Source organism: Notamacropus eugenii, chromosome 6 (genome assembly GCF_028372415.1).
Source record: "Notamacropus eugenii isolate mMacEug1 chromosome 6, mMacEug1.pri_v2, whole genome shotgun sequence".
Lineage (NCBI taxonomy): Eukaryota > Metazoa > Chordata > Mammalia > Diprotodontia > Macropodidae > Notamacropus > Notamacropus eugenii.
In genome coordinates, this window is record NC_092877.1 from 358,959,181 (window position 1) to 359,103,359 (window position 144,179).

The following is a 144,179-nucleotide window of genomic DNA, read 5'->3' on the forward strand; positions in this document are numbered from 1 at the left end:
AAGACATCATGATCTATGAGCAAGGCAGAATTGTAGCAACTCCAAAGAAATGTGAGATGCACAAACTTAGAGATATCTCCTCTCCAAATGTTCATACGAATTATTTGTCCCCAATCTGTGATAGAGTCTTCTGAGCTCATATTGGTCTGACCAGCCACAGTCAGACACACTATACCCTAAATTCCAACTTACTGATGTCATTTTGGTCCTCTTCAAGAACAAAGGACAACAACCAACCAATAGGAAAGGAAAGAAAAAAAGGAAAAAGGAAGGGTTACATGGAAAATGTTGACTTTATGAGGTCTATGGGATATCCACTTTCCATTTAATAGATAAAGTTTTCTATTTTATAGATAAGAAAAATGAGACTTAGAAAAATTGCCTCAACCTAAAATAAAATTTGAACCCAAGTCTAGCAGTTTTCTATTTAACCAGAAATGACTCTGCTTCATTACCCTTTGATTCAACCACTTTGAACCTCTCCCCAACTGCTCTGAAGCCATGGACATGTGTATTCCTCCACATCTGGCTTCCACTCCTTGCTCTGAACTCAGTAGTCAAAGTAACACCCCAGTTCTTAGGAAAATATCTGGCACTTAGTAAACATATAGCAAATTGTCATTGCTAGTGAAAATTATGTTGATGGTGATGGTGATAAATATGACATCATTGTTCCTGGAAAGGGTGTGACCTATGGATCAAATCTCTATTCCTGAGACTCCCCAGACACTCATTTCCATGGCTACCATTATCAATAAGGTTTCATGTGCCCTAATGCTTGAATGTAAGCTCCTTGAGGACAAGAATAGGCACATTTTAAAATGAGCATCTCTTGGACTTAGAAAATTCCTGGTACATGTTTAATTGGTGAATAAGTGATTCCTTCCTTTCTCCCCCCTCCATTTGCTCACTACTACTTTGAAATCATAGTACTGAAGTGGTGCAGTCAATAGAGTGCAGGCCCTGGGGTCAAGAGGACCTGAGTTCCAATGTGACCTTTGATATTTACTTAATATTTTGCCAAGAGAACCCCAAACGAGTTCATGAAGAGTTGTACATGACTAATAGAATAAACAATAAATTTGAAATCACTATAGTTATTAAACCGACTGGTAGATCACATGTAATCTCTGTATTCCCATCCATGGACACTACTATTGGCAGATAACAAGGCCCATAGGTTTGATTAGAAGGCCAAAGGGCTTCATGAAACAATCAAGAATCAAATCTTAATATACCTATATAGAAATCTAACTCACTTTTCTCTTCAAGTGCTGAGTGGCTCACATGCACAGGAATGGCAATCACAAAAACTAATGCAAATATCATTATTTCTAAAGAATCCCTCTGACTCAGATCAGCCTTCATATTTTGTTGTTTCTTTCATTTCCCATGATTTGACAATGTATTCCCTTTTGCTTGGCTCACCTGGTGATCAACTCCCACTTACCTTCTGTTACTAATGCTTCCCAATCCCTTCTTTTGGTAAATTCACGCTTCGCTCACCCCCTACTGACACGTAGCTTCCACCTCCATTATTTTATCCCCAAAATAACAATCATGAGCTAGAAATCAGCCTGAGATTGTATTATTATATTTTTTGGCGTTGCATCATACTGATGACTCAAAACATTAAAAAAGCCAAAACCATTTACATATTAACAAATGTCTAGGTAAACCTTTTGCATACACGTGTGCAGTTGATTTTTTGAGCCTGTGTACAAGACTTTATATTATTCAGTCTCCCATTTCTTTTTTTTTTTACTTTAATATTTGCATTTTCCCAATTGATTCATCTGCCCTTTTCTGCACCACAGTGGTATTTTCAAACATTTTCATGCTTCTTCAAGACTCCAAAAGCACCTCCTACTCCATCCTCTCAACTGAGAACTTTGTGTCCCATTACATGGCCCAAAAGGGAGTAGGTCTCTTAGAGGTCCCTCTTGTTCCGTTCTCCTCATCTCCCACCACTCAGGCATTTCCTCATCCTTCATCCCCATCATACAGAGATGACTGTTCCCTGCCAAGGCAAAAATTCCCAAATGTGCCATTAATACCATCTATTTCTGTCTTCTCTAGTAGATTAACTCTTCTATCAATGCTAATATTTCATAATCTTCAATCCCAATATCAATATTTGTATTTTTTTCCTTTGCTGCTCACAAACTTATTCATGTCTCCCCATTCTCTAAAACAAATAAACAAAACTCCCTTTGCCATATAATTCCTGCTAGAAATTTATTGCTTAATCAGCTCACCTCATTGGGAAAGCTGTCTCCACTCACTGAGGCCATTCCCTCATTTGTCAAACTCTTCTAAGCCTTTGTTAACCTCAATGGCTTGATTTCCAACTAAGCAACAATTTTTTTTTTCTGGATAAGTATTTATGAAAAACATTTTATCAGAAACAAAGTGAGATCTCACACAACTCCATAAAAAGCAAACTGTTAGTGTAAAAACTGTATAGTTAAAGTGTATCTACAGTCAGAAAATGAAACGTTAAAAAACCTTCAGTCTGGTCTTCACTTTTGAGTTAAATGTGATGTTTCTATTTATTTGGACTCTTATGAGCTGCACTAATTTAAGGAACAGGACATTGAAATTGCATGAAAGTAAAGAGTTTTACAGCTATTTTATTCTAACCCCCCCAACAAAATCAAGCATTTAAGTACTCAAATAAGAAATAAAAGGTAATTATATAAGGAGTTCAATTTTATTAAAATATATAATAGATAATATATTTTAAAAGCTAGTACCAAAATATCTGGTTTATTTCTCTCTATTATTTTCCTCTCCTGTGTTCTTGTCATAGATGTGGTTGATATCCTCCTCCTCCTCCTTCTCCTCCTCCTCCTCATCATCTTCCATCAGCTGATATGCTTGGCTTCCACTCCAAGGAACCACATGTCCCCATTTCTGTTACTCCTTGGTTTTCCTCACCAAAAGTGAGGTTACCCTCACTTCTCAACTTCTTTTTTTATTCGTCCTCCTTATTAGATGGCAAACTTTTGAGGTCAAGTACTGTCTCCTTTTATTATTTTTATCCCTAGCACTTAGCACAGTGTTTGGCATAGAGTAGGTACTTAATAAATCTTTATCTGATTAAATTACTATGGTCATTTTGAAAATTAAGGAAAAGAATAAGTATTTGTTGCCTACCCTGCTCCAGACACTTGAAAAGTCATTTTACAAGTAACACTTCATTTGATCCAGAAAACAACCCTGAGAAGTAGAACCCTGCTATTTTTATCCCCATTTTACATTTTTCTCCATAATACTGAAGCAGACAACAGTTAAATGCCTTGCCCACAGTAACAGACCTAGGAAGTATCTGATGCTGAAAATGAATTTCAATTTTGACTCCAGACCCAATGTTCTATTCACTGTATCACTTGAATTAGCCATGCATTGCAGCCACAAGGAAAGATCCTGACATGAGGGTTGGATTCCCTGTGACATCCTTATGAGAAACCATGAATAACCCTCATATAGACCTAATAGGTATGAATAGGTGGGAGAACTTCAATCAAAAAGAATAGAAATATTTTGTTCACTTATTTTAGATTACATATATGTTTGTTCTGTTTCTATTTTCTTTGCACTGTAACAGAGAATTATGAATGTATGTGTGTATACAAACAGGGGCACTAGGAAATTTATAACCCACCAGAGATCAGTGACTATGATATTTTGTAAAGACAATGTGATCTTTGACAAATAGAACCCCCCCTCCTCATATATGTCAACATGTATATACAACACACACAGACTAGTACGGAGCTCAATGTAAGGATCGTCCTTCCAATTGTTGTTGTTGAACTGTTTCACTCACGCTAACATTCCGTGACCTCAAATAGGGTTTCCTTGGCAATAATACAGGAGTGGTTTGCCATTTCCTTCTCTAGCTCATTTTACACATGAGGAAACAAAGCTAAACTGGATTAAGTGACTTGCCCAGGTTCATACAGTTAGTCTGAGGATGGTTTTCCACTCTGGTCCTCCTGACTCCTGGGCCAGCACTCTATCTACTGCACCACTTAGCTTCGTACTCCTGCCAGTGCAGATCTCAAATTATTCTGTCTGGCATACTCTGGGGCAGAAGGAGGTTGTGTGACTTGCCCAGAGTTCCATAATCAATACCTGTCAGAGGAGAGATTTGAACCCAAATTCCTGATGACATGTTCTCTACTCGACTACACAATATTTTTCTACTTTTCTTACACCATATTATTATTCCTTTATGTTCAAATGCTACATAAATGTTTACACATTCTTCAAGCCTATAGTGTGGCCTGGCAGGGACATACAAAATTCTTTAATGAACAATGAGTTTGCTCAAATTATAACTCACTAAGGATATTTTTGTATGGTTGTTACTTTTTGGTTCAATATCATTCTTAAGATATACACATAGTAATAATTTGGTTGAGTTGTTCAACAGGTTAGAATATTCTTAGCTTTACTGCATACGACCACATTGTGTTTCTCCAAGACTGTACAAACTGATCATTGACCCTCTGGAGGAGACCTTGTTCTCCTCATTCCTTCTGGACCACCCAGTATTGGATGATGCTGTTCTGGAAACGCTGAATGAGATGGGATAGCTTATGTCATTTAAATCACTTACAGATAAGAAAAGACAAATTGAACATGGGTTGTGAACTTTCCCTTTCTTAGGACAAGAAGGTGGCACAGTAGATAGAAGGCTAACTTTGAGACAAGAAGACCTAAACTCAAATCTGGCTTCAGATATTTACTAGATTTATGACACTGGGTAAAACGTTTAACTTCTCTTTGCCTCAGTTTCCCCAACTAAAAATAGGGATACTAATAGCACTTACTGGACAGGGTTGTTGTCAGAAACAACTGAGATAATATTTTTAATTAAATAATTTTATTTGTTTTCACTGTCATATAATCACTTCTATATACCTTAGATGTTTTCCCCTCACTGTCCCTCCTTTTCCCCTCCCTCCCCACACTCTCCCTGAGATGGCATACAATTTTATATAGGTTCTACATATACATTCCTATTAAATACATTTTCACCTTAGTCATGTTGTATAGAAGAATTAAAATGAATGGGAGAAATCATAAAACAAAACAAAACATAATACAAAAGAAAATGGTCTGCGTTCTGCAATCAAATTCCATAGTTATTTCTCTGGATGTGGAAGGCATTTTACCTCAAGAGTCCATTGGGAATGTTTTAAATCCTTGAATTGCAATGAAGTACCAAGTCTACCAGAAAAATTCCTCACACACTGTGGCTGTTGCTGTGTACAGCATTCTCCTCGTTCTGCTCCTTTCACTTAGCATCAATTCATAGAAGTCTTTCCATGCCTCTCTGAAGTCTTCTTGTTCATCTTTTCTTATAGAAAAATAGTATTCCATTATATTCATAGACCACAATTTATTCAGCCTTTCCCCAATTGAGGGACATCCCCTTGATTTCCAGATTTGGCCACCAGAAAGAGAGTTGCTATAAATGTTTTTGAACATGTGGGACCATTTCCCATTTTTATGATCTCTTGGGGATACAGTCCTAGAACTGGTATTGCTCGGTGTATGGGTATGTACATTTTTGTAGGCCTTCGGGTATAGTTCCAAATTGCTCTCTAGAATGGTTAGATCAGCTCACAGCTCCACAAACAAAGAATTAGTGTTCCAACTCTCCCACATCTTCTGTCATGTTTATCATTTTCCTGTTTTGTCATGTTAGCCAATCTGATAGTTATGATGTGGTACCTCAGAGCTGTTTTGATTTGCATCTCTCTAATCAATAGTGATTTAGAGCATTTTTTTCTTATGATTATAGATAGCTTTAATTTCTTCCTCTATAAACTGCCTGTTCATACCCTTTGACCATTTATCAATTAGGGGATGGCTTGTATTCTTTTAAATTTCACTCAGTTCTCTACATATTTTAGGAACGAGGCCTTTATCACAGGCACTAGCTGTAAAAAATACTTTCCCAGTTTTCTGTTTCCCTCCTAATTTTGGTTGCATTGGGTTTGTTTGTGCAAAAACTTTTCAATTTAATGTAATCAAAGTTGTCTATTTTGCATTTCATAACGTTCTGTACCTCTTGTTTGGTCGTAAATTCCACCATTGCCCATAAATCAGACAAAGTATCCCTTTCTCCCCTCATCTCTTTATAATATCAGTTCTGTGATTTATTAAGTGCCTACTCTGTGCCAGATCTGTACTAGTCTCTGGATCAAACTGAGGCATAATCTTTTTAATAATTATATATTTGATTATTCTATTTAACACAGATAAAATGAATGCTTAGCTAAATTTCAGTCTATGATGGATTAAATTTTCAAACATTTCAAAATTTATAGAGGATTCACCCTGGTCTATAATTTCCAAAGGCTTAGCATTGTTCCTTTAGTCATGCAATTAAAAAAGATTACATTGTATCTCAGTTATCTGATGCATTTTTTAATAAAATTCCTTTGTCTTCTTTAAATCATCAACTGCAAACCAAAGATACACAGAAGGTATCAGATTCTTAATGTAGGGGTCAACTGATATTAATCCTAAATGGTTTGTTAGAAAATTCAGATGGAAATCAGATTCCTTGAGGAGCAATATTAGGCTACTATTAGACCAGAGAAAGAGTGCCTGATAGAAACAAAGGCCATAGAATTGTTAACTAGTCACTTGAATGATCAAATGCCAATTGGGATTGGATAAGCAGAATGGAGGAAGAAACTACAAATTATCATATTTAGCCATCATCAATGCCCACTATCTTTGTAACCACATATTGAAGTTAATCATATATGCATGTATATATGTATATATACTTACACACATGGATATATGTAAATATACACGTACATATATATGTATATATCTATATATCTATATATATATACATACATATCTATATCTATATGCATATACATATCTATATCTATTCTAAATTTGCATGGACAGAGGATGCCCAGTGAACTTGGAGTTTAATGACTAGATTTTTTGCCCTGCCCTGCCCTACCCTGCCTTGCCCTGCCCTGCCCTGCCTTGCCTTGCCTTCCCTTGCCTTGCCTTGCCTTCCCTTGCCTTCCCTTGCCTTGCCCTTGCCTTGCCTTGCCCTTGCCTTGCCTTGCCCTTGCCTTTTCCCTTTTCTTTTCCTTTTCCAAAACCTTCAACCTACTGCACTCTGAAGCCCATAGTGTTGGACAACACTAGGCCCTTGCCCAAGCTCCACTTAAGGGTTGTTTTCTGGACCCTCCTGGTTTAAGAGTGATTTTCAGTAGTAACTGTTACAGTTCCCCTCCAACCCTGATGAAATTGTTTTTCTTTGCCTCACTAAAGAGGCCATTCCCTGACCCCTTCTTAAACAGGCCTATTCACTGAATGGGAATTACCTCACCCTAAGTGAGTACTTGGATAGACCTTGGCCTAAAGGTGTCCCATTGCACCCTGGGCAACCTGTAGTCATCCTGATGAATATCTGGTCACTGGACTCAGATGACTCTGGAGAAGAAGTGAGACTAGTGACTCACACAGCCCTCCTTCACTCAAAACAAAGTTAAGTGAAAGTCATGGCATCATTTTTCTGATGTCACAGTCTTCTGAAATGAAAGATGAACACAAGCATATATTTGCATGTGCATATGTATATATGCATACACATATAGATAGATACATGCATGTATACATACACATTTATATATAGTTGCTGTTGTCCTTCCTATTTGAAGAGGACTGAAATGACATTACTATGGTGCTATAAAAGTACAGTGTGTCTTATTGTGGCTAATATGACCAATATGAGCTCTGAAGCCTCTAACACAGGTCAGTCATAAATTGTCTATATGAACATTTGGAGTGGAGAATTTTCTTAATTTGCATATCTAACATTTCTTTTGAGCTCCTATAATTCCACTTTGCTCACAAAGCACAGAACCTTCTTTGATGCAGATATGCCATGCTATATAGTCCTATGTCAGTGTCTCCCACATCCCACAATTAATTCTAATTCTAATTCAGAGAGATCTTGAGAGCATCCTTTCCTCACTTCTTCTGTGACCGCCATGTGAACATTTGATTTGTGTAAGTTCTCCATAAAATAGTCATTTAGGCAAACATATTTTTGGCATACTTTGAACAACAAGATGAGTCAATCTGAGATGCCCTCTCTGTAGTAGAGTTTGAATTCTTGGCACTTTGGCTTGAGTAATTACTTCAGCATCCAGTTCCTTATTTTGTCAGTCGATCTTTAGATTCTTCCTAACACAATTCAAATGGAAGGGATTCAGTTTTCTGAAATGTAGCTGTTATATTGTTCAGGTTTCAAAGACATATAATGATGAAATCAGTACAATGGCTCTGTAGACCTTAAATTTGGAAGGCAGCCTTTTCTCTCTTACACCTTCCTTTGGAGCCTCCCAAACGGTGAACTAGCTCTGGCAATGTGAACGTCAACTTCATAATCTATGTGCAAATCCCAGGAAAGCATAATAGCAAGATAAGTGAACTTATCCACAGTATTCAAAATTTCCCCATTTGCTATAATTAATGGTTCCACGTATGGATGGTGTTTTGACTGGTGAAGAACTTGTGTTTTCTTAGTGTTCATTGTTAAGCCAAAATTAGCACAAGCTGCAATCAATCAATCCATACTGTGTTGCTTCTCAGTCTCAGAGGCTGCACTGAGTGCATAATCATCTGCAAAGAAAAAGATGTGCACCAATTCTCCCTCCATTTTCACCATGATCTTGAAGACTTTTCAAGATAAATAGTTTGCCATTAGTGTTGTAGCTGACTGTGATGCCATTATTGGCCTTGCTGAAGGCATCTGACATCACTGAAAGCATCATGCTAAAAATAGTATGAGTAAGCACATGGATTTGTGTCACTGCCTTGCTGACTATAAAAGCATGAAAACAGTGTCCATTATCCAGAACCCATGTGAGCATACCGTCATGAAACTGATGGACAACACGGATGAGCTTCAGATAACCAAATTTTGACCTTATCTTTCGCAAGCTTTCTCTATTAAGAGTATCAAAGTTCTTGGTCAGATCAATGAGCATTGTGTACACATATCCATTCTGTTCTCCTGGCATTTGTCCTGAAGTTGTTGGCAACAAACACTACACTGTCTCTCCCTTGGCTCTTTCTAAAGCCACACTGGCTCACAGGTAGATGATCATCTTCCAGGCAAAGGAAGATCCTATTCAGTAAGACTCTGGCAAAAATCTTACCAGCAATGACTGACAGGCAACGCCCCCCCACCTCCCCCACCTAGTGATTGGCACAGGACAACTCATTTTCTTTCCCTTTTGTAATCAAAAGGGATCATAGACTGCACTTCTACTTTAGGTTCAAGGTTGGATCTTAAGATAAAATGACACACCCTAAAACAGGTTTAATAGGCAATTAAGTTTTATTACTACAAATAATTCAAGTTAGTAAGTGTACACACGATATGTATACATTATAAACAGTAGATAATAGTTAAAACAGAATAGAAAAAGCAAAAGTATACTGCACTAGCCCAGTCTGAGCTCCAATACTTTGGCAACTGGGGAGGCTGAAAGGGGGAAGCAGTTGGCAAAGTTCCTGGCTGGGAGAGCAAAGTGGTCATCCCCACTTTTGCAGCAAAAGACTTGCAAAGATCTATCTCTCACTCAGTTCCTTTATACATGCAGCTTCAAGGAAAAGATGACCATTAGAACAAAGAAGGAACACTGGACAAAAGTTCCATCTGCTGACTTTGATGTATGTGCCCAAGGACTGGCTGGGTCCTTAAACACAGACACCTCCTCCTTTAAGGAGTTTTATGTCTCTTAAGATAAGGGTCTCTTCACCCTGGCTACATGATTCATTAATTCTGCTGCTTCCCCTGGCACTCCCAGTTAAGCATATCAGTTTTAAGTTACATTCCTTATGTTAGGTCATGTGGTAGGCATGAAAGGGGCTGGAGAGGATCTTCCTCAGTTTAACCACACCTTTATAGAGATGGAAAATGGAGGCATCCTTAAACTTCTGAGGGATAAATGCCTCTTGATGTATAATCTAGAAGATTTCAGTTAGCTTTTGTATGAGCAACTAACCCCTTGCCTTGTAATCTCAGCTGGAATAGAATCAGCACCATTTACTTTTCCACATAGGAGGAGCCAAAAGGCATTTGAAACGTCTCCTTCACAGTTTGGCTAGAGAGGGATTGACTTCAACCTTAGGTATGCAGTCAATGGCTTGAGCAATGGTTGATGACAGTTGGTTGAGAAAAACATGGACATGTTCAGCCAATCTCTTCATGATTGTGTCCTTATCACTGATCAGTGTGGCTCTGGTCCCCTTTACAACTGAATGGTTGGAATGTACTGTAGGTCTTTGGCTCAAACATAGTTTTCAGGGAATCATAGAAGTGCTTTACATTGTTACTGTCAGTGTAAGACTTTCTTATAATTCTGCATTTCTCCAAGTTTCTCTTGCATTTTACTTTTGATAGAGTTAAATGCTTTCTTCTTAGAGATAGACAAAGTATTCTGCTGGTAAACCTTGTGGAGTTCTCATTTTTTGTTTCATAACATCTGAATTTCCCCATCATTTTTGTCAAAGCAATCTTGATGTTTGCAAATATTCTGGATCAGATGAGTAAATGTGGTGCTGTATACCAAATCTCTCAAAGCTGTCCACTTCTTTTCTGCTCCACTGTTGCCAACCATGTGTTGACTTAGCTTTCTCTCCAAGTTAGCAACAGACTCCACACATAGAGAAGCACCCTTAAGTCTTCTAATAGTGGTCCTGTGTTGGGGCTGCAGCTTTTGTTGAATGCAAATGTTCAGTTTGGAAAGGATGAGTCTATGATTGGTCCAACACTCTGTGCCACATGTCACCTTTATCATTCTCTGTCTGTTCTCATTACAATCATATAGTCTATGAAGTGTCAGTGTTTGCCAAGAAGGTACATCCATGAAATTTTATTATGTTTAAGTAAACAGAAGGAAAGGTCATGAGATGCACAAGAATTCAATAGTAAGTGATCATTGCTGTTGCTGTTTCTGATTCCTTAAGGCCCAAGGACCCCTTGACATGTTTGAGTTTGTGCCTACTCTGGCATTAAAGTTACCCAGGATTACAAACTTGTCCTCATTCAGTACATTGATGATGAGGATTTCCAGCTCTTCATATTTTTTTTTCCTTGACCTAATCAGGGTTCAAAATGATGAAATCATTTATCCTGATGATGATGGCATGGCACTCTCCTGCAAGTTGCAATCACATTGTCAAAAACCTGTCATTCACTCCTTTTGGGTGAAATACTAAGGCCACTCCAGAAAATGTGTAACCTTCTCCAGCTTTGGCAAACTGGCCTTTCTTTGCCAGTCTTTCTTCATTCAGGGTTGCTATTTGGCTGTGACACCTGTTAAGTTCTCTTGTAACAAAATGTGTTTGTCTTCCAAGTCAATTAGGTTCTGTGTTGTCCATAAGCATATACTCATTCACTCAATGGTGAGTGGAATCATCTTCAAAAAAGTTCTTGTACAACTTTTGCTTTTCAGCTGCCGGGTAGGATCTCTGACTACCACAGTAAGCTTAGGTGGAGGAGACAGATTTTAGGGCAACTTTGCTAGCCTTTCCTCATGCCGGGAGGTGAGAGTGTGGACCTTAATAAAAGACCTTAAAAAAGCTTCTCAGATACCTGCTGGAGCTGCTGAATCCCCCTGGTGCTTTAATCCTTTGAAAAGATGATCCTATGGCCTGTGTCAATGTATTCATATTTAATTGTAGCCTTCTCTAGGGGAGAGAGGAAGAAAACAAAGTACAGCAGAAAACAAAAGAAAACTTAGAGGGAAGCACAGAAATCCTGTAGCTTTGAAAAGAGTGTGTAGTATTTATTGTAAAGTTGTTCTTTTTTTTTATAAAGTAAATAGCCAAAGTGGAAATTTATATCTCTGACCCTTGAATTTGGAGGAGAAAATTCTCATTACTGAAATTCATATTCTGAACTGTATTTCTTGTTCACAAGAACTGGTCTTCCATTATTTGCTTGAAATATTTTCTTTTAGGACTTCTAAGGCATCCCATTCCACTGTTTAATAGCTGTAATCATTAGGAGCTGTGTGGTGTGTATGTGTGTGTGTGTGTTTTCCCTCTTATATAAATCCTAGAGGTATCTATTCACAAATAAAATTATTTTGTGCTTCTCATTCTGTCCTCCAGGGCCAAGAACTAGTTTCTTCCTTCCATCATATGTCAGCACTTCATATACAGGTATTTTAAATATTTTGTCCATTTACTTAAATACTAAACAAGAAAAAATCTCCATCTAGGGTATACCATAGATTCAGTGTAAAGCCATAAGCTTTCATTTTTGACTACTTATTTTATTAAAACAAATCTTCATGGTAAATATTGCACATTGCTTTGTAAAGCTACCTAGGTTTTCTGTGCTTCCTTCCAAGTTTTCTTTTGTTACTTTACTTTCACATATTTGTGAATTTGGGTACGTATGTATATATGTATGTATATGTATATATGTCTCTCTCTCTCCACATATGTATATATATATATATATAATGTATACATACAAACTCTCATATATATATATATGTATATATATATGTATGTATGTATGTATGTATGTAAAACCATAGTATATATACTGCTAATTATGAGTTCTTTCTCTGGAGGTGGATAGCATCTTCTTTCATGTCTTTTTTTCCTAAAATCAGTCAGTTCATCATTTTTATAGTCCTTTGTATTTTTAGAAAATCTCTCTTTATTCTTCCCTGCTGACATGCACAGACATTGTCACTGATATTTATATATGATGATCCTGAGATCCTTTCCACAATTTTCTTCCTCATCTGCAAACCCTTCAATTTATCAATATCCTTCCTAAAAAGTGACATCCAAAATTGCCCATAGCACTCCAGATGATGTCTTACCAGAGCCCAGCGTGAAGACCTTTTGGGCAATCTCCCTCACATGTCCTCAGTCATGTGCTTTGCTCAGGGTGGCCAAATATTCCTTCAAGTTTGGGGCTCTTCAGTTTGGTTCTGTGTCTTCAACACATTTTCAAGGTATCTCCTCATCCATTGTTTCCTCTTGAAAGGATTAGATGCAGCCTAGAAGAGCAAGCTTGTACTCCATTTTGCTGGTTTTACTTTTCCAATTTGCATTATCGTACTTGTCAGTCTTAATTGCCTTAGAGACAGCTACGGCATTGATGTATCATGATTTCTTTAATCATTCTCCAATTGTTAAAATTGTAGGGCACCTCTAGGGTGTTTTGTGTATGTTTGTGTGTGTGTCTGTTTGTGTGTGCATTTTAAAATATTCTACTATAACTATAAATGGCTAATTCTTTTTGTAGTTATTTTCATTTTGCCCTTTTCTGATGACTCTGTCTGGGTAAAATCCCCAAAGTAAAATTATTGGGTGCTATTGGGTTCACCACCCACTACAAACACACACACACGCACACACACACACACACACATATACAATTTATCTACCTATATATCTCCATATATTCACTTCTCTCTCTCTCTCTCTCTCTCTCTCTCTCTCTCTCTCTCTCTCTCTCTCTCTCTCTCTCTCTCTCTCTCTCTCTCCATATTGTATAACATTGAAAGCAAAAGTTCTAAACTTGCTTTTGACAGATGCTTTCTGCAAAACATTTAACCTTTCATTGCCCAAAGACAATACTCTGTACATACAATCACAGAGGAGTCTCTGTACTCTCTCTGTGAAGGTAGTTTTCACAACTGAATTCTTTACACTTAGAAACCAAAAAGTTTTAAGTATAGAGATAGACACAGAGATGGAGATCTAGGGTAGGGATTGTTTAATCAATCAGTCAGTTGAGGGAATACATCCAGCTTGACTGTCTACACAGTTCAGATGTCCTTGGTAGTTGTGAATACCCTACGTTTGTTTAGTAGAAGTGACAAATTACAACAATGACAAAATATTTTTTTATTATCAAAAGACCATTAATCACCATGTGGCTAATGCGGACACATTTACATTTAGTGGGGATGGGAGCTGCCTGGCAGTGCCTACTGAGGGCATCTGGGCCACACTGATTTCATTTTCATCACCCTGTGTTTCATGCACTATACCCCAAAAAGGGGCAAGGGGGGATTAAAACTTCCCAGGAGTGAAATACCTGTTTGCTGTTCAAACACCCTGCAATGTTGTAAACCTAGGGCAAAAATAGTGAAACAGCTTTATCTCAGATATTAAGGGGTTAAAATGATATAGTTTCTTAGCTCCATGAAAGAGTTCCATTGTTGCCAAAGTGTAGCTTTTTTCTAAGAAGTCTTTGTATTTTCCCTTTCAGACAGGCCCACAGGAACCCTGTAAGGATCTTGCTCATTGCTCCCACCCTACCATTAGCCTTGGAACAGATGTCAGAATCTAAGAACGGGCTGCCTCCAGATCAGGTTGCTGCTGCCAAGTCTCGCGAGTTTTGTGTCAGTAACAGTTGATTAGGGGTTGTCCAATTCCCAAGCTAGGAGCAGCAGCTGCAGGCTGCATTTCACTGAAATAGTAAGTGATCCGGAGTCCTTAGAAACTTTATCATCTCTGTGACTGGGGAACAGGGTAAGTCATTTTGCATGTAGGGAGCAGGACTCCAGGGAAGTGACAAAGAATCTGTTTGGGGATTATGATCTACGTCTACATTTTATCATGTGTTTGTGATGCTGGAGGGGGACAGATGAAGCTAGAAGGAGTGTGGATGAAGCCTTGCTAGCATTCAGGAATTTCAATCTACATGAGTTTGTCTGCACTGGGAGGCAGGGGAAGTGTTTGGGCAAACTTTGTTTTTGTTTTTTGTTTTTTTTGCTTTTTTTTTTATTTAAAAAGGGATTTTTTTTTGCTTTTGTATACTTTTCATCCCTTTTGATATTGCACTTTCAGTGTGATAGATTTATGTTCTAAATTCTTTGGACACCTATTTTCCACTTTCTAAACTTTAACAGTGGTGATCATTGACTTTTCTGATGTGTATATTTACCTTTTTTATTAGTTAGATAATTACCTATTGGCTTAGTTTTAGTATTTTGAAATTAATCTATATTTGGCCACTACCAAATTTAGTGAAACCTAAGGATTTATGAATCTTCTGGCTTTTCTTCTTTAAAAAGAACTAACCTGGAGTTTAAATGACAGGGGAGAATTGTTTGAAGTTATACTTAACAGATGATTGTTTCTAAGGTTTTATTGACTCCCTTCCTTGAACGGAAATCAATAATGTTCATTTTGACAGTGCTTACTATTACGTTGACAAGTTCATTTGGTTTAAATTTGAACTATACTTGACATATGTACTAATGATTATTAAATTCAGGGATAAGTACGAAACTGTCAAAGAGATTTTAGGAAACAGAATAGATGTTTCTGAATGACCAATGAGGAAAGACTCTGATGCATTTCCTAACTGGAGTCACAAAGTTCTCTGTCCTGTCGTCATTGTTTTACGTCCTATAGTAGTGAGGATTTCTACATAGGTAGCCATCTATTACTATTATCAAACAAGAATTAAGCAAATTAAGTATCATTAGCTTTTCTTTTTAAATCCGTCACTTCTTACTCTGAAATATTCTTGAAAACTCTTGATTATCTTTAGTTAGATGGTTAACCAGCAAAAAAAAAAAAAAAAAAAAAAAAAGCAAATACCACAAAAATCTTTTACCCTAAAGATTTTCTTTGTTTTAAACATTTCAAACCCAAACCCCCTTTAAGAAGTGAACATTTATTCATATCACCTGTGAACTGCTCCTGAAGTTGAATCAGCATTTTATTTACATATAGGACAGCTGAGGACCAAGTCCTGATTTCAAAGATCAATACAACCCTTCCCACTGACCCCACATAAGATCTGTCCCATTTTGTCCAATTTCTCAGGCTCTAAAATGTTACAAAAATTTGCCTTCAGGCTAAATGCCATTTCCAATCCATTTGAGGATTTATTCAATGACTACTGTATACCAGGGACTTAGCTAATAATAATAGTCGTTTGTATTTATGTGATGTTTTTAGGTTTTCAAAGCTCTTTACAAATACAATCTCATTTGATCCTCACAAAAAAAATCTTTAGTGTAGGTAAAATTATTATCCCCATTTTACAAGAGAAAATGGGGTGGGGATTAGAGGGTTCAAGAGTCAGAGCCACACTCTTGTACTTGAAGGTTCAAGAAATCATGTCCTAATGTATGTTATGCTATTCAATGATATGTTGAGATAGCTCAGTGGGATCTGAATCAGAATTTGAACTCAGGAACTCCTGATTGCAAGAAAAGTGAAATATACACTGCACTACTTAGCTACCCTTAGGGTTAAGAATTTTGAGACCCAGAAAGGATGCATAACATCCAGGGTCACTGATGTAGTGTCAGAGATTTTGTAAATTTTCCATTTCAGGGACAACCATACAGGTAGTTAGAGAGAGAGAGAAGAAAGAGAACTGATTTACAGTGTGAAATTTTGGAGAGAGTAGGTCTGGATTATAATCCTGTCTCTTGTGACCTCTAAGTCACCTAAGGGGGTGACCTCTTAAAGTAAGGTACCTAACCTCACCAAGCCTGTTTCCTCATCTGCCAAATGACATGGTAGGACTTGAAGACTTCTAATATCCCTCCTTGTTCTATTATTTTGAAGGTTGTATGGTCCTGGTTGCCTTGAGTTATGTTGATGTCACTTCAACCAGGGTTATAAATAGCTTCTTCTCTATGTCTATGGCAGTCTATGGCTAAAAGTAATAGGGAAGAGGAAAGTGAGGGATGGCAGTCTTTCCAACAGATTGACTGGGTTGTTGAACAATCTCCCCTCTTTTGTTTCTTTGTTATAAGGAAAAGCTATCTGAATAGGTGAAGGAGGAAGGTGAACACCCATATATTTTCTCTGGATACATAGATATACATATGTTTATATGTTAAATGACACTGTCCTAACTTCATTTGTTAAGCATATCTTTATTTGTTAATTTTATTGTTTATTATTATTTATTATATAAAACATAAATATATTATTAATTACATAATGTACATCATTATATTATATAATTAATATGATTGTTAATAGTAGCATTATTAATTTTATTTCCCCAAATATAGGCTAGACAATTTGATACTTGTTGCCAGATTTGATCCTGAAAAAAACTTAAAGGAAAAATCTCCATTACCAGTTTCCGTTTTTATAAGTTAGATTACATTTTAATATTTCCAGGCTTCACAATTTAATTATTATTTTATATTTTTTTATCTCCCCAAGCTTTTCCTAAAAAGATGATGTTATACATTTCCTCCATCTCTTCCTTTCCTTTTTTCTGCTCTTCTTTCAATTTTGCCAGGCCTTTTACTTCCCTCATTTTCTTCCTTTTTTCTCATATCAGTGACAAAGATATAAACAAGTTGAATTGCCTGAGTTTATATTTGCAACTGTACTTGCCAAGAGTATTAGCCTCTCTCCTTCTTAGGACAGAAGTGCTTCTCTTTTGCAAAGAATAGTTTACTTAAAGTGGGCATACACTGTCCGAACTCAAATGTCAATGGGGTAAATGGAGCTAGCTTGATCAGATGAGTATTTTCACATCATTCAAATTCCTGATTGGTCATTTATTAATCATTTTAATCAGTTAGAATAATTGTTATCTCTTTATTTTTTGAATTTTTTCTAGATTAATTAAATGTGTCAACAATTTTTCTTCCCTTTTACTCAAAACAATCATCAAAATTGTCCTGAATAGCAACACTACCAAGAAAATAGTCAGAATATGGAATCCAAAATAAGGTCAAATTATTGTGTCTTTATGTTCTTCAAATAAATTCATAGGTTAAATTTTATAATGATGATGGCAATACAGATATTTTTGTAATTAAACTCAAAGTCTGAAACCTGTAGTTTATTTGTATATTTGTGTATTTATATTTGCTATGTGATCATAGCTACAGCTAACAAAATCTGTACGAGGGGCAAGTGTGGTGTGCATTTGTGTGTATTTAGGAGGTGGAGACATCAAAGCTCACCTATAGCATTGCAGCAGTAGGTGGAAGTCAAACATGTGGAAACCAAGGAATTTGAAGGGACTTCAAGAGTAGCCCAGAGAAACATGGGGACAGTATCTCAAGGTATTTCCACTTGTCCCTAGGATGGGATGGGGATGTTGGAGGGGAGGAGTTGGACAAGGCAGGAATCACTTCTCATCTGATATGGGATATATTCTTTACATTTCCCTGTTTTGGAATGAAGCACCAATCATTCGGCTCATATTATGGTTCTTTATATAGACTTGTTATATAAACAATATCTTCTCTGTGGGTAGGATGACAGGGAAGTAAAACTATTTGCTGAACTGGTAATTAGCAAATATATTATCAGTAATTTGAATATAGACTAACAGAAATAATAGTTATGAGGCTAAAGGTCACAGATATGTTATAGTCTAAAAAGGCAAAGGCTTAGGGCATGTGTATAGAAATGATTCTGGAATATGATTCTGAATAATGTAGAAATTAAAAACTGATAATAATGAGACCAAAATTTTTTAGTTTGCATGAAGGTATTTTATCAGATAAGAAATGTGAAATACAGGCAGAAATGAAGACAGCATTGAGTTTATAAGCTAGGCAAAAGAAGCATATAAAATAAGATTGCCTTCCTAATTTAGAAATAATTTGATGCTTGAGAAAGGGGTTTTCAAAGACAAGGTCCTTAAAATATTCATGCATATAATGCAACATATGAAGCAACTATCTTTGCAACATTGGGTAAGTCATTTGATTTCTGCAGTCTTATTTTTTTTTCCATCTACAAAATAAAGAAATTAGACTCTATGCCTTCTACAATCCTTTGTAATATTAATTATAAGTTTCTATGATAAATACAATTTAATGCCCCTCCAAAAAAGATTAGTCAAATTTACGTTAGTCGGTGTAAGTGACTGTCTCGGAGCTATGACTTCCGTTATTCATTCCCTTCCCAAGCCCTCCCCCCCAACAGCCCTTGGCTTAGAGAGTGGAAGAGAATCGCACTATTGAATTAAACAGGCTTTATTTCATGAAATCACTGCAGTGAAGACATTGTAGGAGGCTTTACTCTCTAATAGCTCACTGACTAAATCAGACACAATATAAGCAAAGGAATGCCTGTGGGGGTGTGGTGCTAGGAACCCCGGTAATATCAAATGTCACCATTTGCCATAATGATCACATATAGTTTTATCAGTTAAATTATTAAATGCCCATTTTATTAGAGGCATGATTATCTGAATAGGAGGATGGGAAGGGAATGCATATGTGTGATGTAAAAAGAAAAACAAGTTAGTCCAAAATAAAAATTTTAAGTATATCCATATATACATACATATACATCTCTCTCTCTCTCTCTCTCTCTCTCTCTCTCTCTCTCTCTATATATATATATATATATATATATATATATATATATATATATATATATATATACATATACATATACATATACATATACATATATATTTAAATAAAGTAGCTTAGTTTATCACATGCAAACACATCTTTTTAATTTGGGAGAGGGGAGGGAGTATAGTATGCTATTTACTTTCTAAATCTTGGCCAGATCTCTTGATATATATGTTTCTAGAGTTCAATTTAGACATTTTAAATCAAGGAAAGTTTTGATCAGTCTAATTTATAGTAAAATAGATGATTTTCATGTTACTGAATGTTCTGAAAAATTGTTACTATTGAAATCTTTTTTTTTTAACTTTCCTTAAGCATTTGCTAGAAATATATGGTTATGTTTGTTTGTTTGTTTTTTTCCCCATACTTCAGGCCTGATCCATCTTGGGGTGATGATTTTGATTTGTTCTATTGGCCCCCTTTAGTTTAGCTGCTAGAATATTGTCTAGGTCATGAGGAATTTAAGTAAATTGATTTTGGCCACACAGTTAGTATGTGGTAGAGTTGTACTTGAACTCAGGGCTTCCTGAGTGAAAATCTAGAACTTTATCTACTATGTCGTATTGGCTCTCTTTGAGATTTATAGAATTTATACATTGCTTTTTTTTTTTTCTACTCACCTTGAAAATTTGGGGGAGTGTGGTTTAAAGTATGTGTCTTAGAGGTACATAGTGTTTGCCTCTTTCTTATTCACAACTTTTATAGTTGAGTTTTGCACCTGCATTTATTTTTTTTTCTTTTTTCTTTCTTTTTTTTGGACCAAATACTCAAAACTTTTCTGAACAGTTTTTAGTAAAGACTTTTCCTGCATTTATAAATTCTGTTCTGATCTTTGTTTGTTGTTGTCTGACTCTTTGTGACCTCTTTTGGGATTTTCTTGGCAAGGATACTAGAGTGCTTTGCGTTTCTTTCTCCAGCCCATTTGACAGATTAAGAACTGAGGCAAACAGGGTTAAGTGACTTGCCCAGAGTCACACAGCTAGGAAGTGTTTGAGGCCAGATTTGACCTCAGAAAGATGAATCTTCATGATTCTAAGGCCAATCTTCTATCCACTAAACCACCGAGCTGCCCCTTTGATATTAATACAAAATACCAATTCACCAGGACATTCTGCCTCTCTAATCATCTTTGAGAATAACTCCTGACTGAAGTGGATTTCTAGTTCTCATGTGTTGATATGAAAGCTGGAGGCAAGCTCACCCCGGGAAAATGTATCTTTGTGCCTCCATGGTGAACTTTCAAGAATACCTTGGGTTCAGCTAGCCACTCCAAAACTCTTTGTGCCCTTCTAATGGGAAAATTCACAGACATATTCCTTTGGTTTAAGGTTATTGTCTTCCATGAAAATTCCAGTGCCCTTTAGAGTAATAATCTATCTCGATTGCTTATTCCTTGACAGATAAACCAATAACATGAGTTAATTTAGCACCTAGTATAATGATTTAAGCTTTGAGGAAGCATAGTAGTTACAAGGGTAGCCCTAAAGTGATTTAGTCCATTCAATCCTTTCTTAGTAGCATTTTGTAGAAGTGAGATGAGACACTGAGTGCTTAGAGTAGAAAGAAACAGATACAAAAAAAGGAAGATTGTTGGCACTTCAAGGGTATATTTCCTAGCTCAGGGACTATGTTTATAAGCTTGTCACTTAACTTCTCTGTGTTTTAGTTTCCACTTCTATAAATGGGGGTAAGAACACCTACAATAACTATTCTACTTCTTTGTTGTGAGGTTCCAGTGAAATCTGGAAGGTAAAAATTTTGTAAACCTGAAGGTACCACTTGAGTGAAAGTTTTCATCCTTCCTCTCCTTGTCCCCCTCATTCTAGTCTTCCTTTCCTTCCTCTGCCTTTTCATCATTTCACAACTTTACCTTTTGCTGATCCTACACAATTACCAATAGCACAGTCCAAGTTTCAGAAAGCATATTGGGAAAGGCAGCTTCTTACTTTGGTTTATTCCATTAAGTTCCCAGAAACTCTTTCCCTAATCTCTCATCCCACTTCTCACAGGATTTAGAAATTAATTCTGTGTATAGATATTTTCAGAAAAGGGTAGTGCCATAAAAGAAACGAAAAGGCTCTTCCCCTCCTCCCCAACACCTTCTTTATTTAACATACACACACATGCACAATGTATATGTGTGTGTAAATGTATATGTGTATATGTGGGTGGGTGTGTATATATATATATATATATATATATATATACATACACATACACACACATATATATGGGGGTATGGGTGTGTATGTGTGTATGTATAAATATATATATACATATATATGTATACATAGGTATCAGTATATATAAAATCTACTGCATTTAGGGCACAAAAGATTGAGTTGGAATTCTAAATTTGAAATAGATTATAAATACCATGTAATCTTCCCCTTTCCTACAGTGTAATTCCCTCTGTAAAAAGTGAACATTAAACTTCTAATTACAGATATCCAGTTCAAAATCTATAATACTGTATAGTTTTCTTTTCAACTCAATTCTTAACTCATTCCACCTTTGGTCTCCTGTAGTCAGTCATTCAGAACTTTCATGCAGTATGGAGGAAAATCTCTCTTGCTGCCCAACTAATTTAATGAGTAGTTCATATCATGTTCTGAATAAAAAACAAACAGCAATATGTTGCTCTCTTTAATTTAAATAAATATACACCCTGGATAAATGTTTTATTTATTGCATTTCAGACATCAGGATGAACTGCAATGGACCTAGTGTACCGATCCTATTTCTTCTTTGTGTTCTTCTTCTCTGCACACTTATCAAGAAGTCTGAGACTGAAGAAGACGTCATTATTACAACCAAGAAAGGTAAAATCAGAGGACTGCAACTCCAGGTTCTTGGGGGCACAGTGATGGCATTTCTTGGCATTCCTTATGGAGAGCCTCCCATTGGTCAACTTCGATTCCAAAAGCCACGTCCCCGGAGCAAGTGGGCTGACATTTGGGAGGCCACCAAATATCCCAACTCTTGTTATCAAAACATTGATGACAGCTTTCCTGGGTTTCCAGGATCTGAGATGTGGAATCCAAACACTGAACTTAGTGAAGACTGTTTGTATCTTAATGTTTGGGTTCCAGTTCCCAAACCCAAAAATGCTACAGTAATGGTCTGGATCTATGGGGGCAGTTTTCAGTCTGGGACATCATCTTTACACGTTTATGATGGAAAGTTTCTGGCTCGTGTCGAAAGAGTAATTGTGGTTTCAATGAACTATAGGGTGGGTGCTCTCGGATTTTTGGCTTTGCCAGGAAATTCAGAGGCCCCAGGAAACATGGGATTATTTGATCAACAGTTGGCTCTTCAGTGGGTCCAGGAAAATATAGCAGCTTTTGGTGGGAATTCTAAAAGTGTAACTCTATTTGGAGAGAGTGCAGGGGCTGCTTCAGTCAGTTTTCATCTTCTCTCTCCTAAAAGTCACTCATTATTTACAAGAGCTATTCTCCAAAGTGGGTCTGCTAATGCCCCATGGGCAGTAATGTCTCCTTCAGAGGCCAGAAACCGAACACTGGATTTGGCAAAATCTCTTAGTTGTTCTAGAGAAAATGAGACTGAGCTAATTAAATGTCTTCAAAATAAAAACCCTCAGGAAATATTGGGTCATGTAAATCCCATTCTCTCCTCTGGTTCTCTCTTAAAAATCAACTTTTGTCCAACTGTGGATGGTGACTTTCTCACAGATATGCCAGACAACCTCATACAGCAGGGGCATTTTAAACAAACACAGATATTAATGGGAGTTAACAAAGATGAAGGGACATACTTTTTGGTCTATGGGGCTCCAGGTTTCAGCAAAGATAACAGCAGTATGATAAGTCAAAAGGAATTTCGAGAAGGGATAAAAGAGTTTTTTCCAGGAGTGAGTGAACTGGGAGTGGAATCTATAGAGTTTCACTACACTGGCTGGTCAGATAACCAGATTCCTGAAACTTTTCGTGATGCAATGGATGATGTCATTGGAGATTATAATTTTATATGCCCTGCTTTGGAGTTTACCAAAAGAATCTCTGAACTAGGAAATAATGCATTTTTCTACTACTTTGAGCATCGGTCATCCAAAACTGCTTGGGCTGAATGGATGGGAGTCATGCATGGTTATGAAATTGAATTTGTCTTTGGCTTACCCCTGGAAAGAAGAGTTAATTACACCAAAGCAGAGGAAATTCTGAGCCGTTCCATTATGAAGAACTGGGCTAGTTTTGCAAAATATGGGTAAGTCAGTCTTTCTCTTCTTCTTCTTCTTCTTCTTCTTCTTCTTCTTCTTCTTCTTCTTCCCTCTTTCTCTTCTTCTCCTTCTCCATCTCCTCCTCCTCCTCCTCCTCCTCCTCCTCCTCCTCCTCCTCCTCCTCCTCCTCCTCCTCCTCCTCTTCTTCCTCCAGAGTTTCCAAAGATCTGTTTGGGGTCATGTCAAATAGTGGATTGGATAACAGTGGGTTTTTTTTTACTTATTTTTCAGGCCACATGGATTCTGCCATTGCCAATGCATACTCACAACTTGAAACAGAATCTTTGTGGCATTTGGAAACTTTCATTAGCCAATAGTTATGAATCTGATTATCTTATGACCTCTTCAGTTATGATCTGAAATAAATGTGATTTTCATCTTGACACAGACATATGAAAGAACTAAGTAGAGAAACTGGAAATATTTAGAAAGATGAAAGCTCAAGATTAATTGGCCAAGTAACATAGAAGTCAAAAAAGCTGAAGATATCTAGGCTTCATTAAAAGAGAAAAATGACATAGATAATGAAGAGGAAACAATCCTTACCTGTATAAGTTGAAAAAACTAGAGAATGTTTAACTTAGAAAAGAAAATGGAATAGATTGAGGAGACAGAGAGTGATATTTGTTTTATATATTTTAAAGATTGTGTTGGAGAAGAAGGGTCAGACTTGTTCTACTTGGCCGCAGATGACGGAATAAGGAGTATGGTTAGAAGGTAAAAATTTAGACTTCATATCACAAAACACTTCTTACCAATAAAAGTTTCATCAAAGCTCTTCAAACACAGATTAAACTTGTTGAGGGTGTACTTCACAGGATCATGGATTAAGACCAGGAAGGACTTTGGATATTAAATGGAAATTTGCTTGTTTATGCTTTGGACTAGCATACTAAGATTCCAAGACTGTCATTTGATCTAATTGTTTTCCTTTCAAGACTTTGTAAGGCATAAGCAAAGCTTTAGCCATTGCCCAGAACCTAAAGGTTATGCCACAAATTCTATAGCCTGGCATCCAAGGCCATCCACAAACTATCCCCAGTTTATCAATCTCTTCAAACCCTGAAGTTTTTTCACTATCTTCTAAGGATATTCCTACTTATACTCTTTGTCTTGTGCTCTTATCCTGCAAAGAGAGGTTTTATTATGTGTTAAAGGGGTTGTATGATCTGGAAGCAGAGGAACCAGGCAAGAGGTATCATTCCAGGTCTCAGTTATAGCACCTAACAGGGTACTTGAATAAATATTTGACCTTTATATTATGTATGACATTGTGGCACCACACACCAAAGTTCCAGGCATCATGAAAATAAGAGGAATGTCAGAGAGCAACAGTACCTAAGAGTTGGAAGGGACCTGAATGCAGTGTGGAAGAGTAAATAGAAGAGGGAGGAAAGGGAGGGGAGTGTGTTCGAACACAGCATTGTTTGTCTACACTGACACTTCCTATCTTTTAATTGGATAGGCCTTATTATGGGAAATAGTCATTTTGGTTCAACAAATACTGTCAGTATTTCTTTTTTTTTTCTTTTGTCATGTGCACAGTCTTAAATTTATCATCTATTCATGTGTCTATCTGCCTGTCTCTCTCTGTCTCTGTCTCTGTCTCTGTCTCCATATATATGTGTGTGTATGTGTGTGTGTGTGTGTGTGTGTGTGTACATAAGCTAGTCAGTAGCAAATTATTATAGTCAGTATTTATCTCATTTTTCTCATATTTTTATTGTATTTTGATAGAAACAGTCATAGGAAAAATCACTATCCTACTGTTGTATTATTTTTATGCCATGTTCTTCTGACTTGACTATTGCACAGGTGGATACAATAACCACATTATGTAGTTGAATAAAATGTTGGGATATAAACTTATTTTCATTGGGCTCACTGACAGTATCTTTAATAAAACTCCAGTATTAGTTTGGACAATGGAGAGAGTATATCTATCTAAACACTCTCACTCTGTCTCTCTGCCTCTTTCTTTGTCTCTCTCTCTCCATCTATCTTATCCATCCATTCATCCATCCATCTATTCTATTTCTTTCAAAATATATAGTCATAAATATTGATAGATGTAATGCATCAACCTATTGTTATCTGATTTTATGTCTTCCTCTTCAACCCTAAATTCTGAAAGCCCTTCATTATATTTCATATTTTCCTTGAAATAATGATGACTCTAGGACAATTTACTTATGGATTTCTAAAAGATATTTTGCATTCTTTAGATATAGAGATTAGTGTTCTGTCCTCTTATAAAGCTTAGTTTCATGCTACATTTGTGGTAAATGCTAAATATTTGCAGCCCTCGGTGATATGTTGTACAATTCCAACCTTTTCCTTGAAGAATTTATATAGGTCACTAAATCTGGACTACTTCAACAAAACCCTTTCTAAGATTTCTGGTAGCATTGACCTGATGCTGAATAACTGTTGCACAGTGCTCTGGTTCTAGAAATACATTTTTATGACCTAGCTTACTGTTTCATCTATTTTTGTCCAAAAATTGTTGGTTGAATTCATATGATTTTAACCATGTGCGATCTTATGATCTTTTGATTAAACAGTACTCAGGATCATTGAATAAATCCAGGGCTATGTACCTGTTGATAACTTTTCCCATTGTTCTTTGGAATGCAGTATGGACCTACATGAGTGTTTGTTTCTGATTGGCAGCATTGGAATTTTTTAGACTGTGCCCTCATTTTATTTTATTTTTTTCATTCTGCTATAGCATTCCTTTGTTACGTTTTTTTTTTTTTCTCTGCCATGAGCAGGAGTGGTAGTCTTTATCCTCATTATTGGTGTTTTTCTAGTCCCAAATTAGATGGAAAGAATGTGTAGCCATTTGGGCACTAGACTACACAAGATTATAGACTATCTCAAAAATATCATATGAGAGTGATGAGCAACAACAGCATACATGGCTCAGTTTTTGTTGCCCCCAAAGTTGGGAGGAGAACTGGGAGACATTGTCAAGAAGCCAAGGTAGTTCACAAAATTAAAGTGGAAATCAGGGCTTTGGACTAAATCTCCAGGCTTACAGAACCTTACCTGTGCTTCTTTTCCTAACAACAAATTCTGATTATTCCTCTAAAACACCTGAGGGAACTCTCAAAAGCCTTATCTCTAACCTCCCAACCCCTCCCTACCCCTATCATCACACACACACACACACACACACACACACACACACACACACACCAACACTTGCAGGTTGTTAAACTGGCATCTCAAGGCATCTTTTGTTATCTTCTGATTGGCTTCCTTTTTCTGATTGATGCTTTTAACCAAAACAAGATTACTCATAGGTATGCATTTCCTCTCATGTATTTTATTGTAGGTCTGAGGGTAGAACCAGTGGGACTAGTTTGGTTTATTTAGTTCTTTGAAGGAATCTGGCTAAGAAAATTTATTCAAGTTTGAGTTAGAGATCCCAGACCTCTTTCCAATGGGAAGAGGAGAGAAATTTCTGACCTAATCATGTGAGTTATGTTAATTTACCTAGTGTGTTATTGAAAGTCCTATCACTTCCTCTAAAGAACATGGGAAGGAGTCTTGGCTCACCTTTTCTTTTTGCCACTCTGAATAAATAAACCCATGTTCTTTTACTGTTATACTTTTGACTGTGTCTCACGGGACCCAAAGGTTTGAGGGACAGATCTTTGTACTCGGGTGTGGCTGATAATACCTTCAACCTCTTATTGCCATGGAGAAAAGTTGAAGGGAAACCAAGAGATGAGCTCAAAGTACTACCCAGAGTCAACAAGTCTTGGCCCTTAGCCCAAAGCGGGGGTGGTATTCAGAAGAGAGTCCTGTGACCAGAAGGGATGATTTGGCCTAGGAGGCTTTGATTCCCCACCTTTTTTCGTTGAAATGAAAAAAAATATATTGCCACACAACTATTTTGTTTCTCTAACATGCTTGCTGTTTGTACTAGATTGTTGTGTGCCGTGGTTTTCTTTTACAGTCATTTATTCATTCCTTATTGTGTGAAGTTATACTTTGATGCTTTCTAATCAGGTGGGAAAATATGATTGATATTTTAGGCACTAAGTATAATGTGATAAATTCAATCAATTAAAAATAATTATTTGTATTCCCCCTGAGTAAGGACCAGTACTTACTCGATTCCTGTCATTAATCTGTCCATGCTCTTGATCTGTCTTTTTGTTGTTTACAAAGGAATTAAGTAGAAAAATCATGATAATAATAATTTAAATTTATTTAGTGCTTTGCATGTTATTTTCCTTATATTATCCCAGCAGAGAATGAAATATTATCTTTATTTTACAAATGAGGAACCTGAAACCTGGGCCCTGTGATTTGAAGTCCTAAGTTTTTTCATCTCTCCCAGTTTCCTGGTATCTTGTCTTGACTCATTTTCACTTGTATTTTCATTTGATGATCATAACAAACCCTAGGGATAGAGTGGGGATATTCGCCCCATTCTACATATTCAGAAACTGAGAGTCATGGAGGTTGCATGACACTGAATGGCAGAATCCAAGCTGGACCCTTATTGTGATTCCTAATCGACCATACTTTCCATTGAAATAAGTCTTCCGAGTTTGAGAAGGAAAAACTATTAGTATTGTCATGATAGTTATTTCACCAAAATGTTTAATATACAAGAAGTAGTTTCAATAAATTCTATATTAATAACAATCAGGTTGCTGTAAATCCCTTAAGGAGATATGGATATACGCTTGAACTTTACCTTTCTTCATTTTTTATTTTGGCAATTTATGGTCTTGTAGGATTGGGGAAACTGTAATAAAAATGATTTGTTCTGTAAAATTTGGATGCAGTCAAAAGGCTGCACCCAAGGACCCACATGTGACCACAAGTCCTCAGGTTCCCCATCCCTGTTTAGAAGTTAGCTAGAATTAGAGAACTGAGAGTTTAAACAATTTTCCCAGAGTTAAATGTGTCCCAAAGAGAGATCTGAACTAGGTCCTCTTGATTTTCAGGCCTCCTCTCAATTCATTGTGGCCCTCAGCCTCTTGTGACATGACAAAGGTCTTTAAGCCATGACACAATAATGAAGTTTTCCTAGATAAGTGAGATTTATAGCATTAATCACCTCTGAAAATTTGAAATGGCCTCATAGTCGGCACATAGTAATAGTAAAAAAAAAAAAAACAACAACAACAACAACAACAACTTTTTTTAGGAAAAAATCCAGAATTTTCAAACACACTGCTGAGAGCAACATTTTTTACTTGGGTTTTTGTTCTCTTTAAGCTTCAAATTCATGTATTTTTAGAGGAATCTTAATCCTTGTGTTTCTCATTCATTTATACTGACTGTTACTTTTGTAAGAACTGGTCCATGTCCAAGAAACCTTCTAAGCTTTTTAAGATGCTTTCTCTTAGCAGAGAAGTCATTTTTGGAAAAATGTGAAATGGAATATAAACTTGGAAATTTCTGTGCAGAACTCCCAAGGTTCAATGCAAAATCTATGTTTGAACCAGACTTATTACCCAATAAAGAGAATGAGAATCTCAAGATTTTGAAATTCCTGTTCCTCTTGCTCTAGTACATAGATACATAGATTCATTCTCTCTCTCTCTCTCTCTCTCTCTCTCTCTCTCTCTCTCTCTCTCTCTCTCTCTCTCTCTCTCTCTCCCTCCCTCCCTCCCTCCCTCCCCCTCTCTCCCCCTCTCCCCCTCTCCTTCTTCCCCTCTCTACCCCTCTCTCTTTTTCTCTCTCTCTCTTCCTTCATGATCCCCTTCCTCCCTCTCTTCCTTCCTCCTTCCCTCTTCTATTCTCTCCCTCTTCTACTCTCTCCCTCCTTTCTTTTTCCACTAAATCCACGTAGGAGCCAATGTGATCTTAGCTATGTCTGAAGTAGTTATGCCACCTTTAAAATCAGTATAGTTTTAAAACTGGAAACAACCTTTCCTATCAATCCCATCTATTCAGTCAAATTGACATTTAATTAAATAAAAAAGCCACTTTTATTATGTGTATATTATATGCCAAGCATTGTCACAGAGTCAGTTTTTGAGATTCACCAGGGACTTTAGCTGCCATCTAGTTCAACAGTATACAAAAGGAATCCTTACTCTAGCATATGTACCAAAAGTGGTCATCTAACCTCTGCTTGAAGTCAACCAAGGGAGGAGCCTACCACTTCTGAAAAAGCTATTCCACTTTTGGAGAGCTCTGATTGGTAGAGCACTTTTTTTTTTTTTTTGGCATCAAGACTAAGTTAAGTAGCCACTTTATGGCATTCACCCATTTCTCCTGGTTCTATTCTCTGCCGACAAAGAGAGGACTTCAAAAACTTGGAGACAGTACACATTTCCTCCTCTGAGTCTTCTCTTCACTAAATCTTTAAATCAATCTTCATGTAAAATGACTTAAGACACTTAACCAGACTGGTTCCCTTCTTCTAGATACTCTCCAGTTTATCAAGAATTTTAAGCTGTGGTAAACAGAAGATGAGCCCTGACAAAGGCAGGACATCAGTACTGTAAAATGCCTCTTTCTTAGACCTCTCAAGCCTCATTTTATTCATCTGCAAAATGTGAATAATGATATTAGTCTTACAGGGTTGCTGTCTGCATGAAATGGGATAATGGTTGTATTTTAGTAACCTTAAAATGTTGTATAAAATAGCTATTATTATGTACAAGGCAGTGGATACACACATATATAGACGTAAGTGTGTGTGTGTGTTTGTACATATGTCTCATTCACATTAAAGCATTTTTGCATTAAAGATGATGAAACTGAAGGCAACAGGAATCAAATCTTCTGACGCTGGTCACACAGTGTCCTGTAGAATTGCAGTTCAAACCATATGCCCAGCACCGGATCTAGCCTTCTTTCCACTGCACCATACTCCCTCTTGAATGGTAGTATGTAATTGAATTAATGATGTAGCATGATGCATAGCTCTCTTTGGTGCGTCTGTAGGCAGGCCTATCTAGAGGGATTAGGGTTGCCTTAGACTTTATGGAGAATGTGGTATTTCATTGATTATTAAATGATGGGAAAAAACTTATCTGCAAAGTAGGAGATAGAAGGGAAGAAAATGAACATATGTGTAGTGCCTATATTTTCCAATTTTATTCTCATAACAACCCTATAAGGTAGGTGCTGTTTTTATTCTTATTGTAGAGTTGAATAAATTGAAGCAACCTCAGGTTTGCACAAAGTCAAACAGCTAGTAAGTGTATGAAGTCAAATAAGAATGCAGATCTTTCGGATTCCTGGTCCAGGCCCCTCTTCAAAATTCCAGATTCAGGTTATGAGCCAAGGATTGTAGGTAGGAATGTAAAAGACCCAACTGTAACCTAAGGCATGATAATATTATTGAAGTCTGTGAAATGGAGTGTCACAATATGGTAGCAGAATAATCCATTTGGCAACTATGATGGGTCAAACTTTGTTCAGGGGACTTTTTTCTTTCTCTGAATATTACAACATGGTTACACGATAGGGAACAAATTAACCAATCAGAAGATCATGAGTTCAGAGTTGGAAGACACGTTACAGATCATCAGTCTTAGGCCCTCATTTTCCACATAAGAAAATCAATGTCCAGAAATATATGAAGAAATTTTTAGTCAGGATTCTAGTGTAGGCCCTCTTCCTCCAAATTCAATATTCCACTGTATTATGTTAGGTCTCATAAGAATTTTTTTTTTTTTAACTAACAAGCTTTTATTATCTTTCTCTTTTCCCCTTCTTCAATTCCCACCCTGGCGAAGGGACCAAGGAACAAGGAAAACCAAACTTTTTAACAATAAAGATTGTTAGGCAAAATATATTTCCACCTTAACCATGTTAAAAAATTTTGGTCTCTTTCTACATATTGTCTATTCCCTATCTGTTAGGGAGTGGAAATTATTCTTCATCATCAGGATTTTGGAATCTCTTTAACAGGTTTTGAACAAACTCTTTAGATGTTTTTGTCATAGGAAGCAATCTATTGTCGTCATACACACAAGTACACACATGTATATGTACATATACGTGCATATACACATATTCATATGTACATATATACTTGTGTGCTTATATGTATATAGACACATGTGTGTATACACGCAAATACATATATATGCATACTGTTTCCTTTGTATTTCTTTAATTTACCAAAGGATTTTGTCAGGATGGATAAAACCTGTTAAGTGGAAAAAGCATAAATCTTATTAACCCTCATCTATATCATAAAATAAAGACAGGTATCCTTTACTTAGCTGCTGAGGATCATGTGACAACTCGATTCTATCAGAACTACTAAGCTATTACTTAACATGCATAGCTAAATATTGGAAAAAACAAAGTTAGGATTCCACATTTTCTTGATAGGTGATAACTTTAGGCTAAATTGAGTATGATAAAATGATAGTGGGACAGATATAGAGTTTATATTTTGGTGCACAGCATCAGCTTCTCTGGTATAGGACTTGAGAGGCTTGGCTAGACAGCAGTTTATCTGAAACAATCTCGGAATTTTACGGAGAGCAAACTCAATATGAGTCATCAGTGCCATATCTCTTCCATAAAAGAACATAGGAACTTTAGCTGTGTAAAACAACAAAAATAACACACCAGCCTGGAATAAGAAAGTGGAGATTGCGTGGTATTCTATCCTACTCAGACCAGATTTTGAGCATCGTTTTCTATTTTGGCTGCCATATCGTGGAACAGACATTGATGAGTGGGAGAATGCCTGGAGGACAACCAGGTATCATAGGAAAGAGGGATTCGATTATTTGTGCTTGCCTGCAGGAGAGGGCTCTAGGAGGAAGCAACAGAGGTTGCAAACAGGCACATTTCAGGTTGATGTAACCCACAGATTCCTAACAATTTTATCACAAAGTAGAATGTACTACCTTGGGGAAAAGTGAATTTGTCCTCCTTGAGGAGCATCAGACAAAGGCTAGATGACCATTTACTAGGGCTGTTGTAAAGGATTTTTGTTCAGATTTGATTAGGCTAGACCAGGGGTGGGAACCTCGGGCCAAAGGGACACATATAGCCCTCTAGGTCCTCAACTGTGGCTCTTTGACCGAATATAAACTTCACAGAACAAATTCCATTAATAAAAGGGATTTTTTTTTTCCTGTAAAAATTGGATTTATTCACAAGGCACACCTGAGGTCCTAGAAGGCCACCTGTGGCCCTTGAGGCCACAATTTCCCCACCCCTGGGCTAGACAGCCTCCTTTGCCATGATTTCCCTTTCCAAATATCTCTGAGGCAGTGTCAGATGGGAACTTCAAAAACCTATGCCATCTATAAAGTGATCATACTCATTCACTATATTATTTCCAGGGGCCAGAAATACAGAATATTAATTTCTAAAGGTCTGACCTTCTTTTCAGATAATAGTTTATAACCTTGAAAAATCTCGATATATAAAGTCCCTAGAACTTTTCCAAAAAGGTAGCAATGCCTTGAATTTCTATGACAACTAAAATAAGTCATATTTCTATTTTCCATAATGTTGCAATGGAAATAATAGATTTGGTATTTATAAATGTATAAATAAACATATTAAAATATTGATAAATATGTTGACATTTACAAATGGAAACAAGATATGGTATTTAAGCAGCCAGGCTTAGTTTCCATCCCCTGCAAATTCATCACCTGATTTTATGTACATGATGAAGCTGCTGAAATTAGAAAGCCTTCTTTCACCATCTTTTCTTTTTTCAGTAGATCTCTCCTAAGTAATCTAATGTTAGATAGGTTTTTAAGTTGCAGAAAAGAGAGAAAATGTCAATGGAATTCTGGTCTTAGCATTGAGATGATTTCCTAATAATTGCAATTTCTTGAAAAGTTTGAAGTGAAGCTTTTAGACTAGAAGGCCTTCTTTCTTCTCTCAATTACAACAATATTCAAAATGTTGTTGCTCAAGTTATAAATGAATTTAGGAATAGAGCTTGGACCTTGGATTTCATAGGGATAGAAAATTTTTAATTGAAAAAACTTCTTATACTAATTCAGGTCTTTGAGAGTAATTAGAACCCTGAGGTGATAAGGGACTTGCCCAGGGTCAAACAATCAGTATGTATCATACATGAGTTTTAAACCCAAGTCTTCCCCTACTTGCAGGTCATTCTTCTCATTATGGTAGGCTGACATACACACACACACACATACACACACACAGACATATAATAACATTAAAAATATTTTTTCTTTCAAAGGGTGGCCATTTAGAGCAGAGAATAACCTCAAAACTCTCATAATCCAAATGTTCAATGTAATGAATTAGAAATCTGAGACTCAGGGACATGATGAACTGTCCCACTGTGACATAGTTTGTCTTTTGATTCCTATTCCCATGCTATTTATACCATACCCCGTTCTGCTCAAACTGCACTAAAAGGGATGCTTCTAATTTCTCCTCATCTATTCTCCTATTAAGAAATGAAAACCATTAGGAAAATTAATAGGTGACAAGTGATCTTAGAGGCAGTATGAAATAGTAGCTAGAGATCACACCACAGACCTGAATTCCTCTTGTCTCTTACACAGATTTTGTTGTCTTTGGCAAGTACCTGAAATTCTCAGGATTATGCCACTCTCTAATACAGTAAGTAACAGGAAGGGCAGCAACATATATTGGTTAAAGGAGCTTTTGGTTTTCTCCTTCTCTATGATATCCCTTTATTTCAGTCAGGTCCCAGGCCCAATTTCCAACCTTCTCTTTGATCTTGGGCTCATGACAGCATAAGCGGATGGAATGTTAGAAATCATAGAATCCTGCCTCTCCCTCTACTAAGACTGTTCACTTGAGCTTTACTAGTGACTTGCTAATTGCCAAATGTACAGATCTTTTCTTCAAATCACTAAATTTCTGAGGAGGAGGGAACTTCAGTTGCTCTATGTCTAACTTATAACACAGAAAGGAATCCCAAGTCAATCATCCAGCCTTTGTTCAAATAACTCTAGTGAGGATGAAACCACTGCTTCAGTTTTTAAAAATCAAAATATATTTTATTTTTCTATCATGCATTTATTTTGTCTTCTTCTTACTAGCCCTCAGCCACTTCCAGGGGGAGAAATCAAAACCAAACAAATAAAACTCTTGTAACCAATGTGCATGTTTATGAAAACAAATTCTCACTTGTCCAAAAAATGTGTTTGTCCTGTACATTTAGTTCAACCTCTCTCTGTAAGAAGGTCCGTAGACTTCTTATTGCTCTTCTCCTTTTTTGTTACCTTTAATCTGTTGAAAGTGAGTATTGTTCTTGGACTGTATGTGTGTGTGTGTGTGTGTGTGTGTGTGTGTGTGTGTGTTTCCTTCCCTAGACATCAAGGTTAAATTCACTTCTCTGTACTAAATGCCTTTTCCTCTGAGGACAAGAACAATTTGATTTTTGTCTCTATATTCCATGCCTGGGACATAATTGCTACTGAATTAAATAATTGTTGATGTATAGAAGCATCACACCTGCACCATTTGACACTGGAATAGCCCCTTCATCTTTCTACCTTCTTCTCCAGTGATTTCCACTGGCTCTGCTTCCATGTCGTCTCTCTCAGACTCTTTATCAAATGCCTCTTCTTTCCATTTTTTTTCCTTACAATGGAGATTCTCCACACTCTGGCCTTCATTGCTCTGTATACTCACTTTTCGCTACAAAACTCTTTCAATCCATAGTTTCAAACAATATCTTTCCATTGATCTATGCCAAGCCTTCTTTACTTGGAGGGTGAAAACTTTCAGTTTTTAATATTTTAATAATACTTAATCATATCAAATATGATAAGTATATTTGTATGTAATTATTTTCCCTTATAATTTTATATATTTTGTGCATTTAAAAATCTTATCCTGATCCCCTGTAAAAAAAAATCATCAACTCATATTCCAAGGGCTAGATCTTGGGTTTTGAACTCTCTTCTCATCTGAACAATAATATCCCCAAAGACCTCCAGGTCTTCTTTACCTCTAAGGTCCACTAATTATAGTAACCTCAATATATTTAAAAGATTACTTGACATCTTTCTATCAAAACCCACCCTTCCTATTTATTTCTCTCATTGGTAGCATGATTCATAGAATCTCCTTCCTTTCTCTCCTTTTGTTAATGCTGAGTTCACAGTCAGAGAACCAAAATTTCTAATCTTGACTCTTGAATTTCACTTCTGTTAGTCATAATTGCTCTTAATTTTACATATGTAAAATGAAGAATTTGGTGTAGATAACCTCAGAGTTTCATTTTAGCTCTAAAACTGGGATTCTTTGAAATCTTAATGTTGCCTTTTTACTATTAACTCATCCTTACATCTCATTTACTGACTAATTTATGCTTCTGCCTCTGAAACTTTCTTGTATATATGGTCTCCACTCTATCAGCATCACCACTACTTTGGTTCAAACCTTCATGACTACATTCTTGTGTTATGAAAAAGTCTACTTAGCTCACCATACCATCACCACTTTCTTCAACATTTTCCTCTATGAAGTAAAGAATGGGTTTTGCATATTCTTTTTGGAAGATTATTCACAAAGCAACTCAGCTTCTGGGGCTGATTGGTAGATGAGTGTAAAATTCACCTCACCCTTTACGTCTTGCCAATACCTGCACTCATGGAATATCTTACCATCTACCCAGAAACTATGCTCTACTTCAGCATATTATCACTTTCTCTTTACTACATGCATAATTACCTCTCCCCTCTTGATTACTTGCTCTTACAGCATGCAAACTGAATGGTTTATGGCTTCACTCACCATCTTAATTACTCCATATGTCACAACTAAATGCCCTAACCACTGTTTCCTTGTATACATTGTATCCTCCCTTAGAATGTAAGCTTCAAACTTCCAGCCCAATATTTCTAACACATACCTGTTGGAGATTTTTTCACTTTTGAATTTGTAGACTTAGTGTCTAGCACATTTAATGAATGTTGAATCATTGATTCATTCCACTGAATCAGACCTTTCTGTAAGAAGGCTTCAGCTACAATGAGGTACCACCCCAATGATAGCTCCAGTTCATAAGGACATGGTATTTTTATGTACTGTTAACACAGCAATATTTAAACATGACACTTAGAAAATAGATTGACTTCCATGTTGGTAATTTTAGAATACTTGAAATCATATGTGCAGAAGCTACAAAGAGCAAAGTACAGTCAGGCTAAAATTAGAAAATGATAGGTCTATGGGCAAGTTAGAGTTTGTGAAAGATTGTCATCTGGCCATTGAGTCTAATTATTATCATTACTATAATTAGATTATGTCAGGTAATATTTCAAGCAGTTTCCATAGTGAAGGGGAAAAAAATCTCTTAGTCCTATGCATCATGGTTATTAAAGTAACAGGAAAATCTGAATCTTTTTGATGAGGGTCAAGCATGGAAAAATACCTTTTGGAATTCATTGGGTGCCCATAATGAAATCAGTATCCTTGTTTTCCTAATTTAACACGAGCAAAGACAAAAAGAGAAGGAATACAATGGGTATCTATTAGAAATATTGGGCTGAAAGTTAGAATACCATCAGAGGATAATTTAGGACCAACACAAAGTAGCTAGCATAGTTCTTTTAGGGGAGTAGACATTGAAAACGTATTTCTTTGTATATAAAGACATTTAATGCTATAGAACAGTGCTGATTTTTTTACCCAAATGACTACAGCAAGAGATGGGGAAACCAGAGCCACCAAAGATGAAAACAATGAAGAATGTGAAAAATTGTTATTTTGTCTTATGATGATAAAATCACAGATTCAGAGTCAGATAAGTCCTTGGCGGGTATGAGATTCAGACCCCTCACTTTACACATGAAGAATGTGAAACTTGAAACAGTTCAATGAACTTGGCTAAGGTTGCAGAATTACATACAGAGCTATTAGTACTAATGGTTTACAAAGTGATTTTATACACATACATATATATATATATATACATGCATACATACATACAGCTAAAGATTAGATATAGATATATATTATCTACCTTTCTATTTATATACCTACTTACTTATCTCTCTGTCATCTCATTTGAGCATCAAAATAGTTTTTTTTTTAAGTAGTTATGAAATGTGTTACCTCCATTTTATAAACAAGCAAATGAGACTGGAGGTAAAGTGATCTACCCATGGTGATTCTTATATGAAGAGTTAGATCTTAGTGATGCCAAATATATGCTACACTCTCTCTACTAAGCAGTACTCTCTTAAGGAAGATAAAATTTCCCATTATGTATTTGAACTTCAATTCTAATGTCCATTATCATAAAACAGGAAGAAATAAAATTAGGCTTACCAGATGAGGACCACACTAGGGCAGCACAAAGGAAGTGTATTCATATGATTTAGTATTTACTTCAAAATAATTTGGAGATTTTCCTGCCCAGCTCTTTCACAAGGGTCTAGGGTCTGGACTGATATTATGTATGTCTATATTGTTTCTTTATGCTTACCCCACAAACTGTCGTAGTTCATCCACTGCATTAAAAATTAATTGTAAAGCTGAAAGCAGAAACTATTCACATTGGAATCAATACTGCAAAAGCCGTAGTAAGTGCTGAGCCAGGGAATAAAATATGACATCATAACATACAGTCCCTTAGCCTCCTACCTGAGTGACCTTAGAGCAGTCTCTTCCCTTTTCAGAATTTCCATTTCATCATTTCATTGAAAACAGAGTTTGGTTAGATCATTTTTAAGGATTCATCAAGTTCTGAGTCTATGGTCCGCATACAGCAACAAAACCTTCTGTTATCAAATGTCAAATTGCTTCCATGATGGATTTGAGACTCAAAATATGCTTAGTCAAATTATATGAATTATTACATTATCAAGGTTGAAATAAATATTTATTTTTTCAAATTTATCAATTAAGTCATATGCATTCAAGTACCTACTATAAAAGTCCACTACAACAACAGAAAATACAGAAAGTGTTTTTCCTCTCCTTCTGAATACCAACATCTTTGACCAATCCTTCTGCTGTATCATGATAGAAGCAATAAATCTGTCACAATGTCTTTGCAAATTTATTGTAAAGGGACTAATATTATAAATTTACAAGCAGATGCATACATACACTAAGTAAAGGATAGTAGATTCCCTATTGTGGGTAATTCATTTATTTTTGTAGTTTGAACTTTTTTTAGATAACTGTTTAGTAAAGATTTAAATCTATAATGATTTTTTCTCCAAGAATAGAGGTAAATATGTGATGGGCAAAAATAATGAATGAGCAAGCTATAGACAGCCTCAAAGTCTAATGTGTGTACATGTGACTCTTATACACAATGTCATTTAGAAAAGAGAAAGAATCAAATAAGTCTGATTTTATAGAAACATTATGCAGTACAAGATAAAATTAGGAAAAGATAAGAGAGTTGGATTATGAAAGTTTCAGTTAAATGGGATATATATATATATATACACATACATGTGTATATGTAACTATCATATACATACATATTTATAGATGTAGATATAGCCATATAATATCTAAACCATCTATGTCTATCTTCATCTGTAATCTCTGTCTCTTTTTCCCTCCCTGTCTCTCTTCTCTCTTTTCCTATTTCTTTTTCCCTCTGTCTCTGCATATTTTTTCTATCCTATTTCTCTGTTCCTCCCCATCCCTTCCTTCTTTGTTTCCTCTCTCTCACTTCTCTTTGCCTCTTTTTCTCTCTTTCCCTCTCTTCTTTGTTTCCTCTCTACTCTCTCTTTCCATTTTTCTTCCCGTCTCTCCTCTCCCTCTCTTTTTCTCCTCCTCCCTCTCTATCTCTGTCTGTCTCTTGGTTCTATGTACATTGTCTCCCCTGAGAGAATATAAATGCCTAGCAATGAGGCAGTTTTTCACTTTTGATTTTATATCCCAAATGCACAATCACACAGAGCCTGGCACATAGTAGGTTTTAAATAAATGCATGTTGATTGATTGGTTTTGATAGAGTGGTTGCTTGTCATCCTTTTTTCTTAAAGAAGACCAAAATAACATCACTAGGCTAGAGTCAAGTTTCAGTGTGTCTCACTGTGACTGATCTGACCATACAAGCTCGGAACACTCCACCACAGTCTGGGCACAAATAATTTTTGTTAAGATTTAGGGTGGGTTCTCCAAATGTGCACATCCTGTCTTTCCATTGAGCTATTTCAATGCTGCTTTGCTCATATAGCACAGCACCTTCTCTGGTGTGGGCATACCCTGCTGAGTGATCCTGTGCCAGTATCTTTCATGTCAAATAATTAATTCCTAAGTTCTTAAAAGAGACCTTGAGAGTATTCATATATTGTTTCTTCTGACCACCATGTAAATTTTTGCCCTGTGTTAATTCCCCATAATAGTATTTTTAACGAGTTTATAATTTGCATTCAAATAATGTGGCTAGCCCATCAGAGTCATGCTCTCTGAAGCAAAGTTTGAATGTTTGGCATTTCAGTTCGAGAAAGGAACTCAGTATCTGGTATGTTGTCCTGCCAGGTGATCTTCGGAATCTTCCTAACAAAATTCAAAGAGAAGTAATTCAGTTTCCTGGCAGGGCACTGTTATACTGTCCAGGTTTCACAGACATGCACCAGTGAAGTCAATATAACAACTCTGTAGACCTTCAGGTTGGTACTAAGGTGAATGAGCTTATCCATAGCATTCAAAACTTCTGCACTTACTGTAATCAATGATTCCATGCATGGATGGTGTGGCTGTGGCTTATGGAACACCTGTGTTTTCTTGGTGTTAATTGTAAGGTCAAAATTAATACAAGCAGCAGCTGAGATACAACAAAGTATGGCAGATTTATCAGGAAGACAGTAAAATATAGTAGAGCAAGATCATGACTTTGGATCAGGATATATAGTTTCTATCCCCAAGAAGTCACTTAAAAACGTTCTGGCACATTCTCTTGTGAGTTTTAGGCTTTATTTTTCAATTTTGTTGTTGCTGTTCAGTTGCTTCAGTCACATTTGATTTTTTGTAAGCCTATTTTGGGGTTTCATAGAAAATATAAAAGTGGCCATTTTTTTTCTTCAATTCATTTAACTGATGAGGCAGTTGTGGCAAATAGGGTTGTTACTTTTCCTGAGTTATTTAGCTATTAAGTGTCTGAAGCCAGTCTGGAACTCAGGACAATGAGTCTTCTGAATTCCAGGCCCAGAACCCTATCCACTGCACCGCTTAGTAGGCCCTGGACATTATTTTACCAATATGCAAAGTGAAGGAGTTTGATTAAAAACCATGCTATTTCTCCCTTCCTAGCTGTCTATGAATCTACAAAAATGAACATATAAGTAGAAAATATCTCCGAATAGAAGAAATACAGTTCCGTTTGGGAGTGATAAGAAGATATACCTTGCTTTATAATATGAATCTATTGATAATTAATTTATATACATTTCTAATATCCTTACTTTTCTGATTTCCCAGATTACATATGATTAGGATCACTCATTGACCTAGTGTTGGAAAGGTCTTTAATGATTATTTACTCCAACGCAGTTGTTTTAAAGATGAAGAAACTAAAACATAGGCAGATCCAGTGACTTGGTTGAGGACAAAAAGTAATTTAAAGCAGAGGTAAAATTTGAATCCAGTTCCTCTGAATGCAGAGTCAATGTCCTTACATCATATCATGAAGATAGATAGACAGTGGAAGAGCCGAATGACAGAAAGGGAGAGACCATCCTTCTTTGTTCACTCTCATCTCTGATTTCTTTACCTCTTAACCCTATTTTGGAAAGTTTTGAATTGATGCTGAATTTATCTTTTTGTCTTATCCCTTGATTCTCAATATTGAAATGACTTTTGCTTTAAATTTCTTATTAAAGTCATCTAGAATTTGTTGTATACTTTCATTGTCAAGGTATCTTTCTCTAGAGGGGGGCGGAGTCAAGATGGTGGAGTAGAAAAGCATGCCTACTCTAGCTCTCCCTCCAAAGTCCAAAATTTACCTGTAAAATGATGTTAAACAAATTCTAGAGCAGCAGAAGTCACAAAACAAGAAAATGAAAAGATTTCCAGCCCATGACTGTCTAGAAGGCAGGTAGGAATCTCACCAGGATCAGAGGGGAGGACAGCCCTCAGAGAGCATCCCAGTCTTGGCTGCACAGCACGAGGAAGCCTCAGGGGCAAAATTCCTGGTAGCTGCTGTGGTTCTCAAATTGCTCAACCCACAAATGCCAAAGGTAGCTTCAAAGATCCTGAGCAGAAAAGATTGAGGAAGCTGACAGACCAGAGTACAGGCAAGGAAAGGAGTAAAATCCTCTCCCTTGATTGTGCCACTTTGGAGGAACTGAGAACTTACAGAGTATGCCCTCCTCTTGACAAAGGATTCAAAAATCAAGTAACTTGCTGAGAAAATGCCCCCAAAAGGGGAAAAAAGATAGAAGATTGCTTTCTTGGCAAATTGGTATTTTTTTTCTATTCTTTCTGATGAGGAAGGATAATGCTTATCATCAGAGGAAGACATAAAAGTCAAGGCTTCTGTATCCAAAACCTTCAAAATAAATATGCAATGGTCTCAGGCCATGAAAAAGCTCAAAATGGATATTGAAAATTAAGTAAGAGAGGTGGAGGAATAATTGGGAAAATAAATGAGAGTGACACAAGAAAATCATGAAAAGCAAGTCAACAGCTTGCTAACGGAGACCGCTACCCCAAATGCTGAAACAAATAACACCTTTAAAAATAGGCTAACTCAATTGGCAAAAGAGGTCCAAAAAGCCAATGAAGAGAAGAATGCTTTAAAGACAAATGGAAAAGGACATTCAAAAGCTCAGTGAAGAAAATAGTTATTTAAAAATTAGAAAGGAACAAATGGAAGGTAATGGCTTTATGAGAAAAGAAGAAATTGCAAAATTAAATGAAAAGAATGAAAAAATGTAAGATAATGTGATATACCTCATTGGAAAAATAACTGACCTGGAAAATACATCAAGGAGAGACCATTTAGAAATTATGAAACAACCTCAAAGCCATGATCAACAAAAGAGCCTAGATATCATTTTTCATGAAATTATCAAGGAAAACTACCCTGATGTTCTAGAACCAGAGGGTAAAATACGTTTTGAACAAATCCACCAATTACGTTCTGAAAAAGATTCAAAAAGAACTCCTAGAAATATTGAAGCCAAATTCCTGAATTCTTGGGTAAAAGAGAAAATATTGCAAGCAGCTAGAAAGAAACAACATGAGTATTGTGGAAATACAATCAGGCTAACAGAAGATCTAGCAGTTTCTGCATTAAGGGATTGAAGGCTTTGGAACAAAATATCCCAGAAGTCAAAGGATTAAAACCAAGAATCACCTACCCAGCAAAATTGAGTATAATACTTCATGGGGAAAAATGGTCATTTGATGAAATAGAGGACTTTCAAGCATTTTTGATGAAAAGCCAAGAACTGAATAGAAAATTTGACTTTCAAAAACAAGAATCACGAGAAGTATGAAAAGATAAACATGAAAGAGAAATCGTAAAGGGCTTTCCAAAGTTGAACTGTTTACATTCCTACATTCAAAGATGATATTTGTAATTCTTAAAACTTTTTCTCAGGTTTTGGGTAGTTGGAGGGATTACACACACACACACACACACACACACACACAGACACACACAAAGACAGAGACAGAGACAAAGACAGAGACAGAGACAGAGAGCACAGGGTGAGTTGAATAGAAAGGTATGATATCTAAAAAAATGAAATTAAGGGGTTAGAGAAGAATATGTTGGGAGGGGAAAGGGAGAAACAGAATGAGGCAAATTATTTCTTATGAAACAGGCCAGAAAAAGCTTTCTCAATGGAGGGGATAAGGGGGGAGGTGAAAAGGGAAAAAGTGAAGCTTACTCTCATCACATTTGGCATGAGGAGGGAATAACATGCACACTTAATTTGGTATGAAAATCTGTCTTACACTACAGGAAAGTAGGGGAGAAGGGGATTGGTGGAGTGAGGGATGATAGAAAAGAGGGCAAATGGGAAGAAGGAGTAATTAGAAGTAAACACTTTTGGGCAAGGACAAGGTCAAAAGAGAGCATAGAATAAAAAGGGGGGGCAGGATACCATGGGAAGAAATATAGTTAGTCTTATACAACATGATTATCATCGAAGTCTTTTGCAAAACTATACATAGATAGCCTATATTGAATTACTTGCCTTTTCAGTGGACATGGGTGGGGAGAGAAGAAGTGAAAAAAGTTGGAACTTAAATTTTAGGAAAGAATGTTTAAAGTTGTTTCTTCATGCTACTGGGAAATAAAAAATACAGGTAATGAGATATAGAAATCTATCTTGCCCTACAAGAAAAGAGAGAAGATGGGGATAAGGGAAGGGAGGGGTGTGATAGAAGGGAGGGCAGATTGGGAGAAGGGGTAATCAGAATTCTCAGCATTTGGGGGTGGGGGAGGGGAGAGATAGGAAGAAAATTTGGAACTCAAAATTTTGTGGAAATGAATGTTGAAAACTAAAAATTAATAAATAAACATTAAAAATAAAGATTAAAAATATCTTTATATGCATGTACGTATATCTGTATTTACACATATGCACAGATATGTATATATATATATATATGCATGTGTTATTTTTGACTGGTCAATTTATCATTTATAATTTTCCATTGCAAAAGGGTATGCTATATTTACAAACACACATATTTGTCTGTGTGTAGCACAGGTATGTGATTTTTTATAATATTTTGGCACACATCTTTGATAGCTATCTTTACTTGTTTCTGGCATAGTGGAGTTTGCTACCTGTGCTCAGAGATATTTCTCAATAGCTCTGTCTTTCTTCTTGTGATATTTAACCATGACAAAAACTTCTATGTATCCACTTTTAGAGAGATCCTGAAAACTTTCTCTTAGATACTGTGGGAGAATACACTTGCTCAAGGTGGTCATAATAAATGACATTTAAAATATCTTCCTCTTGGATTCATCTTTTTGGAAACAAAATCCTGTCTGAGAATGCCCATCTCCTTTTCGTAATCTTTGGAATTCTCAATGTTTGTCATCACTTTCTTACTAGAAATAAACCGATAGAATTTATATAAAGTGAAATTATTCAGTGACCTAAGTTTCTTCAATTTTTCTACAGCTTTTTGTAGTTCCTTGGTTCATCCTTATATCTAATAAAGATTATGGTCATCCCCTCCCCATTATCCTCCTATTTTTCTCTGTTAGATCATATGATCCTTCATTCCTTAGATAATATTTTCTACTTCATCATATGACTCAAGGCTCCTAGCTATCATTGTTCCTTGTAGTCAATCAGTCAACTAGAATTTATTAAATTCTTCCATTAGCTAAGCATGGCCCTCTCGGAACTCACAATTTAACAGTTGAGGTTCAAATCTATGAGAAGAAGATTGTCCTGCAAATATGGTAGGTAGTGGATGTTGAAAAACTCTTTTTAAAAGTAGAAAGCACAGTGTCATTTCCCTGAGGTATTCAAAGGGACTTTCGAGACTCCAATACTGGCAACTTCAATACTGTTTTTATGTGTCAGAGGCTTCCTCTTTCTTTGGCAAGCTGTCTTTGTTTATGAATTGAGAGTTTAGTTTCCTTTTAAAGGAAACCTCTGAGAGTTGAATACTTTAGAAAAATTTAAGCTCTGAAATCTGGACTTGTGTATGTGATTAAGGACAATTCTGCAGGAGAAAGGTGGAGGAACTTTATTTATTTTAAAGCAGTAATACCTAGAAAAAAAGTTTTATTTACACAAATCTTCACATGAATATTATATTTCCATTTTGTTCTTTTCCATCACAAATTTCATTCCAAGATACTTATAATTGAAAATGAAGATTTACAATTTTGCTGTCTCTACCCATTCACATCAGAACTCCAATCCTGGATCTGGAGTCAGAGAAATAGAGGCCAAATGCTGTTTCAATCTCAGTTGTAAATATTTGACAAGTTACAACCTTTCTGGTCTACAGTTTACTGAATTGGGAAAATGAAGGTTGAATCCTATGACATTTATGGTCCCTTCTGTGTCTGACTCTATTACATTAGGATTTTGTGATTCCATCATCCCTTCTGATAGGGGTTACTCAAAAATAAAGAATCTCAGTTCCTAGAATCACATCAGAGGTGTCAGATACATTTAGTTCAGAGACATCATTCACTAATCAGCAGAGCAAGACAAGGATTATGAAAATGTCAATAGCTTCAAGGACATGAAATGCCCTAGTAGTTAAGCTGTTACTTTGACTTTGGATGTTGTTAATCACACTGGAAATGTACAAAGCATAAATTTATAAGTTGAGATCTTGGTATTTTCAGAAGACTGATATATATTGTCATTAGCATCACTTTATTTATTTCTTTAGAGCAGTGTCTTACCTATAATGGGGACATGATGGAAGTTTCATAGAAAGTAGTGTTTGTTTCATTCTTTTCTTTTATATGACCACAAGCTAGACCAGTGTATGGAGTGTATTAGGTACTCAATCACATCTGATTTTATTTTACTTATTGTTTTTGTTTGAGAAACTGAAGTGCAAATCTTACCTCTGATACTTACTAGCTATGTGATAAAAAGCGAATCATACAATTTCTCTGAACCTTAGTTTCTCCATCTGTAATTATTCTTACATAGTAAGAAGTGGGGGAGTATCTTTATAGAAAGTATAACCTGAATTCATGGTCTTTGTCTGATATACACTGACTGAGGGACACTGGGCAAGTAACTTTGTCCTCTAAAGTTTCTAAGGTAGAGAGAAAGTGCCACCCAGAATTGGAAAATGGACTTTCCTCATCAGCATGCACCATATATTAATGAAATCTCAGGTCCCTTCATTACACCCATTTAAATCACAAGCTTGGTATTAGGAAAGTGTTTTGTAAATTCAAAAATGATATAGAAATGTGAAGTAAGTATAATGCATTAAATATAGGAATTTACATGAATGGATGAATTACCCTCTTAAGAACATAAACTAAAAATTGGAAAACAATTTTGAGATCTAATCCAATCTAACTTAATTACACTTTTTTTTTCAAATGTAGAGAAAGAATAAAATAATAGAATAAAATAAATCCCAGTGCATATGTATACTCTGATCCATTTAGTAGACAGTTCCCATGATTATCTAGAGCAAATGCAAAGCAGAAAAGGAAACTTAACGTTCTTGCAAAATTTGTGGTATATGTATTACCATTATTATTTTGAAGACTAAGAATTTAAGAAGAAATTTAAAAAAAAAAATGGCATCCAGATCTAGGTATCTATCCTTATTCCAACACTTTACTACACCATTGTGCTCCCCAAATGAATACATTATTCTCTCTCTCTCTCTCTCTCTCTCTCTCTCTCTCTCTCTCTCTCTCTCTCTCTCTCTCTCTCTCTCTCTCTCTGTGTGTGTGTGTGTGTGTGTGTGTGTGTGTGTCTCTGTCTCTCTCTCCCCTTCTCTCTCTCTCATCTGTGTCTTTTATTTCATACATTTATGGAATAATTGATGATGAACTTCCTTTACTAAGGCAGGTAAAAATTATACCTTTAGTTTCTTGGGGTACTAACAGGTTATTAGACTTGTTCAGGATCATATTGCCGGTGTGTGTCAGAGGGTGGACTTAAATCTAGTTCTTCTTTGTTACTCCTTATGACACAATGCTATCTAATATAACAAATTAGGAAACTGACATCCAGGAAGTTTATAAGTTTTTTCCCAAAGGTTACAAAAATTTGCAATTCCAGAGGAAATATTTGAACTCATGTCTTCTTATTACAAAATCAGTTCTTTCTTCACCACACCCTTGTACAGAGATAACAAATGCACACACACACACACACACGAATGTGAGTTAGTAGCCACTAGTGTCTTCATGATCACCTTGGGATAATACTGTTCATGATATTATTCCTTTTGTTTTCAAATATTCCTTTTGAGATATTGCCATGTCTTGAAATTAGATTTTCAGAAGACTCTGGAAATCACACTGCCTAGAACATGAATTGTCTGTGTTTGGTCTTACCCAGGCACCCTCTATACATTCATCGGGCTGAGTGCCAGTTCCATTTACTCACAATAACGTCTGTGTGTGATAATTCCATTGCCATAAATAATAAAAGTAGTTTATTTAAAATAAAGTGGCAATATCTATCTTGTTGCACAGTTTTTGACATCACAGAATTTTAGAACGAAAGAGACTTCAGTAGGCATTTAGTCAAAATATGGCACAAAAGTAATTTTATACCACGAGCTAAAAATCGCTATCCAGTAATAGATTGAAGAGCTCCAATTAAGAGAGAAAGCTAACTCCAAAGGAATAGCTTTGCAGTTTTGGATAACTCTAGCTTAGGAAGCCCCACTTCTCTTCCGTTATGATTAGATGTGTCTCTTTTCCACTCTTATTATATGATCTTAGCTATATTGTCTTCGGCTGAGTTCCATTATTTTGGACCACTGACCGTCAAATATTTAAAAATAGTTATTATGATTCACTACATTTATTATTCTAAAATTTATTTAAAAAAGTAAAGATCCCCAATTCCAAATCTTCCTTCTACATTTAGCCACAAATATTCTCAACATTATCTGATTTAGATGGATCCCAGGTAAAATTTCTGAAAGCTTATTTTCTCTTTTGAAGCTTTCCATGGTTATGTGAATCTGTTATTTGTTGCTTTGCACATACGTGTATATATGTATATACATGTATATACACATATATACATATATATGCTTCTCTATAACATTTTGCCAATGAGATTTTATTCTGATGTTGTGTTACTCTTGGCTGCTTGCTTTGATTTTTATGTAGTCAAGCTTTACATAATTTAAATAGTCTTTGGCTGCTTTTGGTTTCCTTCTAGCTGTAATTGTTTTACATCTATTAAGACTTTCTTAGAAATGCAATAAATATCTGTCTTAATTTTTTTTTTTTTTACAAATTTCACATTTTTAACAGTTTTTAAATTGTTCAAACCATTCAGGTCAAAATCCTTGTAATTAAATGATGCATCTTAAAGACTCTCCTCTAAAATATATTAAGTTTGCAGTAGATTCTTTGATAGATACAACCAATTCATATTTTATATTAGCTTTGTACATATGGCTCCTTTTCCTTTTATTTCTTTGATGTATAGAGCAAATGGTTTGTTGTTGTTGTTGTTGTTGTTGTTTGTTGTTGTTGTTGTTGGGTCGAAGCCCTTTATACACATCCAGACATAGTTGTTTAGAATTGTTCTTCAGAATGTTTGGGGTATTGATGACTCTAGACCCTTCCACACTCTGGTCAATCTACCAAAATGAGACAGTTTCCTAGACATTCCTAATGACTTTATCTATGTCTATCATTCAAGTTTTATCCAAACTTTAAAGAGACCCTTTACTTGTTTGTTGTTGAAGATGTAGGGGTGGGTTATTTTTCTGACATAGTAATTCTGAAGGAATTTCTTCATCATTAGTGAGAATATACATATCTTTGAAATGAGCAATCCTAGGCATATTGAAATTTGTTCTAGCCAAGCTAGAATAGTATTTTCAAGCTGTTAAAAGAACAAAACCAAACAAAACCAAAACAAACAAAAGGGAAGGTTCACTTGTGCCATGTGTTTCAATCAGAGTTATACCACTATAAAACTGGGCCAAATGTTCTATTCTGCTCTAGCCCTGACATTATCCTACCTAATTTCCTCCTGTTATTGTTCAGGACATTGAAATGCATTGGGCATATCAAGTCCTACCATTAAAGAATATACTAATATGTCTAATCTTGGCTTATCTATAATAATAGAGCTAACAGAAAGAGGACAGGACCAAGAATTCAGCCAGTATGTCCTAGTCTCTGGAATTCGAACCTATTCTCCTGGACAGTTTGATAAGGATTATTTTCTAGTCCTGTTTTCATTATGTCCTGTAGGGCATAGTTTGAAGATTTCTGTTTTCTTTTGATGGACTGATTAGTATACTTGAGACATTCAGAGAAGTCAAGGAAAAAAATCTATCATGTTAAGTAGTAACTACTCCACGTATTAAATAGTTAAAATTTCCTGTGGTATTTAACATAAGCTATTAACATTTAGTATTCTGGAGGCTTCACTGATTTGCTTTGTCCTCAAACAGGACAGGAGTGTATTGAAGGGTTAATATCTGCTTCCACATCACTAAAGGAGATGCCCATATCACTGTCATCACAGATTGCAGCTGAATCATTCATTTATGATTTCAACTAGAATGTAGGTGTATCTATCTATAAAAACAAGATACATTGATGCATCAAGGGACTTTTGACCTCACCAATGAGGTCATTCCTTCCAGATTGCAACTTGTGTACATCTTCTCATCCAATGTCATTCATATCCATATCCTCCTATGATACCTCCACTCAGAATCCAACATTCTAGGACCTACTTCAAGATCCTGCCTTAGTCATTAACTAGTTGTGAAACCTTGAGAAAATTACTTGAAATGAGACAGAATCTTTATTTGTAAAAAAAAAAATAAAGGAATAAATGGGATTGGGCTTAATGAGTTTGGAGGTACTTTCCAGATTCACATCTAAAATTCTGTCATCTCTGGATATTGTATGGGTGCCTATGAATCATGCAGGATGTCCTCATTATCTGGCTGGCCTGCTTCCTTGTGTGTCTATTGGCATCTTTGAACAATATTTTTCATGATTTTCCTGAGTACTTATTTTGCTAGTAATATGCTACTTGCACCTATTCTACATCCTTCCACTAACCTATGGATGGTTTGCAAACTTATTTCATGATTCATGCATTTTTCCTCATTGTTTTGCAACCCATGTGACTAGACCAAGTAAAAAACAGAACAAAACAAAGATATAAAAACTGTGATTTACAAACAGTGCATTCTTTCCTGAAAGAATATTAATACTTTGGATTCAGACTCCATAAGCCTTGATAAGCTAGACTTTTTTCCCCTTATAGAGATAATGAGGAAAGTTCAAGGGATCTCAGAGGCATGATGTTCTCTCTGAGCAATCAACTCTATCGTTAGATCAAATGTAGACTCCGCTCTAATTATTTTACCATAGTTTGTTTGGAGGCCAACTAGGAAGCAGAGACAGTGAAATGAATTATTACAACAAATAGTTGAAAGAAAGATATATTCAAAATTAAATATATATATCAAAAAATAAACCAGAATCATCTCTCTTCAGAATGTGGGAAACATGTCTTGCAACTGCTAAGTGTGTGTGTCCATATGTGTGTGTGTGAAATAGATGGATTTTTCATCAAATTTTGAATGCAAAAGAACAGTTGATATCCATTCAATAATATTACTTCCTCCATAGATGATAGGTCAGATGGGGGAAGGTGAGCAGACATGAAGCATACCTTATTATAAGAGAAGAGTTTTAGGCGGTGGCCACACATCATTAATGACTAACTGTGGGCAGATCTCTTATGGATGTTTGTCTTCTTTTCAATCAGTGAATAAAACTCAACATTCTTTTATATGTTATTTTATCTTACATGATAAACAATACCTGGACTCTCATCCCTATCAACTGGCAACCACCTCCTTTTATGCAAGTAAGCCATTCCGACCAATATAGCAAGGCATTCTAAGGATGGCAGAAAAAGGTAGCATGTCCTAGGAAAACAATACCATTGTCATCCTGTTGACTAATGCTTCCCAGCTCACACAAATGATGATCAGTCCCTGGAATCAGACTGTTCATCTGGTGCATGTTACCATTATGAGAGCTCCTATGCCTTTTGATGGCAGATGGTGAACAGTTGCAGTGATGACAGGGATGGTGTTCTTCACCAAAATTATTTCTCCCTTGTGCAATGACTGGAGTATCTGGAATGGAAGCTAATCTGGTGGTTTAGGGGGTACCACTATGCCTAAACCTCTTGGATTTAAGATTCTGAATTTGTGATCTGAAATGGAAATATCTTCTTTGTGTTGCCACCCGTACTAGAAGGTGAGCTCTTTGAGAAGATAGATTGGCTTACTTTTCAGTTAGTGTCATCAATGCTTAATAAAGTGTTTTGCATATATATAATAACTCTTATAATTGATTTATATATAACTATATATGCATATATGTGTGTATATCTATGTATATGTGTATGTTTATTAGCTCATTTGTTTTTATGTCAGTTATTGTTAGTTATTTCAGCTCTATTCAATTCTTTGTGACCCCATTGGGTGTTTTCTTGGCAAAAACTACTGGGTTTTGTTTTGCCCTTTCCTTCTCCAGCTCATTGTACAAATGAGGAAACTGAGGCAAATAGGATTAAGTGACTTGCCCAGGGTCACACAGCTAGTAAGTGTCTGATGTCACATTTGAACACAGGAAGATGAGTCTTTCTGATTCCAGGCCCAGCCCTATATCTCTTGCACCACCCAATGTGTCACTTAGCTGCCCTACATGTTGGTATATAATGACATTTAGTCATTTTAGTGATTATTGCAAAGACAAATATGAGCTATCACTCATTGTTATATTATCAAATAATGCTCGTTACCTAGCAGATATTTTAAACTTAGAATTATATAAGAGGCTGGTATCTCGATGCACACACTTGGCACATGTTTGAGGTCCTGGCTCACAAAATGATATGCTGTCAGAGAATGAAAATGGAATGTGCAGAGATTTGGTTCAGCTGCATTTCTTGTACTGGCATCCAGTGCATGATTGTTTATATTGGTTTAATGTCATAGGGTGGGAAAACTGACAGTGATATTTTCATTATAGAAAAAAACAGATGACCACAGAAGTTTTGTCTTCCTTGGAGACATGGATTGAATTGTTTAAACACATATAAATTGATTATAGAAGGGCCCCTTCTCTTGTCAACTCTCAGATTGCTGTATACTTATAATTTGTTAAATATAATTTTCTATGTTGAAAGATACTTACTGCATCGAGAAATAACTTTGAAGACATGTCAGTTCACATTCTGCCTCTGAAACTCAGGGGCTCTGAAATCCTGATCTAGTAACTCAAACTTGAAATACCCTAAGTCACTCATTGAAGATTCCAAATTATTGAACACTGGCATTTGAAGGAGTTTTTTCACTGGAATTGCCCAGTGCCAATGAAATTACAAGTCTAATGGACAAAGGAAAGCATTTTGAATTTCTCCTTTTTATTCATCTATTTTCTTCTTTCTATATAGAAAATTTCATGTTTGCTGAACCTAGAGAATAAATCATTAGAACTGTTGAGTTTAATCATCGTACCTAAAGCTACAAAAGGACTAATCAGTACAAGTATGAAACAAAGGAAGTGTGTTGAGCACGAGCCCTCCAAGGTTGTTTAATACCTTTTTGAGGTTTAACAAAATGTCATTCTAGTTTTGATATGGACCTTATGCTAGAGATGTGCATGATGGGAGTAGTATAATTTTGTGTCCTTGCATTAAGCTGCCACCAATGTCATGGGAATTCTGAGGAACTCATGTCAACTCCCATCTTCCTTGGCAGGTAGCACTGACACCATGCAAAATACCTCAGAGATTCAGTAAGCCTCAATGAGGCAATTAACAACACTGGAGGGATAAAGTTAGAATTGGCAGCATTTATCCTTCATTCTTGAACTAAACCCAGTTACCTGTCTCCCTTATACAGTCAATTAATTCAGGAAGATTTTATTTAGAATGAACATGCTTCTTTTTACTTCTTTATCAGCATAAAAAATAATATTTTGTTTCCCTTATTAATCTTTGATCTATTTCTAAACTGTCTTTTAAGATGGCACTGGTTACCCTTCTACAATCTATGTTTGATGTGTTTGATATGTTTGATAGCACATGTTAATGGTATTTGGAAATATGCTCAGTAACTCCCTAGGGGTGGCTCATTATCAATTTTCTTTTATACTAGAAAAATACAGTAAGAAAAGATATGGTGATATCTCTCTCAATCCTGAAAAATCTTAATTGAATATTTTAAAATATATATCCAGATTGAAGTCAAAGCTATAGATCATTTTAAAAAGAGGCAGATCATCACAATAAAGGGATTAAAAAAAAACTCCACAGAATTTTCCAAAGGTAACCCAGTTCTTATAGCAGAATGTATATTTTATATTTATTGGGCAACAATCTGTGTTGTTTCAATTTTGATAGTCAAATAAAACATTAAGGAATTCACCTGCTAATTCAGGAAAGTAGAAAAATCAGTTTTGTCATGAGAATTTGTTATATCTTCAACTTCTAAGTCTACATCTAGCAATCCATGTCATAGTGTACAGTGATACTGCTTGGTTGTGGGTGATATCAATTAACCCCAGGTGCAGGGGAACTATAAAAGCTCAAAGATGATGAAAACATTGTTCCACTTCGGACAAAAGTTCGTTAAGCAAAATTTCTCCATTTCAAGCCCAACTAACATCCACAACATAATGGAACTCTCTCAAACTTCAATGCACCTGATGTTTTCTGTGTGTGAATTAGAAGTCATCTTCTAAATGTATCCAAACACTACTGTATCCAAATGTATCCAAACCCCACTTTTGCTGAAATTGGGCCCAGTTTCCTATATAAAAATGCATTTATCTTAGTATAAAACTAAGAATCAATGCAAGTTGGCAGAGAATGATAGTTGCAGATGCAGGAAAAACAAACAAACAAAAAAACAAACAAAAACCTTTGCTTAGTCTTAGGTAAGAGACATCTGAGTACCTTACAAAATTTACTAGATTATTTTTAATATAGTATTGCAGTATTTATTCATTCAGTCAACAGAAATTTATTAAATATTCCTATATTTCATACATTGCACTGGGCATAGGGACACACACATGAATGATTTCTACTTTCAAGGATCTTAGAGTCTATAGAAGGAAAAGAGTACATATAAAAATAAGTAAGCAAAATTTAAAAAAAGTTAATTTTGGTCAAGAGTGTAAAACGTGAGCATCTGAATGTCAGAAGAGATAATATTATCATATAATTATGTCTAGAAGAGCTCAACTCAACTCATTCATTTTCCAATGTAGGAAAATAAGACTCTAAGAGATTCACAGAGCAAGTGGTAGAGGCATGATTTGAATGCAGATCCTTTGGCGCCAAATCCTGAATTCTTTGTACTGTGTCTTCAGTAATTTGGATAGGGTAGATTATTGTTCAGTCAATTTCTAGTCATGTCTGATTCTTCATGACGTCATTTAGTGTTTTCTTGGCAAAGAAAATGAAGTGGTTTTCCATTTCCTTCTTCAGCTCAATTTATGGATGAGGAACCTGAAGGATTAAGTGACTTACCCAGGATCACACAACTAATACGTGTGTGAGGGCAGATTTGAACTCAGGTCTTCATGACTCCAAGTCTGGTGCTCTATTCACTCCATCACCTAGCTGTCCATAAGATAGATAGTGAATACTATTTGCCTTAATGCATATTGAGTATTCTAAGACAAAGTGTTGGAATAGAGAAGTTGAGACATGGCAGATAGTCCAGGACAAAAACAGGAAAAAGGAAATGCTACGCCATATAAGATGAAATTGTATAGAAATTTAGCAGGAATGATTGAACCAGGAGGAACAAAGTAATTTGGAAAGAGTAACTGCATATATATTGTGAAGGAATTTAAATGTTAGATAATTGAGTTTATATGTAGGAGGGAAAACATATATACATACATACTTATACACATAAATACATGCATATTTACGTACACACATAACATATCCAGTTAATCTAATTAACTATCGACTTTCCAACCTAATACTTTTATAAGATGAGAATAGACCTTCAATTGAATTACATGCTCAACCAGTCAAAGGTTTTTGCTTGCTTTCTCTATTGACTCAATAAAAAGCATAACCTCCATGTGGTGTCATGAAGGGGTCTCAAATGCAAAATGTCTTGAGAAGCCCTCAACTAGAAGACAATAAGCTTGTCAATCATTCAGGGAAGGATTGAAATTGGATGATTACATAATTTAAAGTATTAGGATTTATTAAAAGAAGTGTGTGTGTGTGTGTGTGTATGTATGTGTGTGTGTGTACGTGTGGTGCAATAGATAAAATGCTAGATGTGGAATAAAGAAGATACCTCTATGCCTCTTCCTGAGTTCATATCTAGCTTCAAGCATTTATTAGCTGTGTGACACTAGGAAAGTCACTTAGCCCTATTTGGGTTAGTTTCCACATCTGAAAAATGAGCAGAAGGAAATGACAAAGCACTCCATTAATTTTTTTTCCCAAAGAAAAGTTTAAATGGGGACACGACATGTGTGTGTGTGTGTGTGTGTGTGTATGTGTGTATGAATGAATGTGTGACTTGGACTTTGAAAGTAATCCTGGCTGGGGCCTTCCCATAAATATTTTATCATAAAACACCCACTAGAGCTTTTTGAGCAATGGAGTAACACAGACCTATTATTTAGGGATTTATATTTGGAAATTATGCATAATTTATAGCTTTGTAATCATTTCACTCAAAAGAAAACAGACTTAAATAATGTACTCTAAGCTTGCTAATTCCTCTCATTCTAAGTAAAAAAAAAAAAAAAAGGTAGATGTGTGTAATCTGTGGTATAGAGTCTCCCTAAATTTGGGCTCAATGATATTGATATTGTCAAAAATTGGGATGACTCCAAGAGGGTAATTTTTCTCTCTGGTTCATTGTATCTACTGAGATCTGCTCCAGAAATATTTTCTATTGCATTCTTTTGCTATCTCACATGTAGATAGCTCCAGATGTTAAATGTGTCCCATGACTCAATAAAGCACTCATTTTGCCCACCAGCTACCTTCAAGAGGGAACTGAATTTGTGCTTCTGAGCCAAGTTATCCTTTGAGGTGCTAGTCTGACTTTCTTCCTTGTGAGTCCTATGCAATGTTCTTAACACTATCTGTAGCATCCTGTGGCATAATGAGGAGGAAGATGAGGAGGAAGGTAACATTTATATAATTCTTTATGTTTTGGAAAGCACTATACATATGTAATTCCATTTGATCCTCACAACAACCTCATGAGAAAATGGTAATTATTTCCCCTATTTTACATATGAGAAAACTAAGGCTGAGAGGTGTTATATAACTTACCTAGAATCCCTCAAAAATATACATTTGAGACTGGATTTGAACTCAGATTCTGCTAGCTTGAAGTAAAACATTCTATCTACTGTAACACCTAGATGGCTTAGATTTGTTACAAAAAGTAAATATACTTTGGGAGCTGCTGAACAACCAAAGCCTTTCTGATTTATGGTCTAGTCTCCAATTAACTTTTAAAGCTGGCTGTATTTCCACGTAAGAAAATGTTAAAGAATTATCTGCTTTTTTTTTTTCTGTAAGAGAACACTGTAGCAGAATTCTTCTCTCTCTCTTTGAGAGAGAAGTCCCCAAACTTTCAAACGTGGAAACTCTTAAACTTGGAGTAACTTTGCAAAACAAAAGCAGCATAGGAAGTCACTCTTTTCTTACTAGAGACTGAGCATCAGGAATTTGTGCTTCATAAACATTGTACATGTATTGATCTTTTGTCAAGAACTTCTAAGTCTGCCACGTCTTTACCCTAAGCATAAGGAACATCATCTGCAGGAGAAGAAATTGTTGATGGGTCTAAATTTACTTTCCCTTCCCACTTCTACATGCAATTCTATTCACTGAACACTGCTCTGACCTCTGAACAAGGAGAAAGCAAAAGATAAACTGGACTAATAGTACAATTTTAGGGACCATTTAGAGGGCTGTCCCAAGCAATTAATGCCTTTCAAGAAATTTCCACTTATCAAAGTTTTCTATAGCCTCTAAGCATGGTGCCAGAGGGTATACACTCTTCCATAGGAATTGGCACTCAGTAGTTCTCCAGATTCCAGATCCCTTATTCTCAGCCTTTTTTATGTGAGGCTCAAATGGGACTTCATCAGATTAATTGAGACACTCATCCAATTAAGTTCAGACACTTCCCTCATCAATTCCCCATGTTTTATGATGAAAATACATTAGAGGTGGTATTTATAAAGGAATAAATGTTTTCTTTTCTAATTCTTTTTATCTGTAGCATTTTGTTTCATATTCTATAGCTGATTCTATATTAATTGACACTATTTCAGTCAAATTGTTTTGAGCTTTTTGTTTTATTGACCATCTTAATGACTATGTGTTTTGGTAATCAGTCAAGATGGGCATAAGAGGGTACAAATTATTCATTGAAACAGATGAAAATTATGAATTGTCCATTCTTTTAACTTGTCCTCAAACATAAATGAGAATAAACTGCAATTATCATGAGACAAACACAATCAATTACCTCATTATTTGAATTTCTGAATCAATGATCATGTTGATCTCTCCAACACAATGATACGAATGCTTTTCGAAAGTACTCTCTACTTTGTGTCTTCTAAAGAAGATGACATTTTAAAATGGCAAATACAAATACATTATTTAATGGAGTTGGAAACGGTTTTCGAAAAAGTAATGATATTATTTCTGATTGGTCTGCTTCACCATGGCAATGAGGGGACAAAGGCTGTGTTGACACCCCACAGATTTCTATCATTATATTCCATTTCAAGCAATTCACCAGCTGTTTGTCTTTCTCTGCCTACTAATGACCAAGCACTCTACTAGGTGCTAAAGATATGAAGACACAAACAAGATAGACCCTTTCCTTGAGGAGCACATATAGTGCTAGATGGAATGAACATGTTCAAAGAGAAGTAAAACCTCAGTGTATAAAAAGTAAATATATAGTCATTTCAGCATCATCAGAAGCCCAATAACTGAGGCAGATCATACGAAGGGACTCAATGTCATTCCATAAAAGGGTCATTACATTAAAAGGAACTAGGAAATGTTAAGTTTAGAAATGAAAATGATTAGACAGAATATTATAGCTATTAATATTTGTAGGTTTGTCATGTAGAAAGTGACATGATGAGATAAGGCATAGATTGCTTCCCTCTTTTCCAGGAAGAATTGGGTTCACTCTTACCTCAGACACATAATGATTGTCTGATGGTGGAAAGTTACTTACACTCTCAGTGGTCCTTACAATTCTATAAGATAATGAGTGGCAGAGAAAGTGACAATCTGCATTCATTGAAGTATTTTCCTCATCCAAGAGTTCTTTATACCAATTAATTTGCACATCTAATCCCTATTCCAGGTAGAAGAGGATGTAGACTGCTACTGAAAATTCAAAGACTTAATTCCTTTCATCAAAGACTTTATAATTTTGTTGGAACAATTATAATATAATGGAAATCAACAATATAAAAAAACATTAAATAAATTTTCTTTCTTATAAGCAGCCAAGATACTAAATAGCGCAAGATTTCTAAAGACAGAAAAATCATCAATATTGGTATGGATAAGGAAGGCCTCATGTGGATCATGTACCAGTAGAATGTCAGAATTTGAGTCAAGAATAAATTGGTTCAAATCCTCTCTCTGATATTTTCAGATTGTCATAATGAGACAGTCACTTTGTGACTTTGAGACTTTTTTTTATTTGAAAAAATAAAGATTATTTCAGTTGGTTATGTGAAGCTCAAATGAGACTTCATGTTACAGATTTAGATTTGGCAGGAACATTCAAGGTAATCAGTCTGCTTATTTATATAATATATGTAAAATGCTACACAAATGGCATGTGTTCTTGTTTAAGGAGGGGTGGATATGAATGACCCCTGAATCCTTTTCAGACCTGAAGTACAATAACTAGAGTAAATGGAACTTGAGAAATGTTTTTTAAGACAGTCAGTCAATAAGCATTTTTAAGGTTCTCATTGTGTGTCAGGAAGGATTTAGGTTAAGCAGATCCCACTTCAATACCTAGGAGACGCCCCTTAGTAAAATATATTGACACTTCTTTTAAACATATATAAATGTATTGAGTATTAACTTATGGGAGAGATTTCTCAATAGGAATCATACATTTTGAGACACTGTATGCCCATCTACAGTTGGTTTAGATAGCCACGAATCTCTTGTCAAACATAACATCCAAGGGGGACAGGGGCAGAGTCAAGATGGCAGAGTAAAAGCAGGGACTTCCATGAGCTCTCCCACAAAGCCCTCCAAGTATCTGTTAAAAATGACTCTAAACAAATTCTAGAGCTATAGAACCAACAAAATAACATATTGAAACAAATCTTCAACCCAACCCAACCTGGAAAGTTGACGGAAAGGGCCTTTTTTCGCTGGGCAGGGAACAGAGCATGGACTAGCATGGGCTGCACAAGCACAGACAGTCCAGAGCAGGCCTTGGGGGACTGGATCATTGGTAGCTATGGAGGTATCCAGACTTCTCAACCCACAAACACCAAAAATGTCAGTAGGAAAACTTTGACCTGAGTGAAATAGGAAAACGTGCTGGCCAGGTGTGACCCCAGCCCAAGGGTGGTGGTGGTGGTGGTGGTGGTGGTAGTGGGAGTGACAGTTTGCAGCAGCAGCAGCAGCAGCAGCAGCAGCAGCAGCGGCGGCGGCAGCAGTGGCAGAGGTTAATTCCAGAGCTCTGAGCCCACAAACAGTGTGGGATCAAGTGGCTGATACAAAATCCCTCAAGCCTGGAACCATGCATACCCCCAAACTCCAACCCCCACTAGAAGCAGAGTCCTACCTTGACAAAGAGTTATCAAGCCAAATATTTGACTGGGAAGATGAGTAAATATCATAAAATAACTCAGACTATAAAATATTACTTTGGTGACCAGGAAGATCAAGACATGGAACCAGAAGAGAATAGGAGAATCAAAGCTCCTGCCTCAAAAGCCTCCAATAGGAACATGAATTAGTCAAAGTCCATGGAGGAGCTCAACAAGGATTTTGAAAATCACATAAGAGAAGTAGAGGAAAAATGGGACAATAAATGAGATTGATGCAAGAAAATAAAGAAAATTGACACAACAGCTTGCTAAAGGAGACCCCAAAAGTACTGAAGAAAATAACACCTTAAAAATAAACTAACCCAAATGGCAAAAGAAATCCAAAAAGACAATGAGGAGAAAAATGTCTTATAAAGCACAATTGTCCAAATGGAAAAGGAGATCCAAAAGCTCACAGAAGAAAATAATTTCCTCAAAATTAGAATGGGACAAAAGGAAGCTGATGACATTATGAGAAATAAAAACAAAATATAAAACAGAACCAAAATAATGAAAAAAGAAGACTTTCTTAAATATCTCATTGGAAAAAAAAAAAAAAACAATAACTTAGAAAACAGATCCACGAGAGAATTTAAAAAGGATTGCCCTATCTGAAAGCCATGATAAAAAAAACAAACAAACAAACAAAAACAAAAAACAGAGCCTAGACATTATATTTCAAGACATCATCAAGGAGAAGTGCCCTGATATTGTAGAAGCAGAGGGTAAAATAGAAATGGAAAGAATCCACTGATGACCTCAGGAAAAAGATCCTAAAAGGAATACTTCTAGGAGTATTGTAACCAAATTCCAGAGTTCCCAAGTCAAGGAGAAAATACTACAAGCAACCAGAAAGAAACAATTTGAGTATTGTGTTAATACAATCAGAATAACATCAGATCTAGCATCTTCTACACAAAGAGATCGAAGGGCTTGCGATATGATTTTCTGTAGGTCAGAGGAGCTAGGATTAAAACCAAGAATGACCTACCCAGCAAAACGGAGTATAATCTTTGAGGGGAAAAATTGGATATTCAATGAAGTAGAGGACTTTCAAACTTTCTTGATGAAAAGACAAGAGTTAAATAGAAAATTTGACTTTCAAATATAAGAACCAAGAGACTCATGAAAAGGTAAGCAGGAAAGATATATCATAAGAAATTTATTAAAGTTTGACTTTATACATTCCTACATGGAAAGATGATATTTGTAACTTGTTGGGGGTGTAAGCTCAGTTCCATGTGGACAGTCTCGGGCGGATAAAGGTGAGAACTTCTAAACCTTAGAGTTCTCATGAGGCCCCCCAGGGAACAGCAGGGAATTGAGGTATGAGACCGAGCTATCTCATGAATTTCCGCCTCTTCCCGTGAGAAAAGTTCTGGGAGAGAGCATCCCCGCCCTCGAGATTGGCCCAGATCTGACCACACCTATTGTTATCTAACAGGCACGGTATTCAGGTGCAAACTATGTGGCAGGAGAGCTTAAGTAGGGTCAGGAAAGCCTGAAGGCGCTCTTAGCGCTGAGGGACCCTTACAGGACAGAAGGCCCCTCTCCCCTCTCTCCCCACTTCCACTTCTGCTTTCATTCTCTTACTGTAAGATCTTTGCCTCCTTGGGAGATTTCTCTTTCTCTTAAGGAAGAGTTCCCCCTAAACATGTAACCAAGACCCTGAATAAAGCCTAACCCTTGTTCGACTCCGGAAAGTCTCTTCTCTCATACGTTTATCCGGTTTGGCCAGCCGAAGACCTGCGATAGGTAAGGTAAGACTCGGGTAGCCCTCAGGCCTCTAGGCCTGGCAGTAACTCATGAGAGTTTCTAAATATTAGGGTAATTGGAGGAGATAGATAGATAGATAGATAGATAGATAGATAGATAGATAGATAGATAGATAGATAGATAGATAGATAGATATCACAGGGTGAGTTGACTATGAAGGGATGATACAAAAAATGAAAGTAAGGGGTGAGAGAGGAATATATTGAGAGAAGGAGAAAGAGAGAGGGAGAGATAGAATGGGAGAAATTATTTCACATAGAAGAGGCAAGAACAAGGTTTTACAATGGAGGGGAAGTGGGTGAGGTGAGAAGGAAGGATTGAACCTTACTCGCATCTGACTTGGTGTAAGGATGGAATAATATACACATTCAATTAGTTATCTTACCCTACAGGAAAGCAGGGGAGATGGGGAAAAGAAGAAGGGATGATGGAAGAGTAGGGCAGATTGGTGGAGGGGATAATCAGAAGCAAAATCTTTCTTTAAAAATTAATTGATTTATTTGTTTTTAGTTTTCTACAATCACTTCCACAAATCTTAGATTTTCTCCCTCTCTCTCACCCTTCCTTCCCCCTCCTCCCCTGTCCCTCCATGAGCCAGGAGGCAATCTTATATGGGTTCCACATGTACATCCTTACTAAATATATTTTCAACTTAGTAATGTAGCCTGGAAGAATTAAAATGCATGGGAGAAACCATAAGAAAAACCAAAACAAAACAAAACACAAGAGAAAATATTCTGTTTCATTCTGCAATCAACTTCCATAGTTCTTTCACTGGATGTGGGTGGCATTTTGCCTCAAAATGTTTTGCAAATCAGAAAAATTCCTCACACACTGTGATTGTTGCTGTGTTCAAAGTTCTCCTGTTCCTGTTCCTGTCACTCAGCATCAGTTAATATAAGTCTTTCCAGACCTCTCTGAAGCCTTCCTATTCATCATTTCTTATAGTACAATGATATTCAATGATATTCATAAAACACAACGTGTTTAGCCATTCCTCAACTGATGGGGATCCACTTGATTTTCAGTTCTTGGTCACCAGAGAGGGCTGATATAAATATGTTTATACAGTGGAACCATTTCAAATTTTTATGATCTCTTTGGGATACAGTTCTAGAAGTGATATTGCTGGATCAGAGTATGCACATTTTTGTAACCTTTGAGCATAGTTCCAAATTGTTCTCCAGAATGGTTGGATCAGCTCACAGTTCCACCAGCAATGAATTAGTGTTCCAAATCTCCCCCATCTTCCCCAACATTTATCATCTTCCTTTATGTCATGTTAACCAATAAGATAGGTGTGATGTGGTACCACAGATGTGCTTATTTGCATCCCTCTAATCAATAGTGATTTAAAGCATTTTTTCATATGACTATAGATAGCTTTAATTTCTTCCTCTGAAAACTCTCTGACCATTTATCAATTGGGGAATGACTTGTATTTTTGTAAATTTGACTCAGTTCTCTATATATTTTAGAAATGAAGCCTTTAGCACAGACGCTAGCTACAAAAGTTCTTTCCCAGTTTTCTGCTTCTCTTCTAATTTTGGTTGCATTGGATTTGTTTGTGCAAAAACTTTTCAGTTTAATGTAATCAAAATTATCCACTTTGTAACTCATAATGTTTCCTATCTTGTTTGGTCAAAAATTTCTCCATTCTCAATGCATCTTACAAATACACTATTCCTTGCTCCCCTAATTTGTTTATAGTATCAATCTTTATGTCTAGCTCATATGTCTATTTGGACTTTATTCTTGTGTATGGTGTCAGACATTGGTCTATGCCCAGTTTCCACCACACTGTTATCCAGTTTTCCCAGCAGGTTTTGTCAAACAGTGAGTTCCTATATCAGAAGCTGGGGTCTTTCGGTTTATCAAACAGCAGATGACTATAGTCACTGACTACTGTGTCTTGAATTTCTAACCTATTCAACTGATCTACCCCTCTGTTTTTTAGCCAGTACCAAGTGATTTTGATTATTGCTGGTTCATAATACAATCTGAGATCTCGTAGGGCTAGACCACCTTTCCTAGTATTTCTATTCATTATTGCCCTTGATATTCTGGACCTTTGGTTTTGCCAAATGAAATTTGATTTTATTTTCTCTAACTCTAGAAAATAATTATCCGGTAGTTTGATTGGTATGGCACTGAATACATAAATTAAGTAGAATTGTCATTTCATCGCATTAGTTTGGCTTATTCATGAGCAACTGATGATTTTCCACTTACTTAGATCTGATTTTATTTGTGCGAAAAGTGCTTTGTAATTGTGTTCATGTAACCCTGTGTTTGTTTTGGCAGGTAGACTCCCAGACATTTTACAGTGTCTACTTCAGCTTTAAATGGGATACTGTTTCTATCTCTTGCTTTTGGGAATTGTTACTAAAATATAGAAAGGCAGATGATTTATGTGGGTTTATTTCATAACTTGCAACTTTGCTAAAGTTATTTATTATTTTTTAGTATGTTTTTACTTGATTCTCTAGAATTCTCTAAGTATATCATCACATCGTTGGCAAGAAGTGATAACTTAGTGTCTTCTTCGTTCATTCTAATTCCTTCAATTCCTTTTTCTTCTCATTGCTGAAGCTCACATTTCTAGGACCATTTTGAATAATATTAGTGATAATGGATATCCTTGTTTCACCCCTTATGTTATTGGAAATGCATCTAGCTTATCCCCATTACTTATAATGCCTGCTGATGGTTTTAAGTAGATATTGTTTATTATTTTATGGAAGGCATCATTTATTCCTATGCTCTGCAGTGTTTTCAATAGGAATGGGTGCTGTATTTTGTCAAAAGCTTTTTCTGCATCTATTATGATAATCATAAGGTTTCTGTTAGTTTTGTTGTTGATATGATCAATAATGCTGATGGTTTTCCTCATGTTGAACCAGTCCTGCATTCCTGGTATAAATCCTACCTGATAATAATATATTATTCTCGTGATTAGTTGCCATATTGTTTTTGTCAATATTGTATTTACATTTTTTGCATCTATATTCAATAGAGAAATTGATCTATACTTTTCTTTCATTATTTTGGCTCTTCCTGGTTTAGGTATCAAAATCATATTTGTACCATAAAGAATTTGGTAGGACTTCTTTTTCACCAATTTTCCCAAATAGTCTACATAGTATTGGAATTAACTGTTCTTTAAAAGTTTGATAGAATTCACTTTTAAATCCATCTGGGCCTTGGGATTTTTTTCTAGGGAATTCAATAATGGTTTTTTAAATTTCTTTGTCTAAGATGGGTTTATTTAAGTATTCAACTTCCCTTTCTGTTGATCTTGGCAATTTATACATTTTTAAATATTCATCTATCTCACTTAGATTGTAAAATTTATGGGCATACATAATTTCTAATTTTTTGTTAGTTATTTCTAATTTTTGTTTTAATTTCCTCCTCATTGGTGGTGTTCCCCCTTTTCATTTTTATATAGATAATTTAGTTTTCTTTCTTTTTAAATCAAACTGGTCAAATGTTTAGCAACTTTATTGTTTTTTTTTCCATAAAATCAACTCCTTTTTTTATTAGTTCAATAGTTTTCTTGATTTCAATTTTAGTATTCTCTCCTTTGGTGTATTTCTAATATGTCATTTACTTGAGGATTTTCAATTTGCTGTTTTTCTGTTCAATGATCTCCTCTTTCTCATCCATATAGGTGTTCAACGATATAAAGCTTCCCCTAAGATCTGCTTTTGCAGTATCTCTTATGTTTTGGTAGGTTGGCTCATTATAGTAATTCTCTTGAATGAAGTTTTTGAATTTTTCTATTATTTTAATGCACTCATTCTTAACAAAATTCTTAACAAACTCATTTAGTTTCCAATCAATTTTTGCTCTATGTTTCTACGGCCTTTGATTACATATAAGTTTTATTGCATTATGATCTGAGAAGGATGCATTGACTATCTCTGTTTTTCTGCACTGGATTGTGAGATTTTATGCCCTAGTACGTGGTGAGTTTTTGGATATGTGCCATGTACCACTGAGAAAAGGTATATTCCTTTCTATCCCCTTTCAATTTTCTCCACAGATCTGTCATATCTACCTTATCCAGATTTTTATTCACCTGTTTAATTTCTTGTTTATTTTGAAGTTAGATTTTTGAAGTTCAGAAAGGGAGAGGATGAGGTTCCCCACTAGTGCAGTTTTGCTGTCAGTTTCTTCCTGTAATTTCTTTAACTTCTCCTCTAAGAATCTGGAACCTATACCACTTGGATCATGTAAGTTAAGTAATGAAATTGCTTCATTGTCTATTGTGCCTTTTAGTAGGATATAATTTCCTTCCTTATCTCTTTTGATTAGATCTATTTCTGCTTTTGCTTTGTGTGAGATTAGGATTGCTAGCTTTGCTTTTTTTACATCGCTGAACTACAATATATTCTACTCCAATCTTTTACATTTACCCTGTGTGTATCCCCCTATTTCAAAAGTGTTTTTTGCAAGCAGCATATTGTTGGATTATGTTTTTTAATCCATTCTGCTAAATACTCTGTTTTGTGGGAAAGTTCATTCCATTTATATTCACCATTATGATTACTATCTGTAACTTTTCCTCCATCCTCTTGCCCCCGTTTATGCTTTTACTTCTCACTTCCCTTCCAAAATAAAATTCTAATTTTTGACCACTGCCTCCTTCAGCCTTCCCTTCCTTCTTTCATCCCCCCTCCCTTTTACTCCCCTATTCCCTTACTATTGATTTCCTTCCTTTTATGCTCCCCTTCCTTTTTCCCCTTTCTCCTCCTAGTGCCTATAGAGTGAGTTAGATTTCTGTGCTTAACTGAGTTTGTTGTTCCTTCCTTGAAACAAATCACGTGAAAGCAAATCTCAGACAGTGCTTTATCCCTCTCGTCTTTCCCTTTACTGTAAAATGCTTTTATGCCTCTTCCTGTCATGTAGTTTACCTTTTTTTGTTTCTTCCTTTTCCTATCCCCTGGTGCAACCCCTCACAACATTAAATTACATTTTTATCATCATATCATTTATTTGATACCCACTCTATCTATCTATGTATATCCCTTTTATATATCATAATAAATATACAATTCTGATATTATCAGTTATCATCTTCCCTTATCGGGAGGTAAACAGTTTGCCATACTGAACAACAAGTTTTTTTTTTGTTTGTTTGGTTTTTCCCTGTTCACGTTTTTATGCCTCTCTTGAGACTTGTTTTGGAAGATCAAATTTTCTATTGAGCTCTGGCCTATTCATCAGGAAGGTCTGAAAATCCCTTATTTCATTGAATGTCCATCTCCTTGCCTGACATATTGTGCTCAGTTTCTTGTGTAACTGATCCATTGTTGCAGTCCTAGATCTTTGCCTTATGGAATATCATATTCCAATCTATCGGGTCTTTTAATGTAGAAGCTGCAAGGTCCTGTGTGATCCTGACAGTGGTTCCTTTATATTTGAATGGTTTCTTTGTGGCTGCCTGAAGTATTTTTTCCTTCTCTTGACAGTTCTGGAATTTGGCAATGACATTCCTTGGGGTTCTCAGTTTGTGATCTCTTTCAGGAGGTGATGGATGGATTATTTTAATTTATTTATTTATTTTAAGTTTTCAACATTCATTTCCACAAAATTTTGAATTCCAAATTTTCTCCCCATCTCTCCTCACCCTCACCCCAAATTCCAATTACTCCTACCACCAATCTGCCCTCCTTTCTAACATTCCTCCCTTCTCTTATCCTCATCTTCTCTTTTGTCCCGTAGGGTAAGATAAATTTCTATACCCCGTTACCTGTATTACTTATTTCCCAGGTGTATGCAAAAACAATACTCAATAGTTGTTCCTAAAACTTTGAGTTTCAATTTCTCTTCCTTCCTCGCTCTCCACCTATCCCCATTGGGAAGGCAAGCAATTCAATATAGGCTATATATGTATAGTTTTGCAAAGGACTTCCAAGTAGTCATGTTGTGTAAGACTAACTATATTTCCCTCAATCCTATCCTGCCTTCCATTTCTTCTATTCTCTCCTTTGACCTTGTCCCTCCCCAAGAGTGTTGATTTCTAAGTGCTCCCTCTTCCCATTGCCTTCCTGTCCATCATGCCCCCTCCCCACCCTGCTTATCTTCTTCTCTCCCACTTTCTTGTATTTTAGGAAAGGTTTTCATACCAAAATGAGTGTGCATTTTATTCCTTCCTAGAGTCAAATGTGATGAGAATAAGCTTCACATTTTCCTTCTCATCTTCCCCCTTTTCCCCCTCCATTGAAAAGTCTTTTTCTTGCCTCTTTTGTGAGAGATAATTTGCCCCATTCCATTTTTCCCTTTCTCCTCCCAACATATTCCTCTCTCCCCCTTTAGTTTTATTTTTTAGATATGATCCCTTCCAATTCAACTCACCCTGTGCTCTGTGTGTGTGTGTGTATGTGTGTAAAATCCCACCAATTACCCAGATACTGAAAAAAAAAATTCAAGAGTTAGAAATATTATCTTTCTATGTAGGAATGTAAACAATTCAACTTTAGTAAGTCCCTTATGACTTCTCTTTCCTGCTTCTCTTCATTTTTGTATTTAAAAGTAAAATTTTCTGTTCAGCTCTGGTCTTTTCATCAAGAATGCTTAAAAGTCTTCCATTTTATTGAAAGACCATTTTTTTCCCCTGAAGTATTATACTCAGTTTTACTGGGTAGGTGATTCTTGGTTTAGTTCTAGTTCCTTTGACTTCTGGAATAGCATATTCCAAGTTCTTTGTTCCCTTAATGTAGAAGATGTTAGATCTTGTGTTATCCTGATTGTATTTCCACAATACTCAAATTGTTTCTTTCTAGCTGCTTGCAATATTTTCTCCTTCACCTGGTAACATTGGAATTTGGCTACAGTGTTCCTAGGAGTTTCTTTTTGAATCTCCTTCAGGAGGTGATTGGTGGATTGTTTCAATATTTAATTTGCCCTCTGATTCTAGAATATCAGGGCAGTTTTCCTTGATAATTTCATGAAAGATGATATCTAGACTTTTTTTTTTTTTTGGTCATGGCTTTTAGGTAGTCACATAGTTTTTAAATTGTCTCTCCTACATCTATTTTCCAGGTCAGTTGTTTATCCAATGAGATATTTCACATTGTCTTCCATTTTTCATTCTTTTGGTTTTGTTTTGTGATTTCTTGGTTTCTCATAAAGTCATTAGCCTGCATCTGTTCCATTCTAATTTTGAAAGAACTATTTTCTTCAGTGAGTTTTTGAGCCTCATTTTCCATTTGGCTAATTCTGCATTTTAAAGCATTCTTCTCCTCATTGGCTTTTTGAACTTCTTTTGCCAATTGAGGTAGCCTATTTTTAAAGGTGTTATTTTCTTCAGCATTGTTTGCATCTTTTTTAGCAAGTTGTTGACTCACTTTTCATGATTTTCTTGCATCTCTCTCATTTCCCTTCCCGATTTTTCCTCCACCTCTCTTATTTGATTTTCAAAATCCTTTTTGAGCTCTTCCATGGCCTGAGACCACTGAATATTTATTTTGGTTGCTTGGGATACAGAAGCCTTGACTTTTATGTCTTTCCCTGATGGCAAGCATTGTTCTTCCTCATCTGAAAGGATAGGAGAAGATAATTTTTTTTTCCTTTTTTGTCCATTTTCCCAACCAGCTACTTGACTTTTGGGTCATTTGTCAAGGGTAGGGTATACTTGGGGGATGTATAAGATCTCAGTTCCTCCAAAGTGGCCCAGTCAAGTGTGTACATTGGTCTGGGAGCAATGAGAAACTTTTGTGCCCAGAACCTGTGAGTAGTAGAGTTTCCTCTCCACAACCACTTGGCCTTCAGTTCCACCAAGCAAGCACTGGGGGCTGAGATTCAAATAAGCTGCTCAAGTCCCTGAGGGCTTTAAGCAGGGACAGGGCTACCATTCAGTGTGAGATAAAGATCGGCTGCTCAATTCCCCCAGAGCATTAGGTGAGTGCAGGGTGGCCACACAGGGCTGAGGTATGGATCAGCTGCTCAGTTCCCACAGGGCCTTTACAATCCAACAATGGATGTGGACTGCTGTGAGAGCTGCTGTCTCCTGATGTGGCCTCTGCTGCTGTTAACTGAGGTCAGAGCTATGGGGAGACCCTTCTCCCTTCTCAACTTGCCAGAAAAACCCTTTCACTGACCTCTGGTGCCTATGAGTTGAGGGATATGCAAATTGGTACTACTGCTACTGGGGATTCCACCCCCAAGACCTGTGCCAGTCCTCTTCTGAATGCCATGCTGCGTGGCCAAGGCTGAGCTGGGCTCCAATCCGCATCCAGTGTGACAGACCTTTCCCAAAAGCCTTTCAGGTCACCCTGGGCTGGAAATCTCCTCCACTTCATTGTTCTGTGACTTCTGCTGCTCTAGAATTTGTTGAGAGTCTTTCTTTACAGGTATTTTATGGACTGTGGGGGAAGAGCTGGTGTATGTTCATCTTACTACTCCACCATCTTGACTCTGCCCCTCCCCTCTCTCCCCCCACCCCCATGGATTCTTTAGATGATTATTTTCCCTTCTGAATCTAGGACCTCTGGGCAGTTTTCTTTGATGATTTCTTGGACGATATTTCCTGGAATCTTTTTTGCAGCATAGCTACCCTGTAGACTGACAATTCTTAGATTTTCTCCCCTAAATCTATTTTCCATATCAATTGTTTTTCCAATGAAGTATTTTACATTTTCATATCTTTTTTTATTTTTTAGATTCTGTTTGACTAATTCTTATTGTTTCATGTAGTCATTAGCTTCTACTTCCCCAATTCTAAGTTTTAATAGATTGCTTTCTTCACTTAACTTTTGCAACTCCTTTTCCATCAATCCAATTGTTCCTATTAAGGAGTTATTTTCTCTAGTTAGTTTTTGTACTTCCTTTTCCATTTGTCCACTTTTCCCATTTAAGTGGCTTTGTGGTGCAATGGATACAGCACCAGTGAAAGAGTCAGGAAGACCTGAGTTCAAATCTCACCTCAGACCCTTCACATTCACTAGCTGTGTGACCTTGGGCAAGTCACTTAACCCCATTTGCCTCTTCGTGGGTCATCTCCAGTCATCCTGATGAATATCTGGTCACTGGATTCAGATAGCTCTGAAGGAGAAGTGAAGCTGGTGATCTGCATAGCCCTCTCTCACTCAAAACAAAGTCAAGTGCAAGTCACGTCATCATTTCTCTGATGGCATGATCTCCTTTGGCAACCAAGGATGAAGACACTTTTCCCATTTAAGTTTTGTGCTTCCTTTTCCATTTGTCCAATTTTCATTTTAAATTCTTCCATGATTCCTTTTTTCCTATTTTTAAAATCAAATTGACCAAAGGTTTATCAATTTTATTATTTTTTTCATAAAACCAACTCCTAGCTTTATTTGTTACTTCAATAGTATTCTTAATTTCAATTTTCTTAATATTTCCTTTGGTTTTCTATATTTCTAATTTAATATTTACTGGGGGATTTCCAATTTCTTCTTTTTTGAGTGTTCTTTCAGCTGCATGCCCAATTTTTTTATCTCATCTTTCTCTATTTCATTCATATAGGCACTCAATGATATAAAACTTCCCCTAAGAACTGCTTTTGCAGTATGCAATAAAATTTGTATGTTGTCTCATTGTTGTCATTCTCTTGAATGAAGTTGTTGATTGTTTCTATAATTTATTGTTTAATCCACTCTTTCTTTAGGAGTAGACTGTTTATTTTCCAATTAGTTTTTGGTTTATGTTTCCATGGCCTTTGATTACATATAAGATTTATTGCATTATGATCTGAGAAGGGTGCATTGACTATCTCTGCCTTTCTGCACTGGATTGTGAGATTTTCATGGCCTCGTACACGGTCAGTTTTTGTGTAGGCCTCATGTACCATCAGTTTTTCTTCTACTTTTCTAATTTGGCCTTTAAAATCCTTGAGTTCTTACAAGAATGCTCTTTGGGCTTGTGACCAGTTCATATTCCCTTCTTAAGTTCATACTGAAGTATAGTCTCAATACTGACCTCTTTTTTTTTGTTTGTTTGTTTTTTTAGGGGGAGGGAGGTATTATTCTTGACTTCAGAGGTCAGAACTAATACCAAAGCAAGAACTTCCAAAGAGGCAAATTCAGTTTTATGCAATGAAAACTTTTTTTTGTTCATGAGAAATATTCACAATCAAAATGAGGTACTTGAGGATGTTGTAGGTTTTTGCATGCTGATTCCCACCCACATGCTCTCAAACCAAACCTATATAATTTAATTGAATGTTACATGGTAGAGAAGATTCTCTTCAGTTGTGGGTTAGACTAGAGGAACTCTGAAGTCCCTTATCATTGTAAGATTCTGGATTACTTGATATCCCTTCTTCTTTCCATAAATATCCTCCTGGAAGGCTTAAATTTAGTAATAAAAGTTGTCATTTCTGAAGGAAAGTGTCACTCTATATTTTTTTCTGAGCCCTTTTCATTATAACAAAGACCAGAACTGACATATAACAGTGTTATATGAACATATGTGGATTACTTACTCCATGCCCATGAAGAAGCCAAATTTCCACCATTGTGGATGTTGATAACCATGAATTAACAATCAGCCCTTCCCCATCCTATCTTCACGAGGGGTAATTGGGCTAAAAATCATATCTATATAATTAAAATAGAAAATCACAACTAGAATATTTATTCTATTATATATAAAATAAAGTCTACAATCTAGTTCACAAATCTCTCTTAAAGTCCATTTTTTTCCTTCTCAGGTTTAATATTATGAACCATAGAAGCAACATATTGTGACAAAGAGATGCTAAGTATAAATAAACATACCAATTCCTTTTATTAGCATTCAGTCAGTTATCTGTTAGATTCATTTTGGTAAGCATGGTATTAAATGCATGAAGGAGAATGTAATAATTCACTTCAGTATAATTAGTCTCTCATTTGGATGATAGAAACATTAGTGTTTTCAACAAAATGGAATTTGAAAAGAGTTATGTGAACTAGATCTGACTTCTGTGAGCCCTATCAAGTTGAGTCAGGTAGGTCTTTTCGGTTTTCTGTCAAGCTGTTAAAAGTTAACAATATTTTATTCAAGAAAAAATAGAAAGGTCTTTTTTTCATTTTCCCAGAGTTTCACTGCTACTTTTTTTAATTGGGTTGAGTAATTTTTTTAGTGACTATTAGAATATTCAAAGATTTTCCTATTAAAAGTTATGTCAGATTTTGTAAACTATTCTCTAAAGAAAATGACCAAATGTGGCCAACACATTGATAGGCGTTGTCATGAATATGTAACAAATCAAACGGAAAGCATATAAATATTATTCTTACATACACTTGTGGTGTACTCATACTTTAGATGATATATGAAAGATAATAGTACAGAAAGAAAAGACTCAGAGAAGCAGAAATCCAACTAGTTAAAAGGATGGATCAGTTTTCTTCCAAGATGATCATTAAACAATAGTATTTTTCAATATAGAAAGATGACACTTAAATGGAGATATGATTGAACTGGAAAGTGAATATAGTTACCATAACTTCTAAAAATAGAATTAGAAATAAGTACTTCCCTCCCCCCACACATTTTTTTTTTCAGTTTGTTTGAGGACAAATAAAAGTTTAATTTTATTATTGGATAGTAATCGTCAAATTTTTCCAATGGGCAGTCTGTATAACATTCATTGCCCACAGTACGCTACAAGAATAAAAATATACTAAAGTACAGGAAAGGTTTCGATCATGAGTGGGGAACCTGCAACCATATGTCACCCTCTAGGTCCTCAAATGCACCTTTTGGTTGAATCTAAACTTTATAGTAGGATTCAAAGGGCCACACTTGAAAACCTAGAGGGCAACATGTATTCTTGAGGCCACAGGTTCCTCACCCTAGTCTGGATGAATTCATGAAGGATCCATTAATAAGAGATAAGTGATTAGTGATTAGTATGGCTCTATCCCTAAATTTTGCAGCTAATGTCATATAATAGAACAATGTTATTATTGTCTATTTTAATTTTCAATGGAAGTGTTTATTAAGCATTTACATAGCAGGCACTATGACAAATATAGAAAATCAGCCTCAAGCCCAAGAAAGTGTTGGTTAAATATTCCCTCCCCCTTCACCCACATTTGAGCTGTACAATCTTGGTATGTGACTTTAGGTAATCATTTAATTTTTGGCAAAATTCTAGGCAACTCTCTTAGATTATGTGTCTCAATGCCAGCCTTCATTGACAAAGGGAGCTTCTTTACAGGGGAGTTCCTTAGGGTCTAACCTATCCATGGCCAAGAATCTCTTTTTCAACATTCCTAATTAATGGTCAACAAAGCTGTAATGAAGGAAAACCCACTATCTGCTGCGATAGTACATTTCATTGCTGGATAGTTCTGTGGTATGAAGAATGAGAGCTGCTTAAATGTCTCTCACAGCTACACACCACTATTAGAAGATAAGGTGACAGCAAGGCAGCCTTAGTATAATCTTATATCAAGAATCTGTTTTAAAATGGTATGCTGTATTCCAATCTATAAAAACATAGGTTTATGATAGTACTCAAATACTGATGTAAATTATTTTTCTTTTATAATTCACTTAATTTTCTCCGTGGTAGCAAAGAAATATAAACAAATGAGATGTCAACGTGCACCCTTGAGATAACTAGATAGTCCTTTGATTCAGTTGCTATTCTCTCTTTGAATTTGTTTTCCAACTTCTTTCCTCATTTCAAAGTGCACACAAAACATCTATTTTAGTTGTTTTGCTGGATGCTATAAAAGAGTTTCCAGGATTGCTTTCCTTGGCACTCAAACATCTCATTCCTGAAGCTAAGGGCTTCCTGCCATCAAACTTATGGCACCAATAAGCAAGGTTGACAAGAAAAAAAGTGTAACGTTAATAGAGTTTAGAAATATTTGGAAAGGAGCCCAATGATTTTAGGTTGGGGAAGCTTTCCTTAATCAATAGTTAATGGCAAATCTGCCATTTATTTAAATAAATGCCCTAGTAACATCATGACAGACTTTTATTTATATCTTCTATTCACTCTGAGGTGGGCGGCCCTCTGGGAATCACACACTTCTATCCAATTGCTGGCAGTTACTGTGCTGTGACTAGAAAATTAAAATAGGTATACACATAATGCATCATGGCTTTTAGATATTATGGGAGACATCTGGATTTGTCTGCCTGACTAACGCAAAAACACCAAAATATTTCATGCCATACGCTGAAGTGATTTAGTGTCTAGTCCAGTTTGGTACTTTTTAGATATGATAAAAATCTAGGTGCTACACTTTCACTATCTAGTTAATTAAGGACTTCGTCTCATTCAAAAAAGAACAGAGAAAAGCATTATAGGTGCCACCTAATGCAACAAGATATTATTTATTTTTTGTTTCTCTTACACATAAAAGAGCCTTTGTTGGGCACATCTATACCCTTTCATCATGATGGAAAAGGGATGATGTTCTAGGTTAATCTAATTGTTAAACTGAAATTTCTTAGAGAGAAATAATCTGTTGTTGTGGTTAGATCCAACTCATCTGCTGATGTATCTAATAGATTTTTAATGAAATATATAAATCCAAACACTAATGAATCTTTAAACATTCTTACATGGATGAATTATTTCTTGTTAAGAAAGAAAAGGAATTTCTTTGGGAAAAATCAACACTATGTTTACCTCAGGATGGCATATAATACTTCCTTTTTTGACTTTGCATCATCTATAACATTCCACAATAACTCCTCATACTGGCATGCTGTTTCTCCCAAGATATTAAAGGCTATTATTTTAGAGTGCAACCTTTAAGAAATCCTAGCATTTAGGAAATGATTCTATTATTGACCCACCCATGTATTCTGATGGTTTTCTAAGGATGAGCCTAACTAGGTTTGGAAAGGCTCCTTATTGAACACCAACAGTTTTTTGACAACTCATGAAACAAAGCAAAATACAAAACATTCCCTATTCTTATATGATGATATTCCCTTTTCCTGTGATGGTACTATAGTGGTAGAAAATGCATCATAGTGTGCTAAGACTCACAGAGTTTTCAGAACATCTACCACTGGCTTTCTTTATCTGGAATAGACAGACCTATCCCTGGACAGATTGCTGGGTACCCAACACTTTGAAAACTGTATTTTCATAACTATATTTCAGTTGGCTTGTTTTGTAATCTGATATATTTCATAGATTTAAGAGTATTATTCTGATAAGTCCTTAGGTTTCAACAGAAATCAAAAAAGATTTAATGACACCCTCAAAAAATTTTAGATCTACAGGCAATAACTTAGTTGTTGGTTCTTTCATTCACAGAATCTTGTAAAAAATAACCATGACAATCTTGACATGCTTACTATAAAGAAAACTAAATGTTAGCACTTATCAAGTAGGTACTGTTTTACATCTTAAATATTCAAAAGAAAAGCAACAGGAAAAAAAAAGAGAAAGAAACAGCCCTTATGTTGAAGTTAATTTTAAGTTAACTAGCGAAAGGGAAATGTTTATATGTATTTATGTCCTTCACACAAACACACAGATAGATAATTTGGATGGAGGAGTAGCACTAATGTCTAATGACAGCAATCAGGAAAGACCTCAGGTAGAAGGTACAATTTGAGTTAAACCTTGAAAGAAACTAAAGAATCTAATAACAATGAGTTTAGGTAAGAGTGATTTCCAGGGATTTGGGATATCTCCCGTAATGATACAGAAAGAGACAGGGATTGGAGAATAACATTAAGATGTTATTTTGACTGCATTGTAGAGTACATGAAGGAGTAATGTAATAAGGCTGGAAAGGTGGAATGGAAGTCTAATAAATGCTTTTAAGTAGCAAAATGAGGGGTGTTTTGGTACATAAGACAAGGAAACATCATCATGTGCTGTGTAGGAGAGTGACGCATGCTTTGGGAAAATCATTTTGGCAGTTTTGTGGAAGATAGATTGGAGTGGGGAAAAATATGAATCATGGGGATCATTTAGGGACCTATTTCAATTGTCCCATGAAGAGGTTATGAGGTACTGAACTAAAATAGTGGCTGGGTAAGTAGATAGAAGGGAACCAAAGGAAAAGATGTTATGGAAGAAGAAATACCAAGATTTTTCAAATAATTAAATATGTATAGTGAGTTAGCATGAGAAGGTGAGGGTGGTCCCAAAGTTAAAATCTTAAAGAACTGTGTTACCCTAACAGTAATAGAAAAGTGCAGAAAGGGAAGAACTTTGAGAAAGAGAATAAATTCCAGTATGGATGTTTGAGCATAAGCTGTATATTGGATACTGAGCTGGATGTGTCTAATATTTGGTGAAATGGGGAGCTCTAAAAAGATTAAGGTTGCAAGTATAGATCTGACACATATCTGCATAGAAATAATAGTATAATAATTAGCAGTGTGAACTGAAGAAGGCAACAAGAGAATAATATGTGCACATGTATATGTGTGTGCTGAGGAGAGGAGAGGAGAGGAGAGGAGAGAGAAAGAGAGAGAGAAACACAAATCCTTTGCAACACTCGCATTTAGAAAAAATAATATACATTATGATTTAACAAAGAAGAATCAAGCATGGACATTTTAGTAGTAAGAGAACCAAGACAAAAGAGTGTCAAAGAGAAGAGAAAATCCACGAGGGAGATGTGGCCAAAATTGCCAAATACTTCCAAGAGGTCAAAGAATATGAGAACTGAGAGAATATATCTTATTATTTGGTAACCAGTAAGTAGTTCATTGGAATTAAATGAAAAGGTTACTTCCAAAGAAAATATCAAGATAAACAGAATCAGAAGAAGCAAATTTAAACTGCCAGTCTCAGAAAAGAAGAAATAGAATTAACTATGCATTGATTCCCAAAGAATAAAAGCACGGACATCAGATAGATTTGCAAGTGAATTCTATGAAACATTCACAGAATAATTAAGTCCAATTAGTGCAAACTGTTTGCCAAAATAGGAAAATATCAGATTGTAGCAATTATTTCTAGGATAAAGATACAGTCTGGTATCTAAAAGAGGAAGGTCTAAAAGAGAGAAAGGAGACTGTTATTCAATATCCCTAAAGAACACTGATTCACACATTTATAAGAAATTATTAGTAAAGAAGTTATAACAACAGATCACAATGCTTTGACTATCTTGGTTTGAGGAAGTTAAGTGGAACCATAGATAGAATGCTAGACCTGAAGTCAGAAAGATATATATTCAAATCTGGTTCCAGACACTAAATACTTGTGTGACCTAGACAAATCAGCCTTTGTCAACCTCAGTTTCTTTAAATATATAATGGATATATATATATAATATATAAAATTTTCTCTTTTGCAGGATTGTTATGAGAATTAAACAAGATAATATTTATAAAAAGCACTTACCATAATGCTTGGTGCGTAGTAGATACTTAATAAGGACTTATTTATACCAGGAATACAAAGTTGTATTAATGTTGATAAAAATATACACATATGTATATATGCACATACACACACATATATGTAAAACAGTATTCATAATAGGAATGATAAAAGTCATAAGACTATATATATAGAAGCAGAAAAAATCTTTTAAGAAAATAAATCACTCATCTGTTTTAAAAACATAAGGAAATGTAAGCATACATGAAACTATGTTAACATGATAAATTCTTCATATCTAAAATCAATATTCATAATTATATATGTTTGAGTAAACTACAGTACTTTCTACTAAGATCAGACATAGAACAAGGATATCCACTGTCAACTAGATCATTTGATAATTGTACTACAAATTTATATCAGAGGCTATTTTTCCAATCAGAAGAAAGAAGGAAGTTGCAGGTCAATTAAAGGATAAAATACATGTTTTCTTGGAAGGGAAAAATAAAAGACCTGGGAATTTGCTTTTTTCTGTGTGTCTTAAATTAGAAAAAAATATTTTATTGGAGATTCGATCATGCCATATTGTGTGCTAAGTATTTACCAAAAGACACCATGCTTTCTCATTCAACATCTGCTACAGCGTACGAAGAGGTATAGATATTAAAAAAAAAAAAAAAAAAAAGAAAATCCTTTGGAAAAAAATAAGTGAAATTAACTTACTGCACTCCATGATTTCAATGCTAAATGGGAAAAGATTAGCATAAGGGAGTGAGTAAGAATCAATAATAAGGAATGAGACTATACAAAGACTCTAAAGAACCCTCAGAATTATAGATTAGGAAGGCTTTCATTGAAATAATAGCAAAATGCTATATGCAATGAGTACTAAATAATAGAATGTACAAAAAGACATATCCACCCTTACACACACACACACACACACACACACGCACACACACACACACAAACACACACACAAACACACACTTCAATTGATTGCTTTTTAAATGATTTAAAATGTTTCATTGATAATGGGAAAGTGATTTATGGCTCTGCTTCCACTGTGCAATCAGGCCAGTGACAGTAATACAATGGGTTGAATTTTTTTTTTTTTTTTTGCGTTTTGTTGTTTTATTATCTTTGTTAATTTATTTTTATGTATTTATTTATTTTTGGTTTTCAATATTCATTTCCACAAAATTTAGAGTTCCAAATTATCTCCCCATCTCTCCCCTCCCTCCAACCCATAACGCCTTCCATTCTGATTGCCCCTTCCCTCAACATGCAGCCTCTTCTATCACACCCCTCCTTTCCCTTATCCCCTTCTTCTCTCATTTTTTTTGTAGGGCAACATAGGTTTCTATACTCCATTACCTGTATTTCTTATTTCCCAGTTGTATGCAAAATTAATTCTCAACATTCATTCCTAATACTTTGAATTTCAACTTCTCTATCTTCCTCCCTCCCCACTCATCCCCACTGAGAAGGCAGGCTGTAAAAGTGTAGTTTTGCAAAAGACTTCCATAATAGTCATGTTGTGTAATACTAACTTTGTTTCCCTCCATCCTATCCTGTTCCCCATTTATGCTATTCTCTCTTTTGACCTTGTCCCTCCCCATAAGTGTTTACTTCTGATTACTCCCTTCTCCTTTGCCCTCCCTTTTATAATTCCCCTCACCCCACTTGTCCCCTTCTGCCCTAACCTACTGTAGTGCAAGATATACTTTCATACCAAACTGAGTGAGCATGTCATTCTCTTAAGGCATATGTGAAGAGAGTAAATTTCTAATTTTCCCTCTTACATCCTCCCTTTTCTCCTCCACTGAAGAAACTTTTTCTTGCCTCCTTGATGCATGGTAATTTACCCCATTCCATTTCTCCCCTTCTCCTTGCAATATATTCCTCTATCACACCTCGATTTTATTTTATTTTTTTAGGTATCATACATTCTTATTCAACTCATGCTGTGTTCTGTGTGTGTGTGTGTGTGTGTGTGTGTGTGTGTGTGTGTGTAATCCCTCCAAGTGCCCAAGTACTGAAAAAAGTCTCAAGAGTTACAAATATTATCTTTCCATGTAGGAATATAGACAGTTCAACTTTGGCAAGTCTTTATGATTTCTCTTTCCTACTTACCTTTTCATACTTCTCTTGATTCTTGTGTTTGAAAGTCAAATTTTCTATTCAGTTCTGGTCTTTTCATCATGAATGCTCTGTATTGAATGACCATTTTTCCCCTGTAGTACTATACTAAATTATACTGTGTAGGTGATTCTTGATTTTAATCTCAGTTCCTTTGACTTCTGGAATATCCTATTCCAAGCCCTTCTATCCCTTAATGTAGAAGCTGCCAGATCCTGTGTTATCCTGATTGTATTTCCACGATACTCAAACTGTTTCTTTCTGGCTACTTGCAATGTTTTCTCCTTCATCTGGGAACTCTGGAATTTAACTACAATATTCCTAGGAGTATCTCTTTTAGAATCTCTTTCAGGAAGTGATCAGTGGATTCTTTCAATATTTATTTTACCCTCTGACCCTAGAATATCAGGGCAGTTTTCCTTGAAAATTTATTGGAATATGATGTCTAGGTTCTTTTTTTGATCATGGCTTTCAGGTAGTCTCATAATTTTTAAATTGTCTCTCCTGGTTTTATTTTCCAGGTAAGCTGATTTTCCAATGAGATATTTCACGTTATTTTCTACTTTTTTATTCTTTTGGTTTTGTTTTATAATTTCTTGATTTCTCATAAAGTCATTAGCTTCCATCTGTTCCATTCTAATTTTTAAAGAATTATTTTCTTCAGTGAACTTTTGAACCTCCTTTTCCATCTGGCTATTTCTACTTTTTAAAACATTCTTCTCCTCATTGGCCTTTTGGACCTCTTTTGCCAATTGAGTTAGCCTATTTTTAAAGTTGTTATTTTCTTCAGCATTTTTTTGGGTCTCTTTAAGCAAGCTGCTGATGTGCTTTGCATGATTTTCTTGCATGACTCTCATTTCTCTTCCCAATTTTTCCTTTCCAATTTTTTCTCTCTTACTTGGTTTTCAAAATCCTTTTTGAGCTCTTCCATGGCCTGAGCCCATGTCATATTTATTTTGGAGGTTTTGGATGCAGAAGCCTTGACTTCTTTTAATGTTATGCTTTGTTCTTCCTCATCTGAAAGGATGGGAGAAAGTACCTATTCACCAAGAAAGTAATCTTCTGCAGTCTTATTTTTTCTCCCTTTTATGTGCAAGTTCCCAGCCAGTTACTTGACTTTTGAGACCTCTGTTGAGAAGAGGGTTTATTCTGGGGACCTGTAAGTACTCAGTTCATCTAAGGTGGCACAATCAAGGGAAAGGTGTTTACTCCTCTCCTGATCTGTGCACTGGTCTGGGAGCAACCAAAAATTGTCTGCCCTGAATCTGCAATTGAATTCCCTCTCCAGAGCTTCCACCAGCTCCATGGCTGGTTCTCCTCCTCACCCCTGGGTGGAACTCAGGGCTGAGAATCAGAATCAGGCTCAATTCCTCTAGGGGCTTTAGCTGGAGGTCTCCCAGGGTTGCCAATAGGGGCTGAGATTAGATCAGTCCTTCAATTCCCCCAGGGGTAATAGGTGAAGTGCCATGAAAATGGCAGCTTCCAGAGCTCTCTCACTGACATTTGAAGATGTCTGTGGTGTTTGGGGGTTAGAGAATCTGGGAACTGCTACCATTGGCACCCTGAGTCCTGTTCTTGCTGCTCCACGCTGGTCTGTGCTTGTTGTGCTGGTCTGCACTCCTCACACTTTTCTGGTCTGTGCTCCTTGTGCTAGTATGGTCCTAGTTGATATTTTTTAATGAACTCACTGGAAGTCATGGATTCGAGTTAAATTAGCATGGGCAGATTTAGATGGGGAGCAATCAGTACTGTGGCAAAAAACAAGCAGTTGATGAAATTACAGATGCATGTGATTATTTGAGAATCTGCTCTGGTTTTTAAAATGACTTGAGTACATTGTCTGCTTGATAAATATTTGCATGCCTCTAGTGAGGAGCCTAAAAGAGGAGAAAAAATAATAAAGCTTTGTCAATAAATATGGTGAGTGGAGAGAAGATAGCAGAGTAAATGCAAGGAATGGTATGAGCTCTCCCCCAAACTCGTCCAAATACTTTTAAAAATTACTGTAAATTGGGGTCAGAGCCAATATGACAGAATGAGAGCAACTACTCACCTAAGCTCTTAGGTAAACTCCCCAATACCTCAAAAAAACAGAATCTGACCAAATTATTGCAATGAAAGGACTTAAAAAAATTCCCAATTGTCTTTTAAGGCAAAATGCCTTTCACATTCAGAGAAAGAACTATGAAATTCAATTGCAGAATGTAGCAGATCATTTTTTTATTACATTTTGGTTTGTTATATTTCCCATTCGTTTTAATTATTCTACACAGCATGACTATAGTGAAGATATACTCAATAGTAATGTATGTGTAGAACCTATATAAAATTGTATCCTGTCTCAGGGAGGGAGGAGGGAGGTAGGGGAAAATAAATCTAAGTTGTATGGTAGTGGTTGTAGAACTCTGAAAATTAATTATACTAAAAAAAATAATACTTTATATAAATTCTAAAGCTACAGAACACATAAAATGACTGAGTAAAACAAATTTCCAGTCCAAGAAAATCTGTAAAGTTGACAGTAAAAGTCTGTTGTACCAATCTGAGAAAAGGACACAGTTCAGCATGGGCCAAGTCAACAAAGGTGGGCCAGAGCAGGCCTCAGGGAGTGAACCACTAGCAGCTAAAATGGTTTCCAGACTTCTCTAGTCACAAAGACAACTTAGAAGTTCAATAGGAAAAGTCTATTGGATCTGCATGAGAGAGGTACATGGTCTGGCCAAAACCCCAGGATAGCTGCAGTGGCAGCAGTATTGGTTGTTTCTGTCACTCTTGGCCCACAGATAGTGGGGGAGGGAATGGTTGGTAAGAGGGGGATTACATGGCTATCCTTTCTGGCACTGAGGCAGCATTCTCTTGCTATGCCTGTGTTTTGATCTGGTTTATAGTCCAAGGTCATTGTACTGGGGTGAGGATACCAGAGTTAGTTGTGGTAATTCAAAGGAAATTCTCCTCCATTCCAAGAATAAAAAGAGTTCTTGTGGTCACTCATAAACCAGAGCAGAGATGAGGAGTAGATTTAACACTTACACAATCATACAGTCTTTGAAGAGCTAAAAATTTGTAGGTCCCTGGAAGTATCTCTGAAAACAGGTGCACAAAGACCCTGATGTTTGGGACAGGACAACCCCACCCCCATGCTGGAACCAGAGACCTACATTGACAAAGAGCCAGAAAGTCAAATAATGGCTTGGAAAAATAAGCAAGCAGAGGAAAAACCAGACTATAGGATCTTAATTTGGTGACAAGGAAGATCAAAACATACAGCCAGAAGAAGACAACCAAGTCTTATAAAAAGTTCCAACATCCAAAGCCTCCATGAAAAATATGAATTTGTTTCTGGCCATAGAAGAGCTCAAAAAATGATTCTGATAATCAAGTAAAGGAAGCTGAGGAAAAATTGGGAAGAGAAATGAGAGAGAAGCAGGAAAATCATGAAAAAAGAGTTAATAACTTGTTAAAGGAGACTCCCAAAATGCTGAAGAAAATAACACCTTAAAAATAAAATAACTCATATTTCAAAAGAGATCCAAAAGACCACTGAGGAGAAGAATGACCTAAAAAGTAGAATTTGGCAAAGGGAAAAAGATGTTTAAATGCTGTCTAAACAAAATAATGCCTGAAAAATTAAAATGGAGCAAGTCAAATCTAATGACTTCATGAGAAATCAGGAAATTATGAAACAAAAACAAAAGCATGAAAAATATAGAAGACAATGTGAAATATGTCATTGGAAAAACAACTGACCTGGAAAATACATCCAAGAGAGATAATTTAGAAATTATTGGAGTATTTGAAAGCCATGATCAAAAAGGAACCTAGAAAGCATCTTTCTAGAAAATATCAAGTAAACCTATCCAGAGGCTAAAGTAGAAATAGAAAGAATCCAGAAATCACCTCCTAAAAGAGATCCTAAGAAACAAAACCAAAAAAAAAAAAAAAAAACCCAACTCCTAGAAATATTATAGTGAAATTCCAGAGCTCTCAGGTCAAGGAGAAATTATTTTATGCAGCTAGAAAGAAACAATTGACGTATTGTTGAAACACAATTAGGATAACACAAGATTTAATAACTTCTACCTAAGGGATCAGATATCTTAGAATATGATATTCTGCAGATCAAAGCAGCTAGGATTAAAATCAAGAATCTCCTACCCAGCAAAACGGAGCATAATTCTTCAGGGAGAAAAATGGGCATTCAGTGAAATAGATAAGTTTCAATCATTCTTGATTAATAGACCAGAGTTAAATTGCAGATTTGACATGCAAACACAAAAATCAAGAATATTATGAAAAGATAAATAGCAAAGAGAAATCATAAGGGACTTATTAATGTTGAAATATTTACTTTCCTTCATGGAAAGTTGATATTGGTAACCTTATGAGTCCTTTCTTAGTATTAGGGTAGTTGGAGGGAATACACACACTTGCACACACACACATACACATACACACACACATACATACATACATACATACATACATATATATATATATAAATATATATATATATATATATATATATATATATATATATAGAGAGAGAGAGAGAGAGAGAGAGAGAGTAGGAGAGAAAGAGAGAGACAGAGACAGAGATAGAGACAGAGGGACAGAGAGAGAGAGAGAGAAAGAGAGCAGAGAGAGACAGAGAGAAGAGAGCATGCACAAGGTGAATTGAATATGAAAGGATGATATCTGAATAATAAAATTAAGGGATGAAAGAGGAATGTACTGGGAGAAGGAGAAAGAGAGAGGTACAATGGGGTAAGGTATCTTACACAAAAGACATAAGAAAAAACTTTTACACTGTAGGGGAAAAAGAAGAAAATGAGAGGGAATAAGTCAACCTTACTCTTACCAGATTTGGATTAAGGAAGGAAAACATAACCTGTCAATTGGATATGAAAATGTATCTTATCCTACAGGAAAGTAGGTGGGAGGGGATCAAAGATGGTGTGAAGATAGAAGGGAGGGTAAATGGGAGGAGGGAGTAATCAGAAGTAAACACATTTGAGGAGGAACAAGGTTAAAGGAGAAAATACAAGTAGGGAGTGGGATAAGATGGAGTGAAATAAAATTATTCTTTCATAACCTGGTTGTTATGGAACTGTTTTACATAACTGCAAATGTATAACCTATATTGAATTGCTTACCTTCTCAGTAAGGGAGGGAGAGGAAGGAAGAAGGGAGAGAATGTGGAACTCAAATTTTTTTTTTTTGATTTTTAAATATTTATTTATTTATTTTTGTTTCCACAAGATTTTGAGTTCCAAATTTTCTCCCCATCTCTCCCCTCCCCCCACCCCAAGGCACTGTACATTTTGATTATCCCTTTCCCCATTCTGCCCTTCATTCTATCACACCTCTCCCTTCCCTTATCCCCATCTTCTGTCTTGTCTTGTAGGGTAAGAAAGATTTCTATATCCCATTACCTGTATTTCTTATTTCCCAGTTGCATGTGAAAACAATTTTTAACATTCGTTTTTCCAACTTTTGAGTTCTAACTTCTCTCCCTTTCTCCCTCTCTCTCATCCCTACTGAGAAGACAAGCAATATACATGTGTAGTTATGCAAAAGACTTCCATAAAAGTCATGTTGTGAAAGACTAACTACATTTCCCTCCATTCTATACTGCCCACTATTTATTATATTCTCTCTTTTGACCTTGTCTTTCCTCAAAAGTGTTAACTTCCAATTACCTCCTCCTCCAATTTGCCCTCCTTTCTATCATGCTCCCCACAGCCCACTTGTACCCTTCTCTCCTACCTTCCTATAGTGTGAGATAGGTTTTAATACCAAATTGAGTGTTCATGTTATTCCCTCCTTAAGCCAAATGTGATGAAAGTAAGCTTCACTTTTCCCTCTCACTTCTCTCCTCTTCTCCTTCATTTAAAAAAAAACTTTTTCTTGCCTCCTTCAAAAGATATAATTTTCCCCATTCCATTTCTTCCTTTTTGTTCCAGGTGTATTCCTCTCTCACCCCTTAATTTTATTTTTTAAATATCATTCCTTCCTATTCAACTCAACCTCTGCGCTCTGTCAATATGTATATAATATCTCCAACTCCTCAAATACTGAGAAAAGTCTCAAGAGTTACAAATATTATTTTTCCGTGTAGGAATGTAGACAATTCAACTTTAGAAAGTCCTTATGATTTCCCTTTCCTATTTAACTTTTCGTGCTTCTCTTGATTCTTGTGTTTGAAAGTCAAATTTTCTATTCAGCTCTAGTCTTTTCATCCAGAATGCTTGAAAGCCCTCTGTTTCATTGAATGTCTATTTTTTTTCCTGGAAGTATTATATTCAGTTTTCCTGGGTAGATGATTCGTGCTTTAAATCCTAGTTCCTTTGACTTCTGGAATAACTTTTTCCAAGTACTTCAGTCCCTTTATGTAAAAGCTGGTAGATCTTGTGGTTGCCTGATTGTGTTTCCACAATGCTTGAATTGTTTCCTTCTGGTGGCTTGCAATACTTTATCCTTGACTTGGGAACTCTGGAATTTGGCTTCAATATTCCTAGGACTTTTTATTTTCAAGTCTCTTTCAGGAGGTGATCAGTGAATTCTTTCAAAATTTATTTTACCTTCTGGTTCTAGAACTTCAGGGCAGCTTTCCTTGATAACTTCATGAAAGATGATGTCTAGGCTCTTTTACTGATCATGACTTTCAGGAAGTCCCATAATTTGAAAATTGTCTTTCCTGGATCTATTTTTCCAATGAGATATTTCACATTATTTGTTTTTTTTTTCATTCCTTTGGTTTTGTTTTATAGTTTCTTGATTTTTCATTAAGTCATTAGCTTGCATCTTCTCCATTCTAATCTTTAAGGAATTATTTTCTTCAGTGAGCTTTTGAATCTCCTTTTCCACCTGGTCAATTCTTCTTTTTACGGCATTCTTTTCCTCATTAGCTTTTTGGATCTCTTTCACCATTTGGGTTACTATGTTTTTTAAAGTGTTATTTTCCTCACTATTTTTGGGTCTCCTTTAGGAAACTTTTGACTCAGTTATCATGATTTTCTTGCATCATTCTCATTTCTCTTCCCAATTTTTGCTCTACTTCTCTTACTTGATTTTCAAAATCCTTTTTGAGCTCTTTCATCGCCTGAGACCAATTCGTATTTTTCTTGGAGGCTTTTGATGGAAGTACTTTAACTTTGTTTTCTTCTGTTTGCATGACTTGGTCCTCCTTGACACCAAAGTAAGATTCCATAGTCTGATTCTTTTTCCAGTTTTTGCTCATTTCCCCAGTCATTTACTTGAAATTCAATCCTTTGTCAAGGTAATTCTCTGTTTCCAGTGGGTGAGGGATGTACTTTCAGCCACTCTATCCCCCCACAATCTGTGGGGCCTAGAGCTCCACAAACAGTCCTGTGCCTGCTGTTGCTGTAGCTGCCATGGGTTCCTTCATTCCCTCCCCTCTCAGCTGCACTGGAGCTGGGGCCAGACCACTCCACTCTCCTGTACTGGTCCCACAGACTTTTTCCACTGACATTCCACTTTGCCCTAGGCATTTTGCGGTTCTGAAATCTGGAAACTGCCACAGGTGTGAGAAATTCAGTCTCCCCAAGGCCTGTTCATATCCTGTCTGTGCCAGCATGGCTCATACTGGACTGTGCCCTGTCCCCAGCAGGGTGTGATAGACATTTCCCTACAACATTCCAGGTTGTCTTGGGCTAGAAATTTGCTTCACTCCATCATTCTGTCGGTTCTGCAGCTCCAGAATTTGGTTAGAGCCATTTTTTGCAGGTATTTGGCTGGGCTTGGCGGCAGCACTCCAGAAATTACATGCTGTTACTCTGCCATCTTGGCTCCACCCACTGAACTCAAAGTTTTAAACATGAATGTTAAAAATATTGTTACATGAAACTAGGAAACAAGATGTACACGTAATGAGGTATAGAAATCTATTTTGCCCTAGAGGAAAATAGAAGAGAAGGGACATAAGAGAAGGCAGGGGAAGAGGGTGATATAAGAAAGGCCACTTGGGGGAAGAGGCAATCAAAATATATGCAGTCTTGTAGTGTGGAGAGGGGAGAGATGGGGGAAAATTTGGAACTCATAATCTTATATAAATGAATATTGAAAACTTAAAATAAATTAATTAGTAGGAAAAATATAGCCATATATTTCACACATTTTATCATTTACTTCATCCAATGCCTCCTCTGAGCAGATTTTGCAGGTTTCAGGTAACCTTATGGGAAATGGAAATATTTATGTTATGCCTTTGTCCAGTCATGTTTATCCTTTCTGAGATTATGTTTTCCATAGAGGAATTTTAATTATAACTTAGCAAAAAAGGACTTTTCTGGGTGCTTATCCTTTAATGTCACTTCATAGTATTTATGCTTCCTCTAAAAGTGGTTTCTGGTATTTTTAGGGTTAGATAATATTTGGCTGTAAATCTATTCCATCATTCTGTGAGCATTTAAGTGAAATATAGTCTGCTTGTTCTTACTCGACAAAAAAATGTCCCATTTCATTTTTTTTATCCTCTGCTATAATTTAGCCATTGATGCCACCATTTGATTTTACTCGAAATGAAATGAAATTCAGAAGAAAGCACATATTTCAATTCTTCTTAATTCAAATGTTGCATGTTCTTATGTAACTTACAAGTCCTCTTCTACATTCAGTATGATTCAAAATTGAATTTTGGATTGAGTATATTCCCCTAGGAAGTTTTTCTACCTATACTGACACCATTTAGGAAATATGAGATCATGAAAACCTGTTCCCTTACTCCAATAAGGACTTGGTTCACACATGATTTATTTCTGAATATGATAAAGTCATCATCAGTGATTTTTTGAATGCAGGATGATGCTGCCAGTGCAATCTTAGAACTTCTGCTCATCAGTGAAACTGGATTATTGCCTAGGGAAAAAACCGTTGATTTAGTAAAATATGGCATGTAGGGTATTTTTCAGCATGTAGGAATACAAAAATACATACTGTAATAATAATTCTGTCCCTTTACCATCCTCCCTCCATTTCTCTATCCCTCTACCTCCTTCCTGCCTCTTCATAATATAAGTGCCAAGAGAACATTTAGTGTTAAGGGCACTGCATCAAATCGTATCAGAATTGCTAATAAGTAACTTACAATACAAGACTCTGTAAAATCATATTTATCTTTTTGTGGGTTCCTCATCTACTTACTTCCATTTTTCTAATATAAGGAGAAATTTTTTTTCACAAATTCACATTCGTAAAGCATTACATAAGGGCTAGACTAAAGTTAGGGTTAAGATGAAAATCAATTTAACACTTGTCTAATAAAGGTCTACTATGATTTGAAATGGAAATAGTGATAGGCACTAATGATACAAACACAGAATGAAATAACCTCTGCCCTCAAGTAGCCTACCTTTTAGTATTGGGTACAGGGTTGTGCTGTAATTCTTGGAAATACACAACTATACACTAAGAGCCACAAGAGAACTCAGATATCAAGAAGAACAGACTCATTTTACAAATGAGAAAAATAATGCACAAAAAGTAAAAAATTTTCCAAGGATGCTTAGGTAGCAAATGACAGACATAGTAGTCAAACCATATTAGATTGGATGAAATGAAGTCTGAGATGCTGCATTAAATATCAACTACTTAGTGGGTTCTCTCAATGACTACATCAGAGCTTTAAATCAAATCCTCAAAGAACTAATAAAACTTCTTCAAATACAAAGGCAGTAGACAACACAATAGATAGAGCTCTGGGTCTGGAGGTGGTGTATAACATATGCAATTCAATGGAGTTCTGTCTGCCTGTTTCCACTATTATAAAATGAAAATAATAATAACACCTTCCTCACTGGGCTGTTGTGTGGATCAAATGATCATACATACATACATAACATACATACATACATACATAAATATATATGCATACACACATATATGCATATATATGCACAATTGCATGTGTGTATGTATATATACAGAAATATACATGTTTGTTACTTATGTTACACATTAACATACATAATAAACATGTATATGTTTGTGTGTGTGTGTATATATATATATATATAGGCTTAGCATAGCGTTTGGCACTTCAGAGAACCTACATAAATGCTTATTCCTTTTCCCTTTCTAACTCACTTTAAGTAACCCATACATTGGCTGTTCTGAAACTTTGGCAGAGTGATATTTGCTTGCTGTGTTTCACATCTTCAAGGGAAGGAGAGGAAATAAAACCCCAACTTTAATTCCCTCTGTTCTAATTCAGTAAAATCTTGTACAGCGCAAAACACATTGAAATGATTTGAAACAAGTGTAATATTGAAAGATATCCATCCAACATGACACTTTTACAGTGAATTTTAGAGGGCTCCTCTTCTGTGATAAATGAAGATCTGATGTAAATAATATTGGATTCCAATGATTTGGGGAGTACGAATACTCAAGGTCCTGAGCATATTATGTCACATGGATATTTATGTTTCATAAAGAATATGGAAAAAGAGAGTTGGGGGAGAGCCATATATTCAATTATTTCACAAAAGAAAGTCATTTATTATATCTCTGAAGATTCATCTTAGAATCTAGTGAAAAAATGCTAAATTTTAATATGAGAAGTTTCAAAAGATTAATCAAACTTCAGACAGTGATTTGCAAATAAAACCAGAGTCAATATCTCTGTGCTACTCTTCTCCAGGGAGAAAGCATGACACACTCAAAAGAGGGATTCTCTGGGAATTAGGAATGAGTCAATCCAAAGTCATTTATGAAACACGTACTATATGCTAAACACTCTGTTTAGTGATAGTTACTAAGAAAAAAAATAAATAAATAAAACTATCCCCTAGGAGCTTATTTTCTATGAAGGGAAATGGCATGCAAACAATACATACAGTGGAGGTAATATCAGAAGGAAGGTACCACTAGAATTGAAGAAGAGAAGAAAATGAGATATTTTAGCAGAGACTTGTAGAAAGCTGGGGAAGACAGGAAGCAGAGATGGGGGCTTATTTCAGGTATAGAGGACCAACAAGGAAAAGGTATGATCAAATGATATGGATTGTCTTCTTGTAGGAACACCAAAGAGGTCAATGTCATTGGATCGTAAAGTACCAAGAGGAGAATAAGGTGTAACATGATGAGAAATAGAAGAGGACAGGTTACTGAGAGCTTTAAATGAAAAAGAGATTTTTATTTTTGATCCTAGAGTTAATAGAAAAACACTTGTGGTCATTAAGAGGAGAGGGAAGTGACTTGGTGAAATTTTCAGTTTAGGAAGAGAATCTGACAAAACATAGAAGATATTTTGGAGTAGGGAAAGTCTTGAGTGGAGAGGCCAACCAGAAGGCTACCACAATAGTCTAGACATGAGATTGTGAGGCACTGTATTTAGATGGTAGCAGTGTCAAAGAAAAGAAATGTTAATATATACAAATTATGGTACAGAAGTATAATTGACAAAATGAATAGTCAAGGATGACACCAAGGCTTAGCACCTGGTGACTGGAAGGGTGATTGTAATTTTAACAATAATTCAAAAGGGAGGGAGAAGGAAATATTTTAGGGACAGACCTATTCTGCTGATGCAACTTTGAGGCACATTGAATGTTTTTTAAGGCTAACCAGAAATTCACACGATCTACTAGAAGGTATAGATTCCCAGCAGTCAATGTTGGAATTTTTGTTTCAGAAATCAAAATTTGGTGACCACATTCCCAAGTTCTGACACTAACCTAAGGCTGATGCATAAATTGAAAGGCCCTATTTTCTTTACATCAGGATGATCCTCACTTTCAAATACAAGAAAAGTTTTTTTTTCTTTATTTTACAAGAAAGTGTGATAGCAAGACTGCCATAATGAGTGAGTGATTTTCTGAAATAGAAATATGAAAAATGCCCATTTTGGTGAGATTACCTTTAGACTGGTTGTGTCCTAAAAGTTTTCAGAACCACCTAAAAACAACATTTGAATGTTCTAGCTTCCGGTTTCTTTAGAATCACATGGAGTTGAAAATAGAACTCAGTGGTCAAAACAGAGTTTTCCAATGAATATTATTTTGAAGTCTCTTCCTGTAACAAGAGTAGTAAATGACTCAGAGAAATAAAATATATCAGCAAATTTGAACTATTCTCATTATATTTCTGTGAATATAACTACCTTTTCAGGATTACCTATCTGGGGCTGAATTATATGCCAATAAGTTCAATTGATGCTGATAAGTAGAGTACTTTTTTCTGGGTTCGCCATTCAATTCTCTAGAGATTTCTCTAAGTTGGAAGTGAAAATGCTGACTTACTCTGATTGTGTCTTCAAATGCTTCCTCTGCTTTTATTTGGAAACTATATTTGTATCTATAGGCAGCAATATACTATATTTGCATCTATAGGCAGCAGTATTCTCTTATCTCAAGATCACAGTTTGGAATGTCATCACTTATTCATAACCCAAAGGTTATGAAATGAACAGTGACAGCCTCGTTAGCTCTCTGATCTTGAACTAAACCACAAGTCAACTCTGCTTTATGTTACCATTATCAGAAGCCACAAATGAATGTTATAGGAAAGTGTGCCATAAGTTAATTAGAGGGAAATTAGGATGAAAATAGGCAATTTAAGACCTTAAGAATCGTTGTAGTGGATCTGGCCCATGGTTCTTCCAGCTTTAATTTTTGGCTTCCAGCAGCAATACTCAACAACTTGTGAACCTTTAAAAAGAAAAAAAAAAACAAGAAGATAAAATTCACCTAGATAAGGATATTGTAGGTAGGAGGACTTTTCCTTCTGACCTCATCTAGTAATCTGGTCATAACATGAAGCACAATGTTTCCATCCTGGAATGCTACTGACTTTCCTACAAATGCTGCAGTTAGAACAGTGATTAACTACAACCAAATCATGTAATTCCCATGGGAAAGCAACCAGGCCTTCAGGGGGCGATTTCTCTGTTGAATGCTCAGAATTCAAATGTAAGGACACTGAGTACTATATGGAAACTCAAATCAACCAATTTGCATAGCTGGTAACAAAATTCTGAATCAAGAGACTCAGTCATGAAAGACATTGACTAGTATGGTCTAAGGAAGATTGGAATTAAAGGATCTGGGTTGAAATCCCAGATCTGCTATTTTTTGCCTCTGTCATCTTCGAGGGGGGGAGTAATTTAACTCTTTCCTAATCTGGTAGACTAAGCTAACTGACATCTAAATCCCTTCTAGCTCCAAATATTTGAAATTATTTTCTTCATTAGATCTTCTCTATTGAAGTACTCTTAGCAAATACCTTCTAATTGACCCCTCATATATACATACATACATACATACATACACATATATACATACATATATATGTGTATGTGTATATACATACATACATGTATATGCATATATGTGTGTATAAATGTGTGTACATGTATATACACACACAATCATATGTGCATATGCATATGTATGTATGTGTATATATGTATATGTGTATCAGTCCTGCTCAATAAGTGCACCATGCACTGGAAGAAGGCAAATAATATAGGGAGGAAGGATAATCATAAACAGGATCACTGAAGAGAAGCCACTTCAGAGCAGGGGATTCCATATAGTAAAAAGTAAAAAAAAAAAAATCTCATTTAAAAATATTTGCTTTATATTTGGAAAACGCTTTATATATTCTATTTGATCCTCATAAAAACCCCTTTGAGGAAGGCACTATTACTGTTGCTATTTTATAGATGAGGTAACAAATTCAGAGAGCTTAAATAATTTGCCCAGGGTCTCACAATTTGAAGCAAATATGGAATCCAGTTCTCTCTGAATCCAAATCCAGTACTCTCTTCACTATCAAGTTGCCTCTACCTGAAGTTTGTGCTTATCACAGTATATACTGTACACAATAGGGGCTTGTTAATTATTTACTGATGTACTTCTCTTTTCTAATATAACTTCTACTCAGGTAAGATGGGCGTTAAGATGGGCACTGAGTGCTTTCACATCATGTCATCCCCAAATGCAACACACATACTTCATTTAATTTATTTGGCATTTATCACACATCAATTTATGTTGTAAAGATCTCAATTTACCTAGCAAGACTGCAGGTCTATTGAAGGAAGTAAACTTCTTTTTTCTTTCTACCAAATAATTCAGAGCTTAATGCATAATATGCTCTCAATAAGCATTCCTGTTGCTAGGGACAACGTGAAGAAAACAAGCAATACATTTATGGCTGTCTAAAGCTTCTTATGATCTAGAGTGAGCAGGTTATAGTGGATTAAGAGCTGACCTTATAGTTAGAAAGACCTGGGTTCAAATCTCACTTCTGATACCATCTACCTGAGCCTGAATAAATCTCTTTACCTCTTGGTATTCTAGGCAGTTTTGTTAGACAGATGTTCTAAATCTGTAATCTATGAGTTTGATTTTTAAAAATACCCTTATATTTTAAAATCTTTAAAAAGGAAATGTATTCAAATATGATATTTCCTTTATAGTTGTAGAAATTTTATTTTGTACATTTAAACATATAATTCTGTGTCCACAGTCATCATATTCTGCTAAAGAGGTCCACAACACACAAGAAGATTTAATTCCCACTGTAAGACTGTTCATTATGTAGGAGATTCTCATTTGCATTGCTCAGTGGAGTTTCCTCTTCTAGGATTTGTCTTTGGCAACAAAATCACATGTCCAGGTCTTTTCCATTTTAAAGTGGGTAAATCTTTAATATCCCATTTAATACCCATGGAATCTGATTAGACCTCATTTTAGCCTCACAACCACCCTATGATAATGAGAAGGAGGAAGAAGATGTTGATGATTCCAAAACTTAGCACAGTGCCTAGCACATAGAGTTTGCTTGATAATTTATTGGTAATTGAGTTAAATTTTAGAACAGCAAAAGACGTTAGATTTAATATCTTAAGTAAATTGAGGTCCAAATGTATGAGGTAATTTGCCTGAGATCAGCCAGCTAATGAATTTAAAGTCAGGATTGGAATCCAAGTTGTTCTTACTGTTGTTTTCATTTGACATTCCAACGTGACTATTTTATCGACTGTACTAGAATAATTATAACTATGAACTTATGTCTTACTCCTGTAGTTGGAATTCTGGGGACATGGGATTTCTTGAAACCTTTATGATATAATAATTTGCTATAGTTTTATGCCATTCTCTATCAATATCATATAATTTTTTTAATGTTTACTTATTTATTTTTAGTTTTCAACATTCATCTCCACAAAATTTTGAGTTCCAAATTGTCTTCCCATCTCTTCCCTCACCTCACCTCAAAACACCAAGCATTCTGATTACCTCCTCCACCAGTCTGTCATCCCTTCCCTTATCAGTACCTTCTGTCTTGTCTTGTAGGACAACATAAATTTCTATACCCCATTATCTGAATTTCTTATTTCCTAGTTGCATGCAAAAATAATTCTCAACATCTGTTCGTAAAACTTTGAGTTCCAACATACATACATATATCTATATATACATACATGTATATATGTATAAATATATTCATATATACACATATATATATATATTATATGTGTGTGTGTGTGTGTGTGTGTATGGGTGTATACAATCCCTCCAACTACCCAAGTACTTGGAAAAGTTTCAAAAGTTATAACTATTATCTTTCTATGTAGGAATGTAAACAGTTCAACTTTAGTAAGTCCCTTATGATTTCTCTTTCCTATTTACCTTTTCATCCTTCTTTGGACTCTTGTGTTTGAAAGTCAAATTTTCTTTTCAGCTCTGGTCTTTTCATCAAGAATGCTTGAACGTCCTCTATTTCATTGAATGACCATTTTTCCCCTGAAGTTTTATACTCAGTTTTGCTGGGGAGGTGATTCTTGGTTTTAATCCTAGTTCCTCTGATTTCTGAAATATCATATTCCATACCCTTCGATCCCTTAATGTAGAAGATGCTATGTCTTGTGTTATCCTGATTGTCTTTCCACAATACTCGAATTGTTTCTTTCTAGCTTCTTGCAGTTTTTTCTCCTAGACCTGGGAACTCTCTAATTTGGCTGCAATATTCCTAGGAGTTTCTCTTTTTGGATCTTTCAGGAGGTGATCTGTGGATTTTTTCAATATTTATTTTGGCTTTTGGTTCTAGAATATCAGGGCACTTTTCCTTGATAATTTCATGACTAGGCTCTTTTTTGGATCATGGCTTTCAGGTAGTCCAATAATTTTTAAGTTGTCTGTCTTGGATCTATTTTCCAAGTCAGTTGTTTTTCCAATGTGATATTTCACATTATCTTCTATTTGTTCATTCTTTTGGTTTGGTTTTGTAATTTCTTGATTTCTCATAAAGTCATTAGCTTCCATCTCTCCAAACTATTTTTTAAAGAACTATTTTCTTCAGTGAGCTTTTGAATCTCCTTTTTCATTTGGCTAATTCTGCTTTTTAAAGCATTCTTCTCCTCGTTGACTTTTTGGACCTCTTTTGCCAATTGAGTTAGCCTATTTTGAAAGGTATTATTTTCTTCAGCATTTTTTTTAACTTTCCTTTACCAAGCTGTTGACTCACTTTTCATGATTTTCTGCATCTCTCTCATTTCTCTTCCCAATTTTTCCTTCACCTCTCCTACTTGCCTTTCAAAATCCTTGAGCTCTTCCATGGCCTGAGACCATCGCATATTTAAATTGGAAACCTCTGATGGTAAGCATTTTTCTTCCTCATTTGAAAGGATGGAACAGGATATCTGTTCACCAAGAAAGTGACCTTCTATAGTCTTATTTTTTCCCTTCATTTTCACAGTCAGTTGTTGGACTTTTGAGTCCTTTGTCCAGAGGAGGGTGTACTCTGGGGAACTGTAAGTTCTCAGTTCCTCCAACGTAGCACAATCAAGAGATAGGAGTTTGCTTCTTTCTTGGCCTGTGCACTGGTCAGGGGGCAACCAAAAACTTTTCTGCCCAGAATTTGTGAGTAGTAGAATTCCCTCTCCACAACTGTCTCCAGTTCAGTCAAACCAGCACTCCTCCTCATTCCTGGGCAAGGAGATTCACACCAGCTGCCAAATTCCCCAGAGGCTTTAGGGGAAGGGAAGGGCCACCACTCAGGACTGAGGTTCAGATCAGCTGCTTTATTGCCTTAAGGTCTTTAGGCTGAGGGCTCCACAAAAGTAGGCTGGTACTGATGCCACAGCTGCCTCTACTGCCTCCCGCCTCCACCACTGCTGCCTGGGGCAGGGCTAGTGGTGGACCGCACTCCCTTTTCACCCTGTTAAAAAAGCCCTCTCATTGACCTTTGAAGTTCTCTGAGGTGATTGTGGGTTGAAGGATCTGAGAACCACCACTGCTGCTGGGTATTCCACCCCTGAGTCCTGTTGTGGTCCTATTCCTCCCAAGCTGCACAGCCAAGGTTGGGCTGTGCTCTGCTCCATGCCCTGTGTGATATACCTTTCCTATTGGTCTTCCTGGTTACCTTGGCCTGGAAATCTCTTTCACTTCATTGTTCTGTGATTTCTAGTGCTATAGAACTTCAATATCATACAATTTGCAATATGAAACAGGCACTTAATTAATTATAATAGGAGGTAGAGACAGAAACTGGGGTAGATTTCATGGTACAGGTAAAAAAAAAAAAAAAACCAAGAGAAAAATCTCTCCATGCAATGAGTGCTTTCTCTACAACAGAGAGTCTTACAAGGTTGGCTGGATCATTGGGAAGTTGTCTATGTGTACGGTGAAATACATGAAAGGGGCAGGACTGGACCCCAATTCTTTTTGGCTTTCAAGATACCTGTCTTATCCATGCTACCATCATGCATCTCATGTAACCATCATTTAATTTGAATTTTTGGACGTGCAAGCAAGAAAGAGGAAATTTTATGAGAAAAGACATGGAGGGATAACTTCCATTTTCAGTTTTTAAGTTCTAGTAGGGAAACAGGAGGTAGAAGTAAGGGAAATGATCAAGAGAAAATATATGGTATATGTTGTAGCTGTTCTGAGCTTTAAAGAAGGGAAAGATTTCAAGAACCAGAGGTGAGAAGCAGGATAAATGAGAAACTTATTTTGTTCTTGGAAGTTGTCTAGTCTAAAGGTCTAGAACCAAGAAAAAGCAGGGCAAGGATAGGAAAATATACATAGCCCAGTCAGGTGGCTACATAGAACGAATAAAGTAGAGTACTGGGACATGAAGTTAGAAAGGTCATTCCAAGACAAATTGTGAAGGTAAATGAATATCATGCTAATAAATATTGGTTGGTCAGAAGAGAAGTGCTACTGAATACTTTTGATTCAGTGATATACACATACAGAGGTGCAAGTAGATTGTTGATGATGATGATGATGATGATGATGATGATGATGATGATGATGAGTAAGAGATAGATGGTTATATGGAGATGAACATCCATACTTATTTTGTATGTAGATTAGATAGATGATGGCTTGGTAATAAACAGAATTGACAGGTACAGAAGAAAAAAAGACATTAGTTATACTCATGTTGATGTTTTACTTGTTATTTTTTGATCAACTTAAATGAAAATCAGATAAGATTATATAAGTAATATCCCAAGATAATCAACCACTTTCATTGAGTAAAATCATCTATAGGGTAATGTAGGCAATGTTGAGCAATGTGGATAAAAGAACTACATTTTTCCTTTTAAACTAATTTTTTTCTGACATATTATGAAAACAGTATTTTTCTTGCTAAACATACTTTTGTCAAAATAATTATCTCTCTTTTATTATCTAGAAATCCAAATGGGACTCAGAACAATGGAACTAAATGGCCAGTCTTTGGTGCCATAGAACAAAAATATCTTACACTGAACACGGAATCACCAAAAATACACGCAAAATTGCGTGCCCAGCAATGCCGCTTCTGGAAAATATTTTTTCCAAAAGTTTTGGAAATGTCAGGTGAGAAAGCATGTTTAGTCATTAATAACTGTATGATTAAATTCAATTTTTTGCTATTAACACAGTATTTTACTTTTGATTCATGAAATATATTACTTAAGCAACCAATGGGTTATGGCATATTCAATCGTAATATACATTTTGTGTGACTATATTTTCAGAATCAATTTTAATGACCGTGCACATACCATTGTTATTCTAGAAATTTACAAATCCAGCCTCCATAAAAATCTAATGAGAAATGATACATGTCCTTCCTGACACCCTGGTATGTGGGTCTCAAAATATAAATGATTATATAGATTTAGTTTATATTAAAGATACATTGAATTTTTCAGCACATACAGGTATACTTCAAGTCGGTGTGTTTTTTCTTAGTGTCATTTTTCCATTTACCAGTTCTGATCTGTTAAGGAGTTTGATATTTTCTATGTCCAAAAAATGTGCCACATTGGAGCTCACCTGGCTTTAAACCTCTTGAAACTGACTTAGTCTGGTGCTAAAGCAATAGATATTCATTAGAGCACCACATCTCTCCTCAAAATTCTTCCAGTTTGGAAGGATCTTCTAGAGTAGCCTTGAACAATTCAATTAACTTACCTAGGAATAGATGAGGAGATGAGATCAATGTAATCTTCATTTAATTCCAGCACTATATATTTGGTCCTTTTATGGTATGCATGTGCCATGTGTAAACTGAGATCTAATCTTCATTGACGTAGTTTTGGGAACAGAGTAGCACATCATGAAACAAGGAGAGTTTAGAGGAAGACTAGTGGAGGACTCCTTTCCTACCATGTGAATTATCTAGTGCTTAATTAAGTAACTACACCAATACCATGATGATTAATAAAATAAAAGTTTTGTTTGTTAGGTTTTGTTATTTTTTATAGGCACATGTCCATCATTAATGAGAAAGGGCCCTACATTCTATTTTCATTATCAAATTAATAAAATTTTCTTTGTGATTCTTTGAGAATTATTGGTTTCCCATCAAGATTGTCATCTGATTTCAAAAGCAACCAGCTGTTTGCACCATGTGAGTCTCCTCTCATCAGCATTCCCACAAATAAAATGGCATTTCCAGAATCTGTTCTCTTTATACAATCATGTGCTTCCTTGATTTCAACCTTTGTTTTGTCTTCATCATCTTTTTTCTCACGATTCACTGTCATGGCCTGAATGTGTGGATGATTTCATGAATGTGGAAGATTTTTTTTTAAATAAATAAATTTCCATCAGTTGCAGGCAAAATGTGGACATTCCAGAACAACATGCTATTGCTTAATATGCTTTTTGATCATCATGCATTACTCATGAAAATTATATTTGTGTACTCCATCTGTTGGGGCAATGTCTCTGATATACAAGTTCCTGAGTGTTACCAAATGTTCTGTGACATAATGGATATCAATAGATAGACTGCTGCATCTCTTGGCAGAACAGGCCTGCCTGGTGTGTCCTCTGGGCGTGAATGACAATGAGGCAGCACACTGGACCTGCCAAGAGATGTAGAGACATTTATTGCATCACTAACCACTTGTTCTGAATCAATCATTATATTAGAGAGATACAAAGATAGATACATGATAGATATTCGTTGACAGATGATAGATCTAGACAGATTTAGAGATAGGCAGACATATATTGATCAATCAAGAAGCCTTTTATTAAATACTATATTCCAAATATTGTGCTAATACAATAATACTTGTGCTTGTAATACAAATACAATGAATGAAAAATCCTTACTCCTGAGGAGATTATAATCCAGTGGACAAGGAGATAGGCTCATGTATATGTTTAAACAGAATAAATAGAGAGAGAAGAAATGCAAATGAACAGCATGTAGCTAATTATAAGGTGAGGAAACTCCTTTTCCTTAGATAGATAATTGTCATTTATGAATGTTTAGTAAAGGTATGCCTTTATATAATGAAAATATTGATTATTCTTAATTTGTTTTGGATGACTAGAAAAGAGAAAAACATAATTCACCTAATTTAGGAGAACATTAATCCACCAAAGACTGTATCTCTCACCTGTCACCAAAAAGTGGTAAAGGTGAAAAGTAAAGGTACATATGTGTTCTGTGTCTTCAGAATATATGAAAAGAGGCTCAGAGATACACAGATATTGGTACCATATTTTTGGTGTTAATCTTTATCTTGGAAAAGCTATAGCTACTGAAGGGTAAACAACAAATTTACAAGAGTAAACAAATCGTTTATCACCATGCCTCCTAGAATATGAGAATATAATTTTAGTAAAATATCTATAGACCAATGTTCATGTGTGTTTACATGTGAAACACAGAGAGTTTCTGTCAGTTCTTTCTGTCCTCTGAGCTCCCTCCCAGTTTTGTAGTCCTGAGCTTCTAATTTTGTAAAAAGATTTTGTGAATTTGATAGAAAGGAATAGGGAGCTTCTATGTTTCCTTCCAACTCTAAATTTGTGTTACTTCTGGCTGGGGAGGTATTGAAAGATCAAAAGATGCTAGTTTATCTGACATTGATAAATTCAGGGTTTTCTGGTGACTTCAAGATCTCTACTATCTCTCTACTTGTCCCTTACATCATTCTAAAACACTTTAAGGACTATAACTCTTGGGTACTCTTCTGACTAACCCTGTGTGAATTGGCATGAATTGCTCTGAAATATCAATAGTGCAAATGATGGTTTGGTTGGATAATGCATAACATAACAGCAGAGTAAGTGTAGCTTTGAATATCAGAGAAGATTTAGATTCAATACCTCACCCTGCCACTTATCCCATATTTGACCTTGGCCAGATCATGTTAGCTGTTTAGGACTCAGGTTCCTAAGCTGCAGCATGAGGGGGTGGCACTAGATGACTTTTAAAGTCTGTTCCATACCTTTATCTGTGATCATGCAGTACAAATAACAAAATAATTGCAAGAAGTCAGACAAAAACTAATGTGGCATCTTTTTTTACCAAAATGCTCCCATATAAAAGCTCATGTTACCTAGAAAAATGATAAGCCAGAACCTTGAATTCACCAGTGATAATCTGGAAAGCAGATAAATCTATTGCTGGATAATTGAGTCAACTGTAATAGATACTAAAACTCTCAGATTCACATCTGTCAAAGGAAGGAAAGATGATCTTTAAGCCAAATGTTTAAAGGTAGTATGTTTCTCAACTATCTGAAATATTCTTATATAGAATCTCCTTTCAATGTTTAAGAAATTTTAGAGTCAGGAAATGATTTATTCACCCAACTTAGATAGTTCTGTAATTTAAAAATTAATAGTATACATCTTGTTGTCAAGGGAGGACAGAATTTGTTTTAACTATATAAGTTCATATTATTTAAACTTCTCTTAATTCAAACTTAATATATTTTCCAATCACCAATCAATCAAAAAAGGTTTACCCAAAGTATTCTTCTGAAGAAGATGTTAGTAAAATAAAATGAATTAAATGGCTATTCTGTATAAATTGTCTTCTGTGAATCTTTATATTTTTGTAAGTAGTTGAGATATTTGCCAGTCAACAAAATTAACATATTTTCTTTGTGTTATTATTTGTTATAATGGAATCATATTCATTGACAGAATAATTTTCTAATCATTATGTACCAAACTCTTATCACTAAACTCCTGATTAATGGTTAACTTCCAATAAGGGAAATTCATTCACACTATGGGAAACTGATTTCAAATACAGAAATTTGAGTCCTTTAGGAAAACTCTCTGCAGTCTCATGTAATACTTTCTTCTCCATCCTATACCCCCTAACTACTCTCTGACCTTTGATTTCACATTGGATCAACTGGCCAGTGGATATGTAGTACTCATTACATGCCTGTTATCTTTTATTTTATCTCCTTCCCCAGAGAAATAGCCATCTACTCTGGCATGGGGCAAGCATCTTCAAATGTATCTAGTATTTTACGTAGAACTTTATAGCTAACAAAGTACTTTATAGATGCTATTTCAATTTAACCTTACTCTTATTATACTTCTTTAACTAAGGTACTACAGTCACTATCCTTACCATGTTACAAATGAAGAAATTGAAGCTGAGAACAGTTAAGAACTTGCACAAGATCCCACTACTCAGTGCATCTAGAAGATAGGATTTCAAACCATGTCTCCCTGACTCCAAGTCTGCCACTGTTTCAGTACTTCAACCAAGAATGAATATTAATTTTAATCCTGAGGAATATGATAAAGATCAAAAGAAGCAGAGAGTGGTAGTAGTTATTTTTTTATGGGGTGAACCAATGTATACGGTTTTGTATATGGCATGTAGTTTGTGTTCTCAGCCCTCTCATGTGGAAGCATCCAGGAAAGTATCTGAATTGAGGGACTAAAGAGAGGACATGGGATTAGAGTTCAGTGTGGTCAGAAGTTTGGGTTAAAGATTAAAACAGAGAATTGTTATAGCTATGACAAATGAAACCTGAATTGGATCTGCCAATTGAGAAATCAGCAATGATCTTTATAGAAATTTTCCTATGGGGTGTTTAGCATAGAGGACAGTGAAATTGTGAAAACTCAAAGGCAGATAGCCCATGATACTGTAACATTTGTTAGAGGAGAGAATAGAAGGATCAAAGAAATAGCTAGAGTTTTCATTTCTCCAGATGACTTCACAAACAGTAAAAGAAGGAATGGGTGGGTGGAATTAAGCATTGATATAGTAAAAGCTATGCACCAGGCATGGAACAAAGTGCTTTACAAATATTATCTCATTTCATCTCATTGAATCTTCACAACAGCCATATGCCTTAGGTGCTGGAACTGATTTACGTACAAAATGAGGACCTTGGGAGAATTATGACCAACCTGAGGAAACAGGCCCAGATAATAGAAGATGAAGAAACCTCAGAAAAAGAGGTGAATCTTTCCAAAATTAAATTTTAAGCCTTCCTCAGCTGAAAATTTCAATTCCTTCAAGGACATAGGCTGAGAAGATTGTTCCAGTGACCAGCAAAAGTTGTGCTATGATCGTATTCTTGCCAATGCAAAGTAACAATTATCTGTGCATAGTATTCATGTCATGCTTCCTACCAGAGGGTATGGTTAATGGGCTGGAGCAATATTCCTCTGTTCTCTGACTCTTCAAGCGTAGTGTTGAGTCCTTTGAAGGAATGAAATAAATACTTCTGGGAATCACATTTCTAAGTAAATTGGACTAAAACATGATTTACTGTAATGCTTGTGTGAAGAAAATACCCCCATGTTCTAACATTTTTAACATTATTATTTAATATTAACAGCTCAAATGAAGGCATTATACCAACCATTTCTAAATGATAGCAGTTATCACTTCCCTATCCCTATTCCTAAACCTTCTCAAAAACAAGAAAGATCCAAGAGAAACCTGCTGTGATGGTTACATCCAGGTACAAAGCATATGTTTACCATTCCATGTCTTCGTTGGTACCACCCCTTCTACCCCTTGGACGTCTGCCATGACCCTCTACTCAATCAAAAACTTTTTCTAGGAAAAAGTTAAGTACATAGGCATAGATTAGTAGTGTCAAACTCAAACAGAAACAGAGGTACTAAGCTGAGATAATGACCCCACCCATATCAGCTTTGAAAACTATGTTATATTAGACTTCATTTATTTCTTGATTATCTCCCAAATACATTTTTAATCTAGTTCTGGGGCACTCAGGAAATTTTCAAGCTTTGATCATTGGGCCACATGCATGACAACTCTGGCATATTTCACAAGGCCCACCTCTCTAAGGTAGTTTTGGATGAAAATGAAACAAAACATCCTCTCACAAAGTAGATTCTCATCTTTTCTGTAATGTCTTTTTTTAGAATTTTTTTTTTTTATTTATAACACTATAATCTTAAAACTCTCAGTCTCACATGGTAGACTATATCAGAAGCATAAATGGAATGTAGATCTTCTTGGTTCTCTGTTCACTCCCTCACACTGCCTTTAAATCACTGCATACATACATATATACATACATACACACATCATTATACAATAAAATATAGCATAAAAAATGTAACATAATATATGTAGATAAATAGAAATTCAGGCCTCAATACTCACTCCTTATTCATTTACTGTGACTTTGAAACTTCTCATTGTCCTCTTGCATGTTTTTCTCCCTTTGGTTTCTTTCTTGGCTGGCATTTCAATGCTTCATAATTCATTATACAGATCAATGGCTTCTTGAGTGGAGGTTTATAGATAAAGGAAGAACTCAGGTTTATAAAACATTCGGGTATGCCTATTTCAAAGCTCTAGAGCTCATAAACACCTGAATATAAGCCATCCAGGAGAAAATGTAACACTTGCTTGAACCCCTAATCAGGCATGATTGCATTAGCAACTGTTATTGTTAAACTATAATCAAGTCAAGGAAAAGAATTCATAACCAGGTGCCTCCTCTCTAAATAATACTAGTCATGGTCCAAATCCTCAAATTGTCTCCCATTTGACAAAGAGGCAAATGACTTGATTCTCTTTCAGACTTCACTGAAAGGGATATTTGAAATGTGAGTATCACAAGTGAGATAGTCAAAGTGCAACAGTAAGCCAGATGTTAATTCATTCTGGAGAAAAATATGAATTTTTCTGGCCATTCCGAAAGAACAGAAAAGCTAATAAAGTACAAACTAATTTCTTCTTTTGAAAGTCTGTCATGAGGGCAGCTAGGTGGTGCAGTGAATACAGCACTGGCCCTGAAGTCAGGAGTAGAGGAGTTCAAATCCAGCCTCAGACACTTGACACTTACTATCTATGTAACCTTTGGCAAGTCACTTAATCTCTCTTGCCTTACCTTCCTCCCTCTAAAAATGAAAAAAAAATCTGTTATACAATAACCCTCCAATATTTGTACACAGTACTTCTACATCAAATACACTAAAACCTGAAAACTTATTAAACATAAAAATGATTTATTTATTACTTAAACTATACCAGTTTAAAAATATTATAATTTCAGTATGGCTTTATTGGAGTCAAACCAAAAAATAAATCCCTCTGATGTTTCTGAATCATCAAAGAGGTTTTCCGTATAATATCATCTAAAGAAAATTGTCAGTTTCTAATCTCAGGCCTTTGCAAATATGCAAGGAATATTTTTTCTTTTAGTAGTTCTAGTTTAGTCTCATTATTTCATGATGAAAGTAGAGGGATATCTAGGTTTGCAAAAATGTTTAGAAGTGTCCACACTTCTCACAATCATTTCCATTCAATTCTGTATTATGAAACCAGCATTTATTAAGAGTTTATTACAAATATGACATTATGCTCAGTACTGGAGATACAAAGACAAAGCCAGATGCAGCTAGGTGGCGCAATGAATAGAGGTCTTGGTCTAGAACTTGGTCTAGAATTCAAATGTGGCCTCAAACACTAGCTGTGTAATCTTGGGCAATTCATTTAACCTATGCTTGCCTCAATTTCCTTAGCTGTAAAATAGGGATAATAACAGCACCTATGTCACACTGTTATAGTGAGGACCAAATAGGATGGTTTTAAAGCACTCAGGACAGTGCCTGGCCCATGGTAGGAACCCATTCCTTTCTTCCCTCCCCCTAAAAATAGTCATTGTTTAAAAAGGAACCTGCTTCCAATGGAAGGAGTGAGTAGGGCTTAGGATATGTAATCCATAGAGATAAATACTTATATCACAAAGATGAGCAGCTACATCTAAATGACCATCAACAACTTTATGAAGAATTGTACCAAAAATGTGATTCAGGATTCACAATTTATTCATAACATTGATCTTCTTAACATGTTTTTTATACATCAGAAGCACTGTGACTTTCCAGGCCAAAATTCCCATCTTCATTCTTCTTAATGTATTATTTCCCTCTATTAGAATATAATCTGCTGGAAGGTAGTAACTGCTTCACATTGAACACTATGACATTTACTTTTCCAGTACTTAGCATAATATATAGTAAATACTAAGGATTTTTAAAAAGTCTTTTCATTCATATTCATTCATGCCCAATCACATTTTAGTGAGGTATTGGATAATCCAAGACTAGTTTGAAATTTTAATACTTTGGTTTCCTACTTAAGTGTATTGTCTCCTCTCTCTCTCTCTCTCTCTCTCTCTCTCTCTCTCTCTCTCTCTCTCTCTCTCTCTCCCCACCTATCAATCTATTTTATTTGGAGATAGCCAGCTAAATATTTAAAAAGGAAACCTTAGCATCAACATATAGACCTTTTTTTTTTTTCCTGTTTATAAATAGGAATGGAATCAAAGGTCTAGGCCTTAACAGTATATCATCTATTGGTGTAGGCTCCTCCTACATAAGAAAACTTCCTCTACTTAAGTGGACTGGCAACTCCCAGTGAACCTGCAGTTTCAGAGATTTGAATAGAGTGCTAAGAGTTTAAGTGACTCACCCAGGATCACACAATCAATATATGGTCTACCTGGTTCTGAGGTTTCCTCTCTACTATAACACATTGCTTCTCATATACCACGTAAATATATGTGAACTTGCATATATATATATATATATATATATATAGATATAGATATAGATATAGATAGATATAGATATAGATATAGATATATAGATATAGATATAAAATATGTGTGTGCATATATGTACAATACATATGTATATATGCAACATATAATAATATGAGTTGCAGATATATGTAGAACATGTCCAATTTATATGCTTCTATATACGCTTAAATATGTACAAAAAGAGGTGGAAGATAGTCCCTATCCTCCAGGTAGTCGCAATCAAATGGGGGAGTAAAACAAGCAAAAAAATATATACAATTAAGTTATGTACTAGATAAATAGGAAATGATTAAAAGAAGCAAGGTACAATTAAGAAGGATAGGGAAAAAGTTCTCTAAGAGATGGAATTTTAACTGTGACTTTAAGAAACTCATCATCTGTTATTTGAACCATTATGACAGAAAACTAATTGGTTTCCCTACCTCTAAGTTTCTTTTCTTCAGTCTCCCCTCAGATTATGTGCAAAATTCATATTCTTAAAGCACAGGATAAACAACATCATTCTCTTCTTCCTGAAACTTTCATGGTTCCCTGTGGATTGAAATCTCAATCTTTTTGGCATTTATCAACATTCATTATCTCTCTGAAGCCTATCTTCCTAGATTTATCTCATGTTGCTTCTCACATTCTCTACAGTAGAGTTTAACTGACCTGGTGTATCAGTAAGCACCCCAACATACACAGGATGCCCTGCTATTACAAGTTCTTAGATCTGCATTCATAAAAAGAAAGGCAGTTTTCGAGGGCTTAACAATACTTTTAATCAAGCAGTCCTTTAATCTTTTATCATTCCTTTAACCAAGCACAAAAATCATTCACCTAGTTCAAGGGAGTCAACACCTTGAACTTCATAGGAAATATAGAGAAACTAAAAGGCAACAGACATGGCTTTCTCTGCCTGAATTCAACAGACAGGTCCAACTGTCTGATCATAGTTACTAGAGAGGGAAGCATGACATCTGGGTTCTCAAAGCCACGGGGCTCCTTAAAACAGCTTTTCAGAGTCCTCATCTGGCTCTCAAACCTCATTACAAAAACCCAGCCTCAAAGTAAAACCTCACCCTCAGAGCATTTATACACTTTTTAAACCAGAGGACATAACCCTCTGACCCAGTGTCTCAATAGAAAAAACCAAAGGTACTTGGGACCCTCTTACAAAACAACTCCCTTATTCAAGCTTCCCACAATGGTCAGGCCCATCAGTGGGTGGGAAAGATCTTCTTTAATCACATTATGCAGTCAGAGGCACTTTTAGTTAAACAAAAACAGGAAAAGTGATTAATTTGATTGCCATTACACCTGGATGACATTTTCTACATATGGTTTTGTATTTCTTACTTCAATAATTTTGCACAAGTTCAGTTGCTGATATCCCCATCTTCCTCTCCATATATTTCAAAAACCCTAGTGCCCTCTCAGGCTCAGATCAAGAATCACTTCCAGCATATGAGGTATTTTGGTTTGTTTGGTTTGGGTTTTTATTTGCGCTTTCTGAATCCCCTACACTTCATGTCACTAGCATGAAGCACAGAGTCTGGTACAAATGTTTCTTGAATTGAATCATAAGAGTCCACATGATGCCATAACCAATATTTTCTAAGGACAATATACAAGTCTGAAGGAAAGAAGTTAAATACTGCAGCGTCTCAAAGAAAATAATAACATAAGCCAGAAGGGGACTCTAAGGTTCTATGCTTGAATACCTGCTATGCCATGTAGTTTAGCTTTTGAAATTCCCTAGATGTGTGTTTCCCCATTTTAAAAGGAAAGATTAGATTAGAGCAAGAATTCTTCTCTTGGGGACTGTGAATCATTTTGGTAATTATATTACAATGTAATTGATTTCCTTTATAACCCTATCTATTTTATTATTTATAAGTATTCCTATAAGAAGTGCTATGTAGGCTCCCCCACTTGGCCAAAAGTGTTCTTGTAATAAATGAATAGATAGATAGATAGATAGATAGATAGATAGATAGATAGATAGATAGATAGATAGACAGACAGATAGATAGATAATTTAGATAAATAGAATGATAGATGGATACAGCAAAAGGAGAAAAAAAGAAAGACCTCCTGGATAAGAGCAGAAAGCATCTTAAACACATATATACATACATATATATATATGTGTGTATATATATATATATACATATATATATATATGTATAGTGGTATGTGTTTATACATGCATATATACATACAAGCATATGTATCTTCATATTCAGGATTCCAGAAATTATCTTTGATAAATATGAATTGTTCCAGATTTCCAATAATAAACTTTGACTTATAAAATCATCTATATGGGTAAAACTATAAATACTATGAATTGTAGGTACTAGATAAATAAATGTTTGTTACTTCATTGATTCATTAAACAGAGCTGCAGCTTTGTTTTATAAATTTAGGATAATTTGAGGCAGAATAAAAACCCAAGGTAGAGTGTCATTAGTATAGACTATAGCAGAATGTAGGGCAGATCAGGGGAGGTCATAGAAAAAAGCAAAACATTGGTGAGGAGGGAAAGAGTACAAGAATAGAGAACAAGACAAGAGGCAGAATAGGATGGAGGGAAATCTACAGTTAGTAATCATAACTGTAATGTGAATGGAATGAACACTCCCATGAAATGGCAGCGGATAGCAGAGTGAATCAAAAATCAGAATCCTACAATGTGTTGCTTACAGGAAACACACTTGGAGCAGAGAGACACACACACACAGAGTAAAGGAAAAGGGACTGAAGCAGAGTCTATTATACCTCAGCTGAAGTAAAAAAGAAAAAGAAAAAGAAAAAGAAAAAAACAGGGGTAGCAATCCAGACAAAGTAAAAGCAAAAACAGACCTAATTAAAAGAATTAAGGAAAGAAACCATATCTTGTTAAAAGGCACCATATAAAATGAAGCAATATCAAAACTAAATATATATGTACCAAGTGGCACAGTATCCAGATTATTAAAGGAGAAGTTAAGCGAGTTACAGGATGAAATAGATAGCAAAACTATATCACTAGAGAACCTCACTGTACCCTCTCAAAACTATATAAATCCAACAACAAAAACAACAAAAACACTAAGAAGGAAACTAAGGAGATAAATAAAGTATTAGAAAATTAAGTATGATAGAAACTTAGCGTAATATAGACATAAAGTGTGACACTATAAGCAAATTGGAAGAGGAAGGAATAATCTACCTGTCAGATCTATGGGAAGGGGAAGAATTCATGATGCCCCCCAAAAAGAGATAGAGAACATTACAAAATGTAAAGTAGATAATTTTTATTTTATTAAGCTAAAAAAAAACTTTTATACAAACCCAATATAACAAAAATTAGAAGACAGGCAGAAATTTGGGCAACAATTCTACAGCAAGTGTTTCTGATAAAGGCCTCATTTCTCAAATATATAGAGAACTGAATCAAATTTGCAAGAATACAAGCTATTCCCAAATTAATAAATGGTCAAAGGATATGAACAGGCAATTTTCAGATGAAGGAATCAAAGTTATCTGTAGGCATATGAAGAAATGATCTAAATCACTTTTGATTAGAGAAATGCAAATTAGAACAACTCTGAAATACCACTTCATATCCATCAGATAGATTAATATGAGAGAAGAGGAAAATGATAAATGCTGGGGAATATGTGGGGAAATTGGGACACTCATACAATGTTAGTGGAGTTATAAACTAGTCCAAATATCCTGGAGAGCAATTTGGACTTATGCCCAAAGGGCAACCAAATTGTTAGTACAGTAAATGCACTACTAGATCTTTATCTCAAAGAGATCATAAAAAAGGAAAAAAACCTTCATGTGTAAAATTATTTATAATAGCCCATTTCATGGTGTCAAAATATTGAAAATTAAGGGACTTCTCGTCAATTGGGAATGGCTGAACAAGCAACAGTATATGAATGTAATGGAATACTATTTTGCAACAAAAAAATGCAAAGACTTTCAGAAATATCTGGAAAGACTCGTATGAATTGATTCAAAGTTAAATGAGCAGAACTAGGAAAACATTGTACTTTGTATCAGCAACATTGTGTTCAACCATGCATGATCAGCTCTTCTCCACAACACAATAATCACAGATAAGTCCAAAGGACTCAAGAAGAAAAATGCTATCCATATCCAGTTAAAAAAACTGATGGACTCTGAATGCTTATGGAAGCTTTTTTCCACTTCATTCTTTCTCGTGGTTTTTTCCTCTCAGTTTTTCTTTCACAACTATGAGTAATTATAATTGCAATATTCACAACACCTCTGGTGGCCATGGATATCCCAGGGAATCTGGATCCTGTAATACAACAGACTCTCCACATGGAAGACAGAACCAAAACATTTATTCAGACACCAGAAAGCCAAATCCATCATAGTAACAAAACTTTATACATAATAACAATTCAGAACACAATACCATCCACAAGCCTTCACTCTGTTAAGCTTACCACATTAAACAAATCACAGTCTCCCTTAAACAAAATGCCTTTCTCTTACTCATAGCCAGCTGCAGGCTTGGATACAGCCTTCCATTTTGACTGCTCTCTCACTAATTTCCCCTCAACCCTTCTCCTGTTCTACCCATCCTGCTCCATCCATTCAGCAAACTCCTCCTACCACAGGCTCCATGTAACTCAGACTCACATGTGTCCCAGGTAGGTCACATGGGCCAAAAATGAATGCTAAAAATTGTCTTAAAATATAACTAGGGAAAAATGAAATACTATTTATAAGAAAATGAAATGAAATAAAACATAGAACAAAAATGGTTTGAGGTCAAGGATTATTTTCTTTTGTCGTTGTGTCCCCAGCATCTAAAATATTGTCCTGTACCTAGTACGAGGTAATTAAATGCTTGAAGGAACTGAATGAACTAAAGGCCACTTTTTTATGGAATCTTATATGCAGGTGTGTTAATTAACTGGAAATCTCTGTGGATGCTTAAAAATACTAAAATGTAACAATTTAATTAGACTTTAGGGTTTTGGTGTATACATATGCACTCCCAATAAGAAAAGAGGCCATCCTTGAAAATGAATTCCTTCTTTTCACTTTATCTGTACATTTGTCATACAGGATTGTAATCATATACCTACCCCAATAAAGAGACATGATATTTTTGTACTTTCTTTTAAAGCATTTAAACATAATTAAAGGCTGGGGATTTCTAAACACCATCTTTAATTTTTAAAACAAAAATATAAAACCTGATTTTGTTTCCCTTAAAAATATTAAAAGGTAAAACTTGTCTTATTGAAGCTGATAATTTCCTTTGAAAGAAGCTCCCATGCAGAAAGTATATTTTAAAAGTTAAGTTGCTGACAACTTTAAAGGGTGAAGAAAGAAATAACCCTAAATAAACAAAACAAAAACCTGTCATGCAGTGTACCTAGAGAAAATAGCATCTGTAATGAAAATTATTTTTCAATTAATGTAACTATCAATTCAAATGTAGATTAATCCAACCCATTTCATGTTTTACAGGAAATATTGATGAAGCCGAGCGTGAATGGAAAGCAGGATTCCATCGCTGGAACAGTTATATGATGGACTGGAGAAATCAATTTAATGATTATACAAGCAAGAGGCAGAACTGTGCAGGTCTTTAATTAATAGGTCTAGCCTTTCAGGAATGTTCCTAATTCTGTAGATCAAGGCAAATGGGCTGGTAGCTCACTTGCAAGACTCAAAAGGAAGCTGTTTTATAGCTGAACCCAAATGCCAAGAGGACAATATTGATTCCTCACATTTTCTCTTTGTATTTTACCTTTCATTTCAGGAAACAATCCATTCAACAGGCCAAAGTAAAAGGTGCACATTAGAGCTTGACCATGAATTTATGGGCAAATTTCAGTCATTAGCTATTTAAAATTCCTCTACCCAGAAGCCTTTTAAAACTTTTAAAATATATGTTTGTAGTCTTTTGACAAAAATGCTCTACCATACTGAAAAGCACTGGTTTCTTTTATTAAATGTTTTGTTGTTTTTCATTTTAAGACTGCATCTCCCTATCTTGCCTAGACTGGAAGATTAGTGGTTCTACAGTTCAATCCTACCGCTCATTGGCACAGAAAGTTTAACCTGCTCTATTTTTTTTTTTTTTATCTAGGCTGCTTTCCACTTCCTTAGGCAGCCAGTTGCCCTTTTCCAATACCCATGGACTCATATTGTTGGTGGACTTGATGTAGATTTTCAATCTACTTTAGTCTCAGAACTCCAGAACTCTAACCACCCAGCAATCTCTGCTTCCTCAGCATCAAAGACTCTAGGCATGTACAATCATGTCCAACTTTATAACAGCTCTCTCAATTTAGGTCTTGCCTTTAAATATCCCTTTTCAAAGGGATGAAAGATGAAGGGGACCTTAAAGATCATTTAGAAAAATACCTCATTTTACAGTGGGAGAAGCTGAAGCCCAGAGAAAAGAAAATATTTACCCTAGTTCTCAGGAATAGTAAATTAGTGGAACTGTGATTTTTATTCCAAATATACCATTCTTTTTACAACATCATTATGTCTTTATCTGACTGATTTATCTGATCATTTATTTGATGTTAACCAGTAAAAAATGATAACACCTTCCCCCAAAATTTCCAGTGTCTTTGAATGATTAGAATACACAATTATCATTACAGCAATTATGATTATTGTTTTTAATAAGTTATTAAAGCCTGAGCATTCTAAATTTCTTCATTATTTTGATCAATCTATAATTTCATTATTATGGATTTTTAGAACAATAATATCAACCACAACCTACACGTAGCTTCTGGACCTTTGTAGTTCTTGATTCTTTTCTGTTCTTTTCCATAAATGAGCTCCCTCTCCAGTGCGCCAAGTCCATCCTCTGGATCCTTTCATATCTGTTGTATGCAATATAACATTTGGGCTTTCCAATCATGAGGATACAATTTCTTTGAGGGTGGGGAACTGTTTCCCTTTTATGTATTTATTCTCAAAGCTCAGCGGAACATCTATTCTAGGAAACACTATGCATTTGTAGATTAATTGGTTTTATATACATATATACATACATATATAAATATACATATATACACATATATGTATAACTTCTCCATTATTACCCCCTACACACGCACACACACACGCACAACACACACACACACACACACACACACATATTCACACACTTGCAGAGCCTCCTAAACTAATGCAAACAACTGAGTGTTGTTTAGCTGAGAGAGGAAGAAACCATGGAACTCTCCAAGGTGCTAAAATTCAGATAGTTTTACAAGAGGAAATACTAAGATTTCAGCCAACAAATGCTTAAGATTTCTGTAGAGAATAAGTCAGTCAGAATCACCTTACTTCTTCATGTGTGATAACTCATTTGGGAATTTAGGCAGACACAGGGTGTCACTGATAAAGCAGGATGCAAACTCATGAAAACAAATTTATGGCCACAAAAAAGTGCTGTATCTATATGGAAAATGTACTTATATCTTGTTCTCATTGAAAGCACTATTTTTTAAAAAAATATATTTGATAACAGTAAATCTCAATAATGTAAATTCTCATCTTCATTCTTGATAGGAGTAAGTTTTTCACGCAAGGCTATAATATTTTTAAAAAAACATACATACATTCTCTAGTATTCTAATTATATGCTTTCATTTAGAAAGATTCATAGAATTTTAGAACTAGAGAAGACAGAGACAGAGAGAGATATTTTAAATGCTGCTGCTCTGCCTTTCACACACTTGTGATCAAGGAGGACAATACAATTAATACACAAATTATTATAATGCCCTATATGGAGGTTGGAAAAAATATGAATTTGTAATCCAGAGTCTGTGAATTTGTTTTTAAAAAACATTTTGTGGCTTCATTTTGATATAATTGGTTTCCTTTTTTAATCCTGTGTATTTTATGCGTTTAAAAATATTATTCTGGGGAGGGGTCCATAAGCTTTTTCTGATGTTCGAAAGAGTCAATGAAAGGAAAAAAAGTGAAGAACTTAAGACTCTTGGGTCTCTCTCTCTCTCTCTCTCTCTCTCTCTCTCTCTCTCTCTCTCTCTCTCTCTCTTCCATCTATCTCTATCTCTCTGCCTCTGTACATATATAGATGCACAACTACGTACATATTCATGCAATTATATCAACCATACTATAAAATGTTAAAATTTGAAGAAGTCCTAGGAATCACCAAGTTTAACCACCTTTTTATATATAAACAAAGAATCAATGACAACATTGAGTATTCAAGTTCATAAAGGTAATTAGTTGAAGAGGTAGCACTTGTGCTTAATATTTTTCTATAGGAATCTATTATTTCCTTGAAAGTCTAATCATGTGCCTAAGAAATCTATTTAGCCGTGTTTTGCTAAATCATAAATTCTACAGTCTGCTCTAAAAACCCCATCATTCCAATTGTCAATGAGTAAGAAAACAAAATGGAAATATTCCCACTGTCCCTAGATTAAGGTTGAAATGCCTAAAAGTTCAAAGAAGGAAGACATGTCATGAGTATTTTTGAAAGCCACGTTTCGTCATTAAAAGTTGGATAATCAGATGTCCAGAGTTATTTTCCAATTTTCTCCCTTCATTACATATTATCAATCGTTATATTAACTGTTGTCCTGGAGAGCACAGTGAAGGTTCCACTGAGAGGAGGAGGGAAGGTATTGATAATTCAGGAAGACTATATCATTATAAGCTTTCATTAATGGTCCAAGGAAGGAGGCAAGTAAACAGTAGGGTCCTCCTTGTATCCTAGCTGAGTTGCCCAAGTAAATTATTTAAGGTTATCAATATGACCGTCCTGACTATTCCAGAGTGAATGGGGTGGGGAGGGTGGGGAGAACACAGGGAAATCAGCACCTATCTAACATTGTGTTTTCTGAACTTACCATAAAGTCACAGGCAAAAAGATTTAGACCTAAAAGCACTACCTAAAAAATATTGTTTGAGCATGGACAAGCTACTGAAAATTGTTGAACTTCCCTTTCCTCATCTATAAAAATATTTGCCAGTTCCACAGGATTATTGCAGAGTTCAAATCCAATGATGTATATAAATCACTTTGAAAAGTTTGAAACACTATATAAGGCTCATTATCTCTATGATTATTATTTTTCTCATACTTATCTTTTTTTCCCTTTATTTCCCATTGAAATTATAATTAAAGAGATTGAGGTTATAACCCATGGTGCAAATTCAGCCAAACAAGGATTTTTTTTTTAATTTGGGGGAATGAATAAACTTCTTTCTTATAATGCATATTAAGAAACTGTTTTTATTGTCCCATGGATAAGAAATTGAGAACACTAGTACTAATTAAGGGATAGAAGAAAACTCAAGGATATGATATCTCTTATATGTCAATAGCATTAAAAGTAATTTATAGAGGAACAATCCATATGGAAATAAATATATTCCGGATTCAAAAGGCTTATGGAAATGGAATCTCAGCATTAGGAATGGCAGGTAGGCAGGTCATAAGGTAGATGGAGAGCATTGACTACTAGAGTAAGAGAAACTTGATTGAGAACCTTCTTTGAAGCTTTCTGGCCTTGTAACATTGGCCAAGACTTACCTGGGGTTTCAATTTCCTCACCTCTAAAATATGAGGTTTAAATAAGATATTTTAGGCTCCTTCCAGATCTAAACCTATGATATTATGAATAATTTTGTTTTCTTCATATGATAATTCAATAAATACACTTGGATTAAAAATATATTAGGCTACTAATATGTACCATATGGATTGCTAGTTATTTGAATACAAAGATTAACACAATACAACCCTTGTCCTTAAGAATCTAGGGGAGACACTATTCACAAGTGTATACAGCAAAGTAAACACAAAGATTTTATGAAGTAATTAGAGGTAGGATGTTACATTAGAGAGTGTACAAGAAGCTTAGAGTCTAATGGAGGAAATGATTTACAGAGAGCTCCATACCAGCAAACTAGATACAGAATAAATTTGAAATAATTAATAGATGGAAGGCTTAAAAGGGATCAGAAAAGGTTTCTTCGGGAAGGTAGAGTTTTCGTTTGGAATTGTAGTAAGAAAGCCAGGAGGCAGAGAAGAGGAGGAAGAGCATTCTGTGAATAGAATGAAGTGAAATGTATGACTTTGGGAAATGGAGTGCTTTAACCTGGTATGAGGAAGCCAGTGTCACTGGATCACAAGAGTATGTGGTGAGCTGGAGACAGATAAGGTATAGGAAGACTAGAAAGGTGAGGGGGCAGGTAATGAGAGCTTTGAATAGCAAACACAGAATTTTTGTTTTACTGGAGTGGAGAGAGAGAGAGAGAGAGAGAGAGAGAGAGAGAGAGAGAGAGAGAGAGAGAGAGAGAGAGGGAGAGATTGATTTGTGGCAGACAGACTAACCAGCAAAGTTTTTCAATAATTTAGCCATGAGGTGACGAGGTCTTGTACCTCTGTACCAGGCTCAAAAGAGATAAGGGACCACACATTAGAGATGTTACTGGGTGGAGAATAGGACCCTCAATAGTAATGAAAAGTTAGGAATTGTTTGGAGGGAAAATATTGAGTTCAGTTTGGGACATGTTGAATTTAAGATGTCTATGAGAAAAATGAGATTGAATGTGGCTTCTATTATTATCTCTGTGACCTTGAGCAATTCATCTAACCTCTTTGGGTTCCATTTTCCTTATCTATACATGGAAAGATTTATAATAGTTGGTTCCTGAAATCTCTTCCAGTTCTGAATTCATAGCACCATTATCTTAAAACAATGTAAAGTGATTTTAATAGATTGAGTGCACTAACCACAAAGGGTTAGGAATCAGCAAATGCCTTTTGTTAGTGAAGTCACTTTGAAGGAATTGCTATTTAATGTTATTGATTGCTAACTCTCAGATCAAAGAAACATCTAGAGACAGAGCAGATTACGGAACAGAATTGGTCTTGAGTTTCAAAGATCTGGATTGAAATTCTGATTCTGACATGCTGACTGTTTTTCCCTGAGATAGTCAATTAATCTCTCAGGGCTTCTAGCCAAATGTTGAAACTTATAAATTACCCGAGTTGCTGATCCGCTTTAGTTACGGGATTTATTTTACTTTACTTTTACCAGAGAGTTCCCTACAACCAAGAAATTACAGGTCTCTAGTAAAATATAATGCAGGAAACAAAAAAACAAAACCTCCAAATCTCACTCACAATTAGAGAAGCAAATTACTTAGCTGAATTATGCAAACAGCTCTGAGGAAGGATAAGAAAAACTGAGCTCCAATTCTAACTTTTAGCATAAATACTAATTCCAAAATGGTTGATTATCTCATCTCTCAAAAAAAGAAGGCAATCATTCCTGCCAGCTCCACTAGCTGTTGTTCAAATTAATTACTTAATGATTATAACAGTAACTATGCAAGGATTCATCCATTTTAAGTCTTAACAGTAGTGTTCCTGCTTGAGACAATCACAGTGTTACCTTATTTTTCCAAATTCAATCTTTTGTTTCTCCTTTATCTGTTGTTTTGGTTGTTCTTTCTTTTCTTTTGATTAATTCAGACAAGACTATCTCAGAAGAAAGCTTTTTGAAAGCATGAAAATTTATATTAAAAGACATAAAATTATATGAACATGATATGATGAGAACAAGATTTATTTTGGAGTCCCATGTTTAATGAGAGAGAGAGAAACAGAAAGAGATACAGAGAGACAGAGACAGAGAAACAGAGAGATGGAGGGACAGAGAGAAAAAAAGGAATAGAGAGACAGTAACAGAGGCAGAGCAAGAGACAGAGACGAACACAGAGAGAATTTGGAACAGTGAGCCAGCAAGGGATTTAGATGCAAAGTCCTCGACCTATAAATATTTTCAGAAATCCTCTGAAATACAACATATCAATGCTCATTTCCTGAAATTTTCTTCCCAGTTTCCTGATCAACGTTTCAAGGGAACATAAACACCTGCCTGGAGGGGTGTTCTCTCAGAAGCAATGATACCCCTCTTATTATATTGTCAATGAAAAGAGAATTAAAAATAAAGGGATTTTTGAATAGATACTTGTGTGTGTGTGTGATCCTTCTGTAATATATTTTAGGCTCTAGGCACAAGCTAATTTTAATGACTGCCTTAAACTCAGATGTTGCATTTTTGATCCCTCAGTTTTCTTACTCTTTGGAAAATAGGCTCAGTGATATTTTCCCTTTGTGGAAGTAAGATTTTAATTTTTCATAGTAACACTGTTTTCATCATGCCATTGCTTTAAAACATTGTGCTCTAGACTTTTGCAGATCCTTTAAGAGTTGTCTTAGATGGAATAGGAGAATGTCTTCTGTAAATAGGAATTATTGGTGAACTTGTGACTACATGTTTAAAGATATAACTCCTGGAGAGGTACTCAAGATAACTTCATGCATATTGAATAGGACAAACTTCATTTCACTTAAAATGCCAGATGAGAGGATTCACAGGAACCTTATAAAATCTATAAAAACACATAGGGATGGAGACCAAACTTGTTTCCTTTCTGCACCTTCTGTGCTATTTATTGTCTAAAGCACTGAGTGGTCAAGGGAAATGCCCAGAGCCACAAAACCATAAGTGTCTGAAACACAACTTCTACTCAGATATTCCTGGCTCTAAGGCCAACTCTCAATCTACTCTATCAAGGGAGTTCTCAAAAATCACTTGAAACACTTCATGGAGTTCATAAATCCCATCAGAAAGAAAAGAACACTCTTAGGATTAATAAAAAAACAATTCTTTTCAATTCAAACCTGTGTTATTCAAATAAACCACTTTACTTTTTAGCTTTCATTTCAGAAAGGACCAGTGATATGACTGGTGATGGCTTGACTCCACTCATGTGTGAATTGGAGTCAAGTGCATCAGAGTTGCACAAAGTCTTCAGCCTCACTCTCTTCCAGAGTCATCAAAGTCCAGTGGAAAGATAAAAAGAATGACTGGCAATGACCCAGGATGCAGTGGACGACCTTGGCATCTTCCATGTCTAACTAAGCTCTATGTGCTCTACAGCACCTGCTTTAGCAGCCTTCATGGCCATGTAAACAGTTGTTTTCATTTCCCATTCTGCTGAGGGAACTCTTCACATGCTTGGAATAGACACCCCTCTATCTCACTGATGTATCTGAGGCCCATGGGATACCCTGAACCTGCTTTAGCCCACTTTTCAGATGGTTAATTGGTGTTTGGCTGCTGTACGTGCTACAACTTCTTGGAGTCACAGGTGAGAATTGGCTGAAAGTTGGACATCCAAGGTGGGTAAGCAGCCATGAGAAGGACTTGGCAAGTCCTCATACCAGACGTGCTAGTTTCCCTGAACTTCCCATACACCCTATTAATAATTGCAGTGCCAAGTGGCAAGTTCCAGGACTCTTTTTCCCCCAAAGACACAGCCATCCTATACAAACTCCAATATTGGTCTTTCTAGATCTTCTTTGTCTAAGAAGCTTACTATTTCAAGAAATTCTCACAAATGTATGCAAAGGGGGGGAGGAGCCAAGATGGCAGAGTAGAAAGACGCACATACACATAGCTCCAAACCCACAACCCATGGAATAACTACAAGGAGGTAACTCACGGCGAATTCTGCACCCAGAGGCCACAGAACATTGGAACGAGGGAGATTTCTGTTCCAGAGAGACCTGCAGACCTCTCGAAAAAGGTCCTTCGCGCTGTGGACTGGGCGCCGGGACTGGGAGCTGAGTGCAGCCCTGCCATGGCTGCGGCACCGAGAGGAGGAGATCCGAGCAGGCTTCAGGGACGAGATCTCCAGCGGCCGCACAGGTCCCTCCACCCACAGGTGACGGGGGTCAGTGAGAGAGTCTCTTTGGCAGGTCGAGGGGGGAGTGGGGTGCCCCCATGGCTCGGGCCCCCTCGGGAGACAGGAGCTGAGGGGCGGCGGCAGACCGGGGCTCCCCAAGCAGGCAGGAGCCTGGATCCATTGTTGAAGTTCTGTGCATAAACTCCCTGAGGGAACTGAGCCTGTGAGGCGGCCCTGCCCCGACCTCAGCACATAAACTTAATCTCACACTGAATAGCAGCCCAGCCCCCACCCAAAGTCCGGAGGCTGGAAGCAGCATTTGAATCTCAGACCCCAAACACTTGCTGGGAGAATCAGGAGGTGAGGTGGGTGTGAGGAGAATATTCAGAGGTCAAGTCACTGGCTGGGAAAATGCCCAGAAAAGGGAAAAGAAATAAGACTATAGAAGGTTACTTTCTTGGTGAACAGGCATTTCCTCCCTTCCTTTCTGATGAGGAAGAACAATGCTTACCATCAGGCAAAGACACAGAAATCAAGGCTTCTGTGTCCCAGCCCACCCAATGGGCTCAGGCCATGGAAGAGCTCAAAAAGAATTTTGAAAATCAAGTTAGAGAGGTGGAGGAAAAGCTGGGAAGAGAAATGAGAGACATGAAGTCAAAGCATGAACAGCAAATCAGCTCCCTGCTAAAGGAGACCCAAAAAAATGTTGAAGAAAATAACACCTTGAAAACCAGCCTAACTCAATTGGCAAAAGAGGTTCAAAAAGTCAATGAGAAGAAGAATGCTTTCAAAAGCAGAATTAGCCAAATGGAAAAGGAGATTCAAAAGCTCACTGAAGAAAATAGTTCTTTCAAAATTAGTATGGCACAGATGGAGGCTAAGGACTTTATGAGAAAGTAAGAAATCACAGAACAAAGCCAGAAGAATGGAAAAATGGAAGATAATGTGAAATATCTCATTGGACAAATGTATGCAAAGTCCAATGGTGAACTATAAAACTTGTGAATTATTCAGATTGGAGTGACAAATGAGGCAACCCCCAAAATCGACAATGCCCAGAAAATGACTTCTTTTTGTTTAGCAGAATAGGTTCTACTTAGAAGGTGGATATCCTCCCTTTCCCCCAATCCACAAGGAGAATCATATATGATTCTAGCATTATAGCTACAAGGGACAGCAGAGGCAATCTAGTATAAGCCTCATATTTGATAGAGAAGGAAACTGAGGCCCAGGGATTTTAAGTGACTCATACAAGCTCTCAAAATAAATAAGTAGCAGAACCTGAATTCAGCTAATGTCCTTTAATTTGAAGTTCAATGCTCTAAATAGAAGGTTCAGGTTCACGAATGTTATACAGGACCCCCGTCTAGGGACAAGGGGACATGCACATGTCTATGAAGACTTCCTCCAAGACTAGTGTGACTCTATGGAATTGTGTTCACCGAATAGAAGAACAAAAAAGGAAGATCTAAAACATTTGAGAATCATCTTATGTTTTTCAACCGTCTTTTATTTTTCTAAGCTGATAACAAAGGAAAGCTCCTAAACCACGAATTGGTCCTCCAGAGTCTCAGACAGTCGCAAACATCAGAAAACAGCTAGGAGTTTGGAACTGTCCTCATAAAACAGTTCCAATGTCAACGTCCATATTCTGCATGGGAATATATTCCAACTGATAGTGGGCACCCCCAACCAATCCTCAGTCTCTATTTTCTAAGCAGAATGAGAGTATTCAATCCAATATAAATATTAATTGCAAAACATTCATCCCTTTCTAAGCTCATTACAGTTTGGGGGAGGTGGGGGGAGAGAAGGGAGCTGGGCCTTCATTCCATTCTCTTCATGGGTGAGTAGAATTTGTGAGCGACCCATCAGTAGTAATCCTCCCTCTAGTGTGGAAGAAACTATTCACTTTAGCCCAAAGCAAAAAAAAAAAAAAAAAACCAAGAAAAAAATCACAAGACTTTGAAGATCACTGTTACTCAGCTCTCTCTTTTTTCTTGCTTTTTTTTCTTTTATTCAGACTCCTTTTGTCACCTTTGGAGAACAGTTTGCTATCTAGTAGAGATGAAGTAAATCAGAGTTTAAAAATGATATGTACTAGTTTAAAATATGTTAAAAACATACAGAACTCACCAAAGTTCTGAATTTTACTTTCTCTGTAAAGTAATAGGTGCGTGCAAAACTCAAAAGAGTTAGAGGCTGTGATATTTGCATTTTAAACCAAGCAAGTCTATAATATTCTCTTTGGTAAGTTGAATTAACATTTTCACATGAACTGGAAATGCTAAATTGTTAATAACATCCCTTTCAGTTCACTCTTTGAAGCCATTTGCAAAGGAAAAGTTAGTGCCCTAATAGACCACTAGTTCATCTTGCTTGTAGTTTCAGATTTTTTAAAGAATTTTCTGAAGAAGGAGAGGGGGGGTAGATAGAGGATTATGTAATAAGATATGATTCCACTTTAAAAGTCACCAGTCAGTGTTTTACTGGGGCCAGGAGAATCTTAGCATCAAATCTCTTGATAAAAGTCTGATACTGAAAAATACAGATGATTTGTCAAAACACACACACACACACATACACACACACACACACACACACACACACACACTAAATTTCACCCACAATATATGTGGTCAAAGAATATAAAAAGTTCTGAAAAGAATTACAAATTATTAACAACTACATAAAAGTCCCAAATCAGTGACAAGAAGATAAATTCAAATTCAAAATTCAAACAACTCCAAAGCTTCTCATTACATGAAGAAGATTGCCTAATATGATGAAAGAGGAGAATGACTAAATTGGAAGGTTGCATGAAGAAGGGCAGATTAATACATTGTTTTGTGAGCTGTAAATTGTTCTAAGAATTCTGGAAATCCATTTGGTAGTATACAAAATCCACATTCTTTGACCAGAATGTTTCCCTACTAGGAATATATCCCTGGAAAGTGAGTAGCAAAAACAAAAGTTAAAAAAGTTAAAAAAAATTAAAAATAAGAATATAGGTATAGCAGCTCATTTTGTAGTAGCAAAGAATAAGAAATGATGTAAATGTCCCCTAACTGAGGAATGGATTAACAAATTGCAATACCTCAATGTGAAGGAATGTAATTGTGATGTAAAAAAAATGACTGTAAAGAATACAGAGAAGCATGGGAAGAATTAGGTGAGTAGATGCAAAATGATAAATCATGTATTCAAGGGAAGTAATATACACAATGAGTAAATATCCCAAATGACATCAGTAAAAATGGAAATAACACACCTGAAGGTTATTAAAAAATAACTAAGCATAGTACCAAAATTATTTGAGAAATACCCATTTTTTTCCTGTGAAGACAAGGGGGAAATAAATGTGGAATGTCAAAAATGAAGTTAGACATTTTTCAAAATTTTAATTAGCTTTGCCAATTTTTTATTTTTGCTGTCTCTTTTTTTATTCATGATTATAAGAAATAGCTCACAGTGAATGAGAGGAGGGATACATTAGGTAATGTTGGTGATATAAAAAAATTAAAAACTAGAAAAATTAAAGTATTAACAGAAATTTATTTAAAAAGTAAATGTGCACATATATTTTAGAGGAGTGAGTGCTTCCATATTTGAGATTTTATTATTCAAATGAACTCCTAGAGTGAAAATATCCTCCCTTGATGAAGATTTATAATTCATTTATATTTGAATGTCTTATATTTGAGCCTTGAGAGTTTGAGACTCACTCTTACCTTTGTAGCAACTATTATGTAATAGAAGCAGATATTGAAAGATGTTTTGAACACTATGACCAAAATCTATCAATATCATTCATTAGAATTGGTCATTGATTAATGTTTTAGCACACCACTACTGCCTCACTGATACCTAACTATGTGGTAGAATGGAAAGGGTGGGCAGCCAACTTCCAATGGCCAAAATATTCATTTTTCCCTATGCCTCATCTCCACTTTTAACGTCAAAAATTTTCATAATTTCCTATTAAAATTAAAACAGCCCCTGGAAAGATAATACTCCAAGCTCTTAAAACACTTGGAGGAGTTATATTAGAAACAGACCTTACGGACTACTCCAAGCTCAAGTTAGGCAACCCAAAGGAGAAGAGGCCTCTGCTTTAGCCTATTTGCTGTTAACAGCTCCCTTGGTGATCTTCCTGGAAGCATCCTCCCTTGCCCCCAAACCCACCATGTTCCTAGTCATATCTTTTCTGCCCTCAAATCTTTCTGTATTTACCTTTTTATTTACATGGTTTGTGCGTCCCCTTCCTCTGATGCCAGGTGATGTAAGCTCCTTAATGATTGGGTATTTCCATCTTTATTGACATGCTATGTAGTAGAGTAACTTGCATATACTAAGATTTCAAATGATTTCTAGACTGGAACATATTGCATTAGATATTACATGTGGAGTGCAACAAGTAGGAGGGAACAGGAGGAGAGTAAAAAGATAAATTGATCAGAAGAAAAGACAAAGTTCAAAATAATATTATTTTGTTTCCTTTAATTAATTCAATACTGACCCATACTTAGAAAAAAGTTTGTTACTTTGGTTCTGTCACCTACCAGATCCCCTTATGATTAAACATGGTTCACTGGCATATCTGCTATTCTTATAGTCAGAAGATTCCCGACTCAAATATTACCTGGAATATTGACTGTGTGACAATTGGGATATCAGTTAACTTCTCTGAATCTCCAATGAGGCTAATAAAACCCATAAAAAACCCAACGGCTTTATGATGGTCAAATGAATGGAATAAAATAATCATTAGTTCTTCTACTAGCTATGGTTAGTTCACATTATTATAAAATGCTAAGAGTTCTAAAATTATGCATGGAATATCTCATTTCATCCCTATTTTGCAGGTGTGAAAACTGAAGTTGAGACAAGCTAAGTGACTCAGCCAGTGTCATATGTGAATGGTTGTTCAATGCAAGATTTGTGTGCAAGACTCTGTTACTCCAGTTCTAGGACTTTTTCTACTACTCATTTACCCCAGTCTCACTTCCATCTCACTCACTCCCTGAATCCCCCCCCCCGCCCCCAACATGGGAAAATCCCATGTATCTGGTGGGAAGGGTGCTCAACTGAAGAACTTAGGAAAAGTGTTCAGGTATTTAGTGCTGATGATTACTTCTTAACCCTTATTCTCCTTTGCCTATAAACAGAATTCTCCTATTGTTGATACAATAAAGGGAATCAGTTCCATTTTAAAGGTTAAATGGGAAATAATAGTTGGAGGATATTACATGTAGAATACATAGGCATAAATGTACTGCAAACAGTACAACTTTATCTTTCAAATTTGCTCACTTTGGCAGTACCAAGTGTTGCATCCAAAAGAGATTCTAAATAAAGAACAATGAAAGTCTTAGAAGCAGTGCCTGGAACCATGGAATAATGGTTACAGCTTCATGGCTATCTTTCCCTATGGCCTTGTTTTGATGGCCAAACACCTTGGCCAAACACTTTGGCACAACCATTAAAATCACATATGTGTGCATTCTGTGGGTGTCTGCAGGCACCTTCAAGTAAATCATAGAATTATGTCTCTAAAATGGAATCAAAACTACAAATATTTCTAATTTTATCCCTCAACTCTCATTTTAGAGATGAGCAAGTTGATATCCACATAAGTTAGGTGACTTTCCCAGGGGCACACAGGTAGCAAATGACATGGCTGTAACCTAAAGCCAGGTCCTTTGACTTCTAACCCATAAATTAATAGTTCATTGCTAGTCTTTAGCCCTTTAGACTTGTGCATAAATTGCATTTAAATGAGGCAGAGTTGCAGAAATTGTCAACCTCACTCTTCCAGAGTCTTCAGAGTCTAATGCCAAGACAAAGGTCAAAATGACTGGCCTTGGCCTGAGATACCATGGAGACCTTGATGTCTTCAATGTCTAATCAAACTCTAAGAATTTCATGGCAACTGCTTCAGCCACCTTCATGGCTGCTAGAACACAGTATTCTCATCAGTCCATTCCACAGGAGGAAGTCTTCACATGCTTGGGGCAGACACCCCCCTAACTCACCAATCGATTTGAGAGCCCCTTGGTTACTCTTTACCTGGTTTAGTCTGATCCTTGAAATGATTTTTCATGGTTTAACCACTTCCCATGGTAGAGCTTCTTGGAGTCACAAGTGAGAGAGTTAGGTGGACACCAAAGATGGAAAGCAGCCCTGAAAAGGTACTGCTGCCTTCACACTAGGAATATTAGTCTTCCCTGAATCCACCTACATGCCAAACAGTACATATGAAAAAGAGAATTGGAGCAAAAACAAGCTGCATATCTAAATGTGTTGACCAAGTTCATTCCCTTCTTGATGAATGGTGTCAATCCATGGGTACCAACACAATTTGGAAGAAGTTAGTTTGCACACACACAAGCACGTACATAGAGAGAAAGAAACAAACAGGATTTGAAGACATTCACCAAAAATTAAAATAGTCAATGAATTTACTCACCAAGATTTAAAATTTGACATGCCTTTTTATAAAAACTTTTGCAGGTCAAAAAATCACTTAACTCCTTTGTACAATCTTAGATTGTCATGATCAACATAATGTCATCACTAGTAAAATTAGACAAGTTTTGAGAAATATGATGAATTTTAAAAGGCCACTTTTTTTTCTTCCTCATCTCATATATGCTGTTAGATATATTTCATTTATACCTGTACTTTTGGAAGGAATTTAAATTGCAAAATCCTTATAAAAATGTGTAGTACATAATTTAGTAAATGGGATACTCCTATTATTTAATAAGAAGTGGGAATACCTTTCAAACTACTTGATGATCTCAAGGATTTTGATGATGTTGTTAGCTTACTGAAATGAAAGAGGACCTCATAGAATATAGAAAATGTTCCAGGACCAGCTTCCAGATCCCTCATATGCTTCAGCATAGTAACGTAAAATAAATAGAATTAGTCTGGGCATTCCTTGAAATTGTACCTTCACTGTCTGCTATGGAGGAGTCAGTTAAGGTAATATCAACCTGCTACTTTTATATATTGCTGACATCTGACCAATTATTTTTCCACTGAGAAGTCCAGAACTAAATTTCATGGTGTGGGTCCAGGAAACTTTTGGGAAAAAAATGTGGTTTTTGTTTGGATCTGAATACAAAAATTCCAAAAGCAATAGAAAACTTCCATCTTTAATGCTAGATGGTGAAAATTACAGTGCTTACATTGCTTAGTATAAAAGTCTGTTTTGATATGGTGAAAATATCGTTGACTTAAGGATTAGAAGAGCGAGGTTCCAATACCATTATTAATATTTTTTTACCTGGAAGACAGTGGGCAATACACTAGACCTCTTTGATTAAGTTATCTGTAAAATAAGGGGTTTAGGCTTCTAAATTTATTTTTGTCTGACTCTTAATACAAAGCATTTTTATTACAAAATAGTTCTCATATAGGATTAATGACCAAAGAAAGTCATACTTTTAAAATTAGCAAATATTGTTGCATAGTTATTACAAAATCAAAGATCCATTTTGTTACATCAATCTCTTTCAATGATGGTGTATAACTAAGAATCTTGGAACACTATCGTCTTTCAAAACACAAAGTTGGGGAGGTGGAGCCAAGATGGCTGTGTAGAAGGAGAGACTTCCTAGTGCTCTCCCCCCAAGCCAAGTAAAATACCTGTAAAAATAAGTATAAAAAATTCTGGAGCTGCAGAACCCAAAGAATGACTGAGTGAAACAAATCTTCAGTCCAGGAGAGCCTGTAAGGTTGCTGGGAAGAGTCTATTGCACCACACTGGGAGCAGAGCTCAGTCCAATATGGGTCACACTGGACTAGACAGAACTTGATCAGGCCTCAGAGGGAATGAATCTCTGGCACCTGTAGCAGCTTCCACACTTCATGACTCCAAAATGCTGAGAACAAATTGGAAGATCAGTGGATAAAACCTTTATGCCTTATGTAAGAGAGTAGAGTGGTTAAGTACCAGCCCTAGGGTCTTAGAGGGGGTGGAGGAACCCTCAGAGAAGGATTCCCAAAGGAGTAGCAGGTGAAACTTCCACAGCAGGGACACAAGCAAGGGTTGTTTCTGAAGCTCCAGGCCCATAGATTTTGAGGAAATCTAATGGCTAACAGTAGATCCCTACCCCCAAACCCATTGGAAGCAGAGAACCACCTTGACAAACAGCTCAAATGTCAAGGAAATGCCTGGGGAAATTAACAAAAACTGGAAAAACAATCAGACAGTAGAATCTTACTTTTTAATTTTAATTTATTCATTTTTAGTTGTCAACATTCATTTCCACAGAAGTTTGAGTTCTGAATTTTCTCCACATCTCTCCTCTCCCACATCCTCAAATTCCTTGCACTCTGATTATCTCTTCCTCCAATCTGCCATCCCTTCTATCATGCCTGTCCCTTCCCTTATCCTCATCTTCTCTCTTGTCTTGTAGGTCAGGATAAATTTCTATATCCCATTATCTGTATTTTTTATTTCCAAGTTGTATGCAAAAAACAATGCTCAAACTTGATTCCTAAAATTCTGAGTTCCAACTTCTCTCCCTTCCTCCCTCTCCACCCATCCCCACTGAGAAGGCAAGCAATTCAATATATGCTATATATGTGTGTAGTCTTGCAAATGACTTTCATAATAGTCATGTTGTGTAAGATTAACTATATTTCCCTTCATCCTATTCTAGCCCCCATTTATCTATTCTATCTTTTGATCTTGTCCATCCCTAAAAGTGATTACTCCTAATTTTTCCCTCCTTCCATTTGATCTCCCTTCTATCATTCCCCCCCTCATCCCTTTTATCCCTTCTCCCCTACTTTCCTGTTGTGTAAGATAGATCATCAAACCAAATTGAATGTGCATGTTATTCCTTTCGTAAGGCAAATGGGATCAAAGTAAGCTTCATTTATTCCCTCTCACATCCCCCCTTTACCCCTCCCTTGAAAAAGCTTTTTCTTGCCTCTTTTCTGAGAGACAATTTTCCTCCTACCTTTTCTCCTTTCCTGCTCTCAATGTATTCTTCTCTCACTCCATAATTTTATTTTTTTTTGGATATCATCCCTTCCTATTCAAATCCCCCTGTGCTCTCTGTCTATATATATGTATGTATATATATATATATATATATATATATATATATATATATATATATATATATATATATATATGTATGTATATGTATATGTATATGTATATATATATGTGTATATATGTATATGTATATGTATATATATATATATATGTGTATATATATATATATATATAATATATATTTCTATCTGTGTGTGTCTGTATGTGTGTATTTCTGTGTGTATGTGTGTATAATCCCTCCAACTATCCAAATACTGAGAAAAGTTTCAAGAGTTGCAAATATTATCTTTCCATGTATGAATGTAAACAGGTCAGCTTTACTAAATCCCTTGCGATTTCTCTTTCCTGGTTATCTTTTCTTGCTTCTCTTGATTCTTGTGTCTGAAAGTCAAATTTTCTATTCAGCTCTGACATTTTCATGGAGAGTCCTTGAAAGTCATAATATAGGTATAAAGATTGATAATAATAATTGTCAATGAGGAGAAGAATGCCCTAAAAAGCAGATTTTGCCAAATGGTAAAGGAGATTCAAAAGCTCACTGAAGAAAATAGTTTCTTTAAAAATTGAAGTAGAGGAGTTGGAAACTAATGACTTTATGAGAAAACAAGAAATTACAAAACAAAACCAAAGAATGAAAAATAGAAGACAGTGTGAAAAACAACTGACCTGGAAAAAAGATCCAGAAGAGACAATTTAAAAATTATGGAACTATCTGAAAGCCATTATCAAAAAAAAAGTTCCTAGACATCACCTTTCATGAAATTATCAAGAAAACTGCCCTGATATTCTAGAATCAGAGATTAAAATAAATATTGAAAAAATCTGTAGATAACCTCTTGAAAGAGATCTGAAATAAAAACTCCTCAGAATATTGTAGCCAATTTCCAGAGTTCTCATGTCAAGGAGAAAATATTACAAGCAGCTAGAAAGAAACAATTCAAGTATTGTGGAAATACAATCAGGGTAACTCAAAATCTATCAGCTTCCACCTTAAGGGACTGAGCGGCTTGGAATATGATATTCCAGAAGTGAAAGGAGCCATGATTAAAACTAAGAATGACCTGCCCTGCAAAACTGAGTATAATACTTCAGGGAGAAAATGGTCATTCAATGAAATAGAGGAATTTCAAGCATTCTTGATGAAAAAACCAGAGCTGCATAGAAAATTTGACTTTAAAACAGCAGAATCAAGAGAAGTATAGATAGGTAAACAGGAAAGAGAACCTACTAAAGTTGAACTGTTGACATTCCTACTTGGAAAGATAAAATTTGTAATTCTTCAGATTTTTCTCAGTATTAGGCTAGTTGAAGGGATTATATATGTATGGACAGAGGGCATAGGGTAAGTTGAACAGGATGGGATGATATCTAAAAAAAACAAAATTTAGGAGTTAGAAAGGGAGAAATATAAGTGGTTAAATTATCTCTCACATTCAAGAGGCAAGGGAAAGCTTTTTCAATGGAGGGGAAGAGTGGGGAGGTGAGATTAAAAGAGTGGATTTAATCTTATCAGATTTGGCTTAGGGTGGGAATAACATACTCACTCAATTTGGTATGAAAATCTGTCTCACACTACCTGAAAGTATGGTGGAAAGGCATAAGCAAGGGGTGGGGAATGATAGAAGGGAAGGAAAATGGGAGGAGGGGGCAATTAGAAGTGAATATTTTTGAGGAGGGATGTGGTCAAAAGAGAGCATAGAATAAATGGATAGAAAGGATTAGATGGAGGAAATATAGTTTTTCACATCATGACTATTATGGAAGCATTTTACTTGGCTACATATGTATGATGTATATTGAATTGCTTGTCTTCTCAGAGGAGCTGGGAGGGAAGGGAGAATGGAAGAGATGCTACTACTCAAAGTTTAAATAAAAAAAGAATGTCAAAATTTGTTTTTACATGCAACTGAAAAATAAGACATACAGGCAACAGAGTATAGAACTCTTATCTTGCCCTGAAAGAAAATAAAGGAGAAAGGGAAGAGGGAAGGGAGGGATATGATAAAAGAGAGGATACATTAGAGGAAGGCGTAATTGGAATGCACAATGTCTTGGGGTGGGCGGAGGGGAGAGATGGTAAAAATTTGGAACTCAAAATCTTGTGGATGTGATTGTTGAAAACTAAAGATAGATAAGGTAATTTTTAAAAACCACAGAGTTAAGGATCAGTTATGAAATGAAGGAGAAATGGGCATGGACAGGCTGCAACAGATTTCAGAGAAGGAATCATGAAAGAGAATAGGTGAAGAGGATAACATCAGAGAAATATATGGCTAGAAATCATGATAGGAGAGGCACGTGTCAAGTACAAATAACAAGCATGCCATGAATATGGACTTTGAGCATCATTGTTATCCAGATGATACGATAGGAATTTAAGAAAGGTCTTTATCATATTGGGTCATCTATGTGCAATGATTGTATAGGGGGCTATGGATGAAAGTTGCTCTGGATGGGCAGACTGTAATGGGTTACAACATGCATATCGGTAGAAACGTATCAATTGATGGATTCACAGAAAATAAAGTATGAAAGAAATATGTAACTGCATTTGGTAGTTTGGGCCCACTCATGTGAGAGTTTGTTATATCAATGAAATTGTAGGTGGAAGACTTCTGCCTATTTACACTTTTACAGGCAATACCATAAGTAGATGGAATTAGTGTATTTTGAAACTAGATAAAAATAATAAGTTATGGGCTCAGTCTCTACAAGTTCATTGAAAGTATAAGCTTTAGCACTAGCACTTTCTTCAGGTTTAATATTAGGGTGAAATGAGGCCCTGGAAATAACTGTGCATTTAACGAAGGAGTTTTACTTTGCCCTAATATAACAAGAGCAGGCAACAGTGATACAATCAATAGCTTTGCCTTTTCTGGAGGCCTCACACCTTATCTCTATCTCGAAAAGTGCTTGGTCATTAAATCATAAGAGGATGGAAGATTCCCATAGTATTAGGCGCACATCAAATCTTAGAGATTCCAACTACTTGGGACTGGGACTTTTTCTGTTTCTCCACGAGGAAGCTTCATCAGGCAAGGTGGGGCTTAAGGAACTTGTGTAAAGAAAATATTGGCCCTATCATAGAGGGTTTCCTTGACATAACCCTAGTAGGTGACAGGACAATAAGAGTGATAACTATTTCATCCTGTTTCATTTACTATTAATTGTTGCTGCTGCTGCTATCCTTGGAGAAAGCTGCTGGTATTTGTCATTCAATTAGATACTATGAAGCTGCTTTGGGGCTGGCATTGTTTCCTGACCTCAACAGGACACCCTGGAGGTAGACAGCAGTGAAGTCTGCATTGCTAGGTAGAAGCTGTGCTAAGAGCATCCTGTTTTGATTGGTAAAGTTTGGGGAGAGTGATTCAATACAGAGAGCTGAGAGACAGAAAGTGGGCAAATCCACTGAAGACATTGTCAGACCTAGGATGGCCACAGTTATATAAGAAGTATGGAGAGAGGGACAGTGACTGTATAGAAGAGGTAGATTGCACTATTCATCATCAATATTCTGGCATCACGGTTGGTCATTGTGTTAATAAGCATTTTATTTTTAAATTAGAAGTGATGAACTAACTAAATAGGCTGAATGGGACATTTTTGGACATAGACAATTGAGATTTTATTTTGCTTAACTAGTCGTATTACACATAGTTTTTTTCTTTATTTCTCTTTTTCCTGCCTTTGGGGATTGGAGAGGAAGGGAGAGAGAAAACAAATGTATATCTAAGTTAAAAACAATAAAATGCAATGAAAAAGAATACATTCTCTCTCTTTCTCTCCCTCACTCCCTCCCCCTTCTCTCTCTCTCTCTCTCTCTCTCTCTCTCTCTCTCTTTCTCTCTCTCTCTCTGTCTCTCTCTCTGTCTCTCTCTCCATATAGACACGATTCTATGTACTAGGAATACAAAACTACAAACAGACTCTGTGTGTGTATGTATGTAGGTATATATGTATGTATAAATATATACATATATGTGTGTGTATGTATATACACACATATCCATAAATATACACATAAACAAGTTTTCAGGAGCCCTGGCTATACATTCAATCAATCAACAAGCTTTTATTAAGTGGCTGTTGTGTGCAAAGAACAGTTTCTAAGCTACTCGTAGCTCCTTTTTAGAGGACAGAGAAGGAGCAGAGAGGAAGACAGGTAAGGCCTAATATCAGTAGGAAAGTTGTATGCCAGGAAGATGAACTTTGTCATTGTTGTTACATGTCTCTGTAGAATTTTCAGATATGCACAAAGTAGGTTAGACAACTTCTTACATGCCAAGGTATTCTTTCCTCTTCTCAGTAGAAGGTCAAAAAGTATAAGTTATCCTCTACAAGCTACCAAGAAAATGTTCAAATTTACTCTAGGGTAGCATCATTATACATCCACACTGTGTACCAGAGCCATCACATTTCCCATGAGAGAGCCAAGGTGAAACATTTTGAAGAAGATTCCAACTCTAAAAATGAGCAACTATAGCTTGAAATCAAAGGATCAGCTTTCTTATGGCGTAAGTGAGGTGGGATGCAGACAAAAACAAGCAAGCAAAAAGAGTCCCTAACTCACTGCCCTTGTTATTCTGTTTTTCTACGTCCATATACAAATAATGAGCAACTCCAGGAATAAGCAATTGAAAGCCCACTTGATACCAATTGTAGAATGACTGAAAATGTTATGGTATATTCAAGTTGTGGAATATTGTGCCATATGTTATGATCCATATGAAAAATTCAAAAAAACCTTGGAAGACCTACATGAACTGAGATAGAATGAAGAAGGCAGAACCAGGAATACAACATGTATAAGAGTTACAGTAACCTAAATGAAAAAAAGAAACACTTAACTCAAATTCAAATTAGGGAGCATGTTAGTTCTAGAGAGCTGATAATGAAACCCAGATAATGAACAGCCTGTGCAGATTATTGGAAATACCATCAAAATATTTTGCTGTGCTCATCAGTTTTGCTTAATTGAATTTCTGTTATAAGTGAATATTTGTGTATCAGTTTATCTATTCAGAAATCATTTATTTCGTGACAACTATATTCAATCACAAAGTTGTGGTATGAAATAGATATAGAACATGCCTTAAAGTCAGGAAAACAGAAATATTGGGAAGTTACCTAGAAAGTTTCACTTGAAAGTTACCACTTCTCTGTGTCCCTAGGAAACTCTTGAAGACTATAAGGTACAAAGAAGGTGCTGATCTGCATTGGTAAAGGGAGCTATCTTACTGTGGTTTCTCTACTCAAATCATAAGCAACTCCTCTCCCCCCAAAATTTAGACACTATTCTAGGTACTAGGGATACAAAACTAGAAACAGATCTGCTATTTGAGAGTTTATATCCTACTGGAAGGAAACCACATGCATTTAGAAAATAAATGAAAAATAAAAATAAGGAATTTTAGATAAAATTTATAGGGTTATAGATTTGATGATGGAATGGATCCCAGAGCTCATTAAGTTCATTGCCCTCACTTTACAGATGGGGAAACTGAAGAACACACATCAAATGACTTGACCAGGTCACATAGATAATAATTAGCAAAACCAGAATTTAAAACTCTCCCATAGTCAATAAATGTAGGTTAAATTGAAAAATGTGAGTGAAATTTTAGAAGAATCAATAAAGTATTTTTTAATATCTGTCTCACTATCTTCAAGTGGGAAGAGCAAAAGGTATAGTATAACATCCACTTCAATTGCAGAAATAATAAAATAAAGCATACCATTTGAGTGTGTCTCTGCTTATATTGGATCTCCAAGCTATGTGATTTGATTTTCTTTTGAGAAGGGACATGCTCTTCATCTTGGTTGCATTCCTTATTTGGTAGCATCTTCTAGAAGAAAGGACACAGATCATTTTTATACCAAAACTCCCCCTGACAATCGCAGCCCAAACTATTTTCCCCTAATTTGCAGGGACTGGTCAGGAATCTGACAAAGATTCAGAGCCTCAGAGAGAAATTATGGCAGTGGATCCAATCCAAACTTGGGACTAATTATGGAGCCAAATTAATGCCAGCTGAGTGAGTGGGCATGTACTCTTTCTGCCTCTCTTTGCAATGGCACGGGCTTTTCCAACATTCTGTAACACACGGCTAGTTGGCAAGCAAATAGCAAGCCAAGCACCTGTATTGTCTAATGGTGCAGTTGTATGTTTGCCACAATCAATCCATCTGTGATGTTGGTACTGGCCACATATCAGTTGACTCACAAAAAGTAGACTGAAAGGAGAAATCCATTATCCATGAGTCTGCAGCAAGTTTAACATGGCATCTGCTCCTCTTCCCATTTAGGTAAAAGTGATGGAAGGGATATATGCTTGCAGAGTATTCTAAATACATTTGGAAAACTGTGAAATGATGGGGAGTGATGGGGAGGCCAACACCCAACCCCAATGAGAGTCTACATTTCATAACTCTCCACTGCACATAAACAAGCCTGGTTCCTTACATGCCCTGCTAGGAGTTCACGAGTCCTTGTGAGTTTTGATCAATATGAGAAGATTCTAAATATCTCCAAAATGGAGATTCACAGCATTTCTCTTGTGAGAGGATAAGCTTAGCTATCTTCAGAGAATACTCACCACCATGTTAGTCACATGACTGTGAATTGTTTTTATTGATTAGAGCTCTCTTATAGATTTCCTATGAAGTCTTAGAGAGGTCCTGATTTGTGTTACTGAAAGGAATAATACATAAAAGCAGGGAAGGAACCTGTACATTGATGAAATGATAGCTTCAGGAATTATTGAAGTTGGTATACCATTGATGTGAAAAACAAAGAACTCATTTGGTGTTTTTTGAGATCCCCAAATATTGTATTTGGCTGTATGCCTCTTTGGCTGAAAGTTATCTATATGGAGAACATTAGTCATAGCAGTAGGAAAAGCACTGAGCGTGGGCTTCAGAAGAACTGGTTTCAGATTCTCTTTTTATATTTACTGCCTCTATGACCTTGTTCATTCACTTAACCACCTGGTTCTCAAGTTCCTAGTCTATAAAGTAAGGAGTTTGCTATAAAAGACTTCTAAGATCCCCTAAAGCTCTAATATATTTGAAGCTATGATCTTACTGAATAGTGGATTAAAGGCTGGACACAGAATCAGGATAACTACAATTTTGATTTCCCCTTGAACAATGGGTAGCTGTATGAACCTGTTGATTTACAATGTCTTTGAGCTTTCATTTCCTCATAGACTGATGGATAAAGAGACAGACTCAAAGTAAGAAAGAACCTACTTTAGGTCTTGCATCTGAAATATATTGATGCTGTGATCCTAGACAAATTTCTAAACCTCTCACTGTTGTAGGTAACTCAAAATGAAGAGGTACTTACTTAGACTAACAGAAGGCTTTTCTTTAAGCAGGACATCAGTATACTAATAAGATCAATTTTTCATTTTCCTTATCCATGATTACACTTAACTTATGGACTTGTCTCAAGGCTCAAATAAGATAGTACATGTAAAGACTTCAGCAAATTTTAAATTTCTTTATAACTACTGGTGTGTAAGAGATAGCTTTGCTGGTTTCTGAAAGTTGATTGCTATGTTTTTTGATGTGAGCTTTTACACCTTTGAAATTGACAAAGTCTGCAAATCTATGATAGAATTATAAAAATATAAAAAATATAAACTATAATAGAATTATAGTTTCAATTTTCTAGACTTAAGGAAATGATGGGAATTGTTAATAAGAAAGCTAAAATGTAAAAGAATATTATGTATACATTTTGTCCAGAGATTTAGTTGTTAAACATTTACCAGCATATATCACTGAATTTTTAATATTTGTTATTTTTCATGTGATTCCAAAAAAGCAGAAAGGGAATTATTTCAGATGCAGCAGCAATAAAACTAAAAATGTATAAAATTATTAGAATGATTATTTATGTCCCTGAAAATGATACAAAACAGTGAATGTAAGGAATAATGACTTGAGTGGACAATTAAAATGCACAGCTGGGAATGGTGGCACATATCCGTAAAATGTGCTACTGGGTTAGGGTGAAGCCCATAGATTGCTTGAGCTCACAAGTTCTATGCAGCAGTGAGGTGAAAGCCAATTGGTTGCCCACACTAAATCCAGTAAAAATATGGTGACACTCTGGGAGCAGAGGGTAACCAGGCTGCCCAAGTAGCTGTGAATTGACCAGGGTCAGAATAAAGGAACAGGTTAAAACTTCCCTGCCAATCATTATTGAGATCAAGTTTATTAGTGGGCACTGCACTCACAGATTGTGTAAGATCAGGTAAGGTAGTCATCACCACCAAAAAGAAAAAAAAAATACACAGATACATAGAGAAAATCAACAAATCCATAAACCCCATGAAAGAACAAGAGAGGAAACATATGGAATTAAGAATAAAAAAACTGTAGAAATTATTATAAAGTTATTTTAAAGAAAAATTAGGATAATAGCTAAAACATTAATTAATTTTACTTTTAAAAAGATAAAACTTCCAGCAAAAAAATATTTATCAAAATGAACAGGCAAACTCTGAGAACAGAAGAAATAAAATAAATATGCATTTAATACATAATGTATCAAAGATATGCAAATATTTATTCATAATTATGTAATCATCATCCTTTTAAATGAGCATTTAAACAAAATTTTAATCTACAATCATATTACATTTTCAAATTAACAGAACAAACAGTAGAAATCCAGATAGATGCAATATCAGGAAAAAAATGAATCCTGAAAGAACAGAGGAATAGTTATTTATCTAGTCATGCACAAGCCGCTTTGGGTGTACTCCCTATTTTCAATCAGTCATGTAATTCAATTACATTTAAGACAGAGAGGGAGAGAGAGAAGAGAGAGAGAGAGAGAGAGAGAGAGAGAGAGAGAGAGAGAGAGAGAGAGAGAGAGAGAGAGAGAGAGAGAGAGAGAGGCAATTGCAAGGAGAGTAGGTAGAAAGCATTCTTTCCAACCTGTAGCATTTTCTTCTCTTATACACAGAAGTTCTCTGAGAAGAGTTTTAAATTGATGGACTATACCACTCAGCTTCTATGCTACATTCTCTCCAGTTCTTTCACTGCCAACAAATTTTTGCCTTGAGTATACCACTTTCCAAGCTGCTACTCTTTCTACTCTGCCTTCTGTGGCTACTGATACCACCTCTAGTGAACTCTACTGCCAGTTGTGGCTGTCAGCGGAACCCTGAATCTCCTGATTGCAGTTTTAATAACTAGACCTGACTACTTCAAAGCATTCATTAGTCTAATATTAGGAAAGAATGAATGCAGAAGAGACAGAGAAAGCTATGTGCTGATAGTTGGATAATAATGCAGTTTACCCAGTCACCGACTTGCATATAATTGCTTCTGGCCATTTATGCTTGTGTGGATTATATCATTATGAACACACTTATATTTTATTACCATTTGTATAACTACTTGCATTGTATTGGCATCATATCAATATTACCTCAATATTTGACCAACTGCAGTTTTTTTCTGTTTATCTTGTTACTTGGTCAGGCTAATGATTTTATTATTGATTCAATTGAATTGGTTTCTATGCATACCTGCTTGAATTCAGATGCTGGAGTATTAATTGTTTGAAATGTATACTACATTTAATATAGACATGTAAGTATTGGAACAGCTTCCCATGAGATTCTTTACACTGAGCGATGATTATTGCATGTGTTATTGATGTACATTTACACTGAATGGAACTCTAAGGCATTGTACACTGACATTATCCTTCCTCTCGTGTACACAGATATGTATTCTGCATATTTTGTGACTTGGCTATATAATTCCAGAGGCCAAGTCTATTAAAACTGATTTAGCAAAGGAGTCTAAATTTCCACCACCAATGAAAACTCTACATGCCCTTAAAAGGAAATTGCTCTTCTGCACAAAGAATAAATAATGCAGGAACTCTCTGAGTATTCTGGGTTTTGTAGTCCATTATCTGAGAAGAAAAATCATAGACTGTTAACTTCAAGACATAAAATTTGAAAAAGAAGAATAAAGAAAATTGGGGGGAGGTGAGAACTAGAATTGTGTGACAGCTCTAGTATTTAGGTCCTTAAGGATGACACTCATTGTGCATTTTTAAGACAAGGGACCAAGCCCCTCATCTACTGCTTTGCTGTAAGACTGTGACTTCCCTCTGATCAGTGCAATGGTAAACCATAAGTTCAAAAGAATGAAGATGAAATGTGCCATTCATCCATTGACAGAGCAACGTTGAACCTACAGTACAGAAAAAGAAATGCATTTTCAGACATAGTTAATTAAGGAATTCATTTTACCAGACTGCAGCAATATAGTGAAGGTTTTCTTTTTTTCTTTTATTTGCTCAGTGAGGGAAGGGGGGAATTGGAGGGATAGCTGAACTTTAAAAATTTGTCAGTTAAAAAATAAAATATCTTGTAAAAAAGTACTGGGCTTAGTGAGGTATTATACCTTTTTTAGAAGCTTTTGTAAAAGTTGCTTTTATGTCCTCCCTTTCAACATCCTTTCTTTCTAGACCCTCTTGTCTTAATGCTGCCTATTACCCATGTTGGGTGAATTCTTGTTTGTTTTTATCTTTGTTATATAATCAACTCATCCGTACATCTATATTTTTAAGTTAAAAACATAATAAATGGAGTTTTTGTTATTTGTGTTCAATGCAGAGGCAGGGTTTATGGGAAACTTCATGGCTAGCTAAAATTTAATAGAATGTGACATAAAAGAAGACAGTTATTCTATGTTCTGTGTGTATTTGTCCTTCATTGCCTGAAGAAGACCACGTCATCAGAGAAACAATGACATGACTTGCACCTGACTTTGTTTTGAGTGAGGGAGGGCTGTGCAGGTCACCAGCCTCACTTCTCCTCCAGAGCCATCTGAATCCAGTGATTAGATATTCATCAGGATGACTAGAGATAATCCAGGATGCGGCAAATTGGGGTCAAGTGACTTGCCCAAGGTCATACAGCTAGTGAGTGTCAAGAGTCTGAGGTGAGATTTGAACTCAGGTCCTCCTGATGCCTGCACTGGTGCTTTATCCATTGCACCACCTAGCTGCCCCATTCTATATTCTATGATAAGAGGAAAAGAAATATCTTATTTATAGGGGCTCAGTGCTTGCTTTTGTCATATTTCAAATTAAGTATTAGTAAGTTTCCTGAAATTACAAGGGAAGAGGACAAAATGAATTTTTTGGACCAATTACTCTCAATAATAAATAAAATAAATGCATACTTATACTGAGCCCTCTGGTAGACCACCTGTCATTTCACGAATGAACTAGAACATTCTGTTCCATAAGAAACAATAGATATAATGAATTAAAGGAGAGAAATGAAAGGGCTTATATAGGTGAATGCACAGCAAAAAGAGTAGAACCAAGAGAACAATATGCATAATGACTACAATGTAGCAAATGAAAACAATACCAACTTGTAGGAGAACTCAGATTAATTTCACTGATCAGCCCTGGTCCAAGAGAAAAGTCTAGGAAACAGACCACCTTCCTCACAGCAGAGATATGAGTCTAGGAGTAGGAAATAAGGCACATTCTGTCCAATGTGGTCACTTTACTATTATAATTTTGATTTCTTTTCTACACGAAAGCATTAACCAAGAATATTAGTTTGATTAATAACTGGGTTGTTAAAAAACCAAAATATTAAGTATTAATTAGTTAAATACCATTTTTGAGAAATATGATTTCAAATAAAAATTATTTTAACATGTATAATGTAAGCCAAAAGAAACCCAGTAAACTGTGCAAATTTTAAATGACAAAAAAGACGAAAAATCGAACTCTTCTTAACTGAAGAAAGCCCTTTTCTGGGTCTCTTTCACATGTTCCCTCTTAAACCTGCCTCTTCTTAGTCTTATCATGCATAGCTGTTCCACTGTGTTGTAAAACTTAGAATTTCTACCATTCAGTTATATTCTCTTGTTCTAGCTTTCTCCACTGTGTATTTTTTTTCCTAACAGTAACACTGACACAGAAAATGACATGGTTGAAGAGACGGCTGGGGAGTGAAGAAACCACTTCTGAAGATGTGAAGAGCAAATCAAGGTCCATTTAATAGTGTAAAGGAGAACCTGGGTAGAGGAAAAATATGCTCCCTCTTTGGGGTCAGGAGCTCACAGATATTTTCTCTCTTCTGTCTTCAACCTCATTGTCATTTCTAAGCTCTCCATGTAGGGAGAGATGGAGAGATAAGGGGTTTTGGAGTGATATGTTTTTTATCTCTATAGGGCTTTGGCCAGAACTTCAGACATTCACTGAGCACATTGAGACATGAGGGATCTACCTCCTTAAACTGGTTGCAGCATGTTGTCACTTCTTTTTCGAATATATAGGCAGGCCAAGGGGGAAGATTCTACAACTGCTATTCCTTCTGTTACTGTTGTTCATCCTTCATTTTTGAAGGATGATATCATGATGTGATGAATGATTTCTTGACATGTATGTAAATTTGACTTAAACGAGATAAAGTTGCACAAAGTCAATCTTTCATGTTAATAGGATTTAAGATCACCCCTGCCTATTAATAGGCTTCATATGGAGGAAGCTTGTTTAGGGAAGGCTTGCCTGTAGGAAAGTTCACACCTTTTGCTAATTTTTAATTAGGTACTGAGCCACAAGGGCTATACTGCCCTCTGGGTATGAGAAAGGTATACATACTTCTTAGGTGAAGTTTTGCTTTGAGGGTTCACCCATGAGAAGGACCTTGTGATTCCCTGGTCAAGACTCTGAGTGTCCATGTGTTCAGATGTTCCTGACTGCTCAGATGTAAAGGCTCCCTCGATTCAGGGATGTATATAAAGTACATAGCAATATTATTTGGATTCATGAAGTAAAGCCCTGTCTATTGGTCTTTATTTCTATGCTTATATTTTCTGTTTGTATTTTCTCTGAAGTTCAGGGTACTAACTTTTCCCTTGAATTAGTGAATGTAATTAAAAATATTGTTGACACCTTAAATAACTACTTTTCCTAGTAAAGCAGATCCAAGAACCTATGCTAGCAGGTCAGCCTGGCTATGTTAGGGTGCTTGCTGTGTCACAGACTCACTCTTTCTTCCAGAGCCACTAAAGTACATTGGCATGACAAAAGTCAAGATGGATGGCACTGAACTAGATGCAGTGGATAACCTCCGTGTCTTGGATGTCTGAGTAAACTCTAAGTGCTCTACAATGTCTGCTTCAGCTACCTTAATGGCCACTTATATGTGCTGATTCCATTGGGTAAAGTCTTCACATGCTTGAGGTTGACATCCCTCTACCTCATCAACGTGTTGGAGGATTGTTGGTTACCTTCAGAGAGGTTTCACCTTTCTGCCAAGACAGTTTTATTGGGGTATAGCAATTGTAGATGTGACAGCTTCTTGGAACCACAGATGACAGTTGGAGGGCAGGTGGAAACCAAAGGTGGATGAACAAGTTCTGAAAAAAGGATTGACAAACCTTCACATCATTACTGCTGATTGGTTGTTGTCCTTCATTCTCAAAGAGGACCGGAATGACATCACTATATTGTGGGGAAGGTACAGTGTGCCTGACTAGATAATCTGAACATTGAGTGTTCAGAAAGCTCTTGGACAGGTCAGGCACAAATAGTGCACATGAATATTTGAAATGGAAATATCTCTAAATCGTTACATTTCACATTATTGGAGCTACTGTTACTCTTCCTTTAGCACCCAAGCCTTCCACTGTTTCTGC

At 35.9% G+C, this 144,179-nt stretch overlaps 1 protein-coding gene across 2 annotated transcripts; it reads left to right on the forward strand.

Moving 5' to 3' along the window:
* Nucleotides 1-14,460: 14,460 nt before the first annotated feature.
* Nucleotides 14,461-119,670, forward strand: BCHE (butyrylcholinesterase). 2 transcript variants are annotated; one of them, XM_072618561.1, is made up of 5 exons: nt 14,461-14,577; nt 22,115-23,639; nt 98,997-99,163; nt 113,155-113,271; nt 119,545-119,670. In XM_072618561.1, the coding sequence occupies exons 2-5, from the start codon at nt 22,123-22,125 to the stop codon at nt 119,550-119,552; spliced, it is 1,809 nt and encodes a 602-aa protein (XP_072474662.1). In that variant the 5' UTR covers nt 14,461-14,577; nt 22,115-22,122; the 3' UTR covers nt 119,553-119,670. The 2 variants fall into 2 exon arrangements, with proteins under 2 accessions (XP_072474662.1, XP_072474661.1); XM_072618560.1 differs by lacking the exon at nt 119,545-119,670 and having other exon boundaries at nt 113,155-114,360.
* The last annotated feature ends 24,509 nt before the right edge of the window (nt 119,671-144,179 follow it).

Coding starts and splice junctions, on each gene's coding strand:
- BCHE (XM_072618561.1), top strand. CDS start 22,123: ATGAACTGCAATGGACCTAGTGTACCGATCCTATTTCTTCTTTGTGTT. Junction 23,640..98,996: donor GCTAGTTTTGCAAAATATGG/GTAAGTCAGTCT, acceptor TTTATTATCTAG/AAATCCAAATGGGACTCAGA. Junction 99,164..113,154: donor AAAAGTTTTGGAAATGTCAG/GTGAGAAAGCAT, acceptor CATGTTTTACAG/GAAATATTGATGAAGCCGAG.